The 114,713-nt window shown below is 41.1% G+C and overlaps 5 protein-coding genes across 5 annotated transcripts in view; 3 read left to right on the top strand and 2 right to left on the bottom strand.

Moving 5' to 3' along the window:
* The first annotated feature begins 19,464 nt into the window (after nt 1-19,464).
* znf385d (zinc finger protein 385D) lies at nt 19,465-66,946 on the top strand. Its single transcript, XM_077598240.1, has 8 exons — nt 19,465-19,605; nt 35,450-35,598; nt 52,989-53,111; nt 55,845-55,968; nt 58,788-59,120; nt 59,191-59,396; nt 60,955-61,047; nt 65,455-66,946. Exons 1-8 carry the CDS (start codon nt 19,584-19,586, stop codon nt 65,665-65,667), a joined length of 1,263 nt encoding a protein of 420 aa, XP_077454366.1. The 5' UTR covers nt 19,465-19,583; the 3' UTR covers nt 65,668-66,946.
* A 4,350-nt stretch (nt 66,947-71,296) lies between these two features.
* On the bottom strand, nt 71,297-74,988 carry LOC144072872 (ras-related protein Rab-5A). Its single transcript, XM_077598238.1, has 6 exons — nt 74,755-74,988; nt 73,245-73,431; nt 73,010-73,161; nt 72,322-72,444; nt 71,817-71,910; nt 71,297-71,747 (listed from the first exon to the last, which is right to left on the bottom strand). The coding sequence occupies exons 2-6, from the start codon at nt 73,408-73,410 to the stop codon at nt 71,632-71,634; spliced, it is 651 nt and encodes a 216-aa protein (XP_077454364.1). The 5' UTR covers nt 73,411-73,431; nt 74,755-74,988; the 3' UTR covers nt 71,297-71,631.
* efhb (EF-hand domain family, member B) lies at nt 74,026-82,338 on the top strand. Its single transcript, XM_077598239.1, has 13 exons — nt 74,026-75,437; nt 75,523-75,582; nt 77,322-77,471; nt 77,539-77,713; nt 77,784-77,894; nt 78,347-78,464; nt 78,745-78,834; nt 78,917-78,984; nt 79,170-79,330; nt 80,103-80,310; nt 80,383-80,598; nt 80,663-80,844; nt 81,508-82,338. The coding sequence occupies exons 1-13, from the start codon at nt 75,366-75,368 to the stop codon at nt 81,652-81,654; spliced, it is 1,758 nt and encodes a 585-aa protein (XP_077454365.1). The 5' UTR covers nt 74,026-75,365; the 3' UTR covers nt 81,655-82,338.
* A 592-nt stretch (nt 82,339-82,930) lies between these two features.
* On the bottom strand, nt 82,931-85,167 carry LOC144073262 (m-AAA protease-interacting protein 1, mitochondrial-like). Its single transcript, XM_077598959.1, has 5 exons — nt 84,696-85,167; nt 84,518-84,589; nt 83,885-84,008; nt 83,597-83,741; nt 82,931-83,137 (listed from the first exon to the last, which is right to left on the bottom strand). The coding sequence occupies exons 1-5, from the start codon at nt 85,041-85,043 to the stop codon at nt 83,053-83,055; spliced, it is 774 nt and encodes a 257-aa protein (XP_077455085.1). The 5' UTR covers nt 85,044-85,167; the 3' UTR covers nt 82,931-83,052.
* Nucleotides 85,168-104,535: 19,368 nt separating this feature from the next.
* The window catches only part of satb1b (SATB homeobox 1b), a 79,962-nt gene continuing 69,784 nt past the window's right edge, over nt 104,536-114,713 (top strand). Inside the window, exon 1 of the mRNA XM_077598257.1 lies at nt 104,536-104,736. The gene's annotated coding sequence lies outside the window, so the exon portion shown is untranslated. The remainder of the gene's footprint in view (nt 104,737-114,713) is intronic.

Raw genomic sequence — 114,713 nt, 5'->3', positions numbered from 1 at the left:
TATATATGTAATATATAGATGTTAAATGTATGTGTGATACATTAAATTCTTCTAAATATTAAGAATGCTCTAAACAGAGACATTTAATTGTTAAAATTTGACGCAGCAAGTCGAAAATGCACTACGACCGTTCAGGGCTCCCTTTATGGGCACACTCGGAAACTACAGGCAACATGAAGTCAGCCATTAATGAATTCTTTCCCTACCACGGATGACAAAAGACGTCCAATCACGTGGCTCAGGGGGTGCGGCGGCAACGTACTTGATGTTGTTTACACGCTACATTCAAGCTAGGTAATCCATTAATTCTGATATAAAAAGATTATGGAGCACACCTGTTGTACATTAGAGGAATATAAACGATTCAATAGAAACTTGAATATGTATATATGTTCAAAAAGAGTAAAGTAAATAGGTTCTATTAGTTGGACATACTGTACTGCAAATAGGATACATTAAACACGATGTAAATAATGCGCATCGATTGTGCACGCCGAGCTGAGTGAGCGTGTCACAGATGTGCCTTTTCCCATGAGGCTTTGCAATCTCTATGCAAAGCGACACGGGAGGGGGGTGACAAATGAACCGGGCGCCGTGTTGTCATCTCCTATTTGTCAGGTGAGGGGCCGAGCAGGCCTCCCGTGCGTCCGCCGGGCAGGAAATGCTTGCGCCGCGCCGTGCATTGTATGATTCATATTCGCTGAATACTGGCACGAAACGGGGGGGAAAAATGAAGGCGCTGTTAGCTACCCTTCGTTTGGTCATGCTGGACATGCTGGGTTATTAATGACAACTGTGCATGTTTTGTCTTTATCCCTGACTTATTATTGGCTGCCATTGACATGGATGTCCAATCCGTTGGAAGAGGGAGGCCATTCGCTAGCACCTTTGCGTTTGAAATTGTTGGAAGTGTTATTTGTTGTCTTTTTTCAGTTTTTTTCCCACTCATTCTCCATTCATTCATTCATTTTCCGAACTGCTTTATCCTCACTAGGGTCGTGGGGGGTGCTGGAGCCTATCCCAGCTGACTTCGGGCCAGAGGCGGGGAACACCCTGAATCGGTGGCCAGCCAATTGCAGGGCACGATGATATAAACAACCAATCACTCATAGCTAGGGGCAATTTAAAGCGTCCATTCAGCCTACCATGCATGTTTTTGGAATGTGGCAGGAAACCGGAGTACCCGGAGAAAACCCACGCTGGCCCGGGGAGAACATGCAAACTCCACACAGGTGGACCGACCTGGATTTGAACCCAGGACCACAGAGCTGTGAGGCCGACGTGCTAACCACTCAGGTAGGAACATTTTAGTTTGCCTCGTCGTTGGCTGTAAGTGCGTGCGTGCTACTGAGAGAAGACGAAAAAAACAAATAATGAATATCCTTTACGAAAACTGCCCAAAAAGGTCATCTAGTTGCTGAAATAATGTTTTTTGCCTGATGTTGCAGCAGTGCCGTAGTAACAGTAATACTGTAATTAATAATAACGGAATTTCCTCTGAATGTTGATTAATTATCGCGATAATCGTAACAATTAGCCACCCAGAAGCTTGATGAGATGCTAATTAATGAAGTGAGTTGTAACAAGACAGCTATCAAAAAAGACTTTTTACCAAATGAAGTAGTCAAAATAATGGAAAATGTACTGCAGTTAACTTCTTTCATGCAGATGTCCGGCCTTCCTTATCCAATTATTTTACCCTTTTTTTGCCTTCCTGGCTTTTTGTGCACGCAGAAAGGCTTGACCAAAAAAAAAAAAAAGTTCATCTTTATTTGCTTTGACTGTTGAGCTTTAACCAGGCAATATGATTATTTCCACTGGGCGTGCAGCTGTGTTTGTCTAACCAAAACTCCAATCTGTGTCGGAGATATTGCGTCTGGCAGGAGAATGGAAATCAAATCAGGAGGGGCGGGAAAAAAAGAACTTTTATTTGGGAATGTTTGCTTCACGGTACAAATGACACAGCAGGTGGAATCAAATAGAAAAGAAATAAATAAACATGCAGACATTTCCGACATGAGATGGATTGTACAGTGTGGGAAAATAAGTGGGTATTTTAAGTTGAGGAACTAAAGTAGGGATATTGAATTGAGTTGATTAAGATGAGATTCGTTTTGATTCTGCGGAAGAAAGACATTTTTGATTCCGTAACTTAAAAGTTGTTTGTTTTTCAGGCGAGAAACAACTAAAACGAACTAAAATGACAAGTTACCAGGCAAATGTATGCAGTAGTGACGTTGAAATTCTCTTATGAAGTGATTGCGACACAATCCGGTAATAAATTAATAAATATCAATCAAACAACTGTATTTTCTTGCATATTAGCCGCCTCAGTGTATAAGCCGCACACCTAAAACTGGCTTAAAATCGTTGAATTTTAAAACTTACTATTTTTTTTAAATAATTCGCAGTTTGTATTTAGGGAATTTGAGCAACGATTTAAATGGTCATTATCAATAACCTTCCGGGCGACCAAAAGACCGGCGACGAAACGACCGAGTACCGAGAAATATGGCGTATAGCCAAGAAAATCCGCTAATGATAATCCAACTGACCTCCTATCCCAACAAAACCCACAACAAATCCTCCAGGTCTCACGGAAACTTTCCGATGTAGGAATCCAAAGTCATCTTTTCGGCCCCCAAGAATAGCGCTCCACGGGGTCACGTCAAAATACTCTGCCGCCGGGGGCCTCGCGCGCCCTTGACGACGGTCATTGCTAAACGGAGAAAATAGTTCCGCCGGGATTTATGCGGGTGACGAGTTCTTTACGAGCATTACGCCGGCGATGATGGCAGTCGCTGGTCCCCATAAATAACCCGCCGCTTGCATATTTTATTGAATGGTGATTTATAGCCGTGGCAGCATTGTCGCAGCTGTGGAGCTCCGATTCAAGAGCGTCCGGACAAAGCGAAACGGCTGACGACTGGCAGGTAAAATCCGCTTAGCGTACGTCGACCCAGCAGAACGTTTGCTTCTCGTCAGCGTGTGTTTGGAGAGTCTCGAATGAGGCTGGATTTTTTTTCTCAGTGGAAGATTTAGCACTCTTAAGTTGGACTTGATTTGAAAATCCATCTCCCCCTCCACAAAGACGGTTTTCGTCTCTTTTGTCTGGCGCGCGTCAACTTTCGGCTTCAAACGAGCAATTTGTTTCCCTCGCTGGGACGACGCAAACATTATTCCATTTCGCCTGTTATTGACGATTCCACTCTGCTTCGACTGTAAAAAAAAAAAAACTCGTTATTACCGTGACAAGGCAAACTCTTATATTCACTGAGTTAAGAACAAATGAAAAGCTGGTGCGGAAAAGTGCACAAAACCGATGGCATGAATGCTCTTTTAGTTGCTCAAAGTCTTCTAAAAATAGTCCCCAAGACACATGTACATGCACACACACTAAACTACACTCAAAGCCAAGCACACAAACACGAAACCCCCCCACCACCGACAAACACTCACAGAAAAACATAAATAAGCACACGGAAAACAAACACAGAAAGCAAAACATGAATACAAGAAGCAAGCAAACATGCACACAAACACGCAATAATACACACAAAGCATCAGCATGTCCCCATAAACCTACAAAATCGCATACATATAATAATAAAAATGCAATGTACCCACATGCCCACATGCAAAATACAAATATACAATACCCATGGAAAACATGCTAACATATCGACAACAAAGATACAACACAAATACATACACAAAATCACACACAGATAAACACACCTCCAGAAAAAAACATGTACATTTCCAAACAAACACCCAGCCAAAAACTCAAACACACAAAACAAAACGTTCAAACTAGGAACAGACAAACCTGCACTAAAACATGCAAGAAATACCCAAATAAAACATGAGCCTGACCTCTCAAATCCACAAAAACAAACTTAAAATGTAATGCAAACCTACAAAAACACACAACCCAACAGACACACAACACAAATATTCATTCATGCACAAAATCCCACCGGACTCACAAACAAAGAAAAAAGACCCTCATACACGCAAAGCAAACTGGACACACAAATTCAAAGAACTCCACAAACCAAAAACATACCCCTACCACACACACAAGCCCCCCCCCACACATCCACCACACAAACCACAAGACTACACAAAAAAAAACCCACAAACGGTCACGCAAACCTCCGAAAACACACCCACAAGTCCTCATAAATCCCAAAATACACTTCAAGCATGCACACGCATAAAAGCCCAAAATATCCACCGACACCGGCAGGTACGCATGCGGTCCTCACTCGCAAAAGCGCCGGTGCGACGTCAGCCCGCTCGTTGCTGCCAAAGTTTCCGGGCCGCCTTACAAAGCGGACCCCCCTCCCATCCCTCAAAAGGTTCGCTGACGTTTCATCGGCGGCGGATTAGCAAACCGCGGGGGGTTCGAACGCAGCAGGTCGTCCGTCACGTCGTCGCAAGTCGACTCGAGGACTGGTCGGACAACGTTCCCATACAAAGAAGCTCTTAGTGGCATCGTGTTGACTAAAGAGATTAACTCACTGTGGGGGGGCTCCTCTTGCCTTACCACCAACGGCTGGATTTACATGGCTTCCATTACACCATTTGGATTTTTTTTGTTGCTCTCGAGTGGCACTGCGGTGAAACGCGGGAAGAGGGCGAAACCCTCAGATTGGAATCAGGCCTCTTCCTATACATTTGGGACAAGTTACAATAATAGCAGATTGGATAGAACTGTTAGATCACGTGTCAAATCTGGCCCCGCCGCATCATTTTGTGTGGCCCGGGAAAGTAAATCATGAGTGCTGACATTCAGTTTTAGGATCAAATTAAAATGAAGAGTATAGATGTATATTAAATTTCCTGATTTTCCCCCTTTTAAATCAATAATAATAATTTTTTAATCCATTTTTTTTCTGTGTTTTTAGTTCAAAAATCATTTTGTAAAATCTAAAAATATAAAAAAAAGCTAAAATAAACATTGTTTTAGATCTATAAAAACGGAATATTCAGGTCTTTTAATCCATTCATAAAAAAAATCTAAATATTATATCTAAAATGGTCCGGCCCACGTGAAATCAAGTTGACGTTATAGCGGCCCGCGAACCAACCCGAGTCTGACACCCTTGTGTTAGATAGAGCTTCTGCATATTTTGTTGGGGTTTTAGTGTTTGGGGTGGCCTCCCGTGTGGCCTGTCCTTGTGATTTCCCATTTGAGTTCAGCTACTGTTTCCCTGCCCCTGCTCGCGGCCGACAGGTACAGTAATACCTCGACATACGAGCAATTTGAGATACGAGGAAAATTTCGACCAAATATTTATCTTGAGATATGAGACAAATTTTGATATACGAGCATACAGCGGACGCGAGAGGCTGCTCGTAAGAACATTATGGGCACTGTCTTTCCCGTCGCAACTCCCTTATGTAATGTCTCCATGAGCACTGGGCGGAGCGTTGCATTTTTTTTTCAGTGTTTTTTTTTTTCCTCGTTAGTCAGTGCGAATGGCGGAGCGATCGCTAATACGACAGGAGTATTTCGTTGGCAAGTGGTCGTGCGTTATCCTAGTGTGAGGACATTTGTGTGCATCATTTTGGGAATATTTTGAAGGGAAGACAAAAGCAAACAACCCTCGATAGGTTGCATCTGAAAGTCAGGGTGGAGGCGGGGCAAATAGAGCCAACCTGGGAGAAGAAAGCTATTAAAATGTCAAACAAAATTAGAATTAAATTTATTGTAAAGTTAGATTAAACATATTTTTGAGTGTCTGCATCGTAATCCAAGTGAATTTAAATTTTGACAGTTTGACACTTTCCACTGTTTTTTTGTATTTAAGGCTTTGTTGTCTTTCGGAATAAGTCGAAGATATTAAAGTTTCATTTGTGCTCCCTCACTCTGCATTTGGGTCCAACTCCCAATCCCACGTGAAACCTTAATTAAGGACAACAAGTCTCGACGACTGTTTTCCATCCAGTTGTACGCCCTATTCCGGAATCCTCACATTCGAATACGCACAAATCAGATTTTTGCGAGACAGATTGGAACCACGTATGGCAGGTCCTGTCAAAGTTGTTCTCAGTCTTAATCGCCGAGCCCGGTTTTGACTAGTCGTCTCGCCACTCGCCGCCAGGTAACGCTTGCCATAGCAACATCGTTCATCCTGAATTTTTTTTCAAAAGCCCTTTATATTGCAAAAACATGCAGTTTGCAAGGGTCTGTGACGTCACGCATGAATGTTCATTCATTCATTCCCTCCCAGTCCAAATGGAATGGACGCCAAGCACTGTCAATGGTCGCCTGGAGGTAGTCTTCCTGGAGATGATCATTTTTTCTTTGCATTTTGTGAGGTCCGTCGGTGTTGTCGAATCCCAAATTCCGTTACAAAGGCCTGCTTTGGAACAAAAAAAGGAACTTCCCCAAAGCCATCGAACGAAGTTGGCGTCCCGGTTTCGGAGCGTCATCCAAGCCGTGATCCTGATTGATTGATGAATGGATTAAGAGCCGTGTCTCGGCCCTTTGCACGCCTTTGATGATTTGACAGCTTGGACGCCGGCCGTTGCCGGCGGGGCTTTCTTGGATGGGTCCTCTGATGATGATGTCACTTCTCGTTCGCTGGGAACGCCAGACATCGGGATTGCATTTAGACTCCGAAATGCAAGGCAGATGAGCCGCAGAGCGGTAGAACGGAATCCCTCTTTCAAGCGAGGTAGCAAAAAAAAGCACTCGTAAGTGCTGATTCTTATGTAAATTAAGTTAAGAGTTGAGATTTGCTGACTTCAATAAAAAGGGGAAAAGTACAGACTGCAAATGTACAAAATAAACATTTTAGACAAACCCCAAATTCGAATGAAGTCGTGTCAAATGTCGAGAAAATCAGAATGCAATACGACGCACATTTTTCTCAACTTCTATTCCATTTAATACATATGATAGATAGACCTGCCGTCCACTCTTTTACCGTATTTACTCGCGTATAAGCCGCACCCTTAAAACGGCCTTGAAATTTTTGAATTTTACAATTGAGGTTAAATAACCAAAGTAGGGAATTCAGTTTTTGGGAATCTTTTAGCCATGCCTCTGCAAAACAAGTGGTCATTTCTTAAGAGATTACAGACAAAATATTTAAATGCTCCAAGTCAACAGGACATGACCCAAGATAAATAATAAGTGACATCGGAATACCTTGGAATATATAGGAATGACCCAAAATAAACAGGAAGTGACCCCAGAATCCCCCAAGTAAATAGGACAGATCTCAAAAGATCAAATATATCAAACTGACCCAAAATAAATCGGAAGTGACACGAAAATCTCTCAAAATGTCCCAAAATCAATAGAATGTGACTCAGGAATGCAGTAACACGGACACAAAATCAACAGGAAGTACCTCAAGAAAGCCCCAAAATAACTCGGAATGCTGAGGACCCATTGATCGCTGCCACTTCAAACGGACTGGACATCCCTCGCCGTCAATGGCGGCACATCCTTCAAAAAAGAGCGTTCCCCTTATTCCAGGTCCACCATTTTGCGAGCAAATGTCTGAACACGTAGCCCGATGAAACTGCAATGGCGGGGACATTTTTCGGAATTGTCATCCTTTAATCGATTCACGCTATTGTTCCAAAGTTCACTTCCCCAACCAGACTCCGCCCCCCTCCGCCAAGTTAGCCCCCAGGCCTTCATTTGTCCCCGCACGCTTTGTCCCCAACTCCATTCGCGGCGTATAGCCCCGGCCCCGTTCCAACGCCCGCCCGGGCTCTCGGCGCAAGACGATTGGTTGAATGGCAGCGCATCCGTCCTTGGTCTTAATCCTCTCCCCGCCGGCCTGGGGCGGCCTTCGCTCAGGGTTACGAGTCGTGCAAAACCGCAGTTTACTCTGGACGTTCCTCGTAAAGTAAAAAATGGGATTTGTTTAGGCAGTCGCCGTCTGCCGCGAGCTTGATTTAACGCTTTTTTGCCGAGCATTAGGGAAGGAGGTCGCCGGGGAAAACAGCAGTGTCCAATTAGACTGTCAAAACGGGCGCGTTCCCGAATGAAGTCGAATCCGAGCGACCGGAGCGCAGGGACCAATTGTCAGTCTATCAAAGCGGGGAGTGGGGAATACTGTTTTTTTTATTTTTTGGTCAATGATAATGATATTTTCATGCCGCAGCCATTATTGGATCATTGGTATTGGAAGAAGGTCTCCAAGGTTGTCTGCAGTGAACACTACCGGCCACATTTTTGGAGTGTTTATTGAAAAAAAAAGCGACACATCTGCTTGATCCCTATGAAAATAATTTGCCGAATGAAGTTATTCCGTGAAATAAGTCACATGTTGAGAAAGGGGGGGAAAAATCCCAAGTTTAAAAAAAAAAATGCTTTGCTAAAATGAGACTAGCATGAAAACAGCACTGAGTAGAAGAGCAATAAAGGAGAGGACCTAACTAATGGTTAAAAACACTAGTCAGATGACCACGAAAATAAGTCTATATGTTTTGTGGCAAGTTACATTTTCAAGAAAGAAAGTTTTATGTATTGTGGGGGGGTCCTAGTGTTTAGTACGTCGGCCTCACCTTTCTGGGGTCCTGGGTTCGTTCCCAGGTGGGTCCTCCTGTGTGGAGTTTGCAAGTTCACCTGGGCTTGCGTGGGGTTTCTCCGGTTGCTCCCACATTCCGAAAACATGCATGCTAGGCTAGCTAGCTAACACTCGTTATTGCCCTTAGGTGAGTGAGTGTGAATAGTTGCCCATTTCCTCGTGCCCTGCCATTGGTTAGCCACCAAGTCAGGGTGGCCCCCAGCCTTGTGCCCGAAGTCAGCTGGAAAAGGGTCCGCCCCCCCCCCCCCCCCTCTCCCCGCGACCCTTGTGAGGATAAGAGGTTCAGAAATTGAATGAATGTATCATGGCAGTTGTCTCTAATAATATTAATAAAAACACACCTCTCCACTTGGCTTCTTTTTCAAACAAATAATATTCACTGGATTTGAGCCAAATTCTTAATCAGTCGCCATCGTTTTATGTCCCAAAGTCCGCCAACCTCCAGCGGTTTCATCAGCACTCTAATTAAAAGTCCAGCAAAAGGCCGGAGAGGGGTCCACCAGGGGTCGCGGCCCCCGCTATAAAACCAATTCCAGTTCCAGCTCGTTGTCATTCCGCACGCAAAGCCGTCTCTCGGCAATCTCCCGCTTCTTCTTCTTCTTCTGCGTTATCTGTCCCAGCAGCTTGTCGAGCAGAACGCAGACGAGCGCAGGTATTGATCTCGGGGGAAGGCGCCGTCGCCGCAGTCTAACGAGCACAAATTGGAGTCAAAAAGCGCCGCCGGCCGACGAGAAAGCGCGCAAAGACGTAGAAAAAGCCCGTCGAGTGAGGCGGGCGAGACAAAAGGCGCCGTCCGCGTCGGTTCGCAAAGATTACGACCAGCTTTTGGGCGGATCAAAACGCCACTTGGCCGCCTTTGATTGACTTTGTACGCAGCTGCGATGAAATGAAAAATACTTTGACAATATTTGTAAGTGGGGAACTGATCTTAGGCCGGCGTGTCAAAATGGATTTGCAAACTGACTCTTGCATTGTTGGGGGAGAAAAAAAATCATATTTCGGAGCAACTATAGGCAATGCTTTTGATGATTATTAATTATGTACATATGCACAGGGGATTCTTAATGAGGGACTGTACTTACATGCCATCACTTGGCAGTGAATAACATTAACTCGCCTATTGATGTCACTGGCAGCCAATTATTTCATTATTACTGTATTTTAAAAGTTAATGCAGTATGGTTTGTTTTTAAGTTGCATGTTCGTCATTTGTTGTTTTAGGAGGCCGGGAGTGGGGAAGAAAGAATGTCAGTGGGATTGAGGTCGCCTAAAACTTGATAAATCACTCAGCTTTCTTAAAATTGCCTCCGCTTCATCTCGCAAAATCTCTCCGGAATCTTGCCAGACTTTTTAAAATCTCAATCTTCAACTCAGACTCAAAATCTTCTAAAGTTCTTTTGATTCTTGAAAGACATGTTCAAAATCTCATGAACCTCCACTAAACCGCTTAACAAAAATTCTGCTAAATCTTTTAAAATCCTCTTAAATCTTGCAAGACTTGTTCAAAATCTCATGAACTTCCACCAAAGTGCTTCACAAAAATTCTGCTAAACAAAAAAAAATCCTCTTAAATCTTACAAGACTTCAAAATCTCATCCACATACACTAAGTTTCTCCACCCCCTGTTAAATCTTATGGGACTTGTTGAAAATCTCATGAACTTCCACCAAAGTGCTTCACAAAAATTCAGCTAAATCTTTTAAAATCCTCCTAAATCTCTCACGACTTGTTCAAAATCTCATCAACATCCACTAACTTTCTCCACACCCCTGTTAAATCTAATGGGACTCATTCAAAATCATCATTTCCCACCAAAGTGCTTCACAAAAATTATGCTAAATTTAAAAAAAAATCCTCTTAAATCTAGCGAGACTTGTTCAAAATCTCAACATCCACTTAGCCTCTCCATCTAACATCTGTTAAATCTTATGGGACTTGCTCAAATCTAAATAAACTTCCAGGAAATATGAAAAAGCTGCTCAAAATATGAGGAAATGTCTTTTTTGGAATCTCTCCAAACTTCAACAAAATCTCATGACACTTTCCCCAAATCCCGCGAGACTCGTTCAAATCTCACGAGTTTCATCCATTGCCATCGGCATGTTCATCACTTGCGATGTGGCGCGAGACTAAAACTCTCGCCGATGTCTGACAAGACTTTCTATCTCCCTCCATATTTACAACGGCACTGCTAAAGCCCGATCGCGCCCCGATGATTTCCGATGGGATTTCTGTCGCACGTGGCGTAAATCCCGTTGCTTTTGATCTGCTTCTAATCGCGCCGTTTAAATGTAACCACAGCGAGAGTGTTTACAATCTGTGAAATGCTTTACGAACTGCGAGCTGACGCGCGGTAAAGCGAGGCGCTTTTCCTTTTTTTTAAAACTATACGACAACCTCGTTTTCATCGCGTTCGCCCGCTTTTGAAAGGCCGCCTGCTAACAATCATGTCCGCCGTTCGGGGCGCTGTAGCTCAACGTCTGCTTCCAATTACTAGCGTTAGTCCACGTCGAGAAGGGAAAAAAAATAGCGAGGATATTTAGATCCTCTCCGCCGAAAATAAAACATAAAACAAGCTTAGGCAAAGGGTCAAAAGTTTGGAGTTTGACAAACTACGTCAGCTTTTTTTCGGGTTTAATCTCTCGGCGACTGGACACATTTCCCCGCTAAGGTCTCGCATTAATAATTGCCGGCCGGATGAGTCACAGCTGTGAATGGAAAGAGGCAGAATTGTTGGGAGGTGCTGCCACTTGTTCCAGCCTTGGCCCATCCGCCGGGGGCGCGTACGCCCGCGGGCCCACGGGTACGAGGGAGTATCTGGCCCCCGTTGATAAGAAACACATGCCGGGAAGTTGGAGCAGGCTAAGTGGGGGTCGTGGGCCACGCGCGGGGGTTGCGTGTTCCTAACAAATTCCCACGTGAACCGGAGACACTGCCGTGAAAGGTCTCCCTTGTTAGCGTAGCGCGGGGGGCTAGGGGGGCGAACAAGTTATACATAAAGAGCAAAAATTCGAACATCAGTCAAAAGAGCCACACCTCACGTCAAAGGCAGCATAAAAAAATTCAATCTGCCAAATTAATAAAAAAAATATATATATAATAATTGTAAAAAAATATTTTAAATTTTTTATATATATTTACAAATAATATTAATTGTGTGTGTATATATATATATATATATTTGATAAAAAATGTAATATTAATAATAATTTAAAAAAATATATATATATATTTTAATTATATATATACATATATATATATATATATATATATACATATATATATATATAATTTGGCAGATCTAATTTTTTTATGTTGCCTATTTTCTATTTTTTTATTTTATTTATTTTTATCGTTTTAATGGGCCCTGATGAATTTGAGTGTTTTTTTTTTAGAGAGAATAAAAATAAGTGAAACAAGCAAAGAGCCGCATTCATTTTGCCGGGAGCCACATGTGGCTCGAGAGCCACGTGTTCGCAACCCCTGCCTTAGCGCTAATGCACTTTGTGTCGCGCGCTTTTCCATAAAAAAAAAGGACAAAAATACAAATGCAATTGCTTTTCACGTAGAATTTTTGTGGTTGTTGTTGTTGCAAAAGTCCCCAAAAAGTCACATGAATTATGGAGGACTCATGAGATTTTGGCCAAGTTACGAATTCGTCATGTTGGAATCTAATCTTATAAATGTTGCATGAAAACGAATAAATCTGCTATCAAATCGGGCTGGATTTAGGTATAATCTTTTTCCTGAGTGATGTAAATCTCACGCCCCCGCAAAAAAAAAGAAGAAAAAATTTAAACTCAAAGCGCATTTTAGTGTTATTCATTAGGTTGGACCGTATTTAATTCTGCGCGTTCCACGTACGAGTGTTCGAACCGTGACAAGTGCTCAATAAATCTCGCGCAAACACGAAGCGGCACAACAGGACATTCTTGCGCGGTGAATCAGTCGCAGCCCTCGCGTAGCGTTACATCATTTTGGACGGCGGCCAACTCATCAGCGAGGACAAGTTGACGCAGACGCTCAATCCGGAGCACCTGCGCCACGGCGAGAACCCGCGGCGCCGTACGCCAAGAAATGTTCTCATACGCAACAGGAGAAAGATTTCCGTTTGGAACAATTTTCCACCTAGCTTGCGTCTTTTTACGTGTAGCCTTGTTCACTTAATGTATACAAATAGACATTTGGCCACTTTTCAGGAACGTCAAAGCTGGTTGGCTAATTGAGGCTGATACGGCAAAACGGTTGCGCGAGCGCCGCTAACAAGGCGGTCAAGTAGCTCGACTAATTGAAGACAAATGTACAAATAATGAAGGTTATTGTTCAAATGGAAGGGTCTTGTATGTATGTGTGCATATATATATATATATATACGTGTGTATATGTGTATATATATGTGTGTATATATATGTATACGTATGTATACGTATATATGTATATATACGTATATATATACATACACGTGTGTGTATATATACGTGTGTGTATATATATATATATATATACAGACGCTCCCCTACTTACGAACATACGACTTACGAACAACGGTACATACGAACATGTCTGCAAATTGCGTTTATGTCGAAAAATGTTCGTAAGTTCGATTTTGTATTTTTTTCCGAGTAGTGCTTCTTTCCGCCGCTAATACCGACGCCTGGCGCTGTGAGGGCTCGGCTCACCCAGCATCTACCTTCTTCTTCGTTGCAATGCGGAAGTGCGTGAATGTATCTCCAGTGTGCAAAGAACCTTTTTCATTTGTATCATTAAATATCTCATGCATCCATTATTGAATATGGTTGGTAAAAAGCGAAAGGCTTCTATTGAGGGAGTTGCAAGGAAGAGGCAAGCCATTTCATTTGAAACGAGTGGCAATAATAACGAAGCTTGATGTGCGTGAGAGTGGTGAGCGTTGCATGGGCATACAACTTGAATCGTTCGCCCGTCAGTACCATTTATAAACAGAAAGATCGAGCAGCAGGACCCAAATATTGAACGTTGCACAAACTTTGCAAATCAATTGAATGATGCCATACAGTGCTACCTCATCATTTATGATGAATAAAAGAAGAAAACTGTGCAATCGTCGTTAGATCGCTTCTTTCGGCCAGTTTCTAATACATGAATCTCTCTCTTTCTCTCTCTATACAGTACTGTACATATTCTCTCCATTTTATTAAATGTTTTTTTTCAGTACAAACCAATGCGTGTTACTTATACAAGCCTTAAACATACAAATGCACTTATATAAACCTTCAATATACTTATACTATAGGCCTTAAACCTAAATTATAATACAAAATATAGCACTGAATCAACTTACAAACAAATTCAACTTATGAACAATCGCTCGGAACCTAACTCGTTCATAAGTAGGGGAGCGTCTGTATGTATGTCTGTATGAATATATATATATATATATATATATATATATATACACACCCAAAATGGCTGCCAGATTCTGAGATTTCTTTTTTTTGTAATGAGACAATATTAGACATTTAAATCAGCTAATTATTTAGTCGTAGCTCCATCATGGTTTCAAAAATGGCATGATTGAAGCTATATGTTTTTAGTTGGACGCTATTCTCAATTTATTATTTCTTTCGGGAAAAAAAAGAAGCTTTGATATGGAAACAAATTCTTTCTCTGTTTGACACGCATGGCGGAAGTAATTCATTGCACCGCGCTTCCTCCGCTGGAGATGATCAAAGCGGGGGTGCAATTTCCTCCGTCTCGGAACCGCTCGGTTAGGACGATTGCGCTCCATTTTGTCCGGCGGGTCAACGAGCTCCCGCCGGAGCCCGATTTGGCTTCCCCGGCGTCTCTTTCGCCGGCGTCGCGCCGATCCCGTTGTCCTAAAACTAATGGAAAGCGTCGTGAAAGTGACATGGGGATTAATGGCGTATCCGGGCCTCCACGTCAGCACACACTTGGGCATCTCCTCCACCCTGCCGCGCCGCCGTGACAAATAACGCCTTTGGATCAAGGTTAAAAAACATGGCTACGAAAAAAAAGACGTGTCCGTTTGCTAATCAATAGCGAAAAGCTCATTAGTCATTAAAATGAACCTTTTTAAAAATGTTCTCAAAATGAATTACTTGGACTTGAGAAATAGTACACCTAAAAGCGGAAAAATCCAAATTACGATTCTGATTTTGGGGTGTCAAATAATAAATAATAATCAAACTCCAAATTTAAAATGTAACGTTTTGTGTGGCTGTGAGTGACCAGATTTCCTCATTTTCCAAGATATGAATTGTGAGTTGGACATTTTTTTTTTTTTATTAACCTGAGTTTAAAAGTGGCCGAGCGATTAGCGCATCGCAGTTCTGGGGTCGAGGGTTCGATCCCAGAACTCTCCTCACTGCATGGCATTTGCATGTTCTCTCCAGGCTTGCGTGGGTTTTCTCCTAGTCTTTACCAAAGCAAAGGTTTATAAATATTTCATTTTAATTCATTACAACAATAGTTCAACTTGCTTAAATTATTTATAATATTTTTCTTTCCACTTAATTTATTTTATGAATGAAATAGGAATCCATTAAAATTTAAAAAGTTAAAACCATTTAAAAAAAATCTGTTTCCCTTTAGTCTTTAAAATATAAAAAATCAACAATGTTCATCTTTCCTGTTTTTTTTAATAAGAGGAAAGCAAAAACAGTTAAAATAAATAATAAATAAAAAAAAACCAAGGTGCCCAACCCGAAATTATTAACAGTAAAAAAAAAAACGGAACTTTTGTCTCCCAAACAAATCGTTAATTGTTTAAATGTCACCTCCTGATGAAATCTCTGTAAAAGTGACCGCCAAATTAATGACGTATGGTCCGCTCCCTTCCTCTCGCTACCCTGACAAAAACCTCCCAAAAACAGTATTTACAGCAATCCGCTTCCCTCTGAGCCAGAACGAGAATCGAGGATAAATTGAAAGAACCCCAAAGGCGAGAAATGTATTTTTATTTCTTGTTTTTTGATTGGCGGCGTTCAGCCTGCTTCGACAACACGCGTCTGCCGTTTTGAGCGCGGGTGGCTTTGATTAAGAAAAGCATCTCATTTGTAGTCGATAGCATCGTCTCGGGATGGAATCGCTCAATGAATGTCTGACCTTCAGCGGTGGCGATACACTCGGCCAATCAGTGCCAAGCTTGCGCCGGAGACCTTTTGCAATCACTCGCCAACACGTTGCCATTGATTATTTTGCTAATTGATTTTGGTTTCTTTCTTTAGCTGAATGAGTTATTGCCAAGTTAACAAATGATCAAAGCGCAACTGTTTGAATGGATTCCAATTTTCTTGCAACAAACACCCATTGGTTGAGTGGTTAGCGTGTTGCCTCGCAGTTCTGGGGTCGTGGGTTCGGTCCCAGGTCGGTCCTCACTGTGTGGAGTTTGACCGTTCCCCCCGGGCTTGTGTGGGTTTTCTCTGGGGACTCCGGTTTCCTCTCACATCCCAAAAACATGCATGCTAGGCTAACTGGCTAACACTCTAAATGGCCTCTAGCTATGATTGGTTGCCTTTTGTCTCCTTGAGCCCTGTGATTGGCCGTACACCGATTCAAGGTGTCCCTTGCCTGGTGCCCGGAGTTAGCTTGGATAGGCTCCGGCACCCCCCGCGACCCTCGTGAGGATAAGCGGTTTGGAAAATGAATGAATGAATCTTTCTTCATGATTTTAGCTCCTGAGTACGTTACAGTGCGGTGAATAGAAAGTTTTTACACCAACAATGCGGATAATTAGTGTTGACTTTTAAAGGATAAAAAAAGGATAATAACTTGATGAGAAAAATGTGTGGCGTGACATTTTACTTTAGCGAAGACATTTTTCCAGTGGTAATTGTTGTCGGCTCCGTGCTGGCTTCTTGTCTGTCTTCCTAATCTTGAAGCAATTTAGATGCACTCATGTAAATGTAATCAAAGAGGGTGGGATTTTTCTTTGATTCTGCCATTTCAACCGCCAGCTTTCTTCAATAAATATTTGATAATAATAATATAGGATATCAAATGGTAGCCTTTGATTCTTTTGTGGTCTTTTCAGCAATTGAAACCCATGAACGTGTTTGCTAGCTCTGCTAGCTTGGAAATACTAGCACTTGCTAGCACAAGTATTACGTCCTCGTTCATGATTAATTAGCGATTATTTTTTACACCTGTCGACGAATCGGCTTATGCATAGATGATTTTTTTTACTGTCATATTTCTCTGGGTTTTACGTTTTAGTTGGAAATGCGTAATGGAAGGGAAACTAATGCACCAAAAATATTATTTTAATTTAAAAATTAGATAAGAAATAAAAAAGACAATATTGACTGCTTTTATTATTACATGTATTTTATTTTATTTGTATTTTGAAGTTAATTTAACAAAAAAAAGTACAGGAATAAGGAACTGCAAACAAACTTGTCTTATCGTAAAACTCTTTTGACCTCTGTGACCTTTGACATCATTTGATCATTAGCGCTAATTTTGACGGTTGTAGACGTCCAATCAACTTGAACACACAGGGTCGGTGCCGATCACCTGATCAATCGACCACCCATCTGCCATTTTTGTCATTTTTTCCATCCATTCCCCTTTGCGGCCACTAGGCGTCACATTTTTTTGGAGACGTCAACATTGCTAAATTACTTCAAGGCCACCTGATGAACCCCAAATTGACTATTTTGATTTTTTCGCAGCTCCGTTTTGGGTTTGTGGTGACCCCTCAGGGAAACAAGCAGCTGTGCTCATGATGCTAAGCAGCTAGCGTAACTGTTTTTTTTCTCGGCCCAACCCCCTCTTCTGGAACTCGCCGTCTAACGCCGGCCAACTTGATGGATGGCGGCGGCGAAGAGCGAGTCTGACGTTACGGGGTTGTGAAATCCAAACAGCCCAGCTGAGTGGCTGTTGAACGACCCGCATCATCATTACCTCCATTTTGAGAAGATTAGCCGCCACCTGCCGCGTGGAGGCGTCAATCCAAATCTGTTGGCCTGTGCCACATATTTTGGCGCTGAAACCGCCGTCCACATGTGGGACTTGATGACCTTGATAGGAAGATCAGTCATTTGGTTTTGGGACCAGTGAGGGACCAGCTGCAGAAATGATGCTCAAAGAGACCAGGTTAAAAATTCAGTCTCTGCAAAGAATTGTACAGTGGTACCTCGAGATACGAGCTTAATGCGTTCCGGGACTGAGCTCGTATGTCGATTTACTCGTAACTCAAACGAATGTTTTCCATAGAAATGAACTAAAACAAATTCATTCGTTGCAACCCTCTGAAAAAACACCCAAAAAACAGGATATTGGATTGGAAAAACATTTTGATTTGTTCTAATTCGCCATCTATTAACAAAGTAACAAATAACTTGTGGTGTAATACTACTAAAATGTGTTTAATAGTACTAAAATTAGACAGACTTTGCGGAGGGGGGGACTTTTAGCATGGCAACGCGCTCGTAACATAACGTTAATGAACTTAAATTTAAATGAACTTGGATTACGATGCAGATACACTCAAAAATATTTTTTAATCTAACCTTGCACTAAACATAATTCTAATTTTGTTTTAAATGTTGATACCTTTCTTCTCCCGGATTGACTCTATTGGCCCCGCCTCCACCCTGACTTTCACTATCGATGGGCTGTTTGCTTTTGTATTCCCTTCAAAATATTCCGAAAATAATGTACAATGCTTCGCCATTCGCACTGACTAACAGGATTTTTTTTTTTACATTTCTCAAATTGCTCGTATGTCGGGGCACTCCTATCCTATGTCGAGGTAGAAGCACCAAAAAGTCTGAAGAAGCCAAGCTGCAAAAGACACAGGAAGGCAGCCATTGGAACTAGAAGCAGCAATTTTGAGTGTGACTTAATTTTGGACATTTTCAGAGTTTCTTTAGAAAATGCATCGCCGCCAACCAATTTGACTTAAGAACAGGCCATTGGTCATGAATAGTTCTGCACAGATGTCTCAAAAAAAGGCATGCCAGAAGGCTTAGCTTTGAAAAGAAAAATGAAATAAAAGGGGAAACGATGAAATATAAATAGCTGAAAAGAAAATATTCCCTTTTTTCTTTTGTGCATTTCTTATTTGAAACGCTCTTAAAAAGGAACAAGGTGAATATTTATTTTTATAATGTACCTATGTATACGAATGGTTACATAAATAAGTATTTAATATCAAGCTGACTCAACAACAAACAAACAAACACAGATAATTAATATGTAGTAATGAGGAATAAATAGTAATAGATAAATAATTGGTCAACATAAGTAGTAGTAATAAGTCTTGATTAGGTCTTAGTGCAGAAATTGAGTTGAGTATCGTGACAGTTCTTGGGAAGAAACTGTCCTTGACTCTGTTTGTCTTGGCTGTTATGGCTCGGTAGCGCCTTCTAGAGGGCAGACGGTTGAAGTGGTGGAAGCCCGGATGTGAATTGTCTTTTATCATGCTCTCTGCCCTTCTAAGGCACTGGGATTTGGAGATGCTGGACAGGGTAGGAAGGGGGCAGTTGATGATCTTTGTCTTTTATGATGTTGCCATGTTATGATGTTGTCATTGAATTGATGAACACGTTGCCTTCCATTGACCGATCGCTGTCTCCCCAGCCGATTCGGATCGGACGTCCATCGCCGTCAATGGCAGCCAGAGAGTCTGGAGAAGCCAAGCTGCAAAAGACACAGGAAGGCAGCCATTGGCCACTCCAGACCTGAGCCAGGAAGAAGCCGCCAGATGAAATAAAAGGTGAGAGAGTCTTGGTTGACACATAAAACAAAGATGAGAGGACCTCCTGGGAGAGGAGAGGCTGGAAAATGGAGATAGACACTTTGGGGGGAGAGAGAGAGAGAGAGAGCGAGAGATCGGGGGAGGAGGAAGAGGAGGGAGAAGAGGGAGGAGGGGACGAGTGCAGAGAGAGAGAGAGAGAAAGCGATCCTCGTGCAGTTTGCGGACCGAGAATTGACGGCAAAGCGGACAGGCACGCACGCACAAGTGTACGACCATGCCACGCGCGCGCACACGCTGACTCGGAGTTAACGCAAGCGAACATGGAGGGAAGCATCTTCTTTGGTGAGTCCCCCCTTTTCGCCGTCTTTTTCCACAAACGCGCGCCGGATCAAAGTGCGGGCGCGAGTGGCGTCCGGCAGGTGAGCCGCTCGGCCGGGGGAAATGAGAAAGGGGAAAGGGGAAGAAGACGCTCGGCGATAAAAGAGGCGACCGGGGAAGAAGAGCGTGGGGACGTGGGATTAGCCGGAAGGATCGTGAGAGGGAAAGGCGAGGGAAGGGAAGGGAAGGGAAGGAAGCCGGGGTCCGATTGGGGGCGCAGAAGGGCGGGGGTGACCTTGTTCGGGCGAGCGGGGAAGTAATCCCGGGGATTATAAAGGCATCTGGACTTGCATTGGGAGGGAGGAAAGCGTTGCACGCGGGAGGGGATGGACGCGATGGTGCTAGTGGGAGTTAGTGGTGGGAATGCCTCTCTTTGTTGTGGGTGGAAATTAAAAACTTTTCTTTTTAAAAAATATTGGTGCATTGATGGGCATTTGAGTGGGAAAAAAATCTGTTGTTATTATTTAGTTTGTCAAGATTTTATTCTGAAAATGGTTTGGCTTAAATCATCATCTTCTCTAAAACCTGCATATTTTCTTTGCAAATCGGTGGATGATTTCAAAAATGTCTTTTCTTACTTTTAACTTTTGCCATTTCAAAACTTCTTGGCATGAAAATGAGCCACTTTTAAAATGAAGACTCTTCCTTTTCACATTCAGATTTTTGCCTCAATAGTTGGGCCAATGTAAAGACTTATTCATTCATAACCCGAGGCTTAATATTGTTATGTTCATAATTACATTACAACTCTTATCAGGATGTACTTTCAATTTGTTTTGACCTTTTAACCCTTAAAGTACATTCAAACAATATTTCAATCTTATCTTCACTGTACTAAAATTCAACCAAGTATTCACTTTACCTGCAACCAACTCAGGGTTTACTTGCCCATACTTAACTGAAACAAGCTCCGGCACCCTCAAAACTTTTCCTTGCCTTACCTAGCATCCCCTTGGAAGATGAATGAAAACATAAATCATCCTTTTCCTTCTACTTTCCCAACATCACATAAATTAAATATACTTCCCCTCAAGTGATTTATTGCGATTTACATCCTCACTCAGTTGACTTTTCATTTACGCTAATATTTTCATCTTTTTTTTTTTTCTCCCACCGCAGAATTCCCTTCATTTTTCTGGCATTTTAAAATTCATTCTCCCATTTCTTTTCAACCTCTGTATGTATTATGCATCATTTTTAGAGGGGGAAATTGTCTTCACACTGTCAGCCTTGGGCCTCGGTGGGCGAGCATCTGCATGAATTTTGCGAGATAATGCGCAACAATCATGAGAAAAATGCTCCCAGCGGGGGTCAGCTGAGTAATAACGTTTGTGTTTTTCAAGTGCCCTTAATGAAAAGAAAATGCCGTAACCCGCGTCCAATTTGCGGGGAAAATATCGCTTACTGTTGTCGCCAGCCCGCGGGACGTTTGCGGCGAGGTCGCTGGCGGCGGGAGACCGGTCGCCGTTTTTCGACAGCACGCGTCGGCCTTGTTAGACTAAATTTATTCACGGAGGGTGGCGGAATATCAAAAACAAAACAAGGTTTAACCCGTTTATTTGTCGTCAAACTTTATTTGCAGAATGCTGGTAAATGCTTGTGAGGCTGAGGTAGTTGCTAAATGTGATGTCATGTCTTTTGTGACCGCTAGAGGGAGCCAGAGTAGACTTGGAGAATCTGGTTGTCGTTAGGTTGTCAAAGTGGCAGGGCGGGGGCTAGATGCGGCCCGCTACATCCATTTGGGTGGTCCGCGAAAGTTCATCTTGTGTGGCGACGTCATGGTTTGTGCTAAAATGGGATCTGGGTTTGATTCCGACTTGGTGCCGATGTTATTGTGAGCCTGAGTGGTTGTCCGTTTCATTGTGCTTTGCGATTGGCTGGCAAACAGTTTGGGGTGTCCTTGGCTGGGATCAGCTCCAGCACCCCCAAGGGTTTTGAGGATAAACCTATTGGAAAATGAATGAATGAAAAGTGAAAAAAAAAACAAATTTTCAATTGGGGAAAAAAAATCACATTTTTAATTTATTTTAATTTCTGGAAATAGATTTTTTTTTAATTTGTTTAATTTATTTTTGGGAAAATAATGCTAATACATTCCTTCATGAAAATCACGAATTATTGAATCAAAATTGGGCGGCATTTATAAAAACAGACTTGTATCCATTTTAACAGTGACGGATCGTGTTTGAGTCCCAATGACGTCTAGCCAAGTCAAAATCCATTCCAACCTAGTTGACGTCTATCCCCGTCTTTGGGGGAATCCAAGAGACAAACATCATCCTTGTAATCTCCTCTGTTGTTCCCGCCGCGCCTCGCAGCCGATCGATGTTTTTAACTCATCTGCGATCAAAGCCGAGTGAAACAAGCGCATCCATCCCTCAACCTTTTAAGCATCCTGAGTGGCGAATAGAAGAGGACGCGCCTCCTCAATTATTCATCCAACAGTTTGTCCCGCGGTTCGAAGCCCGACGTCAGCCTTTCCAAAAGACCCGAGCCGTCGTAAACTTGAAAGGCAAAAAGATCGGCTTTGCGGCGAGCCGGAAAACGCCTTCTTGGTTAACCTCAGATTACCGGGAGGACCCCCCTGGGGGTCGCCTCGCGCTCGCCGTGGACGTCGAGGGACGCGAAAGGCTCTCGTTATCCCTTTAAGTTAGTATCACAGGAAGCTATAATTACACATTCCTGGGAAGATTTGGTTTACCGCAGCCGTGGGTTGCACTCCCAATTACTAAAGGTGAAAACATAGGGGAAAAAAGATAACCACTTTCTTAATACAGTCGTACCTCTACTTACAAATGCTTCTACATGCAACAATTTCAAGTTACAAAACCCTTTTGATATGCAAATGATTCTTCCAATTTGCGGGAAAAAGATCCAAGTGACGAAATCCCTCAAATTTGTCTACAGTTCCCGTATCCGTTATTTTATTTTGAAATTGTTGCGGTAACGTTGCGTCCTGCTTGACAATCTACACTTTGCTGCATTTCCATTGGCTGTTTTTTTCCATTGTGGCTACAGTAATATTGCTCTTTGTTTTAAAGACTGATGTTTGAAGTACTATTTAATACTAAATTGTTGTAAATTCATAATTTCAAGTCGTTTAGATTTACATGCATTTGTTGGTGTGCTAACGTTAGCTTCCACCTTGCACGAATAGAAAATTGGTTTGCATGTTTGTTATTGATCTGAATACATAAATAGATAATTTTCTCATCATTTCCATGTTTTTTTTCACGTCTTGCATACAAAAGGGGGCGACTGCGAATATTTGTAGGGTTGAATTGGTTATTTTTATTTTTTAGGACCGTGCAACAAATTGGAAAATTTACAGATAAAATACTGCTCATTTATCAAAAATCCATTAAATTTTGTTAGTAGGGGCACCACTGTAGTCGTTGTCGTGGAAAAAAAATACATCAGAATTCGTATTTGCTGTATGTCCGATATTCCGAACGGGTGGCCTTAAGCGTCACGCGGCTTGGCGGTGGAAGTTCATTGGCCGTCCTCTGCCTTACCCTTCAACATTCACTTATCTGGACACAGAGCTGTGGCGAGAGCCAGTAAAAAAAACTGTCTGGAGGACGCCGACTGACATTAATAATGAATCGCCTCCCGGCACTCGCTCGCTCTCTTTTCGTGTCGCCGACTGGAGATGGAGGAGGGAGGTCGAGAGAGTCCGGCGGTCTGGACGCCACCGCCACCGCCGTCGCCGCCGCTCTCTCCTCTCAACAAATAGAAGAAATCCAATTATGATGAACCCATTTTGATAGTTATTCCAATGTGATTACACTCCCGAGTGAGCCGATTCCGACAAACGAATGGCCTTTTGAGACGCCTCGGTCTAGCCGAAGACGGTTTTTTTTGTTAGATTGTGTAGGCGCGGTGGATTTGGACTTATTTTAGGGGCCCGCAAATCAAACTCGTGCCGTAGTGATCCCTGGAAACTTGGAAAGATAATTGACCCGCAGAATCAGTTTACGCAAGTGACGCCATTTTGGGGGGGTGATGTCGAGGTTACATGAAAATGGCGAAGAAGCCATGACGTCATAGAACTGGAAGTCAGCCAGTTTGGTTTTTAAGCACTCTTATTTTGGGAATTTAGCAAGTTTGACAACAAACAAGAAACTGGGTGCTCGTATTTTTCACAGAAAATGTCAAAGTTAAGATCCGTCTAGAGAAAGTAACAGAGAAAAAAGTCAATTATCCATGACTGAAGAGGAAATTGTGTTTTTTGTTTTGAGGCAGCTCTGGCATCATTAATTTGATTATTTGGAGAATTCTTGGAATGTTAGAAATAATTGCCCCCCTCCGGGTAATCCGGTTTGCTACCACCGCATCCCCAAAAAATGCACGCTAAGCTAGCTGGTTAGACACTCTGAATTGCCCCTAGCTACGAGCGATTGGCTGTCGGCCATTTTGGTTAGAAGGAACAGAAGACCATTTACACCTAAATATTGACGTTGCACTTTCTCAAGTGAAAACATTGTGGGTGTGACACAACCACACGCACCCAACCGTGATTTTTACATTTCTGGCCATGACCGGTCTCATCTGCTTATTTAGGACGCAGCGAGGTTGGACGGTTTGCATTCATACGTGACCGAGAATGCTGGGGTTTGTTTTATTTAGCTAGCCGGCTTTGTTGATGTATTTTTGTCATTAATTCGGCACCCCCGCCCGCCGATGTCCACGCTATAGCCGGCCGGCTATCGACCGGACAGCGGCCCGGTGTAAAAATAAGACGTTCTCATTTACGTGCGTAAATATTTGCATTCACGTTTAGCCGTCGCCATGTCAACAGGAGAAAAAAATGCCAGCCAATTTCTCACTTGTCTTTCTGTTTGTGGTGTCCTTGGTTGTCTGTGTGCGGAATTGCAATAATTTGCTTTGGTTGTCTATCGTCTAATTTTAGGAAAATCTTCTGATTTGTATTTTTTTAAGTTTTTGTTCGAGGTGGGGTTTAAAATGCCAGGTGTTGTCGTCGCCCCTACCACCATATAAATCAGTAGCTTGTCCATTTTAGCATAGCACGGACCAAATACAGTGGTATTTCGAGATATGAGCTTAATGCGTTCCAGGACTGAGCTCGTATGTCGATTTACTCGTAACTCAAACGAGCGTTTCCCATAGAAATGAACTAAAAACAACAAATTAGTTTGTTCGAACCCTCTGAAAAAACACCAAAAACAGGATATTGGATTGGAATTTTTTTTAAATTTCTTCTAATTTGCAAAGTAACAAATAACTAGTGGGTTAATAGTACTAAAACAGGGGTGTCAGACACGGGTTGGTTCGCGGGCCGCGTTAACGTCAACTCGATTTCATGCGGGCCTGACCATTTTAAATATAATATTTCGATTTTTTTTTTAAATTGATTAAAAGCCCTGAATATTCAGTTTTTAATAGATCTAAAACAATGTTTATTTTAGCTTTTTTAAAATATATTTTTAGATTTTACAAAATGATGTTTGAACTAAAAACAGAAAAAATGGATTAAAAATTACAATTATTGAATTAAAAGGGGGAAAATCAGGACATTTAATATTCATCTCTACTCTTCATTTTAATTTGATCCTAAAACAGAAAGTTGGCACTCATGATTTACTTTCCCGGGCCACACAAAATGATGCGGCGGGCCAGATTTGGCCCCCGGGCCGCCACTTTGACATGTGTACTAAAATGTGTTTAATAGTACTAAAATTATACGGATTTCGCAGAGGGAAGAGAGAGGGGGGAAGACTTTTTGCATGGCAACGCGCTCGTAACACAACAAACACATTTAAATGAACTTGGATTACGATGCAGACACTCAAATAAATTTAATCTAACCTTACACTAAACTTAATTCTAATTTTGTTTGACATTTTGATACCTTTCTTCTCCCGGATTGGCTCTATTTGCCCCGCCTCCACCCTGACTTTCAGATGCAACCTATCAAGGGTTGTTTGCTTTTGTCTTCCCTTCAAAATATTCCCAAAATGATGCACACAAATGTCCTCACAATAGGATAACGCACAGCCACTTGCCAACGAGAAGTAGTATATACTTTGCTTTCGCCCAACATGACAATGTATTCATTTTAATTTGACTTTACAGGACCGTTAGGCGCTTTTACTACTTTTTTGTAGGTCGTTTTGGGTTCTCGCAACCTTGTTGTTCCTGCTATTTTTTCCTCGTTAGAACCTTGAGGAGACAGTGCATCTTTTTGGGCCACCTGGACCCGCCGGCCTTCGTGCCAAACCCACCCGTGTAGAGAGAATCCAAAAAGAGAAGTCAAATATTTACAGCTCAAGCAAAAAGAGAGCTGCTTTGTGCTCGGGGTCATCCACGTGTTTTTTTTTAGGACACGGCAGATATTTACCTTAAGTCTCATCCACCGCCACGCTAATAAATGGCGAGCGCTCGAGTTCGGCCAGTTGAGTGCAATACCTACCCTCGAATTTTGGTTTTATCGGGAAGGAAGACGCCGTTAAATGTTCAGCGAAGATCTGGATGTCCTCACAGTTTAGATTGCGGTCAGGTTTCCGCCCCGTAGGCGAGTGGAAGCGTCTCAATGATGTCCAAAACGGGACACTTGGACATTTACTGCTTGAAATGCGGCGCTACAACATGAAATAAAAGGCAAGGCAGCCATAACACGTCTCATTCGACTCGACTAAATTTTGCGGTTGTTTTTTTCCCCCAGAAACAAAAAAAGCAGTTTACATTCCAAAATAAAAGCACATGCTGTCAAATCTCTCGTAGTAAATTAAGTGTTATTAGGAAAGACTGTCCAGGCTAACTTTAGCTGTGTATTTCTCACAGTCAATGTAAATATCAAAGTCAGTGTTTAAGATTAGAACTTTATTTCATCCCGTATTTGGGAAACTTCTTGGTTGCAGTAGCAAGACAGACACAAGACACACAAGACATTGTAGACCTAGCTAAGAAACTGGAGCCACACACAGGAAGTCCACAAGGTGGGGACCTTCAGCAGAGTTTTTTTATTTGTTATTTTTTTAGTTCATTGTTTTTGCTGATTTTAAAGTAGACAATTATTTGCTATAAAATGAATTATGAACGCATCACGCCTTAAAGTCAGAATTTTAACTTCATCAGAAATTTAGCCACTATATATTTTTTTCAGTAGCCTTAATGCTCTTAAAACAGCATTGTGAGAATAATAATAATAATAATAAAAAAAGTAAAAAAAAAAAAATATATATATATACACACATTTTATATATAACAATAAAAAAATTCTAATAATAAACCCAAGAAATTTCCCAAATACAAGATGAAAAAAAAAATCTAATCTAATCTGATGTAATCTCAAATCAGAATTCAGAGATCAATGTTTGAATGAAGTCAAAGTTCTGAGAATATAGTCCGAATTCTAACTTTAACATCAGAATCTTGGCCACCATCTTTTTTTTTCAGAATTCGGATCTTGAAATCAGCCTTAAAATCAAAGTGAGAATTCGGAAAATAAAGTCAACTCCGAATTCTCCGAATAAAGTAAGATGTGATGATTCCGAGATCAAAGTCCGAATTCCCACATTAACGTCCGATTTTCGGTCAACATATTATTTTCCTTCCATTCTTTTAGACTCAGAATTCCGAGACCAAAGTCTGGATTCTCCCTCGGCGGTGTCCATAGCATTACGGGTGTGTTGCGTCACCAGAGCGAATAAAAAAAAAAAAATTAAAAAAAAAGGAAAAAGATCAATTAATTAATTTCCCATCTGTGCTGGATGAACAAGTTTGGTTGTGGCGAAATGAGCACCGCGGGCAGGCGAGCGCAGCAGCGGCATCCGTGCGTGGAAGCATATGTCGCGCCAAAATCACTTCGGCCCTTCCAGCGTCGAGTGGCAGCCTCGCAGATGCGCCGATTACCCATGATGCACCCTGGCCCTAATACTCTGCCACCGCCCCACGTGATATAGCCACAGATGCCTTTCGGGATTGACCTAATAATTTTCTTTCCTCTGCGGGAGATACTGCATCCAATTTGTCCCGTCAATGATCTACTTCCTATTGGTTTTGGGCATTTTGAGGTTCCTCGTTACCTCATTGGCCGCCATTGACATGGGACAAAAGTAGGCATTTGAATAGGGATGGGAAATTGAGCTAAGTGCAGAAGTGTGCACAATCACAAATTCATCACAAATCTCCCCAAATTCTGGTTTTATGGGACCCGTGTCCCAAAAATAGGAGGGTTTAATTCTGTATAAATGCGCTACAAACATATACAGTGGTGCCCCGACATACGAGCAATTTGAGATACAAGTAAAATTTTGGTCAAATATTTCTCTTGAGATAAGAGACACTTTTATATACGAGCATTGCATTTTTTCAGTGTTTTTTTTTCCCGTTAGTCAGTGCAGAATGGCGGAGCTTGTTCGCTAATACGAGAGGAGTATATACTACTTCTCGTTGGCAAGTGGTCGTGCGTTATCCTATTGTGAGGACACTTGTGTGCATCATTTTCTCAATATTTTTGAAGGAATCCGTCTCATTTTAGTACTATTAAAAACTTAAGTTAACCACTAGTTATTTGTTACTTTGTAAATAGATGGCGAATTAGAAGAAATATGCTTTTCCAATCCAATATCTTGTTTTTGGTGTTTTTTTTCCAGACGGTTGGAACAAATTCATTTGTTTTTAGTTCATTCCTATGGGAAACGTTCATTTGAGTTACGAGTAAATCGACATACGAGCTCAGTCCCGGAACGAATGAAGCTCGTATCTCGAGGTACCACTTTACATAGTTACAATATGAGATCAACCTCACATATAATGTCCCAAAAACTACTAGGCAAACCCCTTTTGGTGACAAACTCCTTTAATTAGAGGTTCCCTGTCATTGCTTTATCACGACGTCATACACGCCATCCCATAATGAATTCCAAAGTAGCCACACTTTTATTGTAAAAGCCAAAAGGAACGACGACACGCTTAATTACACTGGATTAATTTCAATCAATCACTCAGTGACGCCCACAATCCGTTAACAAATTCAAAAGTAGTAGTGAACACAATTTTATTTTTAATGTGCTGCCACATTTTATTCATATTGACTCATCGGGGATGACTTAATGCAAGTAATTAACTGGGCTAATTCATTTGGGTGTGAACTTGCCCTGCTTTAAAAGTAAATAAAGGAAGAATTAATGGAATAAATGGACCAGAGAGCAAGTGAAGAAAGAAAAAATGAACTAAATACGCCCGTAAAAAATAATCACAAATCCGAAATAGCAAAAAAACAACAACAAATGGGTAAAAAGGAGCGCTAGCCGCAGCCTTCTCGGCACAACCATTTACGACATGTAGTCCATTTATCTTCCTCACGGAGACGCAACCTTGTCTTATGAGTACTTTAGCTCACTCGGAGAGCCAATTCGTCAGGGATGACTTCAGTCTCGGCTTCTCGCAAGTCATTCGAGGCTCCAGTCGAGGATGTTATCCCATTTGGACGTTCGCTCGGAGCCGCCGCGATAACAAAAGCCACGCTCGTCTTCTGCGGCTTTTCTCGGACGGCCCTCTTAAAGTGCTCTTCGCTTTACAAGGATGGGAAACTAGAAGCCACGTTGTCCTTTTGTAGCCTTTTGTCAAGCGCATTAAATTGATTATTGCTGACCGGCTTAATGCTTTGACATGTTGCCAGTGGCGACCGTTGATGAGATTTAGGACTTCCAGTAAACATGGCTGACAGTTATTAAGTTTGGAATGTACCAATTTGCGTCTGGACACGTTGTGCGAGGTCATCGCTGGCACGTTGGCGGAATAGAAGAAAATGTTTTAGGTTTTCTCTCGCTGGAGTTGTCGTCGATTGAGCCGTTTTAAAAGTGTCGTAGCGTGTTGCGATGCGTTGATCTGGAAATTTGTCATTCAAGTAAACAAGCATTTTGGAATCGGAAGACTTTTACATGATAGACAAATAGCAGGTTGCTAGAGGAAATTCATTCTTGGAGCTAAAGGTCCAAAAAAATCATTGTTTAAACATTTCCCGTGAATCCATTTATTTTGGAACATAGTGAAATTCACTCCTGGGATGAAATGTCCAACCAATTCAAACGACTCCTACTAGAATCCGTCCAAGTAAGCCTTGAATAGCTGTTTCAAGACAACGTAGCCCAGTTCGGATATCTTTTTCATCAAAACTTCTTGAGGCTTTTTTGTAGGTTTCCTCACGTCCGACATGTCCACCAAATTTCATGCAGATAAGCGAATCTGCCTCCCGGGGCTGAATTTTTAAAGTTAATTATTTTTCTCCTTCCCTCTCCTGTTTCAACATTTCCCGTGAATCCACTTATTTTGGAACACAGTTTCCCAAAACTTCTTTTGTTGCTCTGATACGCACACTAGTTTTCAAATTTTAAAGTGAAATTCACCCCTGGGACAAAATGTCCAAACAATTCAAACGACTCCTACTAGAATCCGTCCAAGTAAGCCTTGAATAGCTGGTTTCAAGCCAACGTAGCCCAGTTCTGATATCTTTTCCAGCATCGCCTCTGGAGACTTTTTTGTAGCTCTACTCACGTCCAACATGTCCACCAAATTTCATGCAGATAAGTAAAACTGCCTTCTGGGGCTGAATTTTTAAAGATAATCCCAGTCTATGGCCACTGAAACACGATTATTCACTGTCAGCCCTCCCAGTTCAAACCACATGTCACCAAGGCGTCAAGTATCCCGACCGAAAACCCGGACAAGACATGCCACGGGGCCGCGGGCCATTTTTTTCCCTTTCATTTTTTGGACAGAAGCGCCTCCCTGGCAGCAGATGGCGATGCCGTCACAACGCAAGCTTCCATCGTTTCACATTCCGGCCTGCTCTTTACGACGTTTGCTTTTATTTACCCTCGACTGAAACGTTGCCTGCCCGTTTCGCTTCCCTGCTTTTCATTAGCCATCCTTTAATTCTTTCAAGTTCAGAACGGCCTCCGTGGTTTTTAGCCGCCTGCTTTTTTGGGGTTCTTGGCGCAAATGCCGCGCTGTTTCCAATTAGGATTTGATGAAATCTTCAGCTGGCATGACCCGCGCGTCATGCGGATGAGGGGATAGGACACAGGTGGTCATCGTCGTCTCGCGACTGTATATTTTTCGATCCTTTTTTTGTTTTTTGGCCTTTGGGTCCACATGGCACGCTCCACTTTTTTGGAGTCACCCGGAGCGGAATTTGTGGAAAATTGCGGCTGGGACGGAGACAAAACCAAGTGTGTTGACAGGAAAATCTGATATTTTTTTGGACGTTGGCTCCACTCCTTTTGCATGATGTCACAACCGTCAAGTTAAAGAGAAAGACTAGTCATTGCACTTATTTCATTTCAGGGACTCGCTTGCTAAACAAAACGGCAGCACCGCCCGCACTGCAAACGTAAACTGCAAATTCGGCACTACGCTGCCCAATTTCAATCAAAAATAAGACGCTTCTTGCCGCCCGATGGTGTAGAACAGGAGTCAGGAAGCTTTTGGAGAGAAACAGCCTTAAATTCATATTTTCAAATGTTATTCCTCACAATTTAAAAGAAAACAGGCATGAAAATGTGTGCCTTTTTTAGTCATTTCACTGCTTTTAATGGACAAAAAGTCCATCTATATTTTTGACAACGCTGTTGCTAATCAAGATATTTTAGCTCACAGGTTTAGCAGAGAGCTGTATGCACCCATCAAAAGAGCCACGTGTGGCTCTTGCGTCATAGTGTGGCGACCAGTCTCAGGTGTTGTCTGCCTTTTGCCCCAAGTCGGCTGGGATAGGCTCCGGCAACCCTTAAGAGGATGCGCGAGATGGGAGATGAATGAATAAGACGCACCTGAAAGAAGAAAGATTTACCGTATTTCCTCGCATATACGCCGTATTCGTCGCTAAAAAAATGATGACTGAATCGAGGGTACGGCTTATATGCGCACAAATTACACTTGACATGCAGGAAATGCCAAAACGCAACAATGCGACCGATACGGTCATTTATTTCAAACTAGAGAAAAGATAAACAGATAAAACGTACTCCCCATTAAAACCATGAACATGGAGTTGAAAATTGTGAATCAGGGGGCGGCTTATATGAGAGAAATCGTAAAATTCCAACGATTTTAAGACAATTTCAAGAGTACGTACAGCTTATACGCGGAGGCGGCTAATATACGAGAAAATTCGATAATTATTTTTGAATCTCATAACGAAATCAACCCTCAAAGCACACTGATTAATCTCCTTTTGAGTCATAGGATAGGCCACCCCTTCTAGCGCCCGTAGGTAGAAACTCTGAATTCCCCCAAAGTGACAACATCACTGTGACGCTAAACTTAAGGAACAAATGGAGCGCGAACGATGCTAGCTAGCCCATTAAAAACAAAAACAAAACTTTGTTTTTAAAGCCTCGGGGTTCAAACCGAAGAAAAAGTAGCGACTCACGATACCGTCTGGAAAAATACGATACGACTCTGGCCTCCAAGGCAACATGGCCGTTCATCATTAGAGTCCTTTCTCAAAGATTTGGAGACGCCGTTAACTCAGCGAGTGGCCAAGCTATGAATAATTTGGATCTCCACCATTAACACTGCCATAACCCTAAATAACCCGCGTTGCCGTTCCCGAGCGAGAATGGACACTTTTTGCGCCATCCCTTGGTTTTTCTTCCTATTTTCTTGTTTAAACCCGCGTCGCTAATTTTCTGATTAAATCTGCCCAGAAAAGTCTTTAATCTTTAATTACACGCAAAGCATTTTGTGTTTGCGAGAATATCGGAACGGGATTCATCTGGACGGGGTAGGGAGGGGGGACGTGTCTGTCTTTGGATGTCAGAGCGGTCGTCCCTTGCCAACTTTTTTTCATTTAAAGCAGATGTTGGGCTCGTAACTTTGCGAATGCGGCGAACAAACACAACAAGTCGACGTCATTCAAAACACGTTTGGATGCGTCGGGATCGAGTTGCGTTTTTTGGCCGCTTGGTGCTCTCGTGCTAAGGTGAGCGAAATGCTAAAAATAAAAGCGCTTAGCGCCTGACCTGCGTGGCGGTCAGCAGCGTGAGAGCCGCGCAATGATTTAAGAGTGTTAATAACGCCGTAAAAGTAATGGATATGTTGGAATGAAAGCCTGGGGCAGAGTTTTTTTTTTTTTCCATGTCCAAGATGCCTGATAAAATTACACTCGTCCTCAAAGTGGGATTCGGGGGCTGTCATATCAAAGAAGACGAAACCATGCAAAAAAGATTGAGGATTGGAATGATTGATTCACTTGAAAGTGCTCTAAATCCTGCTTTTCAACTTTTTAAAAGCTTTGTTAAATCTCTTAAAAATAGAGCCAATCCTTTTCTTAAATTCCAATACAGTGGTAGTACCTCAACATACGATCGTAATCCGTTCCGGGACTGAGATCATATGTCGATCTTTTCGTAACTCAAGCGAACGTTTCCCATTGAAATGAATTGAAAACAATCGGGGGGACTTTTTCATTACCCAGAAAGCCCTCTTTCCTGGTCAAAACTCGTCTGAATAAATCGTTCAGTGCTCGTAGATATCAGTTATACACGAAAGAGATGCGGCAAAAGAGAGAGTGCTACAATGGTAAACAGCCTCTCATGTCATGGCCACCTGGCTTGGTCGCATCTCGAAATTTTGATCGTACCGCGGGCGAATTATTCGATCGAAATTTTCATCGTACCTCGAGCATGTCGTAGGTAGAGCTGATCGTAGGTCGAGGTACCACCCACTGTACATTTAAATGTATGATAGTATCTAATAATTCATTTTAAAAAATTTTATAAGCTATATGATATTAAAAAAGACATAATAAAAAGAAAGTCCATTTTCAAAACATGAATTAAAATGAGCACATTCTCATTTTAATTCATGTTTTGAAAATGGACTTTCTTTTTAATATAATATAGCTTATAAAGAATTTAAAAATGAATTATTAGATATTATGATACATTTAAATGTATTTTCATTTAAGAAAAGGATTGTCTCTATTTTAAAGAGATTATTATTTTTCACATAACTCTTTAATGAATAAATAGATAAATATATTTAAAATTGGTTGGCGCGTCGGTCTCACAGTTCCGGGGTCGAGGGTTTGACCCCTGGTTGCTCCTCACTTTATGGGCTTGCGTGGCTTTTCTCCGGGTACTATGTTTTGCCCCTATATCCCATGCATGCTAGGCTAGCTGGCCCCTAGCCATGGTTGGTTGTCCATTGTCTCTCTGTGCCCTGCGATTGGCTGTCCCCCGCCTGGTACTAAAATCCGTCTGGGATAGGTTCCAGCACCCCCCGCAACCCTTGTGAGGATAAGCGGTTCAGAAAATGGGAGAGAAAGCAAAATCAAGAAATTCGGTTTAGATTTCCATTGGACTGAAAAATTATAAAATAAAATCTGCTTTTATTTTGGAAAATGATAGTTAAATATTTTCATTTTTTATTTTGTCAAGGGCAGCCATTGAGTTAACATTTTCAAGGTAAAAAAACAAAAAATAATCGAGTGAAACAAAAGTGCCCACAAGGAAGAAATCTCTTGGCAAAGCCGATAGACGCATATTTTGCATCCATTTCAAATATGTAATCTTGGTTAGAGTTCAGCTCTCTGCAGTTTGACATCATTTTTTCCAAGGTCATCGTCATAATCACAGCAATTAAACATAACTACCATGTCTACTCCTAAATGCCGTGGGAATTCTTGGTATTTTTCTCAACTTTTGTAACCTTCAATAATTACAGCTGCGCCTTGAGATTGCAGCGACCCGCGTTTTTTCGACACACCAGCCATCATTAGACCAATTTCTGCCATTGTTTCCTTTTCAAAGCTTTTTCTGCACCCAGAGAGAGAATGCGAAAATATGCAGTAATACCTCGTTTATCGCGGTTGATCGTTCCCAGAACCTGCCGCAATAGCTCAATAACCACGATATTTTTATGGTGTTTATTTCATAGTATATGGACTCTTTACTATTGTTTGTATTTGTATTTTTGTTCCTACACTATACACTTTTCACAAATATTTTGGCTCTGCTTATTTTGTCTGTTTTTCCCTATCACTTTAAGATATAATGTTTAGTTTTGGTTTTTGAGCAATTCAAAATCTGCAACTTATACTCTAGGGCAAGGCTGTTTGTTTGTGGGCCGCAATAACATCAACTCGATTTCATGTGGGCCGGACCTTTTTAGATATAATATTTAGATTTTCTTTTTTAATTGGATTATAAGAACTGGATCAAAATCTCTAAATAGTCAGTTTTTTATAGATATAAAACTGTTTATTTGAACTTTTTTCCTTAGTAAGGGAAAACATCTAATAATCATTTGTTTTTCATTTCAAATTGAAACATTTTTAAAAAGAAATATATTCAATATTAAAGTGGAAAACCGAAAATATTTTTATATATTTATTTTTAGATTTTACAAAATGATTTTTGACCTAAAAACACCAATAGAAAAAAATGGATAAAAATTGCAATTATTGATTTAAAAGGGGGAAAAATCAGGAAATTTAATATACATCTATACTCTTCATTTTAATTTGGCCCCCCGGGCCGCCACTTTGACACCTGTGCCCTAGGGTGACTTATATATTATATTTTTTTTCCCCTTTCATTGGCTACTGCGACTTATAGTCCAAAAAATAAAGTACATACATTTACATACATATTTGATACAAAATTGGTATATTTTGTTGTATTAAAGATCATGGAACGAATTCTGCTAATTCAATGTTAAAAAAAAATCTACATTAAGTTACGAGACCACTTCAAGAAGGCTTAAAATTGGATCATTTGAGAGCCATATGTCCACATATGTACTCATAAGTGTTTTGTTTTGTGCCCTCCCCTTTTAGGTAACACATGCCACAACGGGCTGGTGCCCCCCGTGGCCCGCTCGGCCCTGCCGTCTGTTCACCGCGCTCTGGGCATCAAGCACTTTCTTCCCTTCCCGTTGGACAACAACGCCTCTCCCGCCGTCAACCTCTTCCACGGATTTAACGCGGTAAGTCTTTTCGGGGGAAAAAACCACGCACACTTCCATACGTGAACGTCTGACCGAAAGATTTTGACACCAGAACCAAAAATTATTTCATCCTTGGTTTTATTTTCTACTCACCCAACCCCATTTACACTCTAAAAAACCATAGAGGGGGGGGCCCAGGTCCGACCACACCCCCTATTTTCCGCCCCCGGTCCAAAGATTTCCTTAGCTATCATTCATTAATTTTCCTACCGCTTATCCTCACAAGGGTTGCGGGGGCACTGGAGTCTATCCCATCCAACTCTGGGCATTAGGCAGGAGACACCAGGAATGGGTTGCCATTCGATCACATGGCTCACCCTTATTTGGGATGTAAAGTACCCCAAAAAACCCACACAACCCCACTGCTAATTATCTTAATACTTAAAGGTACTTTTTTAGTGACTTTAAAATGATAGCAGATCATATTTCAGACTCAACTAGATTCTAAACAGTGACAGAAAAAGCTTTTTAATGAAACTCGCTAGTAACGACTCTTCGTTTCCCAGCTGCCTTGGCCCCACCCACTAAAAACAAATCTCCAAAGGGAGGATGCTGTCACACCCAGAACGAGCTGCTGGCTTTTAGCAGTCTGCTAGCTAGAATGTTATGTAATAAACCTCCTTATGCGTCCAACTTGTTGCAAGTTGAGCTCTGACTAGCCAATGAGAGGAGAGCAATATTAGGCTTGACGTTGTATGCAAATGTAGACAGCGCTGAATTCCATGCCCACGTTCTTGTATATATATTTTTTATTTTTATTTTTACCCGGGAAAGTGATTTTTAGCCCGCCCCCATCCCTGGCTTCTTCCCTCCACCGCTTCCTCCTCTTTTCCCCATCTGCGCTCCACACATCAAAAACCCCGCCCCTCGTCATAATTCAACAAAAAAAATCTGACTCCCGAGACGTGTCGGGCCTTTTTTTTTTTGTTCCACGTTCTGATGACGCTGCCGATTTTGAGCTCGTATTTCCCGCTAACGAGTTTCAAAAGAGAGAATCGATGAGGACGAAAGCGCGGATGTCGTCATGATCCTCTTGCTATCGATCTGTAATATCATCACGTTCGGAGAAGGGAGCAGGTGGGAAAATGAGTTTTCTTGACACCTTTAAAAAACGGAAGACAATTTTGTCTGCGATAAAACCAATATTTTTTCCTGTTTAAGTCAGCAGTGTCAAACATATGGCTCGCGGGCCAGAAGCGGCCCACTGAGGATCCGATCCGGCCCGACAGGTTGTTCTGCAAAAGCTAATTCTGACAAGCAGAATCATGATTTTATTTTTATTTTCCTATCCACAGTCACATTCGTTCTTTCCAGCCCTGCAATCCAATATTAAAGCACAAAATGATTTTTTTTAACGATTCCACGATAAGTTTCACTAGATTTTTACAGGACATCAAAATGGATTATTTAGGCAATATGATGTGACCCTAAAAAAAGATTATTCAATAGACATATTTTTCTAAAATCTCACCTCCATTTTCTCCCCAAAATTCAAGATTGAATCAGAATTTTCAACAAACATGTTTTAATAAAATGTCAAAGACAATTCAGTCCAATCACGTTCCACGCATCAATTGAAGACGATTTGAGGTCTTTTTTGTGTTTTTATATATCAAAGTCATCAGCTCCGGAATTTAAATTGCTTATTTTTGTTTAGCCAAATGCAGAAATGAATCTCAAAGCGACATTATAACATTTTTTTGCAGTTTTATGCGTTCTTAACTTTCATGTGCAAACTGTCGTCAGGAATAAATTGTTACCCACTCGTTCTAGCAACTTGTCTTTCATCAGACAACTTCTTTTCTCACCCGCGTTTGAAATTCACGTTTGCAAAAAAAACGTCTTCGCACGCCGGCCCCCTTTTGCATATTTCTCAGGTGAGGTTTGATTTTTGGTCGCGAGGCGAGAGCGAACACGTGTGAAATTTAACGAGCAGACGACTCGCGCTTGGCAGCTCCTTCCTCAGAAATCATCTCCGCGCCATAAATCGTGGCGAAATGCGAGCACGCAGGCTTTGGCGCTTCCAAAATCTGTAAATTAGTCGCCAAATTTCATTACTTGACTTCTGGCTTTTATGATTTCTTCTCCGGGGGAAATCGTCACCCGACGAGTTAGCGCCTCTGCAAGCCAATCCGGCCTCCGCTGGCCTGGCGTCGCGACATTCTTTTTGTCAAAGCGTCTTTAAATTTACGACCAATGGCGAACGACGTTATGATTTACGGGCGGCAGATACTCTCGCCGCTTCCTCATCGCAAAAGTGTTCTCCAAGGGATGTAAAAAAATAAATAAATAAAAAAAAAACCTGCGAGTCCTGCCAAACAATGCTGTAATGTGTGGTTACCATGGCGACACTTTTATTTTTACATTGAAGCAAATGATGATGTTTCCCGACATCAATCACCCGATTCGCATTAAAATGTCAGTCAATTTTTCAACCGCGCAGCTGACACATGTCGTGTTTGAACATCCACTTTTTGATGGGAAAAACAGCAAAAACAGCAACAAAAAACAGTTGGAGACTTTCAATATGCGTAGAAAAAACGTTTCATCATGTTGAGAAGTCTGCAAGCTAAATGCTAACTTAAAGTTGTTTGCAACATTGTCCGAATTTCTCAACATAATATTGTTGAATTGGAACTCCTCAGGTACTGCCAACATAGTTCCTCAGCAACAAATTTATACAAGATGGTGGCAAAACAGGTTTTGGCTGTAATAGACTCTTTTGGAATTATTGGATTTGACTTTTAGTGGAAATTCTTACGGAAAAGAAAAAAAAAGCACATCAATGTCATAACAATAATAAATAAAGCTCCTCAAATCATTTCAAAACAATTCATTGCCACTAATAGGAGATTGATTTATTCATTTTCTGAACCACTTATCGGGGGTGCTGGAGCCTATCCCTTCTAACCACGGCACCAGGTGAATTGGTGACCATCCAAACAAATATGATAGCTAAGCATTTTTGTATGAAGCTGCTTAACTCACCTCAACATAGTTCCTTTAACCACAACGCCACTATTTTTCATCCAAATGAATCTCCTCAACTCACTCGAATCTACCGTATTTTCTTGCATATAAGCCATATTTGTCGCTCAAAAAATGATGAATGAGTCCAGGATACAGCTTCCATTTTCAATTTGGTAACACCGTTTCAGAATGTTCAATCCAGGGACGATCTTTTCGGTTCACAGTATCTCAGTAATACCAGGTGCGCTGATTTTTCTTAAGATTTTCCCTTTCAAAGTAACACATTTGTACTCCCTATTAAAACCATGAATATGGAGATGAAAATTGCGAATCAGGAGGCGGCTTATACGAGAGAAATTGTCAAATTCAACGATTTTAAGGCAATTTTAAGAGTACAGCTTATACGCGGAGGCGGCTAATATGCGAGAAAATACGATAATTCTTTTTGAATCTCTTAACCAAACGATTTTAAGGCTATTTTAAGAGTGCGCCTTATACGCGGAGGCGGCTTATATGCGAGAAAATACGGTAGTTCTTTGTGTATGTCTCAACACGACTCCAATGTAAAGCTCTTTAACTAAGTACAACTTGGTTCCTAGTGAGTTTTTATTTCGCTCCATCTACTGAAGTACAGGAGTTATTTTGTCTCTCTCACAAATAACAATTTGAACACTTAACGTACGTCAAGAAGTCAGCACGAGCGCGCCAAACGTTTGGCGAGCTTTGGCTGGATGTTATTATTGTGCCGGCCGGATACAAAAAGGAAGAAGAAAAGAGCCGTGAAGATTGCAATGAGATGGCAGCTCTCAATGGATGAAATCTTAGAAGAGGGAATAGCCAGCTGCAGAATTGAAGCATTTTGGAGTGCAATGAAAGAGAAACTTCAAGCGAGGGCAGCGGCTTAACACATCAAGCGTGCGTGTTTGTGCGTTGCGTTTAAAAAAAAAATAAGATCTGTCTCGCCCGCGGCCGACATTTGTCTTGGAGAAACAATACCGAGTCCATTTCCCCCTGCAGAGTAATCAGTAGTGTGATTTATTGATTGTGCACGCTGGGAAATTGCTTTGTGGAGGCTTCCATCATCCTCCGTTTGAGGCGTGGCCCCGCCCTCGCTCCATCAATGTTAGCGTTTGTGTTGTCTCCACCATGGAAGCGTATTCTGAAAGTCGAGGGATCTTCATCATGGCCCGTTTAGGCTTATTTGATCCCTGCCTAGCGGCCGATTGGACGCTCCAAATTACTGGTGTCCAAATGCCGAGCGCGGGGGCCAGGTCCGGCCCACCGCATCATTTTGTGAGGCCCGCAAAAGGATTCATGGTGTCCCCCGTAGAGAGATGGAATAGGCTATAGCACCTCCCACCGTCATGCAGGTTAACCACTACACCTTCAGGGACCTATATTTATTTTGTATTTAAACATGCATATGTATGTGTATATATATATATATATATATATATATATATATATATATATATATATATATATATATATATATATATATATATATATATATATGTGTGTATGTATGTATATGTATGTATATGTATGTATGTATATGTGTATATATGTATATGTGTATATATGTACGTGTATATATGTATATATGTGTATATATGTATATGTATGTATATGAATGTATATGTATGTATATATACGTATGTGTATATATATATACGTATGTGTGTATATATATGTATATGTATGTATGTGTATATATATACATATATACATACATACATATATACATATATATACATATACGTATATATACATATACGTATATACATATACACATACACATATATATATATACATATACATGTGTATACATATATGTATATATATGTGTGTGTATATATATATATATATATATATATATATATATATACATACACATGTACGTATATATATTGATAAATATGTCCATTCATTTCAATTGGGGAAAAATGAGATCAAATTGTGGAATTGGCAAGGATTAACCGTATAAAGCAGAAAGATGAGTCGCCACCTGGAAAGGGAGCGACAGGTGCGACCACAGATGGGCAGCCATGATTGGCACCGACTCTGATGATATTTTCTTCTCGTCGCCACGTGAACTCTGCGGCCCGGCGAGGCGAGACTGCCCCGTCCCATGTTTACGGCCAGTCGGCTTTGTTGTTTCTGGTGTCGTTCAGTGGACGCCCTTCTCCAGATGATGAGGGCATCAGGCAGGAATGCGCTGGTGACCATTCATTGAAAACATGTGAGCCTTGTAAAAGTCCTTTAAAGTGAATGTGGCGTGTCTTGGAATGAAAAGGTCAAAAGGGGAAAAATGCTGCAAAACATCGACGAGCCACTGCAATTTTGGAGAAGTAAATCAAACCGGAGGGGATTTGGAACTCAAAAACTTGGAACTTTTTGCAATTGAGTCAATTTCATTTATTTATTATTTTTTCCATGAATTGGCTTGTAAAAAAGGGATGTTTAATTCTTACCCAATTCTGAAAAAAGAACGGGACCTGATAACATAAAGGGCTTCTGTGTAAATATTACATTCATTTTCCATACCGCTTAACCTCACATGGGTCACAGGGGTGCTGGAGCCTATCCCAGCCCGCTGTGGGCATCCTGAATCGGTGCCCAGCCAATCGCAGGGCACAAGAACAACCATTCACTCATACCAAAGGCCAATTTAGCTTACAAAAAGCCTAGCATGCGTGTTTAGAGCACGTGGAGGGAAACTAGAGTACCTGGAGGAAACCCACGCTAGCCCGGGGAGAACATGCAAATTCCACACAGGAAGGTCTTAACGACCCGGGGATTGAAAACCGGGTGTGCTAACCACTCCCCAGTATGTTGCTGTAATTATTCTCTTCCCCCCCCCCCCCCCCTTTGTACACCCGCGTTTTACGTGGCCCTTCATTTAAACCCAACTTGGTCTCGAATGTCTGTAATGTTCTCAGTCTCCTCGAAGGAGATAGCTAAAGCGCTACGTCAGCTAGCGCGCACATCTGCTCATGGCTAAACCCCGAGATAAGACGACTCTCAAGACGCCCGAAGAGCTTTTAGCGGATCGCCGAGCTCGTAAAGTGCCCGTCTTTTAAAAGCCCGACGCCTTACCTCCACCGTCGGAATGCGACCGGAGGCGGAGCCTCTGAACGACGCCTCGTCGCGGAGCCCAAAAAGCAGCCCCCCCCCCCCCAAAAAAAAAAACGAGAACCGCTCGAACTTTAATGCGACGCGAGATTTACGAGCCGCGAGCTCTCCGGCCGGCAACTTTGGGGATCGGTTGCCGGGGCGACCCGCCGATAAGTCGGGGCTTTGCTGATAACCTTAATGGCTTCGGGCTGCCGGCCTGAAGTTTCTTAACTTTTACTTGGACTCCATGTTGTTGTTAGTCCGCCTGCCCTCAGGCCGAGCTTTGAAATGAAACTGCTGGGAATCATCGACTCCGATAAGTAGCGGACTAAATAGCGCAATCACGGGTGGAAACAATTCATCGAGTACTCGCTAATCACTAGATAGAAGATTAAGTCATTGATGTGATTAATCAAATAGTCCCTTGTCGCCAGAGATGGATTTTTAAAGTGATTCGACAGCAGAAAGCTAATCTGTTGTGCAAGGGCCAATCGATTCATTGTTTCAGCCATTTAAGACACTTGATAATTCACTTGATCAAATGCTCTTTTTTTGATAATTCACTTCATCAAATGCTCTTTTTTTGTTGATAATTCACTTCATCAAATGCTCTTTTTCCTTTTTTTTGATAATTCACTTCATCAAATGTTTTTTTTGATAATTAACTTGATCAAATGCTTTTTTCTTAATAATTTAACTTCATCAAATGCTGTTTTTTTTGATAATTCACTTCATCAAATGCTCTTTATTTTCCTTTTTTCTAATTCACTTCATCAAATGCTCTTTTTTCCTTTTTTGAGACAATTCACTTCATCAAATGATCATCTTTTTCCTTTTTTTGGATAATTCACTTCATCAAATGCTCTTTTTTTCCTTTTTTTGATAATTCACTTTATCAATTGTTCTTTTTTTTTCTTTCTTTTTTAAAAATAATTCACTTCATCAAATGCTCTTTTATTTTTTTAAAAATAATTAACTTCATCAAATGCTCTTTTATTTTTTTAAAAATAATTCACTTCATCAAATGCGATTTTTTTGTTGATAATTCACTTCATCCAATGCTCTTTTTTTTTAAAAAATAATTCACTTGATCAAATGCTCTTTTTTCCTGTTTTTTTTTAAACCACATAACTTTGTAATTGTTCCTGAGATAATCTTTTAGTCATCCTTATAGTAGTAGTTTTGATTTTGATGTAGTGAACTATAGAGTTTTAAAAGATGGCTGAAACAATTAATCGAATGCTCATTATCTAATGTATGGGGATATTCTTGTAGTGGACTATGTTATGGATTGAATTAATTAAATGCTAACGTTTAAATTGTCCATTCCAAAGTGGATTCAATGGGAAGTGCGGTCAGTTCATAGACTTGATCACTGGTTACAAAAACAAAAATAAAAAATCAAATACATATTTTCTCAATGGAGACTTTTTTAAATTTCCAGTGAAATTTAATGTTGAAACGATTAATCGAGTGCCCGTTATTTCTTTGTTTTATAATGTGAACTATAACTGATTCGATGGCGGAATAGATTAATCAAATGCACCTTATCTACTATATGAGTATCATTTTTTTAAAGCTGGTAAAATAGTAATGCTACTTACTAACAGTCATATTTAAATAGTCCTTATTAATTATTCACTACTGTGAAGATATTTGCAAAGTGAATAATGGACTTGAATAGAAGTGAATTATAGAAGTGACTGTTGTTTATTTATGAGATAAAACAATCGAAAAGTCCTTCATCAGATTGGAATTTTTTATTTTAATGATTATTGCGCAACATCTATTTCACTCATCAGTCATTTTGGAATATTAGTCAGGCGCCGTTAATGACATCATTGCTGTCACATCATTACAAGATGTTGGATCAACATCAGCTGGCCGACGCGTCTGCGATAAACAAATAAATCAATTGTGACGGTGCCCCCTTTTGAGACGACTTTATTTGACGGATGAACGAATAGAACGAAGGAATCTTAAAGAAAACCATCAGACGTCCGTCGTCGTCGACGGCGCCTACGCTGTAAATATTTCCCGGGAGACCTTCAGAATGAAGATTTAGTCTCCTCCGGGAACCGCGACGTGGAGAACGCCACTTGCCATAACGTGTACGTTTAGCCATGAAAGAGTGAGAAAGTCTGGAGTGCGTGAAGCGAACATAATGAAATTTGTCCGGGCGCGCCACCAATTTCCCTTCGGGGAAGAGTAAAAAGCAATCTCGCTCGCTCACCTTAAACTTGTGCACACGGCCGATTGGAAGCTTTGCATGCGCTGCCGAATGCCGACAGGTGCTAAAAAGTGCTGCGCTACGTTCGGAGCCGGTTAGCATGCGGGCTAGCCGCCGTAGTTAACAAAGACGTGGGAACCAAAACGACAAATGTAATGGGAAAAAATATTGTAGTGGGATTCAAGTAGGAAAATCCATAGTTGTTTTTCTCTGGTTCAGGTTAAAATGTTTTTTTGTTGGGTTCCTTTTGCACGTTGCGATTTTGGATGAAGAAAAAAAAGTACCCGGAGAAAAGCCACGCAAGCAAGGGGAGAACATACAAAGTTCATACAGGAACGGTGGGACGATCAATCCCGGTTTGAAAGTAGAATTTGGTATTCCATTTCGTCACATGATAAACACGACGAGTATACTCGTTTTCCGCTGAGTCATAAACTTCAGTTACATCATCGGTTTTTAAAAACGCTGATCCACAATGCATAAATTACAAATTAATAAATTGCATAATTACAGAAATTATTACTTTTTGGTTGCTGTTTCAATAGTTATGCCTTACGACTGCGGATCCATCTAGGGCAGTGTTTCCCAACCATTGTGAATATGAATATAAAAAGATTAAAATGGAACTATGACACAGTTAAAATCAAAACATGATGAATGTTAAATTTTAGATTATAATATTACAGGATTCAAATTGTGAAACTGTCATTTAATTGCTTATTTTTCTTGTTTGGCTTCTAGGGCATCGACTTTTGGGGACGTAAAGTCTGTTTGAGCACGTATTTTTTAGGGCGTAATATTAGGCGATTGAAGTTATATTTAGAGAAAAGTCATGAAATCGTGCAATTAAAAACATGACTTATATATGCATCACTCGAACCGGATTTTGTTCAAGGTCTGCAAACATCAACTTTTGGTGACATTAGGTCAGTGTGAAAAATTACATTTTGGAATCATTTTGGAGGTTTATGTGATTCCTGCTGATAAATCTTTGATGATAATGATTATTGTTAATATAGGCGACATCATTTTAAATGAAAATATTTTCAGATGCTGTTTTTTTTATGCAAAAAGTGTGCTGCAGCTCAAAAAAGGTTGGGAAACACTGATTTGGAGTGTTGTGGGCCAGCTGGGAGACTCCAGCACCTCCCGCGACCCTAGTAAGGATAAAGCGGTTCAGAAAATGAATGAATTGCACAATTATATAAATTATTATTTTTTGGAACCGTTCCGATAGTTACGCCTCAGGACTGGCGACCCATCGAGGCTGTCATGGGCCTTTCGCAAGTCAGCTGAGATAGGCTCCAGCACCCTGACAAGGATAAGCGGTGTTGAAAAAGAAGGAAATCAATTTGAATAGTGATGGATACGTGTGAATTTTGAGAGATTGTATCATTGAATTAGTCTGTAAGTTGGACTTGAAGCACATTAGTGAAGAATTTATACCGTCCAAATCGGCCCACTGGGAGTTAATGAACTCCATGAATTTTTGCCACCGGTCATTTGGTTCTGAAGGTGGGAGTGGCGGCGAGGGTCCCCCGCTCCGCTCCGCCGTAAATCATCCCTAAAAGCCGCTCGGTAGTTAAAAGAGCCGGCGTGCGGCGACTCGCCTCCCCCAAAAAATGGAGCTAGTTACTTAGCGACGGGAGGCTAATGCGCGGGCCGTGCTGGAGGGCTGGGGCTAACATTTGCAAACCGCACTCGCTTAAAAAGACATTCAAATAAACAGATGGTTGGATCTTGGGTAAGGAATTAAAAGCCAAGTTCGGCGCTCCAAATGCCATTTTCTAGCCGGCGTTAGCAATTTGGGAAAGTGTTATAATTGCAAATTCACTTGTTGGTTTTTTTTGCAGCCGGACTTTAAATTGTTTCTATTGATTTGAATGCACGGGTATTAAAAAAGCAATGAGGTATTGTGGTTACGCGGGGACTCCATTGAAAGTAGCTGATCGCCATCTATTATGTGTACTTTTGGCATGGCGGCTTCGCCACGATCAATAACGGATTAAAATCTTGGCTGGGCGGCGCATTGGAGTCCTTTCGCACAGATCACATTTGTTTTGGTTGTTATTTTTGACTTTACCGCCCGCGTTGGTCAAAGTAGAGCGAGAATGTCCAATCGAGACTTTTGACGATGGACAATGATTTGATAGAGAAGTGATGGCTCATTATATTTGCAATTAGTTGGCTCATGACATGATATATAAATCACAGTAGCATCGGATCAATTTAGGGTCAATTTTTTTCAGGGAAAAACAGATATTTGAACATGTATCTCATTTTGATTCTTTTTGATTTTATTTTTATTGTTATATTTGATCATTATGTTCAAATATCTGGTTTTCCCGGGGAAAAAAAATGATATTTATAGTTATTATATATATTAAATATTATATTATAGTTGTCAGCTTTCATCGAGGACTACAGAAATCAGATTTATATTATGCTATGAATTGAATTGAATGCTTTTATTGTTATTATACAAGTACAAGGTTACCTTATATTAACTTTTTTAATCTGTTATGATTATATTAGATACAATATTTACATTTTTGTTTTTTAAAATGAAAAAAATGAATTTTAAAAATAATAATAATAATAAAGAAAATTAAAATAAAATTAAAAAAAACAAGAGAAAATTAATTTTTTGGTGCTAATCAATTTAAAACATCCATATTTTAAAGCAAAAAATGTAAGTATATTTACACTCCCTAAATTCAAATGGACTGGCCGTCTACTACCTCCAAACGACTTTAAAATCCCAACAGAAAGCGGAAAAACACCGCGTGATTGGACGCCTATGGCATCCACTGACTTAAATATCGCTCAACCAATCACGTTGAAGAACCGACTTCCAATCCACGACCGCTTTCGTCTAATGACCACGCTAACAAACGCCCGTCCGTTAGCCGTCACTCTCCCGCCTCAATCGGATTGGACGTAAATTCACGGCAGAAGGAGGATTGGACGCCACGTGAAATCTAATGGCGGTCACTGGCGGCCAAGACGTTAACATTCCTCCTTTGGCACATTCAAGGACACGCATTTTCTTTCCGTCCCTCTCATTACAGCGTTTGATATTCATGATGGAATATTACAGCAAGATAAATGGTTTAATCTGGCGTTGTATCGAACGCCGTCGCCGTGTGGCCACCGTCTCGCCATCCTATGATAGATTACAACTGACCCCAAAAGGGAATTTTGAAGAAAAGACGATCGAAGCCCATCCAGCGGACAGATGAGGATTTATACGCCCTGAAACGCGCCACCGTTTTTCTTTTAACTTTCAAAAGATTTACTGGGCACGTTTTGGAAAAACCAATTGTCAAATTTTTAAGTCGGGGTTCAAGCCGAGGTAAGGCTTTTAAACGAGGGTGGCTTAGGATTTCAAGCAGAGGAAAGGTCAAAGGTTACAGCAGGGTTGGGCCACCCCGACATACTCCAAAAGCCTTTGAAGTGTCGTCTACAACAGATGGAAAAAATAACGCTTTTTTACATCCAAAGTGAGGATGACACTCGGCTCCATATATTATTTTTTTATATGTATCCTGTAAAAAAATGCATTAAGGAAAGCTTGCAATTTCTGAATGGCATAGAAAATATTTAGAGCTCTAAAAAAATATCACTGCTGGCCCCCGGATTGGTCGTCTATTACCGTCAATGGAAGCCGATGAGTTAATATAATGTAACAATGTCATAAATAATGTATTATAAAAGATGTCCTTTTTAGGTGGTATTGAAAATGCATGAATGTTTTCATATACAGTGGTACCTCGACATACGAGTGCCCCGACATACGAGAAATTTGAGATACGAGTAAAATTTTGAGCAAATGTTTCTATTGAGATACAAGACAAATTTTGATATACGAGCCTACAGTGGACGCGAGAGGCTGATCATAAGAACATCATGGCCACCGTCTTTCTGGTCGCAACTCCTTCGTGTAATGTCTCGACGAGCACTGGGCGGAGCGTTGCATTTTTTTCAGTGTTTTTTTTCCCGTTAGTCAGTGCGAATGGCGGAGCTTGTTCGCTAATACGAGAGGAGTATATACTACTTCTCGTTGGCAAGTGGTCGTATGTTATCCTATCCATTTGTATGCATCATTTTGGGAATATTTTGAAGGGAAGACGAAAGCAAACAACCCTCAATAGGTTGCATCTGAAAGTTAGGGTGGAAGCGGGGCAAATAAAGTCAACCCGGCAGAAGAAAGGTATCAAAATTTAAACCTTAAAAAATATTTAAAAAAAACCAACCCTGAATCCACCCAATCTTGGATACTAGGATGGTCAATGGATAAAACTACCAATTTGCACACCGCTTAAGTGATGCGCTCCTATCTTGACAAAGTGAATATGAGTTGGCCAGCGTCCTCGCAGGTTATTTGTCAATAAACAATAGTAAATTTTCTTGAATTTTAAAATAACTTTCTTGCATTTTAGTTAAAAAAAGTCTTCATTTTGACGTCTTTTCCTCAAAAGTAGCAACCTTAAAAAAAATAGAAGCTGCCAATATTTTATTCTCAAAATAGATTGAACTAGTCAATGGCAGTGAATCGCTATAGTAAATATGACATTTTTTTCATATTTACTGATTTTCATTTTTAAAAAAGAGGAAACCACTAATTTATTTTAATTATTTACATTTTGCAATCCAGATTTTCTTTAGGTCTGCTACATTTAATACATTTGCTCAGAAACTGCCATTCAATATTTTGTTGTCTTAAAGAGCTTTTACAACGTCTTAAATTTCACCAGATTTTTAACTTAGATTAAAACTTATTTTTGAGTGTGTCTGCATCGTAATCCAAGTTCATTTAAATTTGTTATGTTATGTTACAAGCGCGTTGCCGTGCAAAAAGTCTCCCCTCCACGAAATCCGTCTAATTTTAATAATATTAAACACATTTTAGTAGTATTAAACCACTAGTTATTTGTTACTTTGTTAATAGATGGCGAATTAGAACAAAAAAAATGTTTTTCCAATCCAATATCCTGTTTTTGGTGAGAAAAAAACGGATCGGACATCTTCCCCATCCGTCAATGGAAATGCCTACGTTAACACGCGGTCAATACGCCTTTTAATAATTGTATTTTTGACAGAAAGTCGGTTAAGCTAACTCGCCCTCCCTGTCAAAAAGGATCAGACGTCTATCCTCGCCAATTGCGGCCACTGAGTTAACCTCTCCTTTGATTGGCTAATCCTTCGTCACGCTGACATCGAAGTCGGACGGACCATTATTTCATCAGCCGTGACGCCAAGCGTCCTTTCTTAATAGAAATGAGCACGGATTGATACTTTGAAACATATTATGATTATACGTTGAATGGAGTCCAGATGGCAACGCTCGGCAAGTCGGGATCGACTCCAAGAAATGGTTTGGACAGCACATTACTTTCAATCGCGTACTTTTGGGCATGATAACACGCACACTTGCGCTCAAACGTCATCTCACACACTATAAATCAACAGACGGCATATCCAGTCCAAGTCAATAAATCAACAATTATTTGGCTCGTCTATTAATCAGATAATTTTTAAGGGTGAGTTGATGCATCGCCAAACTACTGCCAGTAGGTGAAAAGCGAATAATGTTTATGTTTTAAGATTAGAGCTTTAGAATGACTCAAGAAAGAATGAAAAGTATTTTTAGACATCAAATTTGCAGGTTAATTAGGTTTTATGAAAGAGATGAGTTGGTCAAATTGTGTGGTGCAGAGGTCAAAGGTTGTAGAGGTCAGAAATGTGTCAATAACGAATGTCGGTCGGTATACAGTGGTACCTTGAGATACGAGCTTAATGCGTTCCGGGACTGAGCTCGTATGTCGATTTACTCGTATCTCAAATGAACGTTTCCCATAGAAATGAACTAAAAACAAATTAATTTGTTGCAACCATCTGAAAAAACACAAAAAAAAAACAGAATATTGGATTGGAGGGTTGTTTGCTTTTGTCTTCCCTTCAAAACATTCTGAAAATGATGACACAAATGTCCTCACAATAGGACAACGCACGACCATTTACCAACGAGAAGTAGTATACTCCTCTTGTATTAGCGATCAATCTCCGCCATTCTGCACTGACTAACAGGGAAAAAAACACTGAAAAAATGCAACGCTCCGCCCAGTGCTCGTAAAGACATTACACAAGGGAGTGCCCGAGATGTTCTTATGAGCATTTTAAATAAAAACAAAACAAAATTCCCCCAGAAAAATATCCACCATGTAGTGAAGCCACGAAAGTTGAAGCTGCGATATTCGAGCGATTGCTGAATTAAACAAAAGTGATCCAAAAAAAATCTGTTCCAGAGGTCAAAGGCCGCGGAGCTCAGAAATACGTTTGTGACAAGATAACTTAAGAACGAACTAAGATTTTTATTGTCAAAACTGCTTATGGTGTCAAAAGTCAGAGGAGGCAGAAAGTATGAAGAAGAAAATACTTAACATTGACAGGCTCAAAAAAGAATCGTCATCAATGATACTGAAAGTTTCTTTCATATTCGATTAGATTTTTCAATTTTATAACACTAATTTTCAGTAGGGCGATGGGATTCTTTTCATTTTTGGTGGCTGACTTTTATTCATCACTAGCATATCCGCAGTAAATGTCACTTCATCGATGGGAAAAGATCGCCGCTTGTTTTTGTCCTTTTTTTGACGTGTATTTTCATGTCAAAATCAGGTGACGTTTTCCCGTCATCGCCGCCGAATAGCGGCTTGACGACGGCTCGTCACGTGACGTGCGGCAAACGAGCTCGGCGTCGTCGTTGACCGAAGAAAAAATGTTTTTGAATGTCACATCACGGCAAAAATGTGAGTCAGAGAAAGATAAAAATGCACTTTCATCTGCGTTACACTAATTGCTATTATCCTATGTGTTGGCATTAATTGCTAGCATTAAGCTCTTGAACTTTGATTGGACATTTTGCTGTTCTAAAATTCATATTCACGCCATCATAACTCAAGGGCTTTGCATCTAATGCGTTGTATCGTAATTGGAGCCAATCAGTAAATGTATTTAATGCAACGGAATTAGAGGATATTTTGCAATAACTCAAGTATTTGTCATGTATTATAAAACGGTGCAGTATTATATTGAAAGTGTTGATTTGAACTGACGTGGATGGCATGACGTCTTTTTTTGTGAGCAAATTGTGTAATTCCTTCATTCTTGAGGCCCGACTCATCCGAATGATTGACAGCTCCGAGTGGCGTCCTGTCACGCAGGAAGCCACGACGCAGGCGCCGAAAAGAAGAGAGCGTTATGGGATGTTGTCGGAAGTGCGTGGGCGTTCTCCGTTTCAGCGGCTGACGGGAAGCTCGAGGGTAGACGGCACCTTCGAGTCTTGCGGTGGGTGGGTGGATGACGCTGGGGCAAAACAACCGAGGTCCCTGAATGCAACGCGTGGTTCCGCTTTTAAAATCCAACTTTCGCGGCTTTTCCCACACGATTTAAATGAGTCAGATATAATTAAAAAATAAACGATCAAGACTCACGCAGATCTGTCACGATTGAAATTATATATAAAATATAAATACAGTTGCACATCTACTTACGAAATTAATTGGTTCCAAGACTTTTCGTAACTTGAAAATTTCGTAAGTAGAGGTGTACTTTATATGTAAGTTCTCTCATTCGTTACACCATCCTCACACAACTACCAACTAGAGCAAGGGTGTCAGACTCGGGTTGGTTCGCGGGCCGCTTTAACGTCGACTTGATTTCACGTGGACCGGACCATTTTAGATATAATATTTAGATTTTTTTAAATAAATGGATTAACAGAACTGGATTAAAAGCCCTGAATCTTCAGTTTTTTTTATAGATCTAAAACAATGTTTATTTTAGCTTTTTTTAAATATTTTTTTAGATTTTACAAAATGATTTTTGAATTAAAAACACAGAAAAAATGATTTAAAAATTACAATTATTGATTTAAAAGGGGGAAAATCAGAAAATTTAATATACATCTATACTCCATTTTAATTTGATCCTAAAACAGAAAGTCAGCACTCATGATTTACCTTCCCGGTCCACACAAAATGATGCGGCGGGCCAGATTTGGCCCCCGGGCCGCCACTTTGACACATATGAACTAGACCCATTAAGTTGGTCAAAGTGTCCCAATTTTGTATGAAAGATGTGAGGAAACACAAAAATGAGAGAAAACTGCCATTGCTTGTGCAGGGCGTCGTCATCTTACCTAGGGATGACAAACTAGACCGCTATGGACACACTTCCTGGTTGTACTGCTCACCTGACCTCCTTTTTGAATTTGTCTACGTGCAGGCAATGTGCAATCCAGAAGCCCATCCTTTCAATTCATACAGTATCTCAGAAATACCGTGTTATGATTTTTCTTCAAATTTTCCCTTCAAACTAACACATTTGTATTCCCTATTGAAACCATGAATATGGAGGTTTAAATTGTGAATCAGGGGAGTCTTATACGAGAGAAATCGTAAAATTCAACGATTTGAAGGCCATTTTAAGGGCGCGGCTTATACGCGGAGCGGAGGCGGTCAATATGCGAGGAAATGCGGTAAAATGTTTGTGAATTTTTGTAGTTAATTTGAAAAAGAAAGGGACTATACAGGTGGTAGCTCGGTCCAATCCATCCAATTGAAATTGAGTAAAGCGCCCCCTGCGGTGCGCTTTTAAAGTCAGGTTTCAAACCAGAAGCAACACGTAGGAAGCGATTAGCAAGATTGACAGCTTGTCAAGTAGTGAAGGATAAAGGACGTCGTCCCCGCTGTCAGTTCTTTCAAAGACTGACTCCGCCCCCCCCAATTGCAGGTCACGCTGCTCTGTCAAGGCCCAGATGTTCCTCGCCGTCTCTTTTCCCAGCACGCCGAACCGACGGTGCGCGACGCCAACTGCGTGTGTCATCGCCCTAGCGGCCCACACGCCCCAAAGCCCCTGTCAAATTTGCAGTTTTTGGGCGAGAGCTGCATTTTGAAAGCCTGTTGCAGATTGTGTACACTTTGTTTGCCATTAAAGGCTATAGACGTCCAATCCCATTCCGGATTTTGAATTGTGATTTGTTCCACAGTTGGACCCGGTGCAGAAGGCCGTCCTCCAACACACGCTGGGGCTCGCGCCCGCCACCGCCGCCATCGCCATCAAGAGGAAGCCCATCCCCTGCACCGTCTGCAGGCTACGCTTCAATTCACAGGTACGGTAGACCTTAGACTCATTGGCGCCACCTGGATTTAAGAAAAAGAACTATAAAATTAGGCGCCCAAAACGAGTTTTTTTGGGTCAACTTTTATAGTGGGTAAAGAGAATTTTCATTTTAAGTCTGATTTTTTTTTTTAATGTGGGAATGGAAACTTGCCCACAAATCATATTTGTAATATTTTCACAAATTGTTGATGAAATAACTAAATCCTAAAGGTAAAAAAAGACCAAAATCAAATGGTCCACATTTCTGATATTGGTATTTAAAGTATTCATTTTAAGTATGAGCCATTTCAAGAGAGTTACATTAAAGTGGACAGTTATTTTTTAAATTATTAACCATTATTCTGTTATTGTTTCCGAAAATATAAGATTCAGATGTTCATAAAAATTAAATGAACTTAAAAAGAATCAAAATAGCAATTAGTTACACACTGAAGTCAATTTTTTTTTTCATATTTTTTCAACTTAACTCAACGTTATAAACGTCCAATTAATTTCTCGCGTTTACTGCCATTGACAGCAGTATACGTCCAAATTATTTTGGCTGGGAGAGGCCAATGGACGGTCGTTGCTTCTTTCAATGGCGGCCAATCGTTAAAAAAGACACGACTTGAAAACTGACATGTAATTTAGCGTAATGCATCAACTCTGAGTCAGTATGTTCGTTAGTGGCATTAAAACGCAAGCCGGCCCGCCACGCCATTAACTATTCATCGTCAAGTGTTTTTATACGCTGACACAACACTTTCACCTCCGCCCCATTTAAAATGTATAGCGGCGAGTCCGACTAATGCGATTCAAATGTTTTATTGATCACAAAACACACACACACACACACCGCCTGGAATGGCATGGAAATATCCTTCAAGAAAACAAAGCTTGCCGTTGTTCTCGCTCGCTTTCGGACTTTGTAAATTGGGATTTTTCGTTACCGCGGCAACAGGAGGGCCGCAATTATCTCCGCGGGGGGGTATCGGAACAAACTTTTAGAGAGTGAATGAGACGTCTTGTGATTACAGATGGTTTTGGTTTGCCTTGCGTCTCACGGGGAGCTCGCGTGTGGCTTGGAAGGCAACGCGCGACGCGTGCCCCGTGTCATTCATCTTGGTATCTGATCATTTCATGACTTTCAAAGTAAAAGCTGGAATTTAGGATGTCCATGTCCATGTGGGCCATTTGTTACCCTTAAAAAGTGTGTGGGTATATATATATATATATATATATATATATATATATATATATATATATATATATATATATATATATGTATATGTCTATATAAATATATATATATATGTATATATATATATGTATATATATGTATGTATATATATATGTATATATATATATATGTATATATATATGTATATATATATGTATGTGTATATATATATGTATATATATATATGTGTATATATATATATATATATATATATATATATATATATATATATATATATATATATATGTATATATATATATATGTGTGTATATATATATATACATGTACGTATATATATACATCTACATATATATATACGTATATGTATATCTGTATATGTATGTATGTATATATATATATATGTATATATGTGTGTATATATATGTATATGTATGTCTATATATATGTATATGTATGTATATATATGTATATATATATGTATATATATATATGTATATATATATATGTATATGTATGTATATATATGTATATGTATGTATATATATGTATATGTATGTATATGTATGTATATATGTGTATGTATATAAATGTGTATGTGTATGTATGTATGTATGTGTGTGTATATACATACGGCGAATGAGTGGTTAGTGCATCGGCCTCACAGTGGGGGACCTGGGTTCAAATCCAGGTAGGTCCACCTGTGTGGAGTTTGCATGTTCTCCTCGGGCCTGCGTGGGTTTTCACCTGGTACTCCAGTTTCCTCCCACATTGCAAAGACATGCATGGTAGGCTGATTGTACACTCTAAATTGCCCCTAGCTATGAGTGTGGGTGTGAATGGTTGTTTGATTTGAAATTGATATTAGGAAACATTTATAATGACATGATTGGCTACCTAGATAAAAACTTGATTTCCCCCCCCCCCCAAACTTTATTCTACTTTGCGTTCCATCACAAATATTGCTTCAAAACAGGTCTCCTCGTTAATAACAGCCAAGATATCTCCTCATTTTTTTGATGTATTCATTTCATATTCAAAGCTTTTCCAGCAAATCCTTCGATAATAACCCGTGTCAAAACGCGCTTGTTTCCGTGCTTATTTTTGAACATGACTCACGCACGAGGCGATGAATTCTTTGCACTCTCTTGTTACAAGCCTAAAACACCCCAAGAAATCTCACGCTTGCCGTAGCATTTACTCGCAACCACCATCCGCAATTTATTAGCCTCCTTTGCTACTTTTGGAAGCAAACCACCCAAACATGAACCAAAATGACAAAAAAATTGGCGCCCGGTGACCAACAAAAAAAAGAGAAATGGCCTAAATCCGCGCCTTCCTAGTCAATCCGTCACCGTTGGGCTCCCCAAAAAACGAGCCAGTGTTGCGAAAGAAGCCGCCCGCCGAATGGAGAAGACGCGTCGGAGAAAGTCAAGCGTCGGCGGGACTAATTAGCCCTAAGCCGCTTGGATGGTCCGCGTTTTCACGTTCCATTTGATCCCGGTCCCCGGCCGGCCGGGCTCATTGTGTTTGTTCTCCTGGCAGAACCAAGCCTTGGCCCACTACAAGGGCACCAAGCACGCCAAGAAGCTAAAAGCCCTGGACGCTCCCAAAGGCAAGATCAAAGGCACGTCGCTCGCCAAGGACACCAACGCCGGCGGCAGGAAAGGTCGGTGGAAAAAGCGCGGGGTGTCCAACTCGCTTTGGTCCGCGGCCCACGTTCGCGCCAACTTGGTCTCAGATGGGACCGGTTATTTTAGGCGTCAATGGCGCTGATTGATGAGCATCCACAATCAGGTTAAGTCAATTGGACCTCCATCATTGGCAATGGCGGCCATTTTTTTGCGTATATCCTTATCATTTTAGGGTACTTTTTTAAAATCATTTCCTATTGGTTTTGAGGGATTCTTCCTGTCGGTTTTGGGCATTTCGAGGTTCCTTATGAACTCAAAGGATGCCATTGAAGGCGCCATTTTGGGGCAAAAGAACGAATAGCAAATGGAGCAAAGTGCCCTTGATCACACAAAAGAAAGAATAGAAGCATTTCATTTTGTGCATACATGTCGCAAAAATAAAAGCATTTAATTCTGTATGTACATGTAAAAAAACAGCTTTTAATGCTGTACGTACAGTAGGAATGAGCTACAAAGTCAGGCAGAAAACCCCGCGGAAATGACTCTACCCTCACGTATGACGTCCCAAAAACTAAAACTACTACACGTGGCTCTCGAGCCGCATACGGCTCCCAGCCAAAATAAATGCTTCTTATCATATTTTGTATATACTGTTGCTCTTTGCCTTGTTTCATGTTTCTCTTATTTTTATTCTCAAAACACTCTCCAATTCATTAAAAAAGCAGATTAAAAACAAATAACATGATAAAATGTAAAATTTAAAAAAAAAATTGGCACATTGGATTTTTTTTATGTAGCTTCTGACGCAAATTTCGTCTCTTGGTGTCTAAGTTGTTTGACACCCTTGGATTTGTATGATTTGAAATGCCTTTTTAGGTGACAGGTCGCCGATAGACGTTGAGTCCAGTGCCGCAACAAATGTGAACATGACGCGGGTGCACTATCTTTAGGGCCCCCTTGAGTTAAAGTCCCACTAGCGCAGGTTTTTAAGCGTTAATCCACCCATAGATTCTTCCAAAATGAATGGTCGTTACAAAGAAACGTTAACACGCAAGCTCCGCCTCCTGTACGTTTCACTCATTTTGAACCTAGCTAGCCTGCGGCGTACCTTTCGTGTACCGTACGTAACTCGTGCGTTGGGCGTGGCGATACGGCAAACACGTCACGCAGGCGGGCGACCTTCTTGGCCGCCGCGGTGCTCATTAATCATCCTGAAAGACACCTGGCGCCGTCTCCCTCGACTTTACCCACAATGCACCCGTGTCACTTGCTCATGAATATTAATGGAGAAGATGGAATGCTAATTTGTTTGCGGCTGTGTATGTATTTGGTATTTTTGATTTTTGAGGGGGGGGGGGGGATTTGGGAAAAGAGCTCCGTGCTCGCTTTGAGTGGCGCAGCTGTTGCAAATGGCTTTTTTTAATGGACCAATCATTACTTTTGATTTCTACCATTAATTTAATGTGAGCGAGGTAATGGGCAGCTGAATGTGGCGTGCCATCAGTGTGTTTGTGTGTGTGTGTGAGAGTGTTAGTGTGTTTGCGTGAGTGTGTGTGTGCATGTGTGTGTGTGTTTGTGTGTGTGTGCATGTGTGTGTGTGTGTGTTTGTGTGTGTGAGTGAGTGAGTGTGTGTGTGTGTGTGTGTGTGTGTGTGTGTTTGTGTGTGTGAGTGTGTGTGTGTGGATGTGCTAGTGTGTTTGTGTGTCTGTGTGCGTGTGTTTGTGTGTGTAAGTCTGTGTGTGTGTGTGTGCGCGTGCGTGGGTGTGTGTTTGTGTGCGTGTGTGGGTGAGTGTGTGCATGTGCGAGTGTGTGTGTGTGTGTGTGTGTGTGTGTGTGTGTGTGTGTGTGTGCGAGTGTGTGTGTTTCTTTCGGTTAAGTAGTGGATAAAAAGTACTTTTTAAGTTAAGATTAAAGATTTAAAAATACAATCAGTTTTTAACTAATGTGGTATATTAAAATAGTATTATTATTAGTTTCGGGTTGTCTTTATATTGATGATATTTGGACCAAAGCAAATATGATTTTTTTTTCATTCGTTTATCTTTAACATCACTGTCGCGGGGTGCTGTAGCATATGTCGGTTGGGTTGATTTAGGGTGCAAGGCAAACTAGTCTACTCTCATCTGTTAAGTGACAGACGGGCTGCCATTGACGGCGCCTGCTGGCGTTTTGCCTCTCGCTGCTGCTGATTGTGGCGCCGCCGCCGTCGGAGATATGCCACACAAATTAGTCGCGGATCATTTGCTCGCTCCCGGAAAAAGAAAAAAAAATGGAATCCAAAACAATGTCGACCCCCCCAAAAAAGTGGCAGACTGTGACAACACGCGAGATGGCGTCGATTGGGCGCCACTGGAAGGAGCTTATGGATACCATGTCTCCCAGCGGGGGATTTGCGTCTTTTAAATTGAGATGCAAGAGAAAAAAAAAAGAAATGTTTTGCCCGTCCATGGCTGCCAAGGCCATTAACGGCAAATTTTGTCATTTTAACATGATGTCATTAGAATTTTATTGGATGCCCCTCTCCATTAATGAGTTAAAACAACAAATCCGGCACCCCCCGCGACCATAGTGAGGCTAAAGCCGTTCAGAAAATGAACAAATGTATTGATGCTATTGAAACAAGCCATGCAGTAAAAAAATTAAATAAATAGATATACAGAAATAAATCTATTTAGTTTAACTAAATTGAGCTAGTTTAGTTATGGGCTGTATAAGTTTATTGATGGAAAACACTATTGGTTTGCAATTTTTTTTTTTCTGCCGACCAAATTGAAAATGAAATTAAAACCCTTTCATATGATTCTGATTTTGCGATGAGGACATCCCTAAACCAATGGCTAAATTGTCTCAATAGATTCCGGTCCCGGCACCCCACCGTCGCCCGCGCTGCGGCTAGCGTCGGACCCTACGGTGACCCCCGCGGCGACCCCCACGGCTCCCCTCCACACGGACACAAAGGCCCCGGTGCTCCCGGACGCTCCGGAAAGCACCTCGGAAGCGGACCCACGCTCGCCTTCGGACGCGGGAGTGGACGCCGAGCCCGAGGCGGAACCCGGGGAGGAAGAGGAAGAGGAGGAGGAGGAGGAAGAGGCGGAAACGGAAGAGGAGAAAGCGCGTCGGCTGCTGTACTGCTCGCTCTGCAAGGTGGCCGTCAATTCGGCATCGCAGCTGGAGGCGCACAATAGCGGTAATGGAAGCGCTTGACTTTTGGCCCCCCCTTTTTTAGCGTTGTCAATTGAGGACGCCATTTTTTTTAGGTACCAAGCACAAGACCATGCTGGAGGCCCGCAGCGGCGTGGGTTCCATCAAGTCCTTCCCGCGGGCCGGCGTCAAAGGCAAAGGGGCGGTGGCGGCGGCGGCGGCGGCACCGTCGGCGTCCAACGTGGCCACGGGATTGCAGAACAAAACCTTCTACTGCGAGACATGCGACGTGCACGTCAACTCCGAGACGCAGCTCAAGCAGGTCATTTGCCGACGCAAAATCGGGGGCATTCAAACGGGGGATTTGCGTGGGGTGACCGTTAGGAAAAAATCTTATTTGGAGCTTTATCTTTTTTTAGTTCTTTTTTTTTTAACATTAATATTCAATTTTTTTTTCGGTTTGACCAAATATATTTGATTTTTTTTTTTTTGTTAGTTTTTTTTTTGACGTCATGAAAAACAATTTATTTTACAAAATTTTATTTGAAGATATTAATCATGAAAGATCTAAAAATTATTTTTTTAGCGATATTGTAGATTTTTTTTAGTTATATTCTTGTAAAGTATGTTATGTAAATTTATGACACATCTAAAAATTAGTTTTAAAAAGTTTTAGAGATATCGTAGATTTTTTGGGAGTAATATATCAAGAATATGTTAATGAAAATAAGATTTTCGTCATAATCATACTTATTACTTTTAATGTTATGCGAAATCTGCTTTATTACTTTTATCTATATCAATATAAATGTACTAACATCAACAAATTAATTGTCCAGTGATTGTTCGTTGGCTGTTTTTGTTTTATTATAAATTCAACTAAATAGACATTTTGAAATTTTTGTTTAAAATATAAAAATATGTAGACTTTTTTTTCCAATTAATATTATATTTTTATAGTTTAATTTATGTGGTTTCATATTTTTATCGTTCGTTGGCTATTTTTGTTTTATTATAAATTCAATTAAATAGACATTTTGAATTTTTTGTTTAAAATATAAAAATATGTAGGCTTTTTTTCAATTAATATTATATTTTATAGTTTAATTTGTGGTTTCATATTTTTAACTCAGCAAATCACAGCACAATTAATTAATATGAATATACATAAAAGGAAATTGTACAGATTTTCATAAATACATTTTATTTATCTATTAGCATTTTCATTATTTAACAATTTTAAAATGAATTTCAAACTATTTCCTAAGAATATAACACGGTTGTATTAAGATGCACCTATTTTTTGTCATAGTTGATTCGTATCGATAAAAAATGTTCGGCCTTTTAAATGGTCACAATGTATATTTTTAATGTTCGTTTTTTTTTTTTTTTTTAATTTAGCGATTTAACATTGAACGCGCAAAGTGACGAGAAGGCGAGCGGATGTTTGGTGGCTGTCATAATGCGGCGGCTGTGGCTGCCGTTCGTCAGTTGCCATGGCGACGCTCCACTTGCATCATTATCAGACAGCTTGTCAAAAAAAAAAAATGACAAGTCGACGCAACATGAATCTTTGTCCGTCCGTCTTTGGAAATAAGAACATGGCGTTGCCGTGGGAACAAGTCGGCGCGCAAACCTAAACATTTAACGAACGACGACGTGCTCGGGGGCGACGATGACGTGACTTGTCGTGCGTTTTATTTATTTATTATCTTTAAATGAGTCAACTTTTGGAACATTTCTCTTGAACGTGGCAATGAGTTCATTACAATTACAGTATTCCCTCGTTTTTCGCAAAATACTATATTGATGTAACCAGTTTTACTTTGAAAGCGAACGACAAACGCCGGCGTTGACGCTCCCCCGTTTGTCGTTTTCAGCACATCAGCAGTCGCCGTCATAAAGACCGAGCGGCGGGCAAGCCGGCCAAACCCAAGTATACGCCCTACAGCAAAGGAGCCCCCAAACAGACGGTGAGACCACCGCATTTCAACCACGGGTGAATGAATGGTCACCCTTCGGTGCCTTTTGACGGCCATGCGCGTTCCATCCCATCGTCCGTCTCCGCCGATGGCAGATGGTGAATTAACTCGGTTGAAATTCCGCTGTCACCTCGGGGGAATTTTAGAGATTGGACTTCACTGGGCCAAAGTCTTTCTTTGGAAAATAAACCATAAAAGGAGCATAAAACAAAGTTTTAATCCCATCCATCGCTGTTGACCAGTTAGCAAAGGCTGTTTTTGTTTAGGTGGGAGTGGTTAGGGCATCCGCCTCACAGTTCTGGGATAAAGGGATCAAATCCCAGTGGGTTAAGACCCTTCCTGTATGGAGTTTGCATGTTCTACCTGAGCTTGCGTGGCTTTTCTCTGGGTACTACGTTTTCCCCATACATCCCAAAAACATGCATGCTAAATTGGTATGAGTGTGAGCACGATTGGTTGTCTTTTTTTTCTTTCTCCTCGTGCCCTGTGATTGGCTGGCCATCGATTCAGTCATTTCATTAGTAATGAAAAGCTGTTTAGCATGTCCGCCTCGCAGTTCGGAGATCCGGGGTTCAATCCCCGGTGGGTTCAGACCTTCCTGTATAGAGTTTGCATTCCTCCCGGTGCCTGCGTAGGTTTTCTACGGGTACTCCAGTTTCCTCCCACATCTCCAAAATATGCATGCTAGGTTAATTTTATGCTAAATTGCCCCTAGCAATGATTTTTTGGAGTTCCAGACCTTCCTGAGGGGAATCTGCATGTTGTCCCCAGGCTTGCGTGGGTTTTCTCTGGGTAGTCTGGTTTCCTCCCATATCCCCAAAAAGAATCAGACTGCCCATCGTTGACTGGGATAGACTCCAGCGCCCCTAAAGTGGCACGGAAAATGAACGAATGGATAAAAACTCGTCATAGTGTCATTTGTATTCGTTGAATATTTTTTGGGCAATTTTTCAATGGTATTTTTAAGGCGGGGGAGGGGGGGCATTTCCAACATTTAACGGTCTGTACTGGAAATAATCGCATCAATGTCAGCCACGGAAGCGCCGTTCCAAAACATCCGTTTCACGTTGAGCAAAAATAAAAGATTGCGAGAACCCCCCCCCCCGAGGCCAGCTCGCGACCAGTCGCCGGGAAAATGTCTTTTCCCCGCGAGGCGTCATCCGGCAAGTTAACGGCGAGGAGCTTCCTCTTCCTCCTCCGCCCTCGCCGTCCCCCAACAGTGATTGATAAGCCGTGACGTGGCGCCGCTTTTCCATTACGGACACACAAGATTAGGCCGGATAACTTTGCTCACCTTTTCACACTATTAGCTCCCACGGCGTGGGCGCGGCTGAAAAACGACGACGGCGCCGTCGCTTGGCTTTTACCTCACGTCGTCAAATTTGACTCGCTTCAAATTTGACTGGCTTCACGTGGCCATCCAGTCTTTAATTAGGCGTGGTCATTTTGAAAGCTCATTCTTTTGGTTTAAGTTGAAGAAAAGATGAAATTGTCAAGACACAATGTGTTCCCCACCCGAGAGGTTTTTTTCCCCTTTCCACCCTTTTGTTTTCCCTTTTCACATCTCAGGAAACGTATTTCTTGCGCGGTTCCAAAATACTTGACTCTCCTGAATCTGGTTCTCGATGTTGGCTTCAGTAATGAAAACATTTCCATCCAATTTGATCAAGCCTAAATTGAACCCAAAAATACATCATTGTGTTTCAATGAAGTCAAATTTGACTGCAAAATAAATAAGATTAAAGCAGTGAGAGCATATTTTGCCCAAGTAACCACATCCAAAGCCATATTTTCGACCTCCCTGACCTTTGACCTTCTCTTAAATATCACCGACCCTGCCAAATTGAGTTAAATAGGCTTGCCTGCTATCGCAAAATTCCTTTTACCGCGTATCCGTCAGGACCATAAACATATCAATTTTTTAAAGGTCAACTTGCAAGTTTGATCATGATTTGATTTGTTGAACTTTTTTTTAAACTTATTTTGAACGCAAAAAACTGAAAAAACGGCATACAGAACCAAACGGCTCATATACGATATTTCAACGGTTGACCTCTTGACCCCAAAATCTAATCACATCTTCCATTTGATATTTCAAATATATGCTCTAAAGTTTCCCTTTATTCATTCTTGAGTTATAAATAAATGAAAATAGACTAAATTGTATATTTTACTAGCAAAAACACAAACATTTGATTGAACAAGTCTCCAGTGAAAAACGTATTTTCTCGCATATAAGCCGCACCTTACAATTGCCTTAAAATTGTTGGATTGTACAATTTCTCTCGTATAAGACGCCCCCCGTTCACAATTTCCACCTCCATATTCATGGTTTTAAAAGGGAGTACAAATGTGTTACTTTGAAGGGAAAATCTAAAGAAAAATAATCGCACCTGGTATTTCTCAGATACTGTATGAATCAAAAGCACATTATTAGGGTCAATATCATAAGAAAGTTAGTAATTCATACAGTAATGGTTGTTCTCTTACTGCAAAACAGAAAATAACCAACAAATAGTACGTGTCAATTCGCAGTTATCTACTGGTGAAAAAGAGTATAGCAACGCTGTGAGTCTTGTGCGCATATAAGCCTTAGCCTTGATTCAGTCATCTATTTTTTTGTTACAAATACGGCTTATATGCGAGAAAATTCGATATCTCACTCTCAGCTTTGGACGTCCAAACCGTTTGACCTGGGTGGGTTTGCCATCCCTCCCAGGTCAAACGGATTGATAGCGATAGGCTAGCGATGGGCTAGCGATAGACTAGAGATAAACTCATCAACGCCAGCAAAAGAGTTGCCGTGTTGTTCCCATGGTAACATGAATTCTTTGAATTTGAAGTGAAAATTGGGATAGAATAGGTACATTCAAAGACATTCCTCCATTGGTTACAATTGACATTTTGAGTCCAGAAAGGCTCGGAAAACAACAATTTGAATCAATTCCAGGGTTTGCATCGTCGGAAAAGAAACTTTCCACACTTTGCAGCCGTTAAAAATGACATTGTGGTCCATTCAGGTGACAAACCAAAAGGGAAAAGTTGGCCGTCTGGTTGCCTGTTCATCGTCATCAACGTGGCTTTCTGTCTTTTTTTTAATATTTTTTTTTTCATTTTCTGCGGGTAAAAGGTCTCTGGAGTAATGAACGCCATTATTCCAGAATCCATTTCCGGAGTTGCTGGTGGTCTGCGTCGCCTCGACTCTCAGACTAACAATTGATTCAATCGGTCGGGAGCCTTTTTTTCTCATTTGGATATAATTTGGAAAATGACATTAATAATCAGACCGCTACTGCAGAGTCAATCCTTCTTTTTACAAAAAGATGTTGGAACATGTTGGGTTTTGCCACACACAATGTTGGCCATTGATCAGGATTTCCTTGTTTTTGAAAAGACTATTTATTCAAAATTGTCAAGGGCGTTAGTCTTTGATGGGAAACGCACGTCATTAGCGTTTTTTTTTTCTTCTGAAAATGACAAATATTCTTCTCTGCCTCACATGATGTACATAAGAATAGTTTGGAGGCTTTGTTTGAAAGACAAACATGAAATCCCAAAATGCACACACAATTCAACAAAAGATAAAACTGTCATGGAACATCTTTGATAAATAGGAAGTCATGTCTCAAGACAGTAGTGAACAAATATTTTTGTGCATCGTAACATCTACGTGTGATTTTTTGATGTTAAAAACACATCATTCCAAAAAACACACATTATGTTCATTGAAATGTACATTCTACGAGTCAAAAAAATCATGTTAACTCCATGCCTATTGTTATCTTATTCAGGAAAAAAGGATAACAAAAAAGCTGTCTTTGATGTTAACAAAACTGCATGTTATGCTCAACGAAATGTACATTCTATGCGTCAAAAATATCATGGTAACTCCATCCCTATTCTTAGCTTATTCAGGAAAAAAAGGATTACAAAAAAACGTGTCTTTGATGTTTACAAAACTACGTTAGGAATAGTCCAATTATTCCGAAATACATACCTACGTGTTATGTATAGTAACATTCTAAATGTACCTTCTAACACAAAAATGTCATGTTAACACAATTACATTTGTTAATTTATTCCCAAAAAAATGCTAATAGAACAAAACAAAAACCTGTCTTTGATGTTTACAAAACAATATATTAGGAATAGTCAAACATTTACAAAATGATCTTTTATGTTGACAAAAACAGACTTGATGCAGCAATATAAAAAAAGAACAACACGGTAGGAAAGAAAATAAGTGCCGACTAAAAAAAAATGGTCTTTGATGTTCGCGATCTGAAAATAGGCCAAATTTTTCTTTGCTATGATTGACACGAGTTGCCGATGTTGACAAAAACGTTTAAATGAAAAAAACAAGTAAAAGACTGACTTGTTTATCTTGTCATCCATCAGCTCAAGTTGACTTTGGGCGCCGAGCGGCCCCGCCCACCGCTGCCCACCAACCTCCTTCCCGCCCAGCTGATGGCAGCAGCCGCCGTTTTAGGCAACACCTTCCCTCAGCGCCCCGCCCCTAACCCCGCCCTCTTCTCCACGCCACCCCTGCTGCGGCCCGCCCCCGGCCCCCTTAGGACCGCCCATCCGCAAATCCTGTTTGCCCCATACTGACAACCCCCCCCCCATCACCCGATGGAGTGAACTCGGCGACCAGTCTATGCATCCGAGCAATAATGTAACACACTCACACACACACACACACATGTACGAGAACTATGCAGTGTCATGACTTTGGACGCCACTCGGCGGCGCTCACGTTCCTGTTTGCACTTGAACTCCTGTTGACGTGCACGTTCGATGCTAGGTGTTTAATGGCTAGACTACGTGGCGTTCATTTTGTTTTTTCGTATCGGTCTTTCCTGCTTCGAATAAATCGGCCGGATCGAGTTTTGATTGGGAATTTCCATATAAACCTAAAATGAACGTTGGGTAAACTTTGGGGCAAAATTCACAGCAGGTGTTTAATACATAAATACAGTAATCCCTCGATTATTGCGTCTTCATTTATCGTTAATTCTCTACTTAGCGATTTTTTTTCCCGCTATTAATTATTAAGACTCGGCATTGAAGAAAAAAAAAAGGTTATAATAGGGGTGACCCTATTTCCCGTTTTTTCGATTAACGCGGCCATGTCTGGTCTACATTAACCGCGATATTCGAGGGATTACTGTAATCCCATTATAATTTGAAATTTAAAAACAAAATGGCCAAGAAAGAGGAATTTGGTTTAAAATTTTAAATTATAAGTACTATGGAAAAAAATACTTTAGGGTGATACTATTTTCATTCATTTTAAATTCATTCATTTAGTTTTGGTTAACATTGTATTCATTTTTGCGTGTATTTATATTTTAGAAAACATGATAGGAAGCTATAATTAAGGGTTAATCATTAAAATATACGGAAAAAAATCTGAAAATAAAGACAAAATTCTGAGGTTAAAGTAAAAATTCTGAGACTAAAATCTGAATTATGAGCGTCAAAAAATTACAGCAGGTGTTTAATACATGAATAATCATTTCAAAATTGGATGGGATATTTGTAAAAATGCGTCGTATGGAGGAATATTATTTCAAAAGTTCGAGTTAGATGTCTAATTCATTTCAACTGGGAGGGCCTATGAAGTCGGATTGGATTGGACGCCATGACGGCCATTGAGGGTGCTGTAAAAGGACTTTGATTAAAAAGTTTGCTGACGGTCAAACAGAGGTCACCAGTAACGGTTACTTCAGGTTCATCTGGAAATTTCCCCGCTAAAGCCCATTTGGCTGAATTTATTGGGGCAAGTGTGTATGTTGTCTGGAACAGCGACGCTTTGTGTGTTTCGTGTCTTAAGTGTTCAATGTGTTGATTTAAAATGCATATAATAAAAGAGTCCTACTTTGTTAAAGACTGCCTCGTCTCAGGGCAATAGTGAGATCGGGCATTGTGATTGGACGCACTCCCGAGGCGACAAACAATAGAATTAGCGTTAGCATGCTAACAGAAAGTCAGTCCAATGAGACTTAGGAAACTTAAGGAACATTAGTTATCGGCGCATAGACTTCATTTTTAAGTAAATTTAAAACGATAACATACATTTTAAGTGTTACTTTTTTGATGAAATTATTGATATATTTTTTTCTCAAAATGGTGAATAAGCTGTCGGTTCGTTTATTTGCAAATCTGACCAGACATGATCATAAACCGCGCGCATGTCCCTGAATACCAGAAATATGAGATTTGAAAGAAAATAATTTTCTGGGAAGAAGCAACAAAATGCCTCAAAATGGCCTTCAAACTCCCCATTTTGGTCCTTGCCAAACATTCCAAAAGCTTCCGTGACAAAATCGATTAACGATCAAAGGAAATGACCTATAATTCCCCCCGTTTTGCGTTATGTCATAAAACGGTTTGCTGACACAAAAGGAGCCATTGATCTTTTTCAAAATCCCATTCTTTGTGGGTTGCGTGTTTATTGAAATATGGAAATGTTTTTGCCGGCTGGCCACGAGCATTTGTAAGCAGAGCATCGTGGTTTCGCAGCCCAGGGCCCAAAAATAGCTCACGAGTCAAAAGTTGAGCGTGCAAACACACAAAGTGCATGTATGTACAGTGTACACGCACAAGACGACAAGACGTGTCAGCCCACGCTTGGATAAACGCACGGATTTCCCCAATTGAGATTTGTCGCCCCCTCTTGGTCGCTTTTGTCATCGACGTCCTTCAGTGTAGAAAATCCTGTTGATTTTGACTTTTTCCAAAATATCATACAAAGATAACCCAAGTAAACATTCATTTCTTCATTCATTTTCTGAACCACTTTATCCTCACCAGGGTCGCGGGGGGTGCTGGAGGCTATCCCAGCCGACTTCGGAATCCAATCAGCCTACCACGCATGTTTTTGGAATGTGAGAGGAAACAGGAGTACCTTGAGAAAACCTACGCAGGCCCGGGAAGAACATCCAAACTCCACACAGGTGGACTGACCTGAATTCGAACCCAGGACCCCAGAGCTGCGAGGCCGACGTGCTCACCACTCAAGGCGCCAAGTAAGTATAAAAATCGCATTTTAAATGATATGTTCATTTTTTTACTCTTTTTCTGAGTAATTTATATATTTTTTTCCAAACAGCCAAATGAAAAAAAAAAAAAAAACTCCACACTGTTGGAACCCACCTGGGATCGAACCCTCGATCTCAGAACTGTGAGACCAACGCACTAACCACTTCTATACCGGGCTGCCTGTGTGTAGTTTTTGTATGTTCTCCGTAGGCTTGCGTGGCCTTTCCCCGGGTAATCTGTTTCCCTCTTACATCCCCAAAACATGCATGCTAGGCTAGGCTAATTGTATCCCAAATTGGCACTAAGCATGAATGCTAAATAAGCGGAAGAGTGGTTAGCACGTCGGCCTCACAGTTCTGGGGGTGTGGGTTCGATCCCAGGTGTGTGGAGTTTGCATGTTCCCTCCAGGCTTGTGTGGGTGTCCTCCGGGTACTCCGATTTCCCAAAAACATGCATGCTAAGCTATCTGGCTACCAGTCTAGATTGCCCCTAGCTATGCTTGGTTGCCCTTTGTCTCCTTGTACCCTGCAATTGGCTGGCAACCTACTCAGGGTGTTGTCCCCGCCTACTGCCCGTAGTTGACAAGGATAGGCTCCAGCACCCCCTGCGACCCTGTCCGGAATTAGCGGTGTTGAAAAGGAATGCAATTACTGTTTTCATGGCATTTTATTATTTAATTCCAGAATTGTGTTCAATTTGGACCCTGAATCTAAGTTTTAGTCCTTGTTTTGAACCTTTTAGTGTCCTTAATATTCCTGTAAATTTGTAGTCCTGGTGCAAATGAACGTTGACGTTAACGTGGTCCATTGACGAAGAAGCGTCTGACGGCTAACCACAAGAAAAGAAAACATCTGGAAGTTCTCGGCCGCGCACGTCATCGGCGCGCGCGTTGGCTCCGACGCGTTTTTCGCGGCACGAAGCCGCGGAAGCGCTAACGCAAAATGACGTCCAATGAAAAATTCGGGGCCTGATTTTGCTGCGCCTTCGACGCGAGCAGATGCTCTCTGTCTGCCGGATGTTCTTTGAAAAAGCGGACGAGCGCTCGCATCTGGCCTTTTCCAACGTGAGATTCACGGACGAGGAGAGACGTCCAACTCATTTGGACTGGGAGGGGCTAGCAGCTATTGAACGAAACATGCTCATTCCCATTTTTTTTAAACTGGAAATTTTCCATTTTTATTGGCCAAGTGGTTAGCGCGTTGGTCGAGTGGATAGTGCGTTGTTCGAGTGGATAGTGCGTTGTGGACTTGCAGTTCTGGGGTCGAGAGTTCGATCCCAAGTAGGTTCTCACTGTGTGGAGTTTGCATGTTCTCCCCGGGCTTGCGTAGGTTTTCTCCAGGTATACTTGGGTTCCTCCCACATGCCAAAAACATGCATGCTAGGCTAGGCTAGCTGGTAAAGCGCTTTGGACTTGCAGTTCTAGGGTCGAGAGATTGATCCTAGGTGGGTCCTCCCTGTGTGGAGTTAGCATGTTCGGTGTGGCTTTTATCTGGGTATTTGGGTTCCTCCTACATGCCAAAAACATGGATGCTAAGCTAGCTGGCTAAGACTTCACATTGCCCCTAGCTCTAAATGGTTGTCCTTTGTCTACTTGCCTTCCGATTGGCTGGCCACAGATTCGGTAGTTCGCTGGGATAGGCTCCAGCACCCCCTTGCGAGCCTTGTGGGGATAAGCGGTAGAGAAAATGAATGAATGGAAAAGATCTGTCCTTTCCAGTATGGGTTAAAAAATGAGCCCGCTTTTTGACACTTTATACTGTACTAGTAACACGATCTTTTCTTTTTTGGCAGCCATGACGGTCGAAGCACGTGCTTGAAAGCGACAAAGTCAAGGCGTCCGTTTCACCTGCCTGAGTCGCTAATGACAATAATGGATGGAGCCGTCAATCATGGAGGAGACGCCATTACGTGGAGGTGGCCCGAGGCAGCTAATGAGACGTTCCTTCGTTAGCTTCACTGGGAGAGTCTTCGGCTTTGATTGACAAGTACTATTCGTGTTTGGGAAAACTTTGCACGGAAAGTGCTGAAAAAAGACGCTTTGGGCGTTGACTATCAAATTATACAAATTGGTGAGTAATTATATTTGAATTTTTTAAGCCTTTTTCCCCCAAGGCACCAATATATTATTTATTAATTAAATAAACAGAATGAAAAAGAAAATGACCAAACAAAAAAATTGAACAAATAATTCAAAATATTTTAACTACTTAATTACACTCCATTTCATTTTTTCACATAATTAGTTTAATATTTACTTTTTATTTTTGTTATAGAATTTTCTCATTTTTTGCTCTGATTGTATTAGTCTCTTTCTTTAGACATTAACTATAAATACAATTTCATGTACTTGTTTTCCCCCATTCATTCTCCATAAAGCTTTTCTTCACAGGCCCTGTGGGGGTGCTGGAGCCTATCCCAGGCAACTACAGGCGGCAGCCCAATTGCATTTATTCCCCTAATATTCATATTTTTTTCATGTAAAGTCAGGCATCAAGTAGTTTAGCAGAAAATGAATTAAAATCCTTTAATTCAAGAGGCATGCTTTAAGCAGGATGGCCGTCCCCATGGCAACAGCAAGGTGAGCTCAAACTAAGTTTGGGGAATTTTGGGGGGATCAGCACATGTCGAAAGCAAGCTGACTCCCCTTTGAAATCCTTTGAAAAGATGATGAAACGCCAACTTTGCGATTTAAAAGCTCGAGGGGGCTTGATGGTGCACAACTGCCCTCTGGCGGCAACGCCAGGGAATCCTCAACATGGCAAAAAAAGCATGAGACTCAATTTTTATTGAATTTATTAAGTCGTATTCAGACACTGAAAAACCGTCCGGGCCCAAAAGCGTGGTTAAAAGCCGTCGACGACTCGCTCGTATAAAATGAAGAACATGATGATCAACACTGTGTGCAATGCGGTTAAAAGTTCATTTGCAACGTGACACCAGAGAGTCGATTATTATTTTTTATCTTGCTTTTGTTTTGTTAATAACACTACACAGAGCTAATTAGAATAATCATTTTAAAAAAAGAAACACCACAGCTTTACCAGTTGGAGACGAGAAGAGAATGAATACAAAATAAAGCAGAACCAACTGTACAATTGTTCGGAATCTCTTGTTTCTTTGTTGTGGTCGTTTTTTTTTTCCCTGCGGGAGGCAAAACAACAAAAATTTGGGGGGGGGCTGGGGGGGGGGGGGGGGGGGGAGTTTTGTCCCCGGGTTGAGTTGGGACCGGGATATTTTGGGGGTGTTAGGGGTTAGTCAAGAGGGTCAAAAGAAAGGGGGCGTCAGGCGTTGTAGTGATAACATGCATACGGATGTGCACTTTTTAAAAAATGGGGGGGGGGGGGGAGGAAGATGGACAAAATTTGTTTTTAGAAATTCAGCTATACAAAGTCTTTCGCTATTCCGGACCGAGGGGGGGTGTGAGGAGCAAGTAAGGAAGCTGACGTGAGTGTGTGTGTGTGTGTGTGTGTGTGTTGCGCTCAATGGACGTCCGAGCAAACGGCAGGGACGCACGTCACCTGGTGGTGATCTCTAGGTACTGCAGCAGGTGCGGCCGCCGGTCTGGGCCGTCTCGGTCAGGTCGACTCCCCGATTGCGGCCGCTGCCGGCGCCGGCCGCCTGGGGCTCGTTCTTGGGGAGTTTCTTGGCTGCGGCGACGGCGGGGGGAAACGGCGTTAGCGGTTAGCGCTCGGAGGATACGTTTGGCGTTTGCTCACCGATGGCCATGAAGATTTCGTTGACGTTCATGGATGTCTTGGCCGACGTCTCCATGAAGAGCAGGCTGTTGTCGTCGGCGTAGGATTGGGCGTCCTGGTAAGGAATGTATTTTAATAGCTGATTTTTTTAATGGAGAATTAAATCATTTAGCCTACTTTTTGTAAATTCTCATTGGAACTTATTGCGTTGTATGTATTTTTAGTTTGTAGGAATGAAACCTCATTTCTTTAATGTAGGGATAGTCGAAGAATGACTTCATTTTTCATTTGTATTCCTTGTTTACAGAAATTCTAGTTTCAAAATCCAGTAGTGAAAAGGAAAATGGTCGAAATTATTATTTTTTTAAAACTAGCTTGAAGACAAAAATGCTATCATTTTGAATACTCAAAACATCTGGGAAAATGTCCTTTTAATGGCGCCAGTTTAGTAAATTAGCAGCTACCAAAAAATATCAAGGGTGCAGCACTCGGTTTCAGTTTCTACGTTGATTGCTTCTTCACCCACCTGAAAGTCGAGCGCCCGCTTGCTAGCGAGGTCTGCTTTGTTGCCTGCCAGCGCGATGACGATGTTGGGGCTGGCTTGTCTCTGGAGCTCCTTCACCCAGTTCTTTGCCCGCACAAACGACTCCTGGACAGGAAGATAGTCGTTACCTCTGCTTACGAACATCCCGAAGAAGAAATTCAAGTTACGAAACGCAAGGATTCAAAATTCAAACGTTCACCCAAATTTGAATACACTTTGGGACCTTCAAGGACCAGAGTTGGAGACCCCTGCGATCTTTTGGTCGCCGGTCTTTTGGTCGCCCGGAAGGTAAGTGATAATTACCATTTAAATCGTTGCTCAAATTCCCTAAATACAAACTGCGAATTACTATTTAGTCATACTTAATGCCCTATTAATTATTAGGCTAAAGAAAAGCTCCAAATTTCCCGGACTTTTATTGTTTTTTGTTGGAGAACTTGTTAAGACCCTGACTGATGTAGCTTCTTAAAGGGACAACGCATGTACATACAAACTCTTCTACACTCACACATCGGCTCAGTGAAACTGCTCGTGGCCATTGTTGGCTTTTATTGATGCGTAGACCGTGTTGTTTTACCTTGTTTTGTCGCCGGTCTTTTGGTCGCCCGTTGTCGCGGTCGGGGCGACCAAAAGACCGGCGACCAATCTACTGCACACGGTAGTGACGTACCTCGTTGGTGATATCGTAGACCACGATGGCGGCCTGGGCGCCTCTGTAGTACATGGGCGCCAGACTGTGGTAGCGTTCTTGACCGGCTGTGTCCCAGATTTCAAACTTGACCGTCGTGTCGTCCAAGCATACCGTCTGAGTCAGGAAGGCGGCTGCGGGAAGGGCGACGGCCATAAATGCGCTATTGTCGGCAATCTTGGGAGTGGGACTTTCGGATCGAGCGGCTCGAACAAACCTCCGATGGTGCTCTCCTGGAATTCGTGGAACTGTCCCTTGACGAAGCGGAGCACCAGACTTGACTTGCCCACTGCCGACTCCCCCAGGAGCACCAGCTTGAACTGGCAGATCTTATTGCCGGCGTTGGGCCCATTGGGGCGGGTAGCTCCGCCTCTATTTGCCATGTCGCTTTCTCCGGAGGCTTCCTGTTTTGGATGGTGAGAAAATACACAGAAAAAAGGTTCAAAACTTTCTTTTCCTTTTTCCACCCGTCTGTTTTTCATTTTCTCATCTAATGGTGTCTGTGTACGTCTCGGTTGGATTTGAACAGAAGATGAGAAAAAATATGACGGGGGTCCGAATTGGAGGAGTTGCGGGACCTGATCGGGCCATGGACCTTAGTTTGGAGAAGAGAAATTAAATTTTAAAAAAGTGTACATGTTAAACAATTAAAGGGAGAGGATATAACCAACACAAATATAAATTTTAATTAATACAAATTTAGAACAAATTATCTAGACCGATCTACATCTTAGAGTTGATCATATTTCAGCGCCATTGACGATGCTAAACGTCCATTTACTACTAAAATGGAATGTCCCAGTTCAAATGGCATCTATCACCATCAATGGGTGCCAAAAATCAACAGTTGTAAAACAGTTTGAGTCATCGGAATGGTTTGGTATTCCATTTGTCAAACAATAAACAAAAACTGGATGCTCTGACAAATTCAGCAAATAGTGACAAGCTACGTGATAAGACCTGCCATTGTCATTTAGAGTCTGACATCGTCATCAATTTAGGCCACGGGTCAAGAAAGGTGATGATAAAATAAGATTCCTGGTAAACAATATGGGAATTTGGGGCATATGCCTTTTAGAACATGACGCGACAGAAAATTGTTCACAATGACAATTGTTAGCCGATCACCGTCGTTTATGTAAGATTAGCGTGTCCAGAGCAATTTTAAACAACGTGCCCGCTTGTTGTTGTTTGTGAATTAGCACAATGCTAACAGGCGTTAGCCAAGGGGCTAGCTTGTACGTTCGTGGCGTCGTAACGGGAGGCAAAAGATTCGCCGGTGACAAAGTGCGCTTTGCGGCGTGCGCTGTCACTCTGACACGCCGACGTGCCGAGTGTCCGGGTTCGAATTTGGCTTCGGTAAACCGAGATATATGAGGCACATTTGGGTGTGTACGGCTAATGACAGCTATGACGTTAGCCGTCACTGGCTAACAGCTGGCTAACGTCACTATCTTTTTTGCCCCAAAATGGGGTCCAAATGCTTCACAGGCGTCCGCGTTCATCACACAACGAATGCTTCCAATTCCCCCAGTCGGACTCGCCAGAGCCGCCGCGCTAGCCCGTTAGCTCGACCCCCTCCGGTGGCGTCGTCAGAGGCCGACCGCAGCTAACAGTTACCCCGCGAAGGAGGCGCCGCGCTCGGCGTCGGGCGTTTATTTCTCCGCGGCCGCGCCGGGTGGAGCCGACTCCCCGGTTAGCTACCGGCTAACGTCTCGTATACTCACCCAACTAAGAGACGACGACGCTGGCGAATGTTGCTTATTGAGTCCCCCCCAGAAAAAAAACAAAAGCAGGTACTTTAATGTCCGGTGGATTTAGTGAAACATTCGATAATTTATTTCTTTCTTCCAGTAGGCTCCGCCACTTGTCTCAACTTCCCTGTTGGCTTTGAACGAGCGATGATGACAGATCGTATGACCGCAACTGGCAATCCTCCTACGTCTCACCGAGCACCGCCAATCATACGCCCGATTCCATTCTTATCATTTTGGGATGATTACTATAAAGTGGACATACTCCTCGAAGGACAAAACAGCAAACCAGACTCGGAAATCGACGCAAAACCCCGACGTTTTAAGACTGTAGCAATATAACTTGTCCGTTGTCGACTGCACGTCATGTAAAATATAATCTTTTTTTCCTTTCTAATATTTTCCGCACAGGTTTTCCTGATGTTGCCTTCATTAAGAAATGCTCTGCTTTTGTGTGCTAATGAAAAAGATGTCCAATTTAACATCGAGTTTGAAATATGTTGCTAGGCAACGACAAACGGTTAGGGAGCTAGCCCTTATGTTTCCTCCACAGGAAACATTTACCTTTGTTGTTTTGAATAAAAATGGCTGTAAATATTAAAAGTCGAAGGAACGTCGGTATGTCGGACTCCCTGAGAATAGCATACATGCCGAGGGTAAGTTTGCAAATTTTCATTATGTTGGCCACTCTAACTTGATATGGCTTACTAAGTGTATATGTTGTTGTTGTTTTGCTAACAGGCTGGAAAAATAAATCCAATTGGAGACAGAGTTGCGGCTTGCCTTCAAGAATTAAAAAGGGTAAGTTATAAAACACCAAATACTTTGAGTTTCTTGTCAAATTCCTCATTTAAGACATTTTCCAACTATATACAAGTCTGGCAGCATGAAAATGCTATTTTCATCTTGTATTATTCATTTAGTGGCGGCACGGTGGTAAAGTAGTTAGCATTGGCTGGCAACTAATTCAGGGTGTACCCCACCTACTGCCCGTAGTTAGCTATCATAGGCTTCAGCACCCCCCGTGACCCTCATGAGGATTAGCGGCATGGAAAATGAAGGAATTTACATAAAACATGGTTGGCCAGCGGAAGAATGATATATTTTTTTTAAAGCAATTGGTCAACAAATAACATTAATATTGATTAAAATATACATGTGCTTTTCGCCTTCCCTTCCTCTTGTACCCAGCTGCTCCTGATTTGGTAATCAGCTCTTGTGAACTACAGTGGTACCTCGTGGTACGACATGCTCGTGGTACGACGAAAATTTCGATCGAATAATTCGCTCGCAATACGATTAAAATTTCGAGATGCGACCAAGCCAGGTGGCAATGACATGAGAGGCTGTTTATCATTGTAGCGCACTGTCTTTTTTTGCCGCATCTCTTTCGTGTATAACTACTATATCTACGAGGACTGAACGATTTATTCAGACGAGTTTCGACCAGGAAACGCACAACGCGCATGCGCGGGCAATAAGAGGGCTTTCTGGGTAATGAAGTATACTCGTGCACACAACACCCATAGGCAATGGCACCCTTTCTCAGAATAAAACTTCATTACCCACAATCAATACGTGGGTAAGCTCAGCTATTGCATTTCCCGTTATTCTTTCTAAGGAAGGAAGCTCCCGCGATCGTTCTTTAAAGACTATTTCTCGTTGGCAAGTGGTCGTGCGTTATCCTATTGTGAGGAAATTTGTGTGCATCATTTTCGGAATATTTTGAAGGGAATAGTACGACAGCAAACAGTCCATCGATAGTGAACGTGAGGGTGGAGGCGTGGCAAATCGCTAACCCGGAAAAGGAAGGTAACAAAAAATTAAGACAAAACTAGAATTCAGTTTTGTGTAAAGTTACATTAAACGTATGTTTGAGTATGTCTGTATATATTTATCCAAGTTAATTTAAATTTGTTTGTTCGTTTACGAGTGCCGTGGATAAAGTCCCCCCGAACAGCCCCCTTCCGCCTCTGTGTGTCGTTGTCTCTCCCCTGCGTGAAATGCGTCTAATTTTACATCTATGAAACACATTTTATTACTATTAAACCACTCGTTATTTATTACTCTGTCAATATATGGCGAATTAGAAGAAATAAAATATTTTTTTCCAATCCAATATCCTGTTTTTAGTGTTTTTTCAGAGGGTTGGAACAAATTAATTAGTTTTCAATTCATTTCAATGGGAAACGTTCGCTCGAGTTACGAAAAGCTCGACATACGATCTCAGTCTCGGAACGGATTACGATCGTATGTCGAGGTACCACTGTATTTAAACCCCGTGTGTTTGTGAGTCATTGTTAGATCGTCTCCTTTGTTTACTCCATGCCTAGTTACTACGCCATGTTCCATGTCCTTCATCTCCCCATGTTTTCTGTCGGGTTTGCTTTTGTAATTTGATTTCTAACACCTTGTCATTTTCTAAAAATTCTTGCCTTACGTATTAAAGTTTTGTTAGAGCACTCCACGTCCTTGTCCCCGTGATTGCTTCCCACGCCTTCATAACAGGTGTCTTGTACTCCTTTGCTTTTTTTGTGTAGGCCCCGACTCCCCCTGCGGTCCAAAAGTACCAGAACAGCAACCAACCGGGGCCAGGCATGATCCGATTACACCACGGAAAGGCAGAGGACCCCAAAGTGTCCAACACGCTGATTCATGGCCTCTGCAATAGGCCTTCACTCCCCTTGACTGTAATTTAAAATGCCTTCTACTCTGTCTGTTTTTACGCCACATCAATTTTCATTTGTTTGGCAACAGGCGGCCATGTTAATTAACCCGACGCCACAGAGTGAGTTGCAACAAACATTACAAGAGCTGGAAGAATCCGTATACGCCTCACGTCACAAGGCGCCGCTGGGACGCAAGCCAGTCAGCGACGGCCTTCCTTTGCCTTACGACGAGAGGACCACGTTCGGGAAAAAAACCAACCTCGGTAATCTACGAATGATATGTGTGTGTTCCGTGTCCGCTCGCTCGCTCATGCGTTCTGTTGTCTGTCGTAGGCATGGATGCCGGCGAGATCATTAATCCTGCGAAAACGACCAAGGATTTGGAAAAGGAGGAACAGCAGGGGCATGAACTTTATGTTCGCACTCACAATGGATTCTTTATCGGTGAGATTTGTCAAAACTAAAATGAAAGAGGTTATTTAGATGTTTTCATTCACGCAATTTTGAAATGTCAGGTTTAGAGCGCAATCTAGATTGGATCTATGGAATGAGAGGAGTGGCAAAATTTGAATAGTAAATGAAGTAATAATATAAAGAGAAGGGAAATATGAAGATATATTTTGTCATTAACATATTGTCATTGAAATACACCAACAACATTTTATTTCCTTTGCCTTTTCTATTCAGCTATTCATTCTCTTTGGTTTTCTCTTTTGCAATTGAAAAGCTAATTTAGAAAAGTCAAAGGCAAAGTAAGAAAATGCCATTGGTTTTTCTGTTGTGTTTTTTCAATGATAAAAAGTAAACATAGTCCAGATTGCCAGTTGCACAAATGTAAATGTAAAATTATGCATATATTGATCTTGTCCAATTAACTGTGAATCATTGTGTTGCAGGTGAGCAGGTTGACAGAAAGTACAACTTCAATAAAAACAGTCGTTTCGGGGTGACGACACCTTACTTGACCAATGGGAGCATAGTCAACAGATGTCTGCATTGGATAGGAGAATCCAGGTCACATACAAAAATGTTCATTCTGTGTTTTCATTTTAGTTCCTTCTCATACGTCCCTCACTTTATATGCTCTACCATTTTTATACCGTATTTTCAGTACTATAAGGCGCACTCAAAATACGTACTTGAATTTTCTCCAAATCCAACAGTGCAGCTTCCAATCCAATGCGCCTTATACATGGATCAATACTGGTTAATCATGATATGACATTGCTTTTAGTGCAAATATTTTAAACTTTTGGTTCCGGATTATTTTCAAAAATAATTCAATTTCCTTAAGGCCCGTCAATCCGAGAGGCGATTGGAAGAGAGCTCCTGACAGCAAGGAAAAGTTGCAACAGCTCATTGGGAATGCATACAGCAGCAAAAAGTTTGTTTTTTTCCCCCATCAGTCAGTTATTTGAAAATGTATAAATGGCAACGTTCCTAACTCACGGTTGGATTTTCCCCAGGAGAGGAAACAACGTGGAGTTGTCGCCAGACCACGCCTTTGGATACGCCCCACCTCAAGACGATTTCGGTGCATTTTTTTTTTCAGCGAGCTAGCGCCAAAATGCTGACGTGATTAGATTAGAACTTTATTTCATCCCGTATTTGGGAAACTTCTTGGTTGCAGTAGCAAAACAGACAAGACACACAAGACATTGTAGACCTAGGTAAAAAAACTGGAGCCACACACATACCTTGTTATTTTTTTCCACGCAGGTGTTGCGGAACTGATCCACGTGGGAAAGCAGCCGGCGGGCAAACGCCCGAGGGCCGAGGAAAGCCACTACTGCCTTGCCAACGCCGTGCGGAACCGTCTCAAGGTCCTCAATTTCCAAAACTTCTCGTCACTGTTGGAGGCCTTCAGGCACTATGACAAGGTATTAAAGACAAAATCGCCTTTTTTAAAAATAGCTGAACAGATATTAATCATCTAACAACTTGATTTTGAGTTTGAAAGAAAAATATGTTAAGGTTGGTTTAACTGTAGTGTTTACAGCCTGTCCGAAATCATCAAAACATTTCCTTTTAAAAACAAGATTAGAAAAGAAATTAAATCCACTTGACCTTGACTTTTAGTTTACGGTAATATCTTTAACTCATTGCTAATCAGTGTCATGCTACCATAGAAATATGCCCAATATATGCTAGCCTATAGATTTCAAAGCCAGTTTGAAACCATCAAAGCATTTCTTTTTATAATCAAGTTTAAAAATAAATAAAATAAAACTTCATTGATCTTGACTTTTAGCTTACAGTAGTTTCATTAACTCCAAGCTAACGGCTGTCAGCGCTAGCACGCAGCATCGTTGTACAATAAAAATAGGACTAAAATATGTTAGCCTATAGAGGTTGGATTTAAAAAAAAATGTAACCCCAGTGTTCAAAGCCAATGTGAAACCAGCAAAGAACCTCCCTTTAAAAAAAATCAACTTTTCATTAACTCGGAGCTAACTCTAGCATAGCAGCGTCATCGTACTATAATGAGATAGCTGCGTAAATATGCCTTAAATGTTTTCATCTGTAACATTAATTGGGGACTCATATAGGAGCCAACTCATATAGCAACATGCTAGCATAGAAGACTCATTGTGCTAAACCACGGATGTTTGCTCTCATAGCTCCAACATTTGGTTGATTTCTTGAATTCAGAAAAGCCAAGGGCGCATTGACACGGAGGACTTGCGGGAGGTGTGCCGTCACTTCAAGGTGGAGATCACTGACGTCGTCCTGGATGAAGTCTTTGAAGAATGCGACAAGGACCGCGATGGATTCATCGACTTCCTGGAGTTCTCTAATTTCCTCAACTTCAAGGAGAAGCTGCCACTGGGAAGACGGGAGCAACACCTTGTCAGGGACGGTGAGGTCCACCGGTGCGCAGTTTCCCCCAATACAAATGAGTCCATACAAATATTTTCATACATGCATTCAGCCCAGTTCCAGACCGGCTCCCAAGCCGACCCCAACTCTAGAACGTCCGGACTCCCCAATCCCGGTGCTCTGTTAAAAAGCGACGACCTGGAGCCGTTCAGGATCGGCCACTCCCAGAGGGCCGTGAAGACCGTGGCGCGACACGATTCTGCAATGGACCGCTTCGTCACCACGTCTTCCTTCATCGGCGCCGCCAGCAGAGAGCCACGACCCTATAGTAAATCAAGTCCACTTTGATTCTAGACCAGAGGACATATTCCACCCACGTGTCTTCCCCACAGAAACTCGCACTTTCGGCATCCCGACAGTCCGTAGCGACATCGCGGCCCCCCGCGTCCGCAAGATCGACGACAACATAAACTACGGTGACATGACCATGGCGTTGGATCTTCTTCTACCGTCCGTGTACACACGCCAAGGGATCCACCAGGAAGACTTATTCTGTCCCCGCACCAAGAAAGAGGTACCGTGTGTTGACTTATTTCACGGCATAATTTTTGGTACTGCGGTCTTACGTTAACAGCAGTTTTGTCCACCGATTGGTTCAATGTGGAAGACCAATGATGATTATTATAATGATTATAATAATCATCATTGGTCTTCCACATTGAACCAATCGGTTGGTCTTTATTTATTTGTGATTATATTATAATCACTAATTAAATGATAGAATAGAGCCAAAAAGTTTTCAAAAATCAATGAAGACCAACACATATTTATAGCTATTGAAAATCTACAATAAAAATAAATGTGGTAACGGTTTGCCTCTGCATAGTTGAAACCGATGACGTATTCAGAGGTAAGGATTCCAGTAGAGGGCCGATGACTCAATGGAAAACAGTAGTCGAGACTCGTTGTCTTTATCGTGCAACGAGTCGAAATATGAAATTGAAAGTGGCGGAGGCATTAATAATCAGAATCAGAATTATTTTAATTACAATGCCATATTTTGAGGTACCTTTTCAACAAGAAGACCTTCATTTTGTGGGCAAGTATATCAAGAACAGCACATTATAAAATTCTCATTTTTAGCTGAAACGTGCCAAATTAATTTGATTTCTGTAGCCATGAGCCAAACTAATGTTTACATTTTACGTTTTTTTCTTCTTCAATTTACTGCCACCAGCTCACGGAGATCTTCAGGAACTTGGGCGCCAGCATTCCTGAAAAAATATTCGACGAGGCCTGGAAGCTAGCGTCTACGCGACACCCCAACGGCGACGTCAGCGTGGATGCTTTCCGAACGGTACTCAAGCAAATCAAAGCTTTGTAGCGACGAGAACATTGTGTTTTAGCAATTTAGCTTCATTGAGGTAATAATTGTAGCAATTAATGTCTCCGTATAATCATAAAAAGTCGGATTAATGAAAGTCTGAATAGGAGACGCGACGTCTAATTGTATCAAAGAGACAAAACAATTAACTAACGGCGTCTCGCAGGTCTTTTGACACCACTTTCGCTAAGCGGATTAATCAAGCGTCATGTTGGCGCGCCGCCTCGTCTCGTAACTGTGAAATAGTTTTAAATGCTTCAAAATATTCATTAATAACACGTGCCGTGCCGCCTGTGCCTTCTTTGTGTTTGTTCCCGTTTGAAGGGAGTGACGTGGTGGCTTGACAAATTGTTTAAAAGGCCGCGTCCGTCGACACCGAATCGCTAATCTCATTAGCGACGCCGCAGAAAAATTAATCTTACGCACGCAAAACGATTGACTGCGTCAACGTGTTGCTTTTGTGCTTGATATCTTTTTCTGTTCTTTTTTTTCCTCGATACGCGCGGTCATTGTGTATTTGCGTTCGAAAAAGGACTGGGAGAACTGGCATTGATCGTCAGAGTACCTGATTTGGACTCTTTAGTGCCAAACACTTGTTAGCTGGGGGTTTAAATATCATAAAAAGAAGGAACAAACAAGCCAGCAGCCGTCGGGGTATGCAGATTTTTTTCAAACTGTTATTTTTGTAAGTAGGGCTGTGGTTTGAGCAGTTGCTAGCTAGCTTACGCTACCTAGCTAGCGCTAGCTAACACTGTCTAGCTAGCGCTAGCTAATGCTACCTAGCACTAGCTTCTGACACCAGGTGGCCCAAACATTTTGAAGCGTTATTAGATATATTAAGCCACTTTTTAAAATTTAAATTTGGCAAACTTGTTAACACAAATTGTTGATAAATTTTACAAATTCAAAATGATTGTTAATGACATTCTTTTCTTAAGTGAATGACATTTTAACTTTCATTTTACAGGATCTGTAATTGTTGATGTCATTGCTTTTTTTTTGCTTCGAAAGACTATCTAAAAACAAGCATGTTTAAAAAAAATTGAAAATACATTTTGATTGTGTTTTTGTTACTAAAGCAAACAAACAGTTTACACAGAAGTGTTTATGCGCAATCAAATCGGATCGATTTCGTATAAATTCCAGTCAATATATCCATTTCAGAAATACATTTCTATGGACCAAATGAATTCCATCAAGGGCTAAACATAACAGAGCGAGAGTAATACAATGACGTAGTAAAAAAATTGGGCTTTTGAAGTTTTGTTGTCCAAAATCAAGTGAAGATGGTTTATTTAAAAGTTTGAAATACATATACAAAGTCACATAATAATAAAAATAAGGGACAAATTAAAGGGCTTAGAAGGCATTTTTTGTACGTCGCGGGTGGATACTTTTTCAGTCAGTTGTATTCCAGTTCCAATGCCAAACGGTGGTCACCATCCAATCTTCAGATGCTCCTTTTGTCAATTCACGATGGAATCTGAAATAAATATCTCAAAATTAAAGTTGGTCACGTAAAATGACATTCAAGAAATCGGTCATGCTTTGCTGAATCCCCCCCAACATTACAACTAATATTAATATAACTTGTTTGTACAGTGGTGGTGGGGGAGGGGGTCTCATAAAATTTTAAGTTGATGTTTTTATGTGTAGGCGAGATCATTTACATAATTGATTTATTGCAGTGTGTGTAGGCAGAATCAGCTATGGAATGAAAAGAAATACAAATAAATCCTGATGCATGCTGTGTAGGTGAGATAAGATTTTTTTTCAATTAAAAAAAAAATCTATTGCATCATTTGAGAGTAGGCAGATTTGATACGTGATTTACAACTAAATCTACCAATGAAAGTATTTCAATCAGGCACGCAGTTGTCGAAAAATGAGTCCAACATTTCCAATTCCAACTCCGTTTTGCAAATGAATGGTCCATGCTTACTCGTAGACAGCCGTGGCAACTCTCTTTGGGGGGACGCCGTCCGTTCCGGGGGCCACTCTGAATATTTTGACGCCTTCGGGGTCGTCGGGTCCGTCCGGCGACGTCAGATACCAAACCCTCATGGCTATTGTGCAAAACTTTCGACCTGCAAAACAACAAAAAATATGACGGGAAGCTTATATACCCAGTGCTACCTCAACTTACAAAATACAATGCTACCTCTACTCACGAAATAGTGCTAATTAATGCTTTACATTTTCAGACAGAGAGTTTAGCAGCAAAAGTGACCTGGCGCAAAGACGACAGAAACATCCTCCGGTAATACCAATATGATGTCGTCCATGGAGACGGCAAGATTTAGCTTGCGACGCTCCGACAGGGGGCGACACTTCTCCTCCATGTAGCGGATCATCTGCAAACAAAAAGAAACTTTGAAAAATACAAAGGACGACATGCAGGATTATGTCTAGCCACGTTAATGGCGCTCAATGATGAGCATCCGCAGGCAGTTTAAGTGAATTGGACAGCTATCGCTGTCAATGAGTTAATTTTACGTGACTTTCTTGTCATTTTAGAACACTTACAGGTCACTTGCTGTAAAATTTGGAATCATTCCTATTAATCTCCACTTTTTGTTTGGTTTCGGGGAATTGTATTGGTTCTGATGAACTATTGGCTGCCACTGACGGTGCCATTTTCAAATGCAAAATTTGAAAAACTAACTGAGCAAAGTGCAGTCATGCACTCGATCACAAAATTCTGGTTTAGGCACCTACGTCGAAGTAAATATAAGCATCTAAAGCAGAACAACCCCTGTAGGCAGAATCGTACCCCTGGCGGCCCACCTTAGGCCCGCGAGCCGTGGGTTTTACAAACCGGATATAGTTAAAGGATGCAGCTGGTTGTTGATTACTTCTTTACCTCAATGGAAACCATGCCGATGAGTTCGAAGTATTTTCCTTGGGACATCGTGTTGGATATGTGCACAAATGCCTGGGAGATAGTCACAAAGACGGGAGTAAACTTTATTTACTTTCGGTTTTAAAAGCGGTAAATTGGATAAATTGATGTCACCTCGTGGAATATTTTTGCACGCTACCTGCTTCACGCCTCTTTCAAAGTCATCCGAATTGACACCCAGGTCATAGTAGAGATCGACGAGGAACAAATGTACTTTACACCTAATCCATGTGATCTGATCGGGGATGCCCACCACCGAGACATCGGCCTGCGGGTCGAAGCCCCCGGGCCGCGAGCAAAACGTTCTGTGCACGGTGGAAGCGATGGAAATGGGCGTCGCAACGCCTTCCGCGACGGTCATCTTGCGGTTCAGTGCCCGGCTGGGACACCGGCTCCCGTTGCATGTCAGGCCGCTACTCCGGCCGCATGTACCGGCTGAGCTTGCCACGAGTCCCCCGCAAGTTGCGAGGCGACCCAACCGCAGCATGGCAGTGACCGGGACTGTGCGTCGTTGGACCGGCAGAACGGAGGCCACACGACCGGTAAGCAGGGTTGACACCCGTTTACTTTGAACACCTTACACAAGTCAAGCCATTTTTGATTACCCACAATGCCCGTGTGATGTTGCGTTCAGGAACAGTTGGATATTAGGGAATAACATGAAAAAATGAATATTGTACTATAGTACGTAGTAGTATAAAATATTGCGCTGTCTTGCATAAAAATAATAATCATGAATATAATTTCGCTTGAATGAATTTTCATTTTTCTAAATTTAATTTTAAATTTGCTTTCTTATGAATGGTGAATTTAAACACTTATTTATTCAATAATTTGTTTAATGAACACTTAAGAGACTCGTAATAAGGTAAGTGTTTTTTTAAAATCATTTTTACCAGCCTTTTACTATTGTATGTGCGTGCTTTTACTCACTGTGCCCAACAGAGGTCCCCATCTATCTATTTTTAATCGCTTCCTCATAAGCATGCAGCAATTAGTAAGTTTTAAGGGTTCTTTTCGAAGATATTTTTTGTTTATTGCATATATATATATTGTCTATTTAACACGTGCGTCTTGCTATAGAATGACGTATTAAGATATTTAGTGTCTCTATCAGTTAAAATAGATTGGACGTCTATCGCCGTCAATCCCTCACAATTAGATGCTAGACTATGTTTAGATAATATGCTATTATAATACTTCAATAAGATTTTTTATTCTCATGTTTTTGGTCATTAATGTGTTGTAGGTCATTTGTGCACCTATACACCAAATTAAACTGGAAAATCATGTTAATAAAATATGCCTAAAAGTGTAAAATACAATATTACAATTAATTCTTTAAAATTTGAGTCAATATGTTACTAAAGATTCAAAATGGTAAATTTAGACGGAATTGAACAACAGCAATACAAACACACAGACTTCCTAAACATGACATACTTTATATTTTTATTGAAGCCATAAAAAACAAATACTGGTGTTTGTTTTTTTAGTAACTTTTCTAAATGATTGAGACAAATATATGCCGTTATCTCAAACGTTAATAAGGTTATGTGAGAAAACTGCCACTGAAAGGCACTGTTGTCTATAATTTGCGTATTTGAGTGTGTGTGTGTGTGTGTTTGTGACTAAATGCATAACCTTATTTCATCTATATATTAGATGTAATTGCCATATTGCGGCAAAGTGTGATCAAAACCAGAAGGAGCGAACGAGGGTGCCATTTAAAATTGACAATTTTTGCAATATGACACCTAATGTGACAAAAAAATTTGAATTTAAGCCCAAATAAGAAATGAATGACAGCTTTTAACGTGTTAATTAACAACGGAGTGCTAAAAAATATTCCGGATATTTAAAAGTAAATGATAAAACACATTAGTATTTTAGTTGTCGAAAGCCAGTAAAATAAACTCGCAGTGAAATAATAATGCTAACTTGTGATTGGCAGCCCGTGCGATATTAATTTGACAAGTACAAGAAGGTACTATTTTTAAGATGCTGTTTAATGTAAATTTCCACCAAATTATGAAATTTCTGTCTCGGGTGTTGATAACTTCATCAAGACGTCACTCATCTTTGAAGCTAATGAGAGAAATGAGCAAGTCATTTCAAGAAAAATTTACATTTATTTATCTGCGCATAAATTAACAAAAAAAAAAAGAAATCGGGTCCAAATTTATTATTCATCTGCGATGTGATTAATATGCAAAATTATGCAAATGAAGACGCAATTAGGCTCCGATTCTCCGGCTGAGTTTTTCCATTATAATTTAATACAAAGTAACAGAGCAATTGGTGTCACGTGTAATTACGCTTAGGCGAGCGCGCGCATGCACGAACGCACGCACGCACGCTACGCGGAATATTCCCCGCCAGAAGAAATTTCTGGAATTTCAGGCTTGGGCTAATTAATGGAAGAAGACCCCCAAAAAGGCGTCCGTCTTGGGAGGGTCATCCATTTGAGGTCATTGGTGTCAAACTCTGTTTAGTTCGAGGGCCACGTTCATGCCAACTAGATTATTTTTGGCCCAAAAAGATGAATTATTTGCCGCCATTGACAGGGCGACCAATCAAAGTGGATTGGATGTCTAGCGCCGTCAATGCTCTGAAAAATGAACATCCACAGCAATTTAAAGTGAATTGGACATCTATTGTTGTCAATGGCAGTTCATTTTCTGTCACTTCTTTGCCATTTTGGGGTACTTATAGGTGATTTCCTGTAAATTTTGGAGCATTTCCTGTTGATTTTGAGGGAATTTCCGAGCGGCTTTCTGTTGATTGGCGTTTTTGCTGATCTTTGTGGTGTTTTCGAGATCGCTTCTTGTTGGTTTTGGTCATTTTGATGGCGCTATTTTGAATACAGGGGTGATAGAGTGAATACTTTATTGGTGGTTTTTATGGTTTAAAAGGGTGAAAGATGTTTTTTGGGTGTTGAAAGCCAATGGAGATTTTTATTTGTTTGTCTTGGATGAGAGGCGATGTTTGTTTTATTTTTATTTTTTGTAGGTCCAAAAGTGTTGAGATGTAGTCCAACAATTCTATTGAGTTTAATGCTTTTTTTAAAAAGATATTTCTGCAAAAAACTAATCAGACTAAATTTGAAACCATTAAAATAGTTTTGGTAATTTTTTTTGTTGAAATTCAATGGCAGATCATTTTTGTGGGTCCAAGTTAAAAGTCATTAGAAAGAAATTTTGGGATATTTTCAACAGCAACAATGTGAATTGAATGGACAATATAAGTTGAAATATGCTATTGCAAATGAATGGCACTTTTTTTTGCCCAAAAACATGAATTTTAGGGCAACTATACATTTTGGTGGTTCTAAAAATACAAGCTGTTTTGCGTGACGTTTTGGAAAATTGGCATTAAAATGGTGTGAATCTTACATGGATCATTGAGAAATGAAATATACCTGGTATACTTTGATTTTGTCACATAAATCCAAACATAATCAGTATTTAATAAATGATTCAAAATAGATTTCTGGGCCCCCTTTTCCAAAAGAACTTCCCGGAATTTAGACCAAGGTTCCGCTAGCATTTTCCGCTAGATTCCGTCTTGGGGGGGCCGCGGAATTGGAGCTAAACCCCCCACCCCACCCGCGCATGCCTAGCCGGGGAACAAAGACGTCCTCCCTCGTCCGTCCTGGCCGCCTCCACTCGGCTCTGTCAAAGAACATAATCCCTCGGCAAAATGGAAGCACAAAGGAAAGTTGAGGCGAATCCTGTAAAGGCGCGGACACGCCGCACAATGCGTCCTCCCACCCGATTTTATTTTGCCTCCCCTCGCCTCGCCTGATGGGAAAAATGCCCCGTGGCGCAGATCAAGCCAACCCTCGCTGCCGATTTGCTTGGACGCACATGAGTGTCAATTCTTGATTTGGGCGTCGATCGAGGGAGTCGGTGCCAGTGAGTAGGGCCGGTTTTTGCCATGGGCAACGTGGGCGACCGCCCAGGGTGCAATCTGTTCTGAGCCTGAAAAAAAAAGTCAATTATTTGTCAATCGTATCGCTTGGTTGTCTAGACCGGTGTTTCCCAACCTTTTTTCAGCTGCAGCACCCTTTTTGCATTGAAAAAATCTTAAGGCACACCACTAGGTGAAAATCTCATTTGAAACTATGTTACCCATATCAACATTATAAAGTTGTTCTCATCAAAGTTTTATTGACAGTAATTAAATACCCCTCCCCACCCCGAAAAAAAAAAAATCCAATATCTTTTTCCACACCGATCTAACGGCATTAAAAGTTGATGACCCCGAACAGCTTTCAGTTCGACTGATGTTGTAATCATTTTTAATCCAACATTTTTATAACGTTATTAGAGTTTTTGACTTTTTCTCCCAATATGACGCAAAAAGTCATGTGCTCACAGAGACTTTATGTCGCCAAAAGTTGATGCCCCTAAAACCAAACCACTTCCAGTTTATGTACCGTAAACAGGAAAATGACTTAAATCTTGTAATATTATGATTTCTTTTCCTCCCAATATGACTTCAACCATCTAACATTACGAAAAGAGCCGTTTTGTGCTCACTTAACGTCGACAAAAGTTGTAGCCCGGAAAACCAAAGAGCTCCCGGTTTACTTTCCATAAAACTAACCAACAAAATGACTTTAATCTCATAATGTTACGATTTAAATCTTGTTGTAGTACAATCTATGATTTCATATTTCAATTTTAACCACGTAATAGTTCGATTTGTATCTCTTAATATTTTGATTTCTCTCTTGGATTATTATGATGTGTGACTTTTTGTAATTTTTGTAGATCGCCTTAGAGCAGGGGGGTTCAAACTCATTTTTTTCTGTCGCGGGCCACGTCGTAGCTTCGCTTACATCCGGAGGGCCGTCATGTCTTCCAATTAGGCTGCCAAAACTAATCGATTTATGAATTGACAGCTTTTCCGAATCATTTTTGGACATTAAAATGACTACAAATCTTCTCTATGAGCCTCTCAATAGCAAATATTCTCCTGTAGTGGATTTTTTAAATAGTGTACTTTTATTTCTTTTTTTAGATTTGTAAAAATGCTTTTTTGTTTATAAAAAAAGAAGAAAAAACCCGAAAAAATTGATCTTGTGTGTTGCACATATATGTAATAATAATATTATCAGTCTGGTACACATTCATATAGGTTGGCTATAAAATGACTTAGTTGCAGAGAGGTTAGTTAAGTGAGTTAGTGAGATAATGAATAAGTTAGTATTGGTATTAAGTTAGTGTGTGTGGAAAACCACTGGTTAGGTAACATCCATTTTTTGGGTTTAAAAAGGGGTAAATATGAAGGAAAATGCAACGAGAATTCATTTCATGAAGCATGGAGGCGTGGCCTGTTTTCTTTTGTATTTGTTTCAAGTGAAGTATAAAAAATATTTTCTCGGAAGTTGGGCAATTTTAACACGAGCAGTCGACACCTGTTTGTTAAAAATGTGTCAAGATGCAAGATAAACCGTCTAATTGTGTGCTTTGGAAACAAAAACCGTCGTTGAGGTTATCGCATTTAGGTCATCGTTGTCAGTCGTTGGCCTTTTTACCTTCGAAACGCCATGCGAAGGGCCGCCTCCGTCGCCCCCTGCAGGCGGATGCGGGAAGTGTGAGCGTCACCGCGGTTAGGCGGCGGCGGCGGGGGGTGATGACATCAGAATAAAGTAGGACGAACGCCTCCGCCACAGGAAGGGGAAGTGCCCGGGGGGTTGGGCGCACCTCCACCTGGGGCACCGCCACTTCCTGTCGTGGCGCAAGATTAAAACATCTCCATGCACGCACTTCCAGAGAGGCGGGGCTTAAGGACTGAGTCGCTTAATAATTGTTGAAAGTTGAAAATTAATTTGGAATCCACCTTTTTCATCCCCAAACGGTAATGTCAAGTTTGTTTTCTGTTTGTTATTTTGTCCCCAAAAATGGTGGTTAAGTGGTTAAGTGGTGTCGGCATCACAGTTCTGGCGTCGTGGGTTCGAACCCATGTGTGTGCAGTTTGCATGTTCCACTCGGGCTTGCGTGGGTGTTCTCTGGGTACTCCGGTTTCCTTCCACATCTGCATGCTAGGCTAGCTGGCTAACAGTCTAGATTACAACTAGGTATGATGGGTTGACCTTTGTCTCTTTGTGCCCTGCGATTGGCTGCCCACCGATTCGAGGTGTCGCCCACCTGGTGCCCACACTTAGCTGGGATAGGCTCCAGCACCCCTATGTCCGTTGTGAGGATAAGTGGTTCAGAGAAGGAATGAAATGAATGAATAAAAATAAATCATTTTAGGGTGCTGCCCATAGTTAGCGCTAGCTAGGCTACATTGGATTTGTGTGTAAAATATGACGATTTGTTATTATTTTAAAGGCACTTTTCAGGTCTGACTCCACAATTGGAGAAGATTTCGGGCTTGATTGGTAGCCTTCAATGACACTGAGATGCCATGACCTTTGACCTTTCCTTTCTCAGGCCAGAAATTATGACAAAAATCTCAGTTATCGTCTTAAAACCTAGTACAGTAATCCCTTGAATATCGCTGATAATGTAGACCAGACCTGACCGCCACCATCGTAGGATCACCCCTATTATTACTAAGTGAAAACCTATTATGGTATGTAATAAGAATGTTGGTGATCCTACCTCGCGGTTTTTCAATTGTTGCGGCCATGTCTGAACTGCAATATTCGAGGGATTACGGTACCGTAATTCATCCAATCCAATCGCGATTCCAATCGTGTGGCCGTAGCTGCTGTAAAAACGGAGTTAGCTCCAGAACGCGGCTCCAAAAGTGAACGTCGGCTTCCCGTTTTCTCCGTCAGCCGTCATTTCCACCAGCGTGTGAAGTCGGGTAATTAACCCCCGTCAGTTTCCGACTCAGGGTGGCGATTGCTGCATTTTTTTCCCTCCCCGACATCAGACAGGCTGGCAGTAAATTCTCCAAATGTCTGCTCGGCTTTCATGGATTAGCGGCGACGGCGACGGCGAGCGGCGAGCGGCTGCCAGGCCCGCTCGCCTTCTTGCGGGCCCGTCTCCTCAGCGCCACCTTGATATATTTGCCAAACGACTATCTGAAAGGCGTAATTAAATGTATCCACCTCTGCACTTTCTGTACGCACGCCGCGTCGCTCGCACCTTTCGCTCGGGGGACGTTTTATTTTCAAGAAACAGAAGGGAGGCTTCCAAAAAAAACATATTTAATAGCGATCTTTTGGCAATCGGGCGATAAGCGGCGGCAGACGTGGCCTAATTAAAGTGCCGGTGTCAAATAAAGGAAATAGATCCAAAAATGTCACGTTTTAGAGACACGCGAAAGCTGGTTCGTTCAGGATCTCAGCTGCTTATTGTCAGGAGGGCCGTGGGGGTGCTGGAGCCTATCCCAGCCAACGGGCAGGGGGCGGCCAATCGCAGGGCGCAATAAGACAAACGACCACGCACAGCACAAAATAAACGCCATTAGATTTTGGGAGGTCTGGCAGTGAATAGTTGTTTTTGTTCCACCCTGTCAATATCAATAGTTCATAAAATTCCATGTGTATATATACCATTATGTTTGTATTAATATTTGTAATAATATAAGTTTTAAAAAATATATATTTTTGTCATTTTTTAAAATAAAAATTAAATGATTAATTAGATAAGCAATATATAGATATATACATACACGTATCTATATCTATATATATTGCTTTTCTAATTAATATTTTTTTTAAATGACAAAAATATATTTTTTAAATATATTATTTTTAATTTTTTAAAATTTTAGTTTTTTTTTACACAAGGGGATCGGAGTCAATGAAGAAAAAACAATTCCCAAATTTCTTGAAATTCTGACTTTAAAGCATGTTGTCTTTTAATTTTTGATCAGTTAATTATTTATTATGATTTATTTATATATTTAATATTTTTACTCCTCGCACCTCATTTTCTGAACCGCTTTATCCTCATTAGGGTCGTGGGGGGGTTCTGGAGTCTATCCCAGTCAACTTCGGGCCAGAGACGGGACAACACCCTGAATCGGTGGCCAGCCAATCACAGGGTACAATGAGAAAAACAACCAATCACTCATAGCTAGGGGCAATTTAGAGTGTCCAATCAGCTTACCATGCATGTCTTTGGAATGTGGGAGGAAACCGTAGTGCCCAGAGAAAACCCACGCAGGCCTGGGGAGAACATGCAAACTCCACACAGGTGGACTGACCTGGATTTGAACCCAGGTCTCCCACTGCGAGGCTGACGCACTAACCACTCATCTACCAGGCCGCCCTTCATATCTTTTTATGATTTATTATTATTTTTATTATTTCCCAAAAATGTTCAATCATCTTGTGGAGAAAATAGAAATAATCATGAAAACACTGATTAACGACCACCGCCGTCCAATCCCTGTTGACTCAAAGCGACCGTTCCATCACCACCCCGTCAAAGCGGATTGGACGTCCATCGCCGTCAACCACAGCCAAATAGCTAAACTCCACGGTGTGCGCTAACACCCCCCCACCCCCGGATAATGGCCTAAGCCGCCACCCCGCATTATCAACAACCCGCATTCGACACTTTGTCCGAGCTTTTTTTGTCTCGGCTAGCGCGGGAATTATTAGCGGCTTAGCTCGGTGAAGCTCTCGGGGCGTGTAAGCCGCCTGCCGCGTCCTCGCCAACGACAGCCACGCCGCGTACGTGTCGGCGGGGGGCGCCGACACCGATCCGCTCAAAAAAAAAACCCGACAACCCAAAAAAAGAAAACCCGGGATATACGAAAACAAACAAAAGGAAACATGACTCGGCACATACGTTTCTCCCGTAAAGCGAGCGGACTCCACGAAAGCAACAAACACTGGAGTTTTTTTTTTTCTTCCTCAAATTCGGGGGTACGGCGTGAAATCCCGTGGCACCTCTTCCGAAGGCGCGGGGATTGAACGCGGCTTAATGTCGGCGCGGGCCACGTGTGCGCGCGTGATAACGCGCTGGCGTTTCTTGCCAGGTTAGCTGCCAGGTTAGCCGCCTAGCGTGTTCTGCGCCGCGTTAAAAAAAAAAAAAAAGAGCGGTCGCCGAGGTGGGGGAGGCTAATGCATGTTTTTGGAAGGGTTTTGGTAATTCCCAGCACGTTTGTGAATGCAGATAGTGTGTGACAATGCGGAGAAAAACAGACTAATGGATGATTGGCTATTTTAAGGCTCCAAACGGAGGCGGAAAATACCTGCGCTCGCACGCTAATCGCCAGGTTATTTTTATATGCGGCGTTTACAGGCGCTTACAACATCACCTTGGCTTCTGAGAACAACTTTGGGATTAAATTGGATCATTTCAAAATATAACCTTGGATTGAAAGTAGGGCCGCTGTAATTTATCGAGTAATCAAACGTCAAATTAACTCAGTGACAATTTTGATCAGGCATAGTTGACCTACGCCTGAATAATGTCTTTTTTTGAGCCACTTGATTGAGGAAATTTTCTTATTTATTCATATTTTAACTGTGTTCATTTGTAAAATAAAAATGGGAAATATAATTAAGATCATATCATTTATAGGGAAAAAAATAATGTTTTTTTTCCATTTGTTTTGAAAACGTTCAGATTTTAAAAGCAATAATTTAAGAGGAAAAACAAAGGGAATTATCAATAGCATTGACACAATGAATTGACTGGTAAGCAATTAGAAAAATAAACTGTTGATCTAAAATTGTTATCAAATATGCTTTAATATTAGCTTAAAATATATTTTAAAAAATGAATAAATAGAACCCAAAAAGGCAAAACACATTTCATAATCAGCATTGGCATAATTAATTAAATGACTGCTCGTCAATTATCAAACTAAATGATCACCTTTGACGTAAAAATGTACTTAAAATATTGCCCAACCCTCTTTTTGGGCCTCTTTCTTCAGATTTACTCCCACAAATTTTTGTATGCTTGTCTATAAACAATTAAAAAAAAAATCATAAAATCGTAATAGTATTTTTGTGGATGAAAAGAGATATTAAAAACAGTGACATAGTATACAAAATATGAACTGCCCAACTTTTCTGATTTGTTTCGCTTGCATGAACAACTTTCCTATTCGCCATTTTAAATGGCGGCCAAGAATACACACACGCAAACACACACACACACTCTCACACACACACACACACACACACACACACACACACACACACACACACACACACACACACACACAAACGCACGCCAACGCATACACAGGCACAAGGCAGGTTATTTTTACAGTCCGCAACATCTGCTTTTAGCACACTGCAGAGACTGACGCATGTTCATTAGTACACAACGTGCGCACTCAATTCTTATTCTGGCAGGACGGACCATTTTTCTTTTTCCTTTGACTTCCTTTTTCTCTTCCCTATATTTATTTTGATTTTTTTTTTTTGAATGAATGTATGTTCCTAGCCCAAATAGATTGGATGCCTACCACTGTCAATGGCAGACCGAGTTTAGCATGAATGGCATTCTCTGTTCTCTATATTTATTTTAGATATTTTAATTTTTTATGAATGTACGGTAATTCGCTGCCAACTCTCCTGGCCTAAATAGATTGGACGCCTATTGCTGTAAATGCCAGGCAGAGTTTAGCATGAGTTCCTTTTTCTGTTCCTTCCATTTATTTTGGATTTTTTAAATTTATTTTTTTAATTTTTTAATGAATGATTGTTCATTTGCTGCCTGCCTCTCTTGGCCTAAATAGATTGGACATTCATCACCGTCAATGGCACACAATGAGTTTAGAACAAATACATTTTTAACCCTTTTCCTTCAATTTTTGATATTTTTTAATAGCCCCTCAACTTTTTTAATGATTGCATTAGCATAAACAATTTCACAATACTTTCTTGTCAATAATTATCTTTGACCTTTGACCCACGCCAGGTGTCAAATGGCAGGGGGTAACAAGCGGCTTATTATTATTAGCACGCAGCCTCCGTCAAAAGAGGAATTGTGGGTAATTGAGTAGTCTGGATGGAGTGAGAGAATCATTAGGCTAAATATTTACGTTGCGAATAAGTTGCCAAGAGCAAAATTGTTCCAATTTACCATTCGAGCTTTCACTCTTCCTTTCGTGACAATTTTAAGCCTTCAAAATAAAGTTCATTTCCCAGGTTAGAGTATTAAATTAAGATCCCGAGAGGCGACCTCTCCAATAGCGACTTAGCACGCAAAGGGGGGACGAGGGGCGCGTAATTGGGCCGACGCAGGTGGGCGTCGCCAGGTTAGACGTCGCCCGAGAGCCTCGCCGCCGTCAATCCCCGACGGGATTGGAGACGCCCGTCGTTTCCATTCGGCGGCGACGGGAACGCCGAGAACATCCGCAAATGGGGTTTGAACTCTGTGCGCCTGGCTAAAGTCGTCGCGTTAATCAATCAGAGCCCGAACAAGGCGCCGTTTGTGGGCGACGGAATTTGGACGAGGCGACCCGGTCACGTAGAGAGAGCGATAACGTGCACGTATGTAATGGCGTTAAGAAGGTCAGCGGGAGGTCGGGTTGCTTTGCGTCGTGACATGCGGCGCGCACCAAATTAGCATCGACGGAGGAAATACGGAACTGATTTGTTGACCGTTTGGACTGGCGGAGGTGGAAAAGATCTTGCTGGGCTTCGGACCGCAAAAATATTCCAACAAAAAGTTTCAAATGTTCCACAAAAAAAAGATTGGAAAAGAAGCCATTCTCTAATTGCGACTTGAAGTTAGCCTAGCGCGGTATTTTCGGTGGCCTGCTAAAGTTGAGCATCTTGCAAAAATGAAATGTCAAATGATTAAAAATGGTGTTTTGGACCATTTATGGGTTTCGACTTTAGCTAATGGATAGACAAACTGATTTTAAAGAAAAAAAACACAAAAAAAACAACTATTAAACCAAAACAACAAAAACACTAAAAAAAGTAACCTCAAAATACAACACTAAAAAAAACGATAAAAACCAACACAACACAAACACTACAAAACCAAAAGATCTCAATACAACACTAAAAACAACACTGTAAAAACACTAAAAACAAATCAAAAGAGAAAAACAAAACATCACATCACAACCCTAAAAAAACAAAACTAAGAACCCTAAAAATCGCAAAACACAAAATAACAACACAAAATACCAACTAGAAACCCTATTAACAACGCAAAAAAACTAAATAACACAAAACACTAAGTTACAACCCCAAAAAACTAAATAACAACACTATTAACAACTCAAAACACTAAATATCACTAAACACTATTAACAACACAAAAACTAAAATAATCAACCAAACACCAGAACCCCCCAAAAAACATAAAAAACAAACAAACCAAAAACTAAAGTAGAAATCACGTAACAGACCCCAATTACCCTGAGTTGCGGTTTTAAGTTGGAATAAAAACCAAAAAGCCTATCCCATCCAATCATTGGTTTGCGGCGAACCCTCTGTCGCTCATCTGCAATTTCCGACCCCCCCCAGAAGGATGGCGATACCTCCCCCAAGCCCCTCGGAGGCGGATTCCCTTCACCCGTCGCCGGGCGGCCGACAGGGCGGAAACCTCCCCGGGTGGGTGCCGGCGAATCGCGGCCCACCTTTGCCAAACGGGCCCCAGAGCCTCCAGGGAGGCCCAGGCTTTGGCGTCTTCTCCCGGAGGTCGCGACGCCCCCGGGAGAAGACGCGTAGCCAATCGGGCGGTGGTGGGCGCACCCCCATTCTCCTTTAGCTAAAGGCGCGCTGGTGGCGGCCAACTGCGCAGCGAGAGGCTGTCGGGCAAGCGTGTCTGTAGGTTCATCTGGATTGGCGTCGATAAGGACGCCAAGTCGCCGTCCTGTGCCTATCGCCGCGGCGCACAGCAGCGGGCGCCGGGACTGGCGCACCACCTCCAGGATGCCAACAGTGACTGATGCCACATTAGACATTCCTTTCAGAGCAAACGGCATTGGTCAGCATCCTGCCAGCTCGCGCGAGCCCTCAGGATGCCCACAAAAGCCAACCCCGGTTCAAGCCACGCCCACCCCAACCCCCTCCTCTTCTTCCTTTGATAAGAGCTGGCAAGCCGGGTGAAAGATTTCAGTCAATTCCAGGAAGTTGCGGGAAAGGAAAACAAACAAACAAAAAAATGTGTCGGGGCCCAACTTTGCAATTTAGTTTGAGGGATTTTTTGGTGCTGTTTTTTTTTTCCCTCTCCATCAAACGTTGTATCATCACGGCGCTCGTTTAGAGGAAGATTTCATTCGGTTTTCAGGCCTTCCAATAATGGTCCAAAGCCATCCAGTCTATTCCATTTAGGCGCCTTTTGTAGAAGTTTTCCACGTGTTGTTGTTGGTGTTAGTTGAGTGAGATTCCCCCAACGACACATGCTTGAAATTTGATTAAGGGGGGAAAAGGCCTTGAAAATGACCCAAAGGCTGCTTCAAACTGAATTTGCAGACTTTTTTGTGGGTCCACTAATGACAGTCAGACCAAATTTCTCATTGCTAAAAGCAATGTAAAGGGAATTTCTACTTGAAAAAAAATGGCTCACTGAGACCTTTACAAAAATGGCTGACTTTCTCTTCATTTTCTCACATGGGTTCTTGAGACTTTTTGGTGGGTCTACTTGTGCTAGACATGCCTACCAAATTTCATGATGCTAAATTTAACGTGCTTGAGGGGCTGAATTTTTACAAAGTTGACTGACTAATCAATTTTTTGCAAGGACCCTTTAAGTGGCCAAATTCTACAATAAATGGCTGACTTTCTTTGCATTTTATGGCATGGGTTCTTGAGACTTTTTGGTGGGTCTATCCATGGTAGACATGACTACCAATTTTCATATTGCTGAATCAAACGTGCTTTGGGGGCTGAATTTTCAAAAAGTTGCCTGACTAATCCTTTTTGGCAAGGGCCCTAAAACAGGCCAATTCTACAGAAAATGGCCGACTTTCTATTCATTTTCTGATATGGGTTCTTGAGACTTTTTTGTGGCTGTACCCATGTTGGACATGCCTACCGAATTTCCTGTTCCTGAATAAAACATGCTTCAGGGGCTGAATTTTCAAAAAGTTGCCTGACACATCCACTTGTTTGGCAATGGCCCCAAAATGGCCAACTTTGACAGAAAATGGCTGAATTTCTCCATTTCCCGATATGGGTTCTTGAGACTTTTTTGTGAGTCTACCCATGCTAGACATGCCTACCAAATTTCCTGTTCCTGAGTTAAACATGCTTCAGGGGCTGAATTTTCAAAAAGTTGCCTGACTGATCTACTTGTTTGGTAAGGGTCCTAAAATTGCCAACTTTGACAGAAAATGGCTGACTTTCACTACATTTTCCGATATGAGTTCTTGAGACTTTTTTGTGGCTCTACCCATGCTAGACATGCCTACCAAATTTCCTGTTCCCGAGTAAAACGTGCTTCAGGGGCTGAATTTTCAAAAAGTTGCCCGGCTAATCTACTTGTTTGGCAGGGGCCCTAAAATGGCCAACTTTGACAGAAAATAGCTGACTTCCTCTTCATTTTCTGATATGGGTTCTTGAGACTTTTTTGTGGCTCTATCCATGCTAGACATGCCTACCAAATTTCCTGTTCCTGAGTAAAACGTGCTTCAGGGGCTGAATTTTCAAATAGTTGCCTGACTCACCCATTTTCGCTCGTTCGTTCATTCGAACTCCCACTCACAATGGATTGGACGCCTACCGCTGTCAATGACGGCCACCAAGCTTACTTTTTTGGCCATAAATAGACTGGTACGTCTAGTTGTGGCCCGCCAAGTTAACAGAGTTTGCCATAGCCTAATGAAAAAAAAATGGAAAAAAGAAGAAGCCGCCACGCTATCATGGCCGACGGCGCCGTCAGAAGAGGCTCTTCATGTCCAATTATTGCGGAGGTGAGCTCGGTATTCAATCGGCTCGGGCTTAAGTGATGACACCGAGCGATTAGAGCGCTGTTAAATACCTGCGCTAATGAGCCAATTAGCCCTATTGACATCGGCGGCCGCCTCCGAGGTGGAGCGAACGAGTGTTGCCGGCGCCCGCTAATCACAGGCGATAACGGCGCTTAGCCTTCAAACGCTAATCCTGACTCGCGGGCTGCCGCAGTGATTTCTCTCTGTACCCACGCTGAGAGGAACTTCACGCTCCATTCGCCACTTCCTGCTCACTTGGAACTTCGCGGCGCTTCTCGCTACCGACGCCAGTCACTTCCCAGATGTTTTTTTTTTTTACCCGTCTTCGTACCTGGAGGGAAATTTGGCGCTCGTAAAGCCATAGAAGAGCCGCTAATGTGACCCAAAGTGAAAGAAGGAGCGACGTTCAAGGGGAATTCAGGTCGTGGGGGTGCTGGAGCCAACTGTGAATGGGCACGAGGAACTCTGGATTGGTTGCCAGCCCATCGCAGGACACAATGGGAAAAACAACAATTTGGACCAATCAATCAGCAGCATACACGTTTCAGGAATATGGGAGGAAACTGGAACACCCGTAGAAAACCCACCACAGGCCTGAGGAGAACATGCAAACACCACAAGGGAAGGTTCGAACCCACTGGGTATTGAACTCTTGGTCTCCGAACTGTGAGGCAGATGTATGAACCACTCACTTAGCGTGCGGCCCTGTCAAGTGTTCATAATTTTCTATTAAAATGAAATATTTGCCACCCGTCATATAGTCCCCTCCCCCTCTCTGGCCACCCCTGATAGCATTTTTCTAGATCCGCCCCTGGTCAAAGGAAGACAAACTCTTGAATCAATTGTCTGCTCCGAACCAAAGTGAGTAACATCCTGTTGAATTTTGGGCCATTGGTTCCCATAGCTGTCAACCTCAGCCAATTGCTCCCCTTATTAATAATTGCAATTCCCATTAAGCGTTAAAAAAAATGTACAAATGCAACGCGGCACATATTTACTCACATAGGGCGCACTTAAGTCTAAAATTTTCTCCAAAGTGGACGGGGTTCCCAATCAGTTGGTGCACTAAATTCAAGATTCTGTAGATGTCGCTGTATGAGGCTGACAGCTTGACTGTCTGGGTACATTGCTTGCTGACGCGCTATATTTATATAGTGAAAAAGCGGAATACACATGTGCATATCATTCTTAAAGCATGACAATATTAGCAATCAACGATGATGTTTTCGTCTGCTACCACTGACCGAGACAATCCGGTTTAGAGCCGAAATGAGGAAAACGAGATCAGTTTTACAAAAAACTTACTTAAAAAAGAATCTCAAAAGTTGTTATACGCGTACACAATTTGAAATGATCAAAAAATGAATAAAACACGGGAAAAACGTATACATTCCTCAGACTTTTTTGTTGCAATTGACATTTCTACCTAATTTCCTCATGATTGGATGGGACTGGTCTCAGGGGCTACTTGTTGTCTGTCTGTTTGTCAAAATACAAACCCTTAAATCAGTCGCTGCTTCGAACCAACGTAACCAACTTCCTATTCAGTTTTGGCCATTGGTTCCCCCGCCATTTTGTGTCTTCTGTTGCGCTTGACATTTCCACCAAATTTAGCGTCAATTAGAAAAAGCAGTGCCAAGGGCTGAATTTTCCAAAAAAACATTCCCCGAATCATCAAACGATGATAAATCTCAACGCCTCGCTGCAACCCGACGCAACACGACAGTTCGATTGACACGAGCCGACTTGAATCTCGACTTTGGAATCCTCGTTAATTTCTAACAGTTGAACGATTACAGAGCGAAGGAAAACGCTGGAAAGTTTCCAACCACACAGCCAGGAAGAAAATTCCACATTGACGCGCATCTTTCAAATAAACGAGCGCCAGTCGTTAATAGGCTATTATTAAACGACAATAAAACGGTGTCTGCACGCCGACTGAAAGCTTGGGAAACCATTCATTCGTTTTGGGTGTATATTCACGTGTCACTCCCTGTAATTTTATAACTCTATTTTTTTTTATTGTCGAGACAGTGTTGAGTGGCAAAAGCAGTCACGCTCTAATCTTTCCTGTCCCCGTTTTTTACAACCCATGTGACAAAGCACGGATACTGCAAAGTGAAAATGTATTTTATTTGAATCGAATGCTTCCCTCAGATATAATAATAATAATAATAGTATACCCTGAATAAACCCAGACAACACTGAGTCGAAAATCATTTTTGAACAGTAAAATAATGCCATTAAAAATAGGCTAAAAATAGTACAGTCGTACCTCTACTTACAAAATTTATTGGTTTCAGAATTTTTTTCATAACTTGAAAATTTCGTAAGTAGAGCAGTACTTTATATGTAAATTTGCTCATTTGTTCCACGGTCCTCACACAACTACAGTCAGTGTCCCAATTTTGTATGAAAGATGTGAGAAACACACAAAAATGAGAGAAAATGATTTAAAAAAATATTTATTAATGTCTTAAAATGAATAACAAGCATACAAAATCTATCCGCGTTGAAACAGGATTTTTTAAAGCATTTTCTTATGACCCGATAGTGTCAGAAAGCCGTCCACTTGGTAGTACATTTTAAACTTTTACGTGTGCCCTGTGTGTGTGTGTGTGTGAAAATATGTGCCGCGTTGCATTTGTACGTTTTTTCTCGCCTAATAAGGGAAATTGCAATTATTAATAAGGGCTACATTTAGCCGAGGTGGACAGGTATGTAAGAGAGAATCTTGAAACATGGATAGTGGTTTTTGTGAGACAGCCAATGAGAGCCCAGTAGAGTGTAGCGAGGTTCTAAAGCGAAAATTAATGCATCTGGGACAATATTTTCAAAATAAAATAACGGCTAAGGAAACACATTTACTTTTTGGGGGATTTCGTAGGTTGGATCTTTTTCGTATCTTGAGGCACTCATTTGCATATAAAAAGCTTTCGTAACCTGAAAATTTTGTACCTAGAGGCATTCGTAATTAGAGGTATGACTGAATTTATATACTCTACAATATAAGGGGTGTCAAACGTGCGGCAGGCAGGCCGGAAGTGGCCCTCTAGGGCGACCAATCTGGCCTGCCGTGGTTTTCTTTCTACTTTGTAACCCATTTATACTGACATTATGGAATCAAATATTCATGAATATTTTTTTTTTGTACTGCTTATCCTCACAAGGGCACACCCACACTTGGGTGCCATTTAGAATGTTCAACCAGCTAGCCTAGCCTAGCATGCATGTTTTTGGGATGTGGAAGGAAACTGGAGTTTTTCACATTGATTGGAATGCAGTAGTACATTTGAAATTGTCCGGGTGTTAAACAGTACATACTGACAAATGACGTGCATTAAACCTGAGAAATGACGTTACTTCAGTTAATTAAAACCGTGCAAAAAGTGTTTAAAATGAGCTTCAATAGGGAAAAATTGATAAAAAATATGAGTAAATATGAGTTATTGTAACCCAAATAACACTAAACACAAAATCCAAAGCTGACGAGTTGAAGTAAACACAAAGAAATCCAGGCAAAAAAACTAATTTTCAACTCATTTCTATCCATTGACGTCTACAGACGTGCAATACATTTGTTCTTATGATCAACATCTCCTAATTCGAAGGGATTGGACGTCTATTGGCGTCAATGCCGCTGAAAAAGGACTTTATTCTTTGGAGTAGAAAACCTGCTGAAAGTCAGGATCGCATTGCTTCGCGTTGGCGCCTTCCTGCGGACACGAATGGTAATGCAGGAGCATCTTGAGAGCAAAACAAACAAGAGGCACATTGAAATGAGCAGCTGTTGTCCGCAATGATGAAAAACAGCGAGAATTTCTAATGATTTGGAATGGCTTTCAAGTGCATGCTCCTATTCTCATTTGGAATCCCACGAGGAAGCAAAAAAAAAAAAACAAACACGTGAGCAAGGAAAGAGGAAGCGAAAAGATTCATTTCTTTTTATATTTTAAATGCAGATTCGGTGCTTATGATAAAAGTTTGCCGGAGTTATGCGAGAACAACATGGAAACTTGGCTACTTTTTTTTCTTAAGGGGCAAAAATGGAAAAACAGTCACTTTAAAAAAAATCAATTTGACTTTTTTTAATATTTGGAATGCCTTTTGTCATATTTTTTTCCTGTTAAGCAATATGATTAAATCATTTTTGCTTTCAAATCATACATTTTTTAGGGTAGTGTTTAGCTTTTAGTGAATACAAAATAAAGCTTCCCACTCAGATTGTAATATATTTGCCGTTAAAACGTTTTATTTTAATCCAATGACAAAACAACTAATGCATATGATCCCAACATAATTGCATTTTTCTTTCTTCTAATGCAGATTTTGAATGGTTTTCCTTAATATCGCACACAGGACACTCTTTTTCCTGACTTGGCCGAGAGTTAATTTCATCCAAAATACATATTTCCTAACTAAAGTGACGTTTAAAGACGTCTAATGACATTTGGCATTATTATTTTCCTCTATACACGCGTTAAACTCTTATTTTTTTCTCTCCTCTGGCGCTCGTTGGAAACACCTGCAAACTGTCAATCATCCGCGCACGCGCACGCCTGACGTCGACACGTGAAACATTAATTTAATATGCGGTTTCACACTTTAAAGATCGCCATAATGAGCTCCATTGTAAATGAGTAAAAGAGCTATAGGAGGACACGCACGCGCTTTTCTTTTACCACGTGAAACCTTCGCGTGCCATCGCCCGTCAAGTAAATATGATAATCGAATTTTTCAAATTTAACATTTCAACGCGCAGCTGTTTTAGACTCGGAGTTGAACTAGTTCGGGTTTGTTGCCACCCTTTGATTCTCGCGTCTTAAAAGTCCCCAGCCGGATTCCATTTTGCTTTATTAAATCATTTTTTATAATCCGATTTATGCCATTTCCGCGTCATGTTAGGATGGAATGTCTACTTTCCGCGCGTTCGTAAACGTAGCGCGTTCTTCGTTGTCTGGACGTCCTTTTGCGGCGGTTTTGCGAGCATTTGGGGGGCTTGGGGGTGTTTGGGGGGGGGCTATTTGATGCTTGTTGTTGCATGTGCGTCACCGCAAAGTGGGGCAAGCCGCTGTACAGCTGGCGAATGATCGATTTGCGGCGATTGGGGGGCTGCGGGGGGCGGTGCTCTGGTGGTATACCTGCCGCCGCCCCTCGCGTGCCACCACTCGCCTCTCCTCCTTCCTCGCATCCTCACCCTCCGCTGCATCCCCGAACTTGAAAAAAAAAGACCCCCAAAAAGGCATCGGTAGTACTTTGCTCGCTTCTTTTTGCGTCTTTTTGCGTCTTTTTTACGCCACTGTGGAACTTTTGATGGCAAACGAGAAGTCGAGCCGCTGCTGACTTGACAGGTACGTTCAGCTTTCACTTTTTAATTTTTTTTTAAATTTTTTTATTTGCCTAATTCATATTTTTTTGGGGGTGCTGAAGTCATAAGAAGCGCTTCTTTCAAGGATGTCGCACAGGAGGGAAAAAGAAAAAAAAAGACCTTGGTTTTCACTTAAAAAAACCCACACGGAAGCAAAGTGGCTTCTTCTGCCGCTGGACTTGAATATTTCATAAAGAGAGAAAATTGGAATTAAAAAGTTAAGAGCACGCGGGCTTTTAATGGGAAATGTAAACGCCGGCTTTTATTTAGCACGCTTTCGTGTTTTAGTTGAGTGAATATGAGGGGAAAAAAGAAGGCAACTAAGGAGAGCTCACACACAGAGACACACACACACACACACACACTTGTTTGATTATTAAAAGATATGTATTTAAGATTTTATTTTTTTTGTGTATACGTGATGAATGGCATTTTTAATGACACTTTTACAACTTGCTCTATGGAAGATTTTCATATTTTGTCAATAGACGGAGCTCTTATAAAGTCAAGATTTGCTCAAAGTTGAGAAAATAGGAGAAGGTTTTGATATTAAATCATATTTAATGGACATGAGGTGTTCCTATTGCAGCAATTTGGAGTAAAATGTCAGGTAGATTGTTACTTAAGTGACCCATTTGGATGCATTTGATTTATGAAAAAAATGAATATTTGTCAATTTTGAAAGCTTCAGGGCGGGTGAGATTTATGGTCATAAACATAATGCACAAATGATTATCTTTCGGTGACATTGACGGCAATAAACTTTCATCGACGATGATAAAGAATCACTGTATTTTAAGTTTCTCATTTTTAAATAGAAATAAAAGATTGTATCCAAATATAAATATATTAAAAAAGAGATTAGTTCTTTAAAATACACACAACACCATAAGAAATGAGAAAATATTTGATATTGTAATGCTAAAAAACACAAGGTAAAAAAAAATTCTAATAAAAAATATATTTGCATTTTTTCCCTTTTGTTTTTCATTTTAAATAAGTACATTTTTGTTTTAAAAAAAGTTGAAAAGTCAAAGTTTTAAACAGCATTTGAATTTAAAAAACAATTTTATGAAGCGGCTAAAAAAATTGATTTGGACGTTTTCAACATCTGAATCATCTATGAAAATATTTGATTAATATGATCATATATACCGTTTTAAAAATATATGTCCAAAATTCTCTCCCCTGCCATTCGCTGCCAGCCTCTCACACTCAAAATGGATTGGACGACAGTGGCAGCACATTAATTAAAAATCATTTTGACTCCTAATAAACACATAATATGCAATATAAACCCATTTTAGCATGCACGTTCATGCTTAAATGCACATGTAAAACGATACAGCACACAGAACTTAATAAAAAAAAGCAAGATGAATATTTTTGCGTTACATAAACACACTGAGGAAAAAAAATCATATCCCAATGATATTTAACATGATTTAACTTCACCCATGATCCATTTTTCGGTGTAGAATGGCATTCTTTGGCGAGTTTACATTAAAATCAGCAACCACACCTGTCACGAAATGTCGTTAATTGCTCATATTCGCGAGTATATCGTGTCACGGTATCTCAAACGCATATTTCTTCCTTTTTCTATTTTGGACATTCTATTATATTTAACTTTTCTGTATTTTTTTGAGTCTTTTAAGACCCTTTTTGAATGAGTGAAATGTAATTGCAGTTGTAAAAGGGACAAATATTCTTTAAGTAGTTGTCATTGCTGTTATTCATCCTCATATTTAGACAGAAAAAAAAATGAAGCCTGAAAAGGAAAAATGATAGGAACGAGAAAGGTGACAAACGCAAGCGTTCGATTCTTCTTTTTTTTTTTTTTACCTCTGACGGGAAATAAAAAAATATATGTGTAAACGCGCAGATGAAACATTCCCCACTTTTGTGGCCTCAAATCCAAAATGTCCAATTGAATAACCTCCCATTTACACAAAGCACAGCAAATTCATTTGATGAAAAAAGCTTCCGCTTTCTTTTTACGGAAACGGATGCGCGGGTTTGTGTTTCATAAAATGACGCCTACCACTTTCTTCTCCGCTGGGTAGTGTCATGCTAGTTTAGTTTTTTGACCCCGCGGGGCCAATTAGTCGCGAGGCGGTGTCGTTTATTTTTTATTTTTTGTGTGTCTGTGTCATTGTCTGCGCTGAAACAAAAGCTGGCGTTCAAATAGCTTCAAACGTCGACAATCGGGGAAAAATAGAAAGCTCTGGAGGATATTTTGACCTTTGACCTTTGCCACTTAACTTCTGACCCCCATGTAGCTGGACTGATTGTGTTAATTGATCGGAGTCGGTTCCCGTTAAAGATTTGAGGAGCGGGAGTTGTTGTCTTCATACCTGTCAATCTCGGCCAATTGCTCCCCTTATTAATGATTGCAATTCCCCTTATTAAGCGATTAAAAATCAAACAAAAAACCTACAATTGCAACATGGCACATATTTACTCACATTGGGAACACATTTTCTGAACCGCTTCATCCTCACCAGGGTCACGATGGGTGCTAGAGCCTATCCCAGCTGACTTCGGGCCAGAGGCGGGCAACACCCTGAATCGGTGGCCAGCCAATCGTAGGGCACAAGGAGACAAACAACCGTTCACGCTTACACTCATACCTAGAGGCAATTTAGAGTGTCCAATCAGCCTGCCATGCATGTCTTTGGAATGTGGGAGGAAACCGGAGTACCCGGAGAAAACCCACGCAAACTCTACACACCTGGATTTGAACCCAGGTCCCCCACTGTGAGGCCGACGCGCTAACCACTCATCCACCGAGCCGTAGGGCACACTTAGAAGTCTAAAAATGTTCTCCAAAGTGGACGGGTTGACCAATTATTATGCACTAAATCTAAGATTGTGTAGATGTCACTGTATGAATCTGTCCTATTGCCTTGTCATGATTAACCCTTTGGTTGCCCCATTTATGTGGCCCGAAAAAATGGCATTTTACTCGATTTCCTAATTTTGCTAAATTTTATGATATACATGTCAACCTCGGCCAATTGCATACCTGTCAACCTCTGCCAATAACTGCCCTTATAAATGATTATGATTCCCCTTACAAACCCCCAAAAAACCTTACAAACACCGTACGACTGAGTCGTACGGTGTTTGTACGGTTTTTTGGGGGTTTGTAAGGGGAATCATAATCATTTATAAGGGCAGTTATCGGCAGAGGTTGACAGGTATGCAATTGCTCCCCTTATTATTGATTCCAATTCCCTTTATTAAGTGATAAAAAAATGTACAAATGCAACGCGGTACATATTTAATCACATAGGGCGCACTTAAAAGTTATTTTTTTTCTCCAAAGTGGACGGGGTGCCCAATCAGTTGGTGCACTAAATTCAAGATTGTGTAAATGTCGCTGTATGACGCAGACAGCTTGACTGTCTGGGTACATTGCTTGCTGGCACGCTATATTTAGATGGTTAAAAAGCGGAATACACATGTGCATATATATCATGCTTAAAGCATGACAATATTAGCAGTCGACAACGACGTTTTCGTCTGCTACCAGTGACCGAGACCATCCGGATTAGAGCCGAAATGGGTAAAACGACAAAGAAAACGTACTTGAAAAAAATCCTGTACAAAGTTTTTATACGGCATACACCATTTGAAATGATCAAAAAATATAAAATAGGGGAAAAATGTATAGGTTGACAGGTATGTGTTTTCGTGGACAAGTTGTTAAAATGCGTTGACGAGAAATGAATGGATTCTGTCAATTGTTGTTTGTTTAATGACGATTCCTGTTTCAAATGTGTTTTGTCTTTGAATGAGTGTCGTCGTTTGAGGACCGTCAAATGGCCGCCTTAAGACAAAATGGCTGACTTTCGGTCAGTCTGTTGACTCGTGATGGACATGTTCACCGATGTTTCTTGTTCATGGGCTAAATTGCCTCTAGCGTCATTTTTATCGGCGTTGGAAATACTTTTTGGTTGATTCCATTTTAATATTTTGTCGTATGTTGTTGGAAAATTCTTGCAATATTGACTGTTCTCCTTCAGGAAAATCTTGAATATGAGTTTGTCTGATCCGAAACAATTTTCCCACCAAATGGCCTAACCGCTTTTTATTTGTAGTCTTGTTGAAATGATTTTGTTGGCGTGCTGCTAATTGAAATGCCTGGAACAATTCCCATTGCTAAGTTGAACAACAAGATATCTTTTGATTTGTTTTTAATGAAATAAATGCCGAGCATGATCAAACGCTTTAAAACAGTCTCTTAAAATGCGATTCCTATTTATCTTTGGTCATGGCTTTTGGGGGCTTTTTCTTCTGTCAGTGTTGTCAAGATTGACTGATCTACTAAAAGAAACTGAAGCTGGACTTTTAATCAAAAAAGGTTATTGTTGATTTTCTCCCTAGAAATACCCAAAACAACCCCTTCAAACTAATATTGCATACTTTTGTTTGTATTTTCGGAAATTGTTTCTTTAGACTTTTTTTGTGGGTCTACCCAAGATTGACTCACCTACCAAATTTCACGCCACTAAAAGAAACTGAAGCTGGACTTTTAACCAAAAAGGTTCTCATTGATTTTGTCCCTAGAATGACCCAAAACGACCCTTTCAAAAAATATCGCACATTTTCTGTTTACTTTTGTAAATGGCTTCTTGAGATTTTTTTGTGCATTGACCGTCTTCCAAATTTCACGCTACAAAAAGAAACTGGCGTCCATCTTTTTTTGTGGGTCTTCTCATAATTGACGTAGCTACCAAATATTTTTTTACCTATCATATTTTTTGTTTATTTTTGTAAAAGGTTTCTTGAAACTTTTTTTGTGGGTCTACCCAAGATTGACTCACCTACCAAATTTCACGCTACGAAAAAAAACTGGCGGCCATGTTTTTTTTGTGGGTCTTCCCATAATTGACATAGCTACCAAATATTTTTTTTACATAGCATATTTTTGTAAAGGGTTTCTTAAGACTTTTTTGTGGGTCGACTCAAGTTTTACTCGCCTACCAAATTTCACTCCACGAAAAGAAACTGGCGTCCATCTTTTTTGTGGGTCTTCCAATGATTGACATAGCTACAAAATTTTTACACGGCAGAGTGAAACTGCCACCCGGGCTTCCAAAAAACAACCAAAAAAAAACCCAAATATGGCATCCATTTTTATTATCTTGACTTTTTTGTGGGTCCACTCACGACTGACATAGGCAAAAAATTTAAAGCAACTCTTCCCTGTGAAAACCGTCAAACCCATTTTTTGGCACCGCATTGACGATGATTACCCCTTGGCTGCAAGTGAAAGCGATAGAAGACCAATCCGTCAAAAGGGATTGGTCGCCTATCCCCGCCGAGGCATCCAATGACTCAAACTTCTATTCTCGCTTGTCAAGGAATGATATCTTGACTAAAAGTATTAATTGCAGTCTTTAAGCGTCTGGAAGTTGATGGTAGGTTTGCGTGTCAAAGTGTCCAATTATACCTGCGGTAGGTACCCGGCTAACTACCTGTTTAGACGTCTTTTACGAGACCGTCGCCAGTAAATAAGGGGCTTTTCTAGCACACGCACTTTTGGGATTCCACCTTCGATTTTACGATTGGAATTAAATGATTCATGCAGTTTATTTTGCTTTGATTTTATTTTTTATTTTATTTTTATGCGTGTTGAAGCGAGTCAAAATGCCACGTTTCAAAACTTGTACAATAGACGAGCCCCCGTACTTTATTAATCATGACAAAACACTTCAAATTATCAGTATTTTAGCTTTAAGTTAAACCAAAAAAAACAAAATCACTCTAATTTTAAAAGGGTCAATTTAACCCAAAATTCAACCATCTTATTTTATCCAAATTTTCAACAAAAAAACACCTAAGGAAATATATATATTTTTTGACAGAATACATGAAAAAATACAAGATAAAAGCTTATAGGTGAGAAAAATGAAACAGAAACCCAGTGGAATTTTTTTGGTCTGAATTGTTTCTAGATTTTCAAAGGCTCAATTTGAGCCCTATTTGACAATTAGCTTAACTTCATTTCCTAATACCTTTTAAAGTTTTAATTAATTACACACCAACGTTTATCCTTATTGCTCATATTTGCTTATTCTTGCCCGTTTTTTTTGGGTCAAAATGACTCACTCCGTGTTTAAAGTATTTAAATGTGCCAATCAAAGTTGGCTAATGTATTTTTAGCATAGAGAAAAAATACATTCATCCAAAAAGTTTTCATATTTTCATTGGTTTTTAAATATGTCAATTTGACCCAAGTAGGGTTTAAAGCTTATTATTTTATCGCCTATTATTGTGTATTTTTCCTTTTTTTTTCCTATTTGAGATATCGAATATTTAAATTTTCATTGCTTGTCTGAGATTATTGTTTAAAAAGGGCAATTTTAGGGGTTATTAAAAATAGACAAATAGGTCAATTTGACCCAAATAGGGTTTAAAGCGTATTTTTTCTCGCCTATTAGTATGTATTTTTTCCTTTTTTTCCCAATTTGAGATGTCAAATATTAAAATTTTCACTGCTTGGCTGAGATTATTATAATTTGATGGCCATTTTAGGGCTTTGCTAAAAAACCTTGACCACGATAAGCGTTATTAAAAATAGACAAAAGGGTCAATTTGCCTTAAACCGTACAATTCACAATTCAAAATCCAATATTTGTCAAATGACGTCTTCGCTTTCCTCCGATTTCCAACCGGTCAATTTAACATAACGTATCTTTTCTCCACATTCCGCGTACGTTTTGTCACGCAATTTCCATCCGTTTTTTTTCCCCCGTTCGCGGGTCCTCAAAAGGTTGTGGCGTCCTCGCGGGAGAGATAAAAACCCGAACAAAAGCAAAGTCCGTCATGTCGTTTTCGTCACGCTTTTTGTACGCCGTGACAAACCTCCCAAATGTGCGTTTTTTTTTCTTCTTGCGGCGTAGCAAATAAAATTAAATACAAGTTTAAAGTCACGATTCAAATCACATTAGCTCAAGGCTTATTTTCCTTGGCCGCATTGTCCCGCCTTCCGACGCTTGTCTTTATCCCATCTGCGGAGGTTTTTGGGAATCCTTTTTCTTGTTGTTTATTTGTTTGTTTGTTTTTTTTTGAGGAGGAGGATGGCGAGTTTGCGGGAAAGCGCATCCGTCTGAGATCGGGTTGTTAATACCCACCCACGTACCGCAACACACACTTGCGTCCTCATCGAGCGTTTTGTTTCTCGCCGGATGAGTGACGCGTCCTTTGACGAGGGATTAAAGCGGCAAAGGAAAATACGCCGATAAAAGGCCGGCGCGTCTTTAAGTCGACACCCGCGTTCTTTTTGACTTATTCTCTTATTTTTTTTCCCGTTTTCCTGTCAGCGTTTGGATTTTGTTCCGCTTTCAACGGAGGCCAGGACGCTCTTTGTCCCGGTTTGACTCGAGAACTTGTCCTGTTCCGAGTAACGAAGAATACGCGATAACCATTCATATTTCCTTGGGTGACATTGACGTTGACGGGCGTCCAATCCATTTTGACGTCTCAAACGTCATCCCTCAATGCCAAGCTTTTCCGTCTAAAAAGATGACCAATTTTCCAAGTACCGTATATTCTTTAGCCTTTTTTTCCAAAGTGTACAAACAGTAGAAGTTGGGTGCAATTTCCAAAAGTGTGAAAGTGCCCTTTTTAAATTCCCAAACAATTTCCCAAGTTCCGGCTCCAAAACTCCCAACTTCAAGTGAAATATAACAGAACCCATCCACATCATATAAAATCAATCGTATCCTTTTTAATCTCGCCAAACATCGCCCGTAAGCGCACCTAGAGACGGTTCCAAAACACCTGATTTCCACAACACGGGCCTTGTTGATACAGACGCTCCCCTACTTACGAACATTCAACTTACGAACAACGGTACATACGAACATGTCTGCAAATTGCGTTTAAGTCCAAAAATGTTCGCAAGTCCAATTTTGTATTTCGCGCCTTTTTCGGAGTAGTACTTCTTTCCGCCGCTAATACCGACGCCTGGCGCTGTGAGAGCTCAGCTCACCCAGCATCTACCTTCTTCTTCGTTGCAATGCGGAAGTGCGTGAATGTATCTCCAGTGTGCAAAGAACCTTTTTCATTTGTATCATTAAATATCTCATGCATCCAATATTGAATATGGTTGGTAAAAAGCTAAAGGCTTCTATTGAGGGAGTTGCAAGGAAGAGGCAAGCCATTTCATTTGAAACGAGTGGCAATAATAACGAAGCTTGATGCGCGTGAGGGTGGTGAGCGTTGCACATTCAACACCATTTATAAACAGAAAGATCGAGCAGCAGGACCCAAATATTGAACGTTGCACAAAGTTTGCAAATCAATTGAATGATGCCATACAGTGCTACCGCATCATTTATGATGAAAAAAAGAAGAAAACTGTGCAATCGTCATTAGGTCGCTTCTTTTGGCCAGTTTCTAATACATAAATCTCTCTCTCTCTCTCTACAGTACTGTACATATTCTCTCCATTTTATTAAATGTTTTTTTTTCAGTACAAACCAATGCGTGTTACTTATACAAGCCTTAAACATACAAATGCACTTATATAAACCTTCAATATACTTATATCGGCCTTAAACATAAATTATAAAACAAAATATAGCACTGAATCAACTTACAAACAAATTCAACTTATGAACAATCGCTCGGAACCAATTGCGTTCGTAAGTAGGGGAGCGTCTGTATTTAATACGGCAGCCGCGTTATAGCGGCGGGTCATGGGGCGCCACCGCCACTCGCCCCTTCGTCTATTTCCGTCCGCCACTCGCCATTTGAAAACAATTAAGCGCTTAAGAGCCGACGGCGTGTTCATTACACCTCTCCTTCATCGCCTCTCGCCGCCTACGCCGTCGAGCGGACATTTGAAGAACGTAAGAAATCACCTTATTTCACCGCTAATTGAAAGCTGCGCTCGCCACGAATGCGAGGAAGAAAAAAAAATGGAATAAAAGCCACGACTAATTGGATTTGTGAGAAGAGACGTTACGGAATATTTGCTCCACGGAGACGAGACGGCGATGAGCCGTGCTCTTCGCTTAAAGTCGTTAATAAAACGGGCAAAACGTCCACTCCGTCGTAACGGGGTGATTGACAACGTGGAATTGTCGATAGATATGAAATGATGACATTTGTTGCAAGTTTCCTGTTTGTTGGTTTCTCACTTGTTATGCATTGTGAAACCTGTCCGCCCACGATTGAATAATCCCCGAATGTGTCATTCTTTACAACACGGGTGTCAAATGGGCGGTCCACAGGCCGGAAGGGGTCTGCTAGGGGGTCCGATTTGGCACCCTAGTGACTTTGAAGCTCACTCGTACTGGACGTAAAGAATTTTTTTTTGCGGCAAGGCAGCCACAAAACCATGGTTTGCGAGTTGTGTGATTACGTGCACTTTGTTTCTATTCCTATTGGCCCTTTGCGTCAAAACAGGCCTTCAATGGCAGCCAATGAGTTAGTAGGGAACCTCAAAATGCCACAAAAGCAACGGGAAGTCACCCGGAAAGATCCAAAAATTAGCAGGAACCGACAAACAAACAGGAAGAATCCCTTAAAATTAGAAGAAACTTATTCGAAATTTACCGGGTGGCGTTCGAATCACCCGATTTTGTGGATCTGCCGATACCGAGTCATGAAAATTAGCCCTTGGCTATGATCTCACATATTTACATATGTTCATTAACATGAATTTTAAATATGTTCATTAATATGTGCTGTCCGTTATTAAATAGATCAAACTCAAACCAATGGAAATGTATTAGTGTAAAATAGTAATTGTCTTTTTTTCCCCCCAAATTTGAACAAAGCTGTCCAACATTAGTCATATAATTTTTTTTAAATATAATATATATATTTTTTATTTTCTTTCACAAATCAGTTGTGCAGCACTAAATGATGAACTGAATTCTAAGCATGCCAAATTTCATTACTTTTTACTTATTTGGAGTCAGTTTTTTAGTAATGTTT

The sequence above is a fragment of the Stigmatopora argus genome, chromosome 4, assembly GCF_051989625.1.
Source record: "Stigmatopora argus isolate UIUO_Sarg chromosome 4, RoL_Sarg_1.0, whole genome shotgun sequence".
Lineage (NCBI taxonomy): Eukaryota > Metazoa > Chordata > Actinopteri > Syngnathiformes > Syngnathidae > Stigmatopora > Stigmatopora argus.
This window is presented reverse-complemented; position numbering and strand designations above follow the sequence as displayed.

What these genes read in the sequence shown, in the direction of transcription:
- znf385d (XM_077598240.1), top strand. Translation starts at nt 19,584, where the DNA reads ATGGAGGGAAGCATCTTCTTTG. An exon ending in TCTTCCACGGATTTAACGCG is followed by an intron (nt 35,599 to 52,988) that starts GTAAGTCTTTTC and finishes TTTGTTCCACAG; the next exon opens with TTGGACCCGGTGCAGAAGGC. An exon ending in GGCTACGCTTCAATTCACAG is followed by an intron (nt 53,112 to 55,844) that starts GTACGGTAGACC and finishes TTCTCCTGGCAG; the next exon opens with AACCAAGCCTTGGCCCACTA.
- LOC144072872 (XM_077598238.1), bottom strand. Translation starts at nt 73,410, where the DNA reads ATGGCAAATAGAGGCGGAGCTACCCGCCCCAATGGGCCCAACGCCGGC. An exon ending in CCAGGAGAGCACCATCGGAG is followed by an intron (nt 73,162 to 73,244) that starts GTTTGTTCGAGC and finishes CCCTTCCCGCAG; the next exon opens with CCGCCTTCCTGACTCAGACG. An exon ending in TCTACGATATCACCAACGAG is followed by an intron (nt 72,445 to 73,009) that starts GTACGTCACTAC and finishes CTTCCTGTCCAG; the next exon opens with GAGTCGTTTGTGCGGGCAAA.
- efhb (XM_077598239.1), top strand. Translation starts at nt 75,366, where the DNA reads ATGGCTGTAAATATTAAAAGTCGAAGGAACGTCGGTATGTCGGACTCC. An exon ending in GCAACACCTTGTCAGGGACG is followed by an intron (nt 80,311 to 80,382) that starts GTGAGGTCCACC and finishes ACATGCATTCAG; the next exon opens with CCCAGTTCCAGACCGGCTCC. An exon ending in CAGAGAGCCACGACCCTATA is followed by an intron (nt 80,599 to 80,662) that starts GTAAATCAAGTC and finishes TCTTCCCCACAG; the next exon opens with AAACTCGCACTTTCGGCATC.
- LOC144073262 (XM_077598959.1), bottom strand. Translation starts at nt 85,043, where the DNA reads ATGCTGCGGTTGGGTCGCCTCGCAACTTGCGGGGGACTCGTGGCAAGC. An exon ending in TTGAAAGAGGCGTGAAGCAG is followed by an intron (nt 84,590 to 84,695) that starts GTAGCGTGCAAA and finishes ACTATCTCCCAG; the next exon opens with GCATTTGTGCACATATCCAA. An exon ending in TTCTGTCGTCTTTGCGCCAG is followed by an intron (nt 83,742 to 83,884) that starts GTCACTTTTGCT and finishes GTTGTTTTGCAG; the next exon opens with GTCGAAAGTTTTGCACAATA.